The following is a 144,179-nucleotide window of genomic DNA, read 5'->3' as shown; positions in this document are numbered from 1 at the left end:
GGATTTTGAGGTTTTTACAATATTTATTTTTGAAAAAAATACTGTTATCACTAGGATTTTTTTTCCACCACATTTAAATGATCCTCTACCAGTTAAAGACTTGAAAATTATGCTGACTCTCATTTGAGTTGACAATTTAGACAATCTTAGAAAAATGTCATTTGCATAATAATTTGGAACGCAGTGTATAGCTCAGTAATAGCGTGGTTGTCTGAGGTGAAGGAGGTAGCTAGTCCACACACAGCCTTGACACTTTTCTAGTGCTTTCTCCTTTTACATGGGCTGCTGCACACTTGTCCAAGTCTAAAACAGAGAGATATTTCAGATATTTTTTCCAGGTCGGCTTCCATTTGCTGTCCCTGTGTAGTGTCATAGCTAGAGTGTTGGTTACCCAACTGTGAGACTGCCGGATCAATTCTGACCTCGACTCTTTTTTTTGTTTTTGTTTTTTTGGCTCGGCACCTAATGGATATAACATGAATCAACGCCTATGTTCCCACCCACTTGAAAAACGTGGAAAGAACGCTTCCAGAATATGTGGAACTAAAAACGAAGAAATTGTAGGATAGTAGGGAAACAATTGAGGCAGCACGGACAATGTCGAAAACAATCGAAAAAATGTGTAGGGGGGACAGATGACCTGAATTGACCACTCTCCTCCAGTGGTGTATTGGGAACAAATTTCTTGGTATTTTAAAAACGAGTAGCCCACATCAGGGCCACATCAATATGGATTTACAGCTCAGTGAGAGTATGCTGGTCTTGGGTGCAGGAGGTTGCCAGTTCAAATATGGCTTTGACACTTTTCTAATGCTTTCTCTTTTCTTGCCGACGCAAGAGTGAGGCCAGGTTTGGTGTGAGGCAGAGGCGAGAGCAGGTTTGGGCGGGAGAGAGTGGGGGCGGTCGCAAGGGGCAGCGCACCCGGGGCTCGCAAGGGTCGAGAGCGAGCGGGGGTGGTTGCAAGGGGGGGAGTGCGCCAGGGGCGAGGAACTTTATCGCTGCGTGCGGCTTTTATTATTATTATTATTATTATTATTAGTCCCGAGCAATGGACACACAGGGACTCATTAAAATCAATAACGGGGGCCGAAAACGCAAGAATTCACGTAGCAAACGTGAACCGATACGCAAGTAACAGGGGTCAGACAGTAGTGCTCCGCGGGGGGGGGGGGGGGGGGGGGGGGGGGTGGCTTTGAGAGAAAATAATAAAAGTTGGCTCAGTGGCGCCCCCTCAAACAGGCAGTTTGCATTGAGTCAATGAGAGCCTGGTCGCAAAAAAAATCATCGTACAAAATTGACATACGCCAGGGACATAGACCATGTCAAGGCATGTCAAAAATTATATTGGGCCGCTGCACACTTGTCCAAGTTTAAAACACATGAGCGAGGGGCATTTCATGTCGAGAGCGAGCGGGGGTGGTCGCAAGGGGGGAGTGCGCCAGGGGCGAGGGCCTTTATCGCCGCGCGCGGCTTTAATTGTTATTATTATTTTTAGCCCAGAATCACAACATTTGATTTTTACACATTATTGGCATCAGTGTTGATCTTTTGTTTTAGTGAAGTTGAGGAATTCAACAGAAAGATGCTGCTGAATTTAGGGGAAGACCCTGAAAGTACAACTATTATTATTTACTTGATTACATGATTAACCCTATGATTTCTCTCCTTTTCTTTACTGATTCCAGCAATGGCCTGTTACCACAATAAAAATGTTATTTTGTTCCAAAATATTGTCTCTGTCCCTTGTTGAACAAAGGAACAAATGAAGGCACTGTCCTACAAAATGCAATGAAATATTGGAGTAAAACATCGTTTTATTTTAATAAAATAACCCAAATAATAGTAGCCTACATGTAAACTAAATTACATGTCAACACTAAATTACACAAAATAATCCCACCAATACAACTGCAAAACATGAAATACCGTCATATATCCGTCTTTACCAGCAGAGGGCGCACTATCACGGTGGATTCGCTTTTCACGGTAGATCTCTCTCGGCTCTGGCTCTGCAGCTATCCATTACACCGAGCTCACACCTAGACCGGCGAGCTTCCATTCATTCCCTATGCTGCCTGGCGACCAGAAAGAAGCCTCCGGAAATCCACAGGAGAGCGGCGAGATACGGGCGGCCGGAGCGGAGACTAACGTTAACGCCGGGCTCAGACCAAGCGGGAAAAAAAGGCTTTCCGTCGCTCAGCTTGCTCCACTTCCTGTGGGTTTGAGACGCAGCTTTTGCGCATGAGCCAATTACGCACAGGTGTCTGTCAGATCTAGCTCTGTGGTTGGTGTCCGCCGCCGGAAATGGCTCTGTATTTGCATAGCGTTGAAATTTTTTTAACGCTCGTCTCTGCTGCAGCCGCCCGTATCTCGCCGCTCTCCTGTGGATTTCCGGAGGCTTCTTTCCGGTCGCCAGGCAGCATAGGGAATGAATGGAAGCTTGCCGCTCTCCTCTCTTCCGCCGCTCTTGGTCTGAGCCCGGCGTAAAAAAAATTCAACTATGCAAATACAGAGCCATTTCCGGCGGCGGCTGTAACAGGTCATGCTGTATCGTCCTTACTACCACTTTAAGTTGGGTGTGGGTTTTGTTGTGGGTGTGTTTTGCTTTGCTGTGGGCCAATGGCCATGCTTTTTTATGTTAAGTGGGTAGTATTAGGGGCGGGACTCCAATCATAAAGCACCTGTGCACCTTCTGCTCCCTCTCTCACTCTCTGGCCGTTTCTCAATTCTCAGACAGCAGACTCCGTACTTGTGAACTCCGGGGTACGGACTTGCGGGTACAGACTCAGAGAACGGACTTGAGGAGTTCATGAGTGTGGACTCAGCTTTTTCAGCGTTTGGAACGAGTGAACTTGATGACATCACAGGAAGTAGCTCCTGAACACAGGGCTGTGAGCTTTTATAACATTAAATCACCTCATATGAAATTGAAAGGGTGACACTGCACTTCACACGGTGAGCCACGTGCACAAAACGAAACGGATTGTGGGAAATATAGCTGGCGGAGAACACATCCTCGGTAAAACGGGCGGAGCAAGTTCTCATCTGGGGATTTACAGCGAACTTGCTGAGAAGCGAACTTTGAATTGGAACAGGACTTGGGCCGCGCGTGATGACGTTTCACGAGTCCACGAGCACAGAAGTCCACACAAGTACACAGATTGAGAAACGGCCCTTGTCTCCCTTGGTGTTCAGGTCAGTCTCCTCCAGCAGCAGCACTCACATTCACATTAAAGGCAACGAGTCGGCTCCTCTGCAAGGACCAACTGGGGCACGCTGGGGACCAAGCACCACACCAGCTGTGCCAGCCGTTACGCTGCAGAGTCCCACATTGCCGACCAAAGCCTGGACCCCCAAACCAACTGGCCTGCCATCCTCTAAGCTCCTCCTAGCCTCAACAACAGTTGGCCCATCATTCCACCAAGCTCCTCCTACTCCTCAGGGCACCAGCTTAACAACATCTGCCTAACCTGCTCCTCAATTTTAATAGTTGTGATTTTATGAAATAAACACCTTGCCTCAAGTGGAGGAGTTCAAGTATCTCGGGATCTTGTTCACGAGTGATGGGCGGATGGAGCGTGAGATAGACAGACGGATCGGTGCGGCGTCAGCAGTGATGCGGTCGCTGTATCGGTCTGTCGTGGTGAAGAGGGAGCTGAGTCGGGGCAAAGCTCTCGATTTACCGATCGATCTACGTTCCCACCCTCACCTGTGGTCATGAGATTTGGGTAATGACCGAAAGGACAAGATCGCGAATACAAGCGGGCGAAATGAGTTTCCTTCGCGGGGTGGCTGGGCGCACCCTCCGAGATCGGGTGAGGAGCTCAGTTGCCCGGGAGGAGCTCGGAGTAGAGTCGCTGCTCCTTCACGTCGAAAGGAGCCAGCTGAGGTGGCTCGGGCATCTGTTCCGGATGCCTCCTGGTCGCCTCCCGCGGGAGGTGTTCCAGGCATGTCCTAGTGGGACAAGGCCTCGTGGAAGACCCAGGACACGGTGATGGGACTATGTCTCCGAGCTGGCCTGGTGTCGCCTCGGGGTCCCCCTAGAACAGCTGGAGGAGGTGTGTGTGGATCGGGAAGTTTGGGCATCTCTGCTGAGACTGCTGCCCCGCGACCCGGCCCCGGATAAAGCGGAAGAAAATGGATGGATGGATGGATGAAATAAACAAACCTAAACTTTCTCTTGGTCTTGGTCTCCTTGTACCCTGGTGATCGACCCATAGGGGGCGTTACAACTTGGCATTGGTCGGCAGGATCACCAGAAAGTACAAGGAGTCATGCCTGAGACTGACCCATCTCAAAACAGGGAGGCCTCCACTTCTGGTGAAAATACAGGGGCAGCCTTCAGACCTGTTGCAATGTTTCCCATGCTCAACATGGTCAATAGTAAATTTAAAGGAAAAGACTCTGAAATCGGCTTGGGGGAGTGGAAAAGTAACTTGGAAACAATGTTTGTACTGCAGGGGATACCACAAGACTACAGGGCAGAGTTAACTCTTTGTTGCTTGGAGGGGAAAGCAAAGAGGGAAATTTTAATTTTGCCAAGAGAAAGACGCAGTACTGCACAACTGATTTTTAGTGAATTGGAGAAAGTGTATGGGGAATCGAACCACTGCCTCCGTCCTACGCTCTCAGTTTTCAACGCTCGTCAAGAACCACATGAAGATGTTGGCTCATTTGCCCTGAGACTGCAGGAATGTTTCCAACGTCTCAAAAGGAAGGACTCGAGGGGCATTGGCAATGATGACGTTTTGCTTCGAGACCATCTTGTGGAAGGACTTAGAGATGCATCTGTGAGGGTTGAGTTCAGAACCAAGATTTTAATTGATGACACACTGACTTTTGATTCTCTCAAAAATGAACTTGTTTTGAGAGAAAAGGCTTATGGGGAAGCTACTGGACTTATACAATGTTTTACTGCTAGAGGGGAAAATTACACAAATAGACCTAATGTGAAAGATTTGGAGCAAATTAAGATGGAGCTGAAAGATAAAAAATGACCAAACAAATAACAGACCAGTTTAATGAACTGTCCCAGTCACTAATCAAAGAAGTTAGAGCTGAATTAACCCAAACTCGTGTCTCAGATTCTGATTACCAACCTATAACCCGGGGGGGTTTCAGGCCTCGTTTTAACTCAAACAAATATGACGAGCAGAGTAATCCTATCTGCAACAGGTGCTTGCAACCTGGACACATAGCCCGATTGCCAAGCTAGAGCTCGGTCTGCATCTTTAAACTAAATGACCCTGCTGTTGTGGCTCAAACAGTGGGTTGTTTAAAGGCAAATGGGCCTCAGATGCAGGACATGGACAAATTGATTGGTGAAGTTCCTACAGTAGATGTGCAACTAGACAATGCCCCTATAAAATGCATTTTGGAAACTGGGTCTAATGTGTCTATGATCACCGAAGGCTTTTATCAGAGACATTTCGAAAGTGCAATAGGGCTAAGGGATGCCAGTAGTTGGCTGGCCCTGGAAGGTGACGTTGAACTTCCTGAATGTGGCTTTCTAGTGACTAAAGACTATTGTTTGACAAGCTCTGAGGGGGTCTTAGGCATGAATGTCATTTCGCGGTGCTTTGAGGAAGCGGAAAGGCCCATTGCCTGCTTCTCTATGGACAAGGCCCAGCAGGCTGCATGGACATCAGCTTTTCAAATATGTGCCAAACAAGCCCAGTTTTCAATGCCAGATGGCTCCATTGGATACGTTCGCACCATCAGTCGCCATCCCATCTTGGTCCCTGCCCGGAGTGATGTGCTAGTGTGGGGCCGCACAAAGTCTGGAGCGAACGACCAAGATTACGAGTGGCTGGTGGAACCTCTGGAGGTGGGTGACTTTTTTATTGCCCGCACATTGTCTACTGTTAAAAATGGACGAGTGTTATTGCGGGTTCGAAACGTCAATGACTCGCCAATATACCTTTACAGACATCAGAAGTTAGCTAAGACATTCACAATTGAATCTGCAAACATTGTACGGGAAAATGATGTGACTGTGACTCGTGTGGGAGTTAATGCTGTAAGAGTGAGTACAGGCCCAATGAAATCTGAGCCTGAGCCATGTGTGACCTCCCTGATCTAACCAACACTGATCTTCCAACAGAACACAGGCAAAGGCTTGAGGACCTGTTGTACAAACACAGAGCAGTTTTTGCTCAGCACGACGAGGACTATGGGTTGACAGGCACCATCCAGCATGAGATCCCCACAGGCATCGCCCCTCCAGTGCAAGAGCGCTATAGGCAAATTCCACCAAAAATGTACCAGGAAGTCAAAGGCTTAATCCAAGGTATGTTGGATTCTGAAGTAATAGTGCCAAGTTCCACTCCATGGGCTTCACCCATTGTGTTAGTCTGGAAAAAAGATGGCCCATTAACCTGCTCCCCAATTTTAATAGTTGTGATTTTATGAAATAAACAAACCTAGACTTTCTCTTGGTCTTGGTCTCCTTGTACCCTGGTGATCGACCCATAGGGGGCGTTACACGGCCACCAACCACAGAACAAGGGCTGTGTCCGGATGTCCACACTATCCCCTATATAGTGCACTATATAGTGGTCACGCCATTTTGTAGGGGTGTCCGAATGTCCAGAGAGAAAAAAGTAGTCCACTCGAAATTTCCCACAATGCATCTCGAAAAGTAGTGAGCATCGATGGTCACTAAACGGGTCAATATCGACCACAATGCATTGCGAGAGTAGAGCCTGACAGCGACAGGTCTTTGAACTTAATCCTAATATATAAAATGTATATATATGGGAGGTTGTCCCAGGCGCATTGTTTTAAATGTTGTAATCTATAAAGCACTTTGTGATACCTTTCGGTATGAAAAGCGCTTTTGATTGAGCTGTTTCAATCGTGTGTTGCGTATTTGTCATGAATAAACAACCTAAATATAAATGGTTACGGTGAAAAAATGCTAACGTTGGCTGTTTACCTTTAGCTGGAGCTGTTAAATGACTGATAGCTTCCTCTCGAATAATCCAAGCCATTCATGTAAACTCCATGTTAAATATAAAGTACTTGACTCGTATTTATCCATAAATATTCCACTGTCTCTGAGTTTGGTTGGTCTTTATCACAGAAATACATTATTCCCGGAGTTTAGCAAACTTTTAGCAGATGTAGTGCACTCAAGCTGCTGGCGCTTCGGACACCAGGCTCTGACCTACTTTCTTGTCTTGTTTGTCTTTGAGCAAACGCTGGAGTGATTTTTTTTTTTTGTGATGATAGTTTTAATTTTAATTTAAATGTCAAATAAAACACCTGTAAAAGTGCCAAAACAGTCGTTCTGGTTCATAAAATAAACGTTTATAACAATAAACATATTAGGATTTTTCTACCCATCCATCAATCCATTTTCTTCCGCTTTATCCGGGGCCGGGTCGCGGGGGCAGCAGTCTCAGCAGAGATGCCCAGACTTCCCGATCTGCAATGCGAACCAAGCTGCTGCGGTCAGCAGCAGGAGCCCTTAGGACAGCCCTTAGCAGAGGGCCCCGGACCCCATACTCCCAGAGCACCACGAGGGACACGGTCGAATGCTTTCTCCAGATCCACAAAACACATGTGGACTGGTTGGGCGAACTCCCATGAACCCTCGAGCACCCGACGGAGGGTATAGAGCTGGTCCAGTGTGCCACGACCAGGACGAAAACCGCATTGTTCCTCCTGGATCCAAGGTTCGACTATCGGCCGGATCCTCCTCTCCAGCACCCTGGAGTAGACCTTACCGGGGAGGCTAAGGAGGGTGATTCCTCTGTAATTGGAGCACACCCTCCGATCCCCCTTTTTAAAGAGAGGGACCACCACCCCGGTCTGCCAATCCAGTGGCACTGTCCCCGACCGCCATGCGATGTTGCAGAGACGTGTCAGCCACGGCAGTCCTAAAACATCCAGAGACTTAAGGTACTCAGGGCGAATCTCATCCACCCCCGGAGCCTTACCACCGAGGAGCTTTCTCACCACCTCGGTGACTTCAGCCTGGGTGATGGTGCACCCAGACTGCTTCCCCCTCCTGAGGCGCCGGATGGTTTGCCAGAATCTCTTCGAGGCCGACCGATAGTCCTCCTCCATGGCTTCTCCGAACTCCTCCCAGACCCGAGTTTTTGCCTCTGCGACCGCGCGAGCTGCAGCATGCTTGGTCTGCCGGTACCTCTCAGCTGCCTCCGGAGTCCCACAAGCCAACAAGGCCAGGTAGGACTCCTTCTTCAGCTTGACGGCATCCCTTACTTCCGGGCGCCACCACCGGGTTCGGGGATTGCCGCCGCGACAGGCACCAGAGACCTTACGGCCACAACTACGAGCAGCCGCATCAACAATGGAGGAGGAGAACAGGGTCCACTCGGACTCCATGTCCCCAGCCTCCCTCGGAATCTGGGTGAAGTTCTTTCGGAGGTGGGAGTTGAAGACCCAACTGACAGAGGGATCCGCCAGACGTTCCCAACAGACCCTCACAACACGCTTGGGCCTGCCAGGTCTGACCGGCTTCCTCCCCTGCCAGCGGATCCAGCTCACCACCAGGTGGTGATCGGTTGACAGCTCAGCCCCTCTCTTCACCCGAGTGTCCGAGACACATGGCCGGAGGTCAGACGACACAACTACAAAGTCGATCATCGACCTCCTGCCTAGGGTGTCCTGGTGCCACGTGCACTTATGGACACCCTTGTGCCCGAACATGGTGTTCGTTATGGACAAACCGTGGCTAGCACAGAAGTCCAATAACAGAACACCACTCGGGTTCAGATCGGGGAGGCCGTTCTTCCCCATCACTCCCGTCCAGGTCTCACTGTCGTTACCCACCTGGGCATTGAAGTCCCCCAGTAGAACAATGGAGTCCCCAGTCAGAGCACTATCTAGTACCCCTCCCAGGGACTCCAAGAAGGCCGGGTACTCTGCACCGATGTTAGGCCCGTAGGCCGAGACAGCGGTGAGAGACCTGTCCCCGACTCGGAGGCGTAGGGACGCGACCCTCTCGTTCACCGGGGTGAACTCCAACACGTGACGGCTGAGCTGGGGGGATATGAGCAAACCCACCCCAGCCCGCCGCCTCTCCCCGCGGGCAACTCCAGAAAAATGGAGAGTCCAGCCTCTCTCCAGGAGTTGAGATCCGGAACCCAAGCTGTGCGTGGAGGTGAGCCCGACTATATCTAGCCGGTATCTCTCAACCTCCCGCACAAGCTCAGGCTCCTTCCCCCCCAGCGAAGTGTAGTTCCAAGTCCCGAACGCCAGAAGCTGCGCACGCGGACCAGGTCGTCGAGGCACCCGGCCTCGGCTGCCACCCGACCCCTATGGATCCCTCTGCGGGTGGTGAGTCCACAGGAGGGCGGTTCCACGCCCTTCTATGGACTTCATTGTCCATAGAAGTCTTCTGAGCTGCTCTTCGTCTGACCAGTGACCTCTTCCCCTGTCACTTCCAAAGCGCGAGTGCTTGTCCGCTCGTGTCCCCGCTCGGCTGTCGGCCTCCAGGTGCTCGCTTCGCCTCATGCGGTTCCTCCGTGGCTGTATGTCACCCGTGTCCGAGCGCTGCTATGTTTTCTCTGCGCGGACTCTGGGCTTCAACGGCCACACGCTCATTTAGACTCTCTTCTTAGTGTGTCTACTGACTCTAGAGTATCAGGACAGTAGTTTGCCGAATATACGAGAGTAAAAAGTCGTTCTACGTGGCCTCTTTGTTGAGTTGAATCCACATGGTTCTCATGAGCACAGAAACTTACAGTAACTGGTTCTCTGAATGTGCACAGTCTAAAACGAGTTGGGCGACTCACAGGCTAATTCTCAGTGGTCAGACAGAAATAACCGTCAGGTGCAGGTTTCAGTTAGTTTTAAATCAGCGGTTCCCAAACCGTGGGTCAGGGACCAGAGGTGAGAGAATGGGACAATTTGCCATTTACTATTTTAAAAAGGGAAATAGACTAGTAGTCGTCCTAAATACCAGTCTCACAGTGGCTTAGTGGTTAGTGGTTCTCACACAGAGGGGCAGGGCCTGAATTGAGGTCTGTATGTTCCACTTCTGCCCTGCACTGCTGCACAGTGGAACCGTTTTGACCATAAATGGATTCGCTCTTCGTCGAATAGCCATGGGGCGCGTACTGTAGGGCCCCTATGTGGATTTTTGCTTAGGGCCCCAGAAGGGCCAGCATCGGCTCTGAAAAACGGCGACATCAGCAACAAGACCCGAACGACCAGCCTGTGCCTCCTGCTTCTTTGCGCTGCATCTTTCCCAGATAAACATCCACTCCTTCACCACGGACCAGCCGTCCTTCACTGTACTTCACCGCTACTACCACCTCTCCGCTCCTTCTCCCAGTGTCCACCTAGTACAGCTTTTGTGCCAACCTCTTCATTACCATCTGTCCATCCACTCCCGAGCTCGCTCCACTCCTTTTTCTCACAGCCAGGTCAGTAACGGATAGCTGGATTCTCGCTATCGGACTCCTACGAAATATGCATAAGGTTAATTGTAAACCCAGGTCATGGTTTGGCGACAAACGGTAACCGACACCATTCTGAATCACAATGGGGAAAAGGAACCAGGCATTGAATTACAGCCCAAACAGATGTGCTCAAGAATCAAACTGACGGTTTTTTGGGGAGGGGAGTTTTGACAAGGCGCAGATGTGGATTTTTTCTCTCCAGATAGCACCGCAAGCTCAATCTCACCGGGGTGTTTTGTTCGTACGATCCCGTTACCCGAGATGACAGAATGACACCTCCGCCGCAGACGAGTTGAGCGAGGGTGTTGTTACTTGTTCTCGGTGACTTCATCTCAAAGATCAGATGAGGAGCAGGAAGAAGAGGAGGAGGGGACAGATTCAAGTCCATGGGGATGGCATTAACATATATGTTAATCTCTAAGCCCCACCTGACCCAAGCACATTCCACATGACAAAAAGTTTCTTAAAAAAAGTGGCAAAATAGGAACAAAAATGTGGTGAAAACGAGGATGAAAATGCAATAAGAGTGACAAAAATGTGACAAAAAAGCAGCAAAAACGCCACAAAAGAGCAACAAAAAAATGACAAAAGTGACAAAAAGTGTGGTGAAAATGTGACAAAAAAGCAATAAAAAGAAATGTCAAAGTGACGACAAGGCGGCAACAAGATGAGGAAAAAGATCTGTTGTGTAGTTTTGTTGATCTTCGCTTTCAAATGAGGTGCTACACTGGCCTGTAGGCTGTAAAGAGATTAAGATTGAGAATTAGATTGTAATTCAACTTTTTTGAATTTGTCAAACTGGTTTCTTTGTCTCGTGAGTATGAGCAGGGGATGCATTTTGTTTTGCAGACTTTCACTTTTCTCAGATCTGCATATACAGTAGGCTATAAACTATATCAACAATATACACTTTCTGTTCGCCAAGCTGTCAATATATTTCCTCTCCTTGTTGTTTACTGTTTGTTTATGCCATCCCCATGGACTTGAATCTGTCCCCTCCTCCTCTTCTTCCTGCTCCTCGTCTGATCTTTGAGATGAAGTCACTGTCACCGAGAAAATGTAACAACACCCTCGCTCAACTCGTCTGCGACGGAGGTGTCACTCTGTCATCTCGGGTAATGTGATCGCACAAACAAAAACACCCCGGTGAGATTGAGCATGCGGTGCTATCTGGAAAAAAAAAAATCCACTCCCCCCCGAAAAAAAAAACAATTCTTGAGCACATCTGTTTGGGCTGTAATTCAATTCCCGGTTCCTTTTCCCCATTGTGATTCAGAATGGTGTCGGTTACCGTTTATCGCCAAACCATGACCTGGGGTTACAATTAACCTTATGCATATTTCGTAGGAGTCCGATAGCGAGAATCCAGCTATCCGTTACTGACCTGGCTGTGAGAAAAAGGAGTGGAGCGAGCTCGGGAGTGAATGGACAGATGGTAATGAAGAGGCTGGCACAAAAGCTGTATTAGGTGGACACTGGGAGAAGGAGCGGAGAGGTGGTAGTAGCGGTGAAGTACAGTGAAGGACGACCGGGCCGTGGTGAAGGAGTGGATGTTTATCTGGGAAAGATGCAGCGCAAAGAAGCAGGAGGCACCTGCTGGTCGTTCGGGTCTTGTTGCTGATGTCGCTGTTTTTTTAGGTCTCCCTCAGTGACAGGCAGTTTTATAAAGAGAAGGAGCTGAAGTCGAGCTGGATGAGCAAGAGTTTCAAATGATTCACGACAGTTTGTGCGAATGACGGCAGGTGAGGAATCAAAGGTGAGAAAGGCCATTGTTATTTTCTGTACTAGAAAATTATTTTTTGCTATATCGTAATAAATAAGGGGTCGCACGAAATCGCAATAATGATCAAATGCAAAGACGAGATTACTGAAGATTATATTACGTATTGTCTCGTACGTCCCATCAGCAGTCTCCGAATGTGAAGTCCCAAACGTTTAACCGATTCGAGAACTTGAATCCTATTGCGATATTTTACTAAGCCACTTGATATAACACCCAAAATCTCCAATCTCTTCTTTTTTAGGAAATTGTGTCAAAACAAGACTTAACTAAATCAGGACTAAAAGCAGTAGTTAATGTAAAAATAAAAAATCTGAACTGAACTTTTGCACATTTTTCAAGTACAATGTGCACTTGTTTTAGGCCGGCCCAATTCAGATGGCCCACCACCTGCTAATGCTACCAAGGCTACCGCTGATGTCCACTGCAGCTTTGTCTCTCTGAGGAGGTTCTGCCCCTTTAAAAGGAATTGGCCACCGTTTTTACATATTGAGATGTTCTGACCTGAGCTTATATGAGTTGATGTGTACCTGTTTGGTCTTTGTCAGCATTTAGCCGCTCCCGGCAAAGGTCCAGCTCCAAACTGGGGTGAGTCAGAAGCTACCAAGCTGTTCCACGTTTCCCCTATTTAAATACAGTTACGTGAGCCTTGACATGATCCAAGTCTAGTTACACAAAATTAAACATGTCGATTTTCTAAGCGAATAAAAAGGGGCACTATATTGTGAAGCGTAATAACACCTGGAGTACTATTATATATATTACAGCGCAGATGTGAATATGTAAAAACTGTGGCCTATTCCTTTTAAAAACATAGATATTACAGACAGTTTGAGTTACCTTTGCAGCGTCTCTGTTTAGCCTTAAGAGTAAGATTGAGTCTAACAGCTGTGACAGGAGCGCTAAAGTACATCTTTATGTTTACACGTATATTAAGTAGCCATGTGCTTCTGGTGCATACTTAAGATAGGTGTTCAGGGTAACACTTTATAATAACTACACCTTATTTATTTTTAACCTCTTCAATATCATTGGGTGGTCCTCCAAACTTCTTCTTTCTAAACATCACTGTAAATGTACCAGAGCTGTAGAAATATTTGCGGGACAAGGGAAATCAGTCTTAAAGCATCATAAAGTGGAATTGAAAAACCTAATCGTAGCAGCAAAAAGGAGAAAAGTTGAGCTTTCCCACAAATCGGAGAAGATGAAGCAAAGGGCTTGTTTGTTGGTTTGCAGGTAAATCACTGTGACTGTCCGCATCACTCATTTAACTGGTTACTCATTTAAATAGCTGTTCATCATGTATGCTTGGTTCCAAATAAATAAACGCGGGGACTGCTAACTTCCACAACAGCTTTAAATACACTCACTGAGGAGGCTCTGCATCTGCTAAAAACATTATTGCAAGGAAAGCATTGCCTTCGCAGTGCTTCCCTGTCGCCCTTAGAGCAGTCACAACTCTGGTATGAATGAGCCCAACAGCGGTTGTCGGAAGCACTAAACAAGTATGTACTATTTTAATACTGATATTGTAGCCATGTGCTCTGTGTGCAACTCAAAGCGATACAATAGAACTGAGAAAGGTTTAAAGGAACTTGAAATACTGGGAAATACTTCATGTTTATGTCCCAACTTGCACTCCTTCTCCAGTGTTCCGCTCAAATCAACACTGACCTCGGCTAGCACGTATTTCGGCAGTGAGGAATTGAATAGCCCGGTTTCAGGCTGTGTTAGCAAAAACATCAGCTCATTGTGCATCCCCACAATTTCTTTTGTTTTCTTCTGCATCCCTTTGAGCTAACTAAGCTGTGTTCCCATGTTTTACCCTTACACTTAGAAACATGCTCACATTTTAGATTAATTAGGCAATGGCGCGCTTTTACTGCACAGATTAACTTTTTTATTTTGTCGGCAGGCTTTGCAACATCCAAATCTCTAAACTCTCACTCAGATGTCATGGGAATGTGAATGTTTTTCATCAGTCATTTAGCAGGCAGATCATTTACTCTTATGTACCCGAGTTGTTGCATGAAAAACTGACAATCACATCCAAGAGCCTTGTAATTATCCTCCTTGCATTACTGTTGCAGAAAATAGTATCTAATGCATCTTTTGATGGACCTTTTACTTCTTTTCTCCACCTTATGTTTGTGAGATTCAGGACATGATGCTGCACACCGTAAAGAAGGCTCACACGTGGCCACTTCACTCGTAGAAAGGCGAGAACGAAGGCTTAATAGAACCCATTAACCAATTTTTAACCCATCCATCTCCCTTTTCCTCTGATAACACCTCTTAGCCATTAGTCAGATCAAAAGCTCCATTAATAGGCAATGAAGTAGCTGAAAAAAGCCTGTATAAAGCATGATTTAGGACATTTAAAAGGCGTACCTGTTGTTTTGTCACATTAAAAACCATTGTAACTTATCTAATATTCCTGTTTGTTTTTTCGAGACAGACATTCTTCCGTCCTCCGACACACTGATCCCAACAAGCTCCTTATGTCCTGTGCCGTTCCGAGGCTACGCTCTGAACCTAATACATTTGAGACTGTATTCATGCGGTTGTGCTCAAAATGGCCAGCCCATATTCCCCGACAGGCAGCGACCCCTGCACCCCTGAGCAGCCCCTGCCTCCCATCGCACCGATCGATCCGAGCATCCTCCCTCCTTTGACCTCTGTACCACCGGCTGACCCCAGGAGTGACCAGACACCGAGCGCACCTTCGCTAGCCCCCCCCTCCACGGTCATGACACTGGCCCCTGACGGTTATCCCACTGGGAGACTGTACCCCGATCTGCCCACTGTTTGCGCGCAAGTGGAGGACGCACATTGCAACGACGCCGTCTGCTCTAAGAATCCCCCCACGGTCAGCTGCCCATCAGACGGGATCGCACCGCTGCCCACCGATGTGCCGGGAGAGTTGGTGCAGAGGAAGCCGTCAAATGGGGGCCCAGTGGAAGAGGGGGCGCCGAGCCTAATGCTGCCCAAAGATGCCCAAGCTGAGGAGCCAGGTATGATGATAACAGTTTTTATGTCCAGACATAGTTTTTGTAAATGTTTGTAACATATGAGTAGGTAATAATATTAAAAAGTGTTTGTTTTGCATGTTTTAATTATTTTTTTCCAAGACACTGTACATTGCATTATTCGTTCGATTATTCTTACCAATCCCAAAATGTCTCAACTGAATGATTCGGCAAAAAAGTGAAAATCACCAATTTTCCAAAAGAACTCTTCTTTCTCGATTTGTGGGAAACTGAGTTGTATGATTTAGCCACTTTTCACATCGTCTGTGTGGCTATAAAACAGCAATGTGACAAATAGCCCCCATCTCCCCTACTTTCATCCAATTTGACCTAAAATTATTTTCTGTTAAATGTGCATGTCTTACACTGCAGGATAATTACATTCAAGCAAAACTATCAAACACAAGATCCAACTGAAGTGGAAATGTAAATAAAATGACTGAAAGTTGGCCGTCCCAGGCTCATATTGTCGTCAGTTTGGGGGCTTTGGTTTGAAAATCGTCAAAGACTCTTGTGTTAAATCATTTTCAGGGAAGTGTGAAGTTATCACTAATGATAAGCATGCAGTGTTTTAGGTCTATATACCCCCCCCCCCAAAAAAAAAAACCTGATCCACTTATACCTTTCTAATGTCATGATATTCACAAGTTACACAAATGGAAAACTCCTGCTTTACTGACCGTATTTGTTTTGGTTTTGCAGAACAGAGTTCTCGCCGCTGCACACGCCGTAACCTCCTTTTGATTCTGGGCATAACTATCACCGTCATACTGGTCGTCCTCGCTGCGCTGCTAAGTAAGTCTTCATTCTGCCGTCTGCAGCACTTAGATTTATAAATCAAACTAATATCAGACAGCCCCGTGAACTGCTACCTTAACGTGGTGGGGTTGTTTGAGTGCCCGAATGATCCGAGGAGCTATGTTGTCTGGGGCTTTATGCCCCTGGTAGGGTCTCCCATGGCAAACAGGTCCGAGGTGACGGGTCAGACGAAGAGCAGTTCAAAAGACTCATATGGATGTGAAACACGTAAGGACCGTGACGTCGCCCGGCATGGCGCAGCCGGGGCCCCACCCTGGAGCCGCCAGACCTGGGGTTGGGGCCCGAACGCGAGCGTCTGGTGGCCGGGCCTCTGCCCACGGGGCCCGGCCGGGAACAGCCCGAAGGGACTGCCCGTGTGCCCGCCCTCCTGTGGACCCACCACCCACAGACGGATCCGTGGGGGTCGGGTGCGGAGAGGACTGGGTAGCGGTCAGAGGCAGGTGCCTCGACGACCTGGTCCACATGCACAGCTTCTGGCGTTCGGGACTTGGAACTACACTTCGCTGGGGGGGAAGGAGCCTGAGCTTGTGCGGGAGGTTGAGAGATACCGGCTAGATATAGTCGGGCTCACCTCCACGCACAGCTTGGGTTCTGGATCCCAACTCCTGGAGAGAGGCTGCACTCTCCGTTTTTCTGGAGTTGCCCACGGGGAGAGGCGGCGGGCTGGGGTGGGTTTGCTCATATCCCCCCAGCTCAGCCGTCACGTGTTGGAGTTAACCCCGGTAGACGAGAGGGTCGCGTCCCTACGCCTTCGGGTTGGGGACAGGTCTCTCACCATTGTCTCGGCCTACGGGCCCAACATTGGTGCAGAGTACTCGGCCTTCTCCATTGTTCTACTGGGGGACTTCAACGCCCACGTGGATAACAACAGTGAGACCTGGGAGGGAGTGATTGGGAAGAACGGCCTCCCCGATCTGAACCCGAGTGGTGTTCTGTTGTCGGGCTTCTGTGCTAGTCACGGTTTGTCCATAGCACCATGTTCGAGCACAAGGGTGTCCACTGTCCATAAGTGCACGTGGCACCAGGACAACCTAGGCAGGAGGTCGATTATCGACTTTGTAGTTGTGTCGTCTGATCTCCGGCCACGTGTCTCGGACACTCGGGTGAAGAGAGGGGCTGAGCTGTAAACTGATCACCACCTGGTGGTGACCTGGATCCGCTGGCAGGGGAGGAAGCCGGTCAGACCTGGCAGGCCCAAACGTGTTGTGAGGGTCTGTTGGGAACGTCTGGTGGATCCCTCTGTCAGTGGGGTCTTCAACTCCCACCTCCGGAAGAGCCTCACCCAGATTCCGAGGGAGGCTGGGGACACGGAGTCCGAGTGGACCCTGTTCTCCTCCTCCATTGTCGATGCGGCCGCTCGTAGTTGTGGCCGTAAGGTCTCTGGTGCCTGTCGTGGCGGCAATCCCCGAACCCGGTGGTGGCGCCCGGAAATAAGGGATGCCGTCAAGCTGAAGAAGGAGTCCTACCTGGCCTTGTTGGCTTGTGGGACTCCTGAGGCAGCTGAGAGGTACCGGCAGGCCAAGCGTGCTGCAGCTCGGGCGGTCACAGAGACAAAAACTCGGGTCTGGGAGGAGTTCGGAGAAGCCATGAAGGACGACTATTGGTCAGCCTCGAGGAGATTCTGGCAAATCATCCGACGTCTCAGGAGGGGGAAGCAGTTCTTCACCAACACTGTTTACGGTGCGGGTGGGGAGTTGCTCACCTCGACTGGGGATGTTGTCGGGCGGTGGAAGGAGGACTTCGAGGATCTCCTCAATACCACCGTCACGTCTTCCGACGAGGAAGCAGAGGCTGGGGACTCGGGGGTGGGCTGGGCTTGCCCATCACCCAGGCTGAAGTCACCGAGGTGGTGAGAAAGCTCCTTGGTGGCAAGGCTCCGGGAGTGGATGAGATTCATCCTGAGTACCTTAAGTCTCTGGATGTTGTAGGACTGTCTTGGCTGACACGTCTCTGCAACATTGCGTGGCGGTCGGGGACAGTGCCCCTGGATTGGCAGACCGGGGTGGCGGTCCCTCTCTTCAAGAAGGGGGATCGGAGGGTGTGCTCCAATTACAGAGGGATCACACTCCTCAGCCTCCCCGGTAAGGTCTACTCCAGGGTGCTGGAGAGGAGGATCCGGCCGATAGTTGAACCTTGGATTCAGGAGGAACAATGCGGTTTTCATCCTGGTCGTGGCACACTGGACCAGCTCTATACCCTTCATCGAGTGCTCGAGGGTTTGTGGGAGTTCGACCAACCAGTCCACATGTGTTTTGTGGATCTGGAGAAAGCGTTCGACCGTGTCCCTCGTGGTGCCCTGTGGGGGTTGCTCCGGGAGTATGGGGTCCGGGGCCCTCTGCTAAGGGCTGTCCGTTGCCTGTATGACCGCAGCAGGAGCTTGGTTCGCATTGCCAGCAGTAAGTCAGACCTGTTCCCGGTGCGTGTTGGTCTCCGCCAGGGCTGCCCTTTGTCACCGGTTCTGTTCATTACCTTTATGGACAGAATTCCTAGGCACAGCCAGGGGCCGGAGGGTGTTCGGTTTGGGACCCTCAGGATCTCATCTCTGCTGTTTGCGGCTGATGGTGTTCTGTTGGCTTTAACAAATCAGGACCTTCAGCTGCTCTGGGGCGGTTTGCAGCTGAGTGTGTAGCGGCCGGGAAGAGGATCAGCCCCTCCAAATCTGAGGCCATGGTTCTCCACCGGAAAAAGGTGGCTTCCCCTCTACAGGTCGGTGGAGAGTCCTTACCTCAAGTGGAGTTCAAGTATCTTGGGGTCTTGTTCACGAGTGAAGGACAGATGGAGTGTGAGATCGACAGACGGATCGATGCGGAGTCAGCAGTGATGCGGTCGCTGTATCGGTCTGTCGTGGTGAAGAGGGAGCTGAGTCGGGGCAAAGCTCTCGATTTATCGATCGATCTACGTTCCCACTCTCACCTATGGTCATGAGATTTGGGTCATGACCGAAAGGACAAGATCGCGAATACAAGCAGCCGAAATGAGTTTTCTCCGCAGGGTGGCTGGGCACACCCTTCGAGATCGGGTGAGGAGCTCAGTTACCCGGGAGGAGCTCGGAGTAGAGTCGCTGCTCCTTCACGTCGAAAGGAGCCAGCTGGGGTGGCTAAGAAATCTGTTCTGGATGCCTCCTGGTTGCCTCCCGCGGTAGGTGTTCCAGGCATGTCCTAGTGGGACAAGGCCTCGTGGAAGGCCCAGGGCACGCTGGTGGGACTATGTCTCCGAGCTGGCCTGGTGTCGCCTCGGGGTCCCCCCAGAACAGCTGGAGGAGGTGTCCGTGGATCGGGAAGTCTGGGCATCTCTGCTGAGACTGCTGCCCCCGTGACCCGGCCCCGGATAAAATGGAAGAAAAAAAATGGATGGATGGAAATATCAGAATAACTAGAGATTACCCAGATTACCACTGGCATTAGCACAGATGTCTTTGGATGCAAGTTATTAGTTCTACTGCTGCTAAATCTTCAAATGACAAAATGTGCCAGATGGTGAAGGCTGTGGTGTAAGTCTGAGAGATGTTTAGAAACTTCTAAGTACTTTAACGTGAAAAGATGTGCGTGTTGTTCTTCAGACGTCTTATTTGATCAACGAGATGTTTAGATCTTAAAGTGAAATGGAATTATGGACCCGGCCACGGATAAAGCGGAAGAAAATGGATGGATGGATGGAATTATATGATGATTCACTGAACACACACACACATAAAAATGCAAAACAGACGTGTAATGTGTACAAGAGTGTGCTAATCTCACCTCACGTTATTTGAGGGTAAGTTACTGATGGACTGTGACATGTTAAAACATTTTGTGTTTTTGTGTGGAAGATAATGGGTAACGTAAGATTAAAATAGTTTGAAGGAGAGGAGAGTCTGCCGTGCACTTTTCAAAAATGTTCATTTCAGGGTTCATGCGGGGCATTAAAAAGCATTCAAAGTGATTAATTTTCTCCAAAATCAATGTCATTAACCTCTTAACACTAGGTGGGGGTTAAGAAGTTTTGAAAAGCATCAAATTAGATTCAAACTGTTATTAAATTTATTAGAAACTTATGACATTGCTCAACAATATTTACTGTTGTTCATTGAAATGACCAAAATGATGGCATAAACTGTGGTTCTGTGACTTGAAAATCAATGTAAAAAGTCAGGACTGGGAGCGCGCACTCTCTGACGCAACATCCTGGAATGATACTTTGGGCATTACTGCGATGAATCCACTCTAATTGGTTTTGCAAATTTCAAATATCAGATAGTATCCTCTCATGAGCCCCCTCTCATTAATTTAGACCAAATCTGAATCATTTATGAAGTGAAAAGCTGCACCCTGGAGGGACAGAGATTATTACAGTTGTCCCAGTTACAGGCTCCATTGTTTTTATATTCCAGTTAGATCTCACAACATTAACAGTCAAAAAGTTGCCCAACTGTTTTCTGAACTTTGAATCTCTCTTTATCTCCCTCTTCCAGTCAAGTTTGTTGCGTTTCCGGAGAGCCATGATCCCTTTGGATTGATGATAGACTGCAAGGAAACGACTGAGATTCTTTCTATGTCCCAAAATCCAGCTAATCAGACCAACCAAAACAACACTGGAGGTAAGTGTTGACCAGAGAGTGCTCTAAACGTACTGCACTGCCAATGTCGTCAACCAATATATGAGATAAACAGAGCTGTTTTCATGTTCATAAATAGAAATGGGACAGGGAATTCTTAATGCGGAGGTAGCAGATATGGCAAAAATGAAACAAAAACCAAATCCTTACAAAAAGAAGTCCACATGGAATGGAAGATCCAGTTAAGCAGCATTGTGTCAGTTTGGTCTCTTTTCATCATAAAATAGTGTTATGTAAAATATGAATATAGAGTACTATGGTCACTCACTGGAGTACCAGCGTCACTTTAAAGCAGCCCTTTTTACACTCTGACCTCAAGGTGATTTGAATCAGTGACTTTTTTGCCATAGCTGTTAGCAGCGCTTTCAGCATTACCATGAGTGCAGTTGCAGCTGTAGGAGAGTGTCATGAAAATGTTTGCCTTGGTGTGTATGTGGCGTCTGGCCCATTAGTGTGTATGGGGGAATCCGGCCAATGGAGAGACTCCAGGCCTTTCAGCCATTTGTGAAGCTTCTGCCATTTCAACAGTTTGACCAGTTTATGGAATTTAAAAAGTTTATGCAATATTAATAATTGCAAATTAACCACTTTAAGGAATGTTATGCAACTTAAGAGTTTGTGCCATTTAGGATTTATGAGCATTAAAGAGTTCATACAATTAACATAATTTATGCTAATTAACACATTCATGCATTTTACCAGTTTATGCAGTTTACACAGTTTATGCAATCTTAAGTTTATGCAACATGACATTTTATGTATTTTACCTTTTACAAATTAACCAATTTATGCAATTTGAACACTTTATGCAATTTCTGCATTCGCTTCCCGCAATTTCGCAGTCAATCGCAATGGTGCAGCCACTGCAAAAGTTTCTAGTTAGTTTCTGTGTCGCTTTTTTGATTGTGTTATTGTTTCTATTTACTCTTTTGTTGCTTCGTGTTTTCGTCTCTTTTTATGTCTGGTCTTCGTAGTTTTTTGTCTTATTTTCTTCGTTTTTGTTGCCTTTTTCATCACATTTTCCTTGCTTTTTTGTCCCTTTTTAGTCTGTTTTTGTGGCTCTTTTTTTGTGTCACTTATTTTCATCCTCGTTTTCGTTGCTGTTTTGATGTTTTTTTCAAAAAGCTTTTAGATTCATTCACTCCATAGGCTGCCAATTTGGAAAAAGAAATTCTGTAGATGAATGTCCTCTATGCGCTTCCATTTGCAGATTGTAACTTGGCCCACTTGGGCGACAGACAGCGGATAGTGGGAGGCTCATATGCGCCCAGAGGAGAGTGGAAGTGGATGGGCAGCATGCAGTGGAAGGGGTGGCCCATCTGCGGAGGAAGCATCATCTCATCGCGCTGGGTCCTTACGGCTGCCCACTGCTTTGTCAGGTAAAACACAGAGTAAATGTAAATCCCTTCATTCTTTAGCTGGGGTCACCAAACTGTAGCCTACTCTCTCCCCAAAGGCTTTGTACATATCTGTTAAAGTTCTTCTTCTTCGTCTTCTTCGTCTTCTTCTTTGTTCATCCATCATTTCATTTGAGTTTTTTAGTGAAACTTTCTTGAGTTTAGTGCGAGATGTTGTCCTCAGAGAAACTTAATAGTGAGAGAAAATAATAAAACAAAAATTAAAATGTACCTGATATTTTATACATGTATTAAACCAAGGTTTAGCTTTTGAGATGCTGACACCAAATTTAAATGTTAATTCTGTGAATCAGATAAAATACTGTTTTTATTTGCTGTCCTCAAAAGCCCAACTTTCTGACATAAAAATCACATGAACACAAACCAAGTGGGGACAATAATGTCACATCTCGGCCAAAAACAAGCTCTGCAGTTCACTCGAACGCAGCATTCACAGACGCAACTAAATGGTGTAAAAATACTGAGTAAACATGCTACTGATAATCAGACACCGACACGGCTATTATTGCAGTGGGACTGTCATTGTAAAGCAGGGGTGCCCAAAGTGTGGCCTGGGGCCAAATGTGGCCATCAGACTCATTTTATTGTCCCTCATACATTTTGTATGATGTCATTGTCCACTTTTCAAAATAATCTGCAAATCAGTAAATGTACCACTCTTCTAAACTGGTACTGATGACCATTTATGTTCACTAACCTTGGAAAAACATAAATGCTCTTTGAAAACTCACTTGCAGGTCCAGGTTACCTGATTTATTAGTTTTATTGCTCATGAAACATCACCTTCTAATGCACTATTATGTGTTGTACATCTTTGGTTTCAGGTCAGCTGATATTTTCATCATACTGACTGTATGTTGCAGTAGGGTCGTATTGTAGAATACTTGATAAAGCCAAGGAATACAACACAAAAATCAGAGGGAAAATACATTTTCTGCACAATCTGGTCAAAAATGAAAATTATTTTGGAGGGGTGGGATCAGTGCTTAATTTGATCCCATCAGGGTAAACAATCTGGGAGAGATTTTGCAGGATTTGCGATGATCTAATGGTGTTTAAAGGTGCATAATGTAACTTTTTATGTGGACAAAAAAGTTTGTGTGTGTGTATTTAACCTTGTAGTTCCTCCTTCTGATCGTGATAAACCAAACAACGTTTTGCAAAATGTTCATCAACAAACCGAAAGCTGTAGACAGAAATCAGTCAGGACTTACCTGTACCATGTCACAAACCTCAGAAATGTGAGCCAAACGTGACTTTGTAGCAACTGAGAGTAACGAGGAAGACATTAGTGTGTATTGGGGAATGGCGGCGGCAGGTAGCAGCAGCTTGGCAGGCGCTGATGCTTTACCTTTCCTAAAGAAATCTGGGAAGCCGCCCGATATAACAACTACCGTAACAACCTGGACATTGTGGCCATTGACAAAAGATATCAATGCCCGGGCCTTAGGTGTGCTATTTGTGTTGTTTTGCCTGTTGGCTCTCACTACTACGCAAATTTTTGGGAGCTGGGTAGCCGCTCGTGAACGCTCAACCTCACTTGGCGGCGTGCCAAAGATGCTCGCTGTTCCTTTGGACTCGTGGAGCCAGTATATAATCTACTCTAATGTGCTGGACGGTGGGCAAGCCGTTTGCCAGGATGACCACCGCAGACAGCTACGCGCACGGAGAGTGGCTCGTCACGCAGCAGTTCAGCGGGGATATGCGAGGATTCTTTGCATTATGTTACTACTATGCGGAGATGTCCATGCAAATCCTGGCCCTATGGTCTCACAACTTTCACCGCAGCTGGATACATCCACGGCAACACCAGTGACCTCCATGCTACAAGGTAACATCTTAGCATGCTGTGCGTCCAAAACTACAGAACTCGGCTCGCTGCAGACCATTATTACCTCCAAACAACGAAACACTAAACTTTTTCAAACAGTTAATCATGCGTCAGTACTATGGAACCCCAAAACCAAACCGAAAGGAATATTCGGCGGACATATAAACATACGCAGTGTGATTTCAAAAACGGAACAGTTGGAACATTTACTTTTGGATTCAAATCTTGATTACCTGTGTCTTACAGAGACTTGGTTAACATCCACGACTCCTCTATCCGTGTTTACAATTCCAGGATACAATGTTTACAGACGGGACAGAGGGAAGGGGAAAGGGGGCGGAGTCTTAATCTACGTGAAAGACTGCTTCACTAGTCACCAAATTGACATTCCAGTGAAAACTTTGGAGTGCGTCGGTGTTACTATAACCCTTTCAGCACAAATGTCATTCATTTTACTTGCTGTATATCGACCACCAAATGCGGCAAATGATTTTTTTTCTGGCTTAGCTGAAACACTTAAAAAATATGAAAGAAAGGAAACTCTGTTAATGGGCGATCTGAATATCAACTGGCTTGACAAAACAAAAAAGAAAAAACTTAAGGATATCACAAACTCAGTACAAATGACTCAAATGATAAACAGGCCAACTAGACTAACAAAAAACTCCCAAACCTTGATTGATTTAATATTTACAAATAAACCAGATAGGGTTACCAAAACATACAACTTAATAACAGGTTTGTCAGATCACAACCTCACTCTAGTTGCTAGAAAAATGAATAAATCCCGGTACAGGGACAAACAGCAAACAAATAGTCAAAACAAAATTCTCCATGTTCCTAAGAGAAATCAGACAGCACTGATGAATGATCTAAAGGAAATAGATTGGGAGTGCAAAGTTGACAGTAAAGGCTGTGAGCATACATGCAGTAATATTACTGTAACTTTACAGGAGACTGTTGCCAAATATACAGAATTAAAGAGAAACAAAACTAACAAAAAGAAACTGCCATGGTTTAGTAGCCCCCTGTGGGATCTAATGAAGCAGAGAGACCTGGCTCTTAAAACCTTTCTTAAATCAAAATTGACCACTGATCATTATGTATATAAAAGCCTAAGGAACAAGGTTACCATGCAGCTTAGAAAAGCCAAGGCAAACTTTTATCTAAATTTGATTAAAGATGCAAAAGGTAATAGTAAACTTCTTTGGAAAAGCATGGATAAATTACTTGGGAAAGAAAAAACAAATTGTGACCATGTACAACTTAAAATAAATGGAACTACTCAAAATGACAATACAGAGGTGGCAATACATTTTAATGATTATTTTTTAAATTCCGTGCGGGATCTGGCAGATACGTTCCCGAAACCAAATTGTGTATATAATTTTAATTGTGATGAGTCGTTCCTTAAATTATCAAATGTAGCTGAAGGTGCAGTTTTAAAAGTAATATTGCACTTAAATAATAGTAAATCTAAAGATATTTTTGCCATTGACACTGTGTTTTTAAAAGAATACAAGGACATTTTAACCCCAGTGCTAACTAAAGTCATAAATCAGTCTATAAATGAGAGTATTTTTCCTACAGTGCTGAAAACAGCTATGGTAAAGCCTATACACAAGTCAGGAGACAAGCTCCAGGTCTCTAACTATCGACCTATAAGCATCCTTCCTACTATCTCCAAAATCTTCGAAAAAGTTGTTGCAGCGCAGCTTGTGGAACATCTTGATTACAATGCTGCACTACATCCTCTCCAGTTTGGTTTCAGAAAACGATACTCAACGGAGACTGCATGCTGCTACTTAATAGAGGAAATAAAGTCCAGTCTGGATAGTGGAGGAGTTGTAGGGGCGGTCTTTCTTGACTTGCGTAAGGCCTTTGATACAGTAAATCATGAACTACTGATAGATAAGTTAACAAATTTCTCCATAAGCACAAGTACAATAAAATGGATTCAATCTTACCTCAGTGCAAGGCAACAGTGTGTATCAGTAAATAATGTATCATCTCCCTTACGAGCATGCACTATGGGAGTGCCGCAGGGTTCTATATTAGGGCCCTTGCTGTTTTCTCTTTATATTAATGACTTTCCATCTGTTTGTATAAATGCCAAAATGATAATGTATGCTGATGACACTGTGGTGTATATTCATGGGAAAACTGTTAAAGAGGTTACCCAAAAGTTAACCGAGGAAATGAAAAACATTTCTATTTGGTTGAAAAACTCTCATTTAACCTTGAATATTGACAAAACGGTTTCTATGTTTTTCACAAATCGCTCTAAATCCTCACTATGTGAGACTGGACCAAAAATCACCATTGAAGGTCAGGAAATCTCAAATGTAGACCAAATTAAATACTTAGGAGTCATTCTGGACCCAAATTTAAATTTCAAAAAACATATAAAAAAATTAACCAATACGTTGAAATTTAACATAGCGAATTTTAGATATATTAGAAACTCTTTGACTATAGATGCTTCTAATCTTTATCTAAATGCGATGATAATCCCGCACTTTCGCTACTGCATGACGAGTTGGTCGCAGGCCTGTAAAACAGCATTAAGGCCCCTGGAGTCATTGTACAAAAGTTCTCTTAAAGTTCATGACAAAAAATCTCGCTTATATCATCACTGTCATATTCTTAAAAAACATAGTATATTAAGTTTTGAAAACATAATCATATATTCAAATCTCTGTCTGTTGTTCAAGATAATTAATGGTACAGCAGCTCCTCCATTAAAAAAGTTTATTTCACTGAGCTCAGAAATTTCATCTCGAGCCACTCGGTCGACTGTTCGGGGCGAGTGTAGGACCCCCCAGTGTAAATCCGCACTCCGCAGCTCCGCTTTCTCCAGTGTGGCCATCAAACAGTGGAATATGTTGCCAACAGAGCTGACCACATGTGTAAATTTTAACACTTTTTCACACCAGGCTAAAAAATGGCTTATTTTAAAACAAACTTGTTCCCATAATGTCCTGTAATTGGTGTGTATGCAAGAGCGTGAAATCTAATGCTTTGAATGAATGAAGTGTGTGTTGATTTTAATGCTGTTTTTGGGGAAATGTATTATTCTGTATTAATATTTTTATGACTTTGTTGACATCAGTCTGCCCAGGGACTGCAGGTGGAAATTAGCACAAGTGCTATAACCTGGTACAATGCATCTCTCCCTTTGAGGTTAATGTATATTGTACACTGCCCCTGTTCAAATAAATAAATAAACTAAACTAAACTAAACTAAACTATTGGGGCTGCCGGGTTGGAGGCAGGGAAAGTTGAAATTGTGGTTTTCTGGCGAGAGACATCAGGGGGAGTTGAAAGACCCCCCAATCATGCCATTAACACTTGTATTACCCCAGAGGGCTACGAAAAAGATTTATTATGGTGAAAAGTTTCTTTGATCTGCTTTTAGCTCTGGGTGAGATGGACGTCCAAGATAAAATTTGGAACATTTGCATATCATTGGTAAATTGTATCCTATTTTTGTAGTTGTGTTTTGCAGTTGTAGTTGTGTTACATACTGTGATATGTTCTTACCTTAGCTTAGACGAGTTCATTTGTACCTGTCTGGTCCTCAGTCACGTAAACACAGCACAGACAGTGTTAGCATTTAGCCTCTCCTCCTCTCCACTGTAGCTCCAAACAAGGTGAAGATAGCTTTTCCACCTTTTCCCTATTTAAATATGGTTACGTGAAGGGCCCTTAATGAAAAAGAATTATTGAAATAAATTCTATTTGTTGGGCGAAATGAGTTGGTGGCTTTATTTTTGTGTTTAACAACCGTTTATGTTTAATAGTTTTAACAGAGTTTTTCCTCCTCTTTATTAGTCACAGCGAAAGGTTGAACGTCTCAGATTGGCTCGTGCAAGTGAACTCGGTGTTCACTGAAGAGGGTTCCCCGGGGAGACGCTACGCGGCGCAGCAGGTGCTCTGTCACCCCAAATACAACATCACCACCGTCGACTACGATGTGGGTCTGCTGCGGACCATCACAGAGATCAACATGAACGGTAAGAAGGGAAAGGTGGCGCCATCTGCTGAAGGAATACAGGCAGTGATGTTTTCACTTAAATCTTTAAGTGAAAACATGTCATTTTGATGTAAAATTGATAAATTTTGTGTTTTGTTTACTTTATTTTTCATAGTAATTTCTTATATATTCAAATGTTATGGTATTTCCTTAAAATGTTACAATTATCACATGTTTTCTATCTCATCGTTTACATAACATAAATCAAACTTTTACGCTCAAACAAGGCAAGGCAAGGCAAGTTTATTTGTAGAGCACAATTCATACACAAGGCAATTCAAAGTGCTTCACAGTTGAAAACAAATAGAATCAATAAAAACATCAACATAAAATTAATCAATTACAGTAAAAGGCGAGAGTGCAGATAAAATACTTTCAGTCATATGCATTGGTAAAAAGAACTGTTTTCAGCCTGGATTTGAACATTGTCAGAGTTGAGGCCTGTCTCACATCCTCGTGAAGACTGTTCCAGATTTTAGCTGCATGAAACTGAAACGCTGCCTCACCGTGTTTATTATTGACTCTGGGAACCACCAGGAGGCCCCTCCCTGAAGTTCTCAGGGCCCGAGATGGTTCATACGGCTCTAACATGTCAGAGATGTACTTTGGAGCTAAACCATGAAAAGACTTGTACACGAGCAGAGCTGTTTTAAAGTCTATTCTCTGAGTGACAGGAAGCCAGTGCAGAGACCGGAGCACTGGACTAATATGGTCATATTTCCTGGTTCTTGTCAGGACTCGAGCAGCAGCGTTCTGGATGTACTGTAGCTGTCTGATAGCTCGTTTAGAGAGGCCAGTGAGTAGGCCGTTACAGTAGTCTAACCTGCTGGAGACAAATGCATGGATAAGTCTCTCTAAGTCTGGTTTTGACACTATTCCTCTGATCTTAGCAATGTTTTTCAGATGGTAAAAAGCTGCTGATGTTATTGCTTTGATGTGGCTGTTTAAGTTCAGGTCTGAGTCCATGATCACTCCTAGATTTCTAACCTGATTTTTTGGTTTTAGAGAGAGAGACTCAAGGTGACTGACAACACTTTGTCTTTGTGCCTGTGGGCCAAAAACAATGATCTCAGTTTTGTCTGAGTTTAGTTGGAGAAAGTTGTTTTGCATCCACAAACTGATCTGTTGGATGCAGTGACAGAGTGTATCTACAGGCCCATGTTCACCAGCCGTCAGTGACACGTAGATTTGTTACACAGTACACAGTATTTGTTACACAGTTACACAGTACTCACACTATACTCTTTTTTCCTACTTTTAAATATTCTACCCTAACTCTGGTACACAGTATACATATGTAGGGTATGAGGGTTTATTAATCAATTAATTTGTTTATTAATTAATTAATAGGTCGTAGATTAGCCTTAAAATTTAACGGGGCACCAGTTCGAAAGGCGAACAAAATAAAAGTAAGAATAGGAGGCTAAACTACAGTTATCTGAAGGAAGTAAGATCTTTAACGTACACATGGACCCTTATTCTGAAATAATAAACACCGACATTACCAAAGCAAACTGTGGTTTATGGAGGTTTAATGATCAAAATCAATTAACAGACGGCATTAAATATTAAAGTACAAACAGAATAACCTAAAAGGCTAATAGGATGAATAATCAGATATAATGTTCTAAAATTGTATCTGAAAGTCAATAAGGTGGTTTTCTGAGAAGTTATGTGAGTCTTATTGAGCTAGGTCTATGAGCTTACGACTGTGAGAAAAGTTTTCCACGCCAACTGTGGTCCGGCGTTCCAAAGTCCTGGTGTCCGACGGCCTCTCTCTCCAGCTCCTCGGGGCCTTGGGGTTTGGATTGACCAGCTAGACTCAAATTGGTTTCGCTGAAAGCTCAGCGATCAAAAATGTTGTTGTCTTGTAGGAAAAATGCAAATGTTCTTAAAAGAAGTAACAGATAGTTACAAATCACGTCAAACGACGGGCTCAAACTTAAAGTTCTTGTGGTCCATCTGAGACAAAGGAGAGGTCAGAGTTCAGCGGGGGATGTCCATGTGCTCCCTTCCGTCTCTCCTCCTGTCCCACCACACTCTCACAAGAAGCGCATTCAAAAGGAAGAGCAAGAGCGTCTCTCCAGTTTTTTTATACCAGGCCGGCCCTCCACGGGACTCTTGGACCAATGATTCAGTCCGTAACCCGATATTATTAGGGCCCAAGTGGGAAGGGAGGAAGGCTTATCTTGGCGAGAAATTCATGAAATACATTCCTATTGCGATAAACACATTAACAACTTCACAAACTTTCTAAATGCATTCCAACATTTCGAACAGTATGTTTGTACATTGCATCTTTTTGACCTGGGGAAGAATTCATCATTAGAACAGATCGGTTGAGTTCATTCTCACTGTCCATGAATTAAAGAATTGGCTTATTACTCAAATCGGATGTTTGAGATTCAGTCTTTAGTCCAATTCGAAGGTCAATAGAGAGTTCTCATCTCTGGTTGTGAGGGTTAAAGGATAGATCATCACAGTCTTTTTCTCCTGATCTGTGACGTGAAGTGAAGACATTCCAAAACCATAAAATGGTCTGGGGGTCTTGAGGTGGGGGTTTTGGTTATCTCTGGAATGCGGTAACCACGGTGAAGAGGGCAATAGGTCACCCACATGCTACACATATATCAGCCGGTTAGGGGTCCTATTTTTTCCCAACTATCCTTGGGAGGGGAAAAAATGCAGTTGAGTAATGTTACTTGAAATAATTGTCTAGGTCGGTCAGTTTTAGTCCTGATTTTTGACCTTGTTTAGGTCTTAGTTAGTATTTTGTTTATTATCTTTTGACCCAGTTCAACCTCTTAACCCCCACCGGTACCGAGCACATTTTCTCCAATTTGCCATTACTAAAATCTAAAAGCTTCTTGAAAAAAGTATCAAAATTGTGACATATGTTAGAAGAAAACCAGGATGAAAATGCAACAAAAATGTGTCAAAAAGTGACAACAAAAAGCCACAAAAGAGCAACAAAAAGGAACCGAAAATGTAACAAAAACATAACAAAAAGAGCAACAAAAGAGTAAAAAAGAAAGCGATTAATTTTTGCAACAAAAAAGTGGCAAAATTGTGATGGAAAAGAACGTGAAAAAGTGACAGCAACAACGCAAGGCATAAGAGCAGTTCAACCTGGACAGACTCAAACAGGCAAAAGTGGCGACTAGGAAAATGTATTGACATGTATATTAGCTTTGGCGATCACAGCCCGGAGGTCGACATCGATGTATGAATCAGTATCAGTATGGAGGAACAGCTTGGAGTCAAGGTGCGTCCACGCCCCATCTGCCTCTCGTTGGACGCCAAACAACGCCGCTTCACATACTTCACACTCGCGACAAACGCCTGTTAGCTGGCGCGTGAAGTTTTGCAAGCGTCATACATAGGAGGCGTGTCTGGCCACCAGTTGTTGACTCAGGGCGCACTCACACTGGACATCCGAACCTGCCACTCTCCAGCTCGTTTGAGGAAAGGCCTGGATGCCCCGAACGGCCCGCGCTCACACTTACACAAACGAACCGAGCCGTGGCCGAGCACGAGGAGTTGTTTACAAGTGCACGTGAGCAGCAGCAGCGCAACATAATGCGGAAGAAAAAAACAACCTAAACAGCTGCGTGAATTAATGTCTATGAGCCCCTGTCAAATCTCTTCACTCCACTTTTCTTTGCATTTTACTACAGTTTAACAAAAAGGGCTATGGTGAATATAACAGTCGATTTTAATAAAGCAGAGAAATAGAGAAGTGCGCGTCCCTCTGTCCCGCTCAGCTGAGGCGGGGGGGAAGCAGCACCTGCCGCTCTGAGCCTTTCTTTGGAGTCATATACAGCCTTCAAAAAAGGCTACGAGAACAGAAGATATGACGCTCAGTTTATGTCATTCATTGCTGCTTTGGCCACTGGTTAAACAGCTTTATGTAGGTGAACTCCTGGAAGTCTACGCTTTAGGTTACGACGGGATATGTTGGTGGGGTTAAGAGGTTAATGAACATAAAGTTGCTTTCAGTTCTGTTTAAATTTAATGAAAAGATAATCCTGTGAGAAGAAAAGCTTTCTCTGAACTCGCCCTCGTTCGACCTTCAATCATTTACCGAATGCAGTCGTACAGTAGATCATGAGATGATCCGGTGATTGCAAACACTTGGCGATCACAATGAAATGAAAAGTCTTATCTTGTGAACTTTGGCAGATGGCGTGCGTCCCGTGTGTTTGCCCCGAGCGGAGGATTCCTTTTCCCCTGGTGCCAACTGCTGGGTCACAGGCTGGGGCCACACGAAGGAGGGAGGTGGGCTGCTGCAAACATGAAGTATTTTAGTCCACTCTAAAAGCAAAACCACGAGCAAGTCTTTGTGATCAACTTCTAGTATCCATTTAGTTCAGCACACGTATAGCAGGCAAATTATTTAAGTCCCAAACTGGTACTCGGGGCAATCTGCTGTAGATTCAATTATATATACATTTATTTATGCTTTACTTTTGCATTTAAGTTTGGTATTTTTTGGGTCTTGACATGGTTTCCACCCAGCCATGGCATAATTTAGTCCAAATTAAGTGTCTTTAGATCCTTTTTAGAGATGTTTTAAGCTGCACTTGATCTTGATCTAGGCCAAGCGGTACTTCAGATATCAAGTGTCTTATGAGGTTGTACTTGGAAGGTCAAGTCATTTCTAAGGTGGTGCTTTGGGTGACTTAAACACTGACCTAAGCCATTGATAAGTATAAATCATATTCTTACATTGCAAAAAAAAATAAAAATAAAAATGTATTTGTTTTATATTTATTGTAAGTACACAAATTTTATTAAAAAATAAACATAATGTCACATGCCAGGGTGTATATTTTTTTAGGTAACAATATATAGTGTTTTAAAATCCTTTCTGTTCTCTGCCTCTCAAAATGATCATATATTGGGCATCTTTGTCACAGACATAGAGCAAAAAACACCCATGTTTTTTTTACTTGTCAGATACTTACTGTGCCATCGACAGAGCAGGGAATGACAGTTTTGCATAACCCCTGATTTTATATTATTTGTAATGGCCCTGGCTCTGTACCTTGATGGCCTTAACTTGATGTGATCTGAACATGATTTCCACATAATTGCTCTAGTCTTGAATGCATCGTATCCTATTGTAACATGGATCGGACTCAATTTCTTTGTCCTCTCTTTAGGGCGTGGATCCGGTAGGCTAAAGCAGGCTCAGGTCAAAGTGATCAACCAGTCTGTGTGTTCGCATCCAGATGTCTATGGTGCAATCCTTACTCCGAGCATGATGTGCGCCGGCAACATGTGCGGAGGGGTGAGCCCCTGCAATGTAAAGCCTACAGACAATCAAGTGTCCTCGATTTGGAAACCTGTCTGACAAGAAACCTTTTATTTATTTTTCATGGTCCGAAGGGAGACAGTGGAGGGCCTCTCATATGTGAAACCGCCATCGGAGAGTGGAGACTGGCGGGAGTGGTCAGTTGGGGAGACGTCTGTGGCCGACCCAACAAACCAGGAGTGTACACACGAGTGACAAACATAATTGAGTGGGTCGAGGGATACTTGGAGGTATGCATGATTGTACAAAGTGATAAAAACCTACAGCGGCACTTGTTTTCAAATACTAACAGCCTTGGCCTTTTGTAGGGCTCACCCTGACGACTGCAGCGCACAACACCTGCCCTTACTGATAAGACCTGGACTTAGATAATAAAATATAAAGCCAAGTGGCAAACCCTGCGTGTTGTGTTTTCTTTTATCATTCTCTTAAATGTCCCATTTTAGCCCAAAGAATAAAGTCTATAGCCGCAGAAGAGTGTCTCTTCAGGTGTCAGATAGGTCTGTAGTCTCGGCCAGATATGGCCAAGGTTTTTGATGCCAGGGTCACATTGGATATTTGAACTTTCCACACGGGCCAGACCGATTTGGTTGTTTCAAACAATTACTATTCTCATTAAAGAGGGGGTATTATGCTTTTTTCAATCACATAGCACCAGTCTATAGCACTCTTTAAGAACCTCTGACTCTTTCCGACACGCCCCCTCCACACGCTGTCTGTGGCATCAGTGGGGAGGGGGTTCTGCTGAGGAGCAGTGGTTGGTTACTCGGCTGGTGACGAAAGCTCAGAGGCGTCTCCAGGAGGTGGGGGCGTTCCTAGGAGGACTCAGGCAAACCTATCCCTAAAATGGCCGCCATCAGAGTTTTTACAGATTACTCAAAAATACGTGAATGTGCCAAGGCAACACTTCAGGCATGTTTTTAATGAGGGAATGACATAATAACATGATGTAAAGCTTGAAAAAGTCGATTTTGCATAAAACCCCCCCTTTAAAAGAGCAACATGTGGTGTTTAAACCAAAAGCCTTGTCACCACCGTTCCAGTAGAAGGCGCCTCATGCCCAGCAGTGGTGCATTGTTACAGGCGCAGAGCAACTTATGTTTTCCACCATGCTGTTCAGCCGCTTGACGGCTAATAAAGAAGCCATTCAATAATGCCTAGTTTAACGTAGTTTTTTACTAGAGGACTTCCCTGTTTTTATATCTGGACACAAAAGATTTTGGCGACGAGGATGGGAGACGAAAGAAAAAGTGCATGAAAAATTGCAACGTCAATCGGAAAAGGTGAAAACCTTTTAAACCTTTTATGAAAACGAAGAAAACTTCGAAGCCTATTTGGAAAGGTTGGAGCAGTACTTTGTGGCGAATGACCTGAAAATAGACAATGACAAAACAAGGGCAGTGCTTTTGACAGTGGTTGGTAAAAAGAACCACACGCTGCTCATGGACTTGTGTGCACCGTTAAGGCCGTCGGAGAAGAAACTCGCAGAGCTAATTTAGCTCATGAAGACACATTTTGTGCCGAAGACCCACTTTATTGCACAAGGATAGAAGTCAAGAAATCAACGAGACAACGAAGCGAGTACATGGCAAGCCTATGGAAGCTAGCAGCCGCGTGTAAATTTGGGAATTTCCTAGATGACGCTCTCAGAGATAGATTTGTGTGTGGGGTCAACAAGCTCCGTGACCGGGTTCTGCTCACACTAAAGACCTAACGCTTGCAGCAGCAGCATACGACACGGGACTGTTTTACGAGGTAACAAAGCAAAATGCCCAGCAGTGGTCCCAGAAAACGTACAAAGCTAACGCTATTTCTAAGACGAGCACAAGCAAGAAAGAAGAGCGAGGGAAACCATGGTACCGATGTGCGGGCCACGGACACGCGCCATCTGACTGCAGATTCCGCCACAGCCTACAGCCAGGGAAGAGAAGGTCAAAGCCAAGCCGGGGTTTGCCACAGAGTACCGGGCAGGTAAGATCAAAGATGTAGAGATGTTTTCAGTGAAAGCAGACGGTGAGGACAGTGACTCTGAAGGAGACATTGTAAAACCTTATTATGTGTATTTAAGGGTGAATGACAAACGTTTAAAAATGGAAGTAGACACAGGAGCAGCTATATCTGTGATTTCTGAAAGTCTGTACAAACGTAGGTTCAGGAAGCAAATGTTGATGCCTTCAAACTGTGTGCTGAGAACATACAGTAAGCAATCTCTGAGACTGAGAGGGAGTATTTCTGTTACTGCTAAATGTAATGAGATCACTCGGGTACTTAATCTACTTGCGGTTAAGGGTAGCGGTCCAGCTTTATTGGAAAGAGACTGAATAAAAAGGTTAAAACTAAATTGGTCATTTGTCAACAGGGTAGCACCCCAGAGTTGTGAAGAACTTTGTGAAAAATACAAATATTTGAGCCAAGCCTGGGTAAAGTAAAAGGAATCAAAGCAAAACTACATGTTGGCATGTTACAGGCTGAAATAGAGACAGGATGCTGGGTTTAAAACATTTTAAAGCTCTAGATTGAGGAGCTTGGTGTAACCCCTGACTCACGTTAAGTTGGTAAAGAGAAATTAAAATTATAGACCAGTTACTAGGTTCAGTAGGATTACAATAGGAACTAAAGTGAATGTGTGCAATGAAATGGCTGGAGACAAGGAGTGAATAAGAAAAAGTATTTTTAGTGACAAAATAAAAAATAAAGATTCAGAATTATTAATATTTCACATTCAGCATAGCCGGCATATGCAACAAAAACAATCCCCAGTCCTAATGAGCTCAGTGTATCTCTTTTCAAGTCGTACGTCAAGTCAATTGTCTTTATTGTTCAGTTATTTTTCCTTTAAGTGGTGTTTTGAGGTGTTACCACTCGGCCACTGGTGGAAAGCAAGTTGTTCTTCGAAGTTCAGTTCTGCTCTGGGCACAGGCTCGCCATCTCCGTCCGGAGAGAATCCAGGAAATCCATCCAGGGTTTTCTTAACCATGAAAAACTAGCCTGCACAACAATAATGGTATTATTGTTTACAGCTAAATAAAAATCTGTTATCCTATCTCTTTTCAATTTGCTATAGCTTTGTTTTTCTTTTAAATCTTTTATCATATTACTGTGCTACAATGCATGTTTTAACTCAAATATCCTTTCTAATACATGAAATTGTTTTTAATCCATGTAAAACTAATGAATTTCTCTTTTTATCGTTTTTAAATTATTTAACCAATAAATATTATGATTAACTATTTTTAACTAATTAACATATCGATTTTAAATGAATTTTTACCTTTTGTAACTCATGAAATGAATTACTAATGAACTCAGATATTCTCCTTCAAAATCAAGATTTGGATCAGTAAAACCTTTTCTGTGCTACTAGGTTTAGCATTACAGGGTACACTTTCATATTACAAACCATGAAAAAGGTACAATCAACTTAAAAATAGTCATTACATTGGACCAAAATTAATGCAAAAATAACCAAAAGTGCTTCTCTGTATTGTTTTTGAACTAAAATAGAATTTAGCAGAAACCATATCTTTACCATATCTTTACCAGAAATAGCTTTTACATTGCTTTCAAACACAAAAACGGCACTCGCGATTAGCGTTAGCATCGCGCTAATATTAGCATTGCGCTAGCATGTTTTTCTCATTCTCACATGGCATGGACTTACCAAGATGAGGTATCGTGAAGAACACAGCAAGGAGCACAACAACACAGCCTCTCCAGCTCGTGCTCCTTCCACTTAAAGGTCCTATATCCTGCAAAATCGACTTTTTAGAGCTTTTAGCCATGTTGTTATGCTATTTCCTTATCAAAAACACCCCCAGAGTGGTTTGCGGCTTCATTCACGCAGCTCTCAGTAATCCTCCTGAATCCTGCTCTCTGAGGCTCCGCCCTCTCCTGGTGAACGACTGACCTGCTCAGTTGTGTCGTAACAACGGAACAGAAGTGCTCGACGTCTGTAATGCAATGTCTTACAGCCGGATTTTAATTTGTAAAACAGCTTTTTCATTATTTCTGTTCGTAAGAGATGCAAAGAGAAAAAAAGAAAAGGAAAAAAAAAAAAAAGAAAGGATGTGCCCGAGGTGCTTCCAGGTCAGCTGTGGCCAAAACAAACACATCCCTTGAGCGTCTGAACAGATCAGTCATGTTTGCGCTGCAGCTGAAGATGGAGCTCGTTATAACTGGACACACCTGTTCTTTATTCTTACCTAACGATCATGTCACGGACGGAGAAAAAGAAGCGTGTTTGGCTACGAGGACGGGAGTTTATTCAACCTTTTTCAAGAAGAGGCCAATCGAAGTTGTTTTTTTCTCCGGGATTCAGCGACTATCAGCCAAAGTGGTGTTTTTCTGTGACTGTCACTGATGGATGTTTGGTGAACCTTCGCCTGAATCAAAGTGGATTAACTTTTATAACCAACGCGAGTCCCATAATGTAAACAGCGATGGACCAGAGTGGTGAGTTTATTAAAACGCGGGTTAGCTTGTGTGTTAGCATATTAGCATGTGTGTTAGCCATTTATGAAGCTGTGTTGCAGATGACAACTCCGTATAACTGCATCGTGAAGCAATTTCACTTATTGCTGTTTATTTATATTACGGTAAAGTAAGAGCAGAGAGAGGGGACGGAGTTAACCGAATCGAAGCGTTGTGTCTTCCGGGTGTGAAAAATACCTCCAGAAAACACTTATATTTAAAAAAAACAAAAAACAGCAGAGGCGGTTTTTCCTATACGCAAACTACACAAGGTGCGTAGGGCCCCCGCAGCTGCAAGGGCCCCGCATCTCAATCCAACTACGGTGTTGTTTCACTGATTAATCAACGCGTTGTTACGGGGACAGGCTCTTCCAGCGCGTACGCACGCTCCGCCTACTTCGCCACATATAACAGTGCTTGTCCGCTCGTGTCCCCGCTCGGCTGTCGGCCTCCAGGTGCTCGCTTCGCCTCATGCGGCTCCTCCGCGGCTGCTATGTTTTCTCTGTGCGGACTCTGGGCTGCAACGGCCACACGCTCATTTAGACTCTCTTCTTAGTGTGTCTGCTGAGTCTAGAGTCAGGACAGTAGTTTGGCGAATAGACGAGAGTAAAAAGCCGTTCTACGTGGCCTTTTTGTTGAGTTGAAACTTACAACACAGAAACTGACAGTAACTGGTTCTCTGAATGTGCACAGTCTAAAACGAGTTGGGCGACTCACAGGCTGATTCTCAGTGGTCAGACAGAAATAACCGTCAGGTGCAGGTTTCAGTTAGTTTTAAATCGGTGGTTCCCAAACCGTGGGTCAGGGACCAGAGGTGAGAGAATGGGACCATTTGCCACATTTACTATTTTAAAAAGGGAAATAGACTAGTAGTCGTCCTAAATACCAGTCTCACAGTGGCTTAGTGGTTAGTGGTTCTCACACAGAGGGGCAGGGCCTGAATTGAGGTCTGTATGTTCCACTTCTGCCCTGCACTGCTGCACAGTGGAACCGTTTTTGACCATAAATGGATTCGCTCTTCGTCGAATAGCCATGGGGCGCATACTGTAGGGCCCCTATGTGGATTTTTGCTTTGGGCCCCAGAAGGGCCAGCACCGGCTCTGAAAAACAGCGACATCAGCAACAAGACCCGAACGACCAGCCTGTGCCTTTTGCTTCTTTGCGCTGCATCTTTCCCAGATAAACATCCACTCCTTCACCACGGACCAGCCGTCCTTCACTGTACTTCACCGCTACTACCACCTCTCCGCTCCTTCTCCCAGTGTCCACCTAGTACAGCTTATGTATCAGCCTCTTCATTACCATCGCCGTCCATCCACTCCCGAGCTCGCTCCACTCCTTTTTCTCACAGCCAGGTCAGTGACGGATAGCTGGATTCTCGCAATCGGACTCCTACGAAATATGCATAAGGTTAATTGTAAACCCAGGTCATGGTTTGGCGACAAACGGTAACCGACACCATTCTGAATCACAATGGGGAAAAGGAACCAAGTATTGAATTACAGCCCAAACAGATGTGCTCAAGAATCAAACTGATGGTTTTTTGGGGGGGGGAGTTTTGACAAGGCGCAGATGTGTATTTTTGTTTTTTCCAGATAGCACCGCAAGCTCAATCTCACCGGTGGTGTTTTTGTTCGCGCGATCCCGTTACCCGAGATGACAGAGTGACACCTCCGCCGCAGACGAGTTGAGCGAGGGTGTTGTTACCTGTTCTCGGTGACTTCATCTCAAAGATCAGATGAGGAGCAGGAAGAAGAGGAGGAGGGGACAGATTCAAGTCCATGGGGATGGCATTAACATATATGTTCATCTCTAAGCCCCACCTGACCCAAGCACATTCCACATAACAAAAAGTTAAAAAAAAGTGGCAAAATAGGAACAAAAATGTGGTGAAAACGAGGATGAAAATGCAATAAGAGTGACAAAAATGTGACAAAAAAGCAGCAAAAATGCCACAAAAGAGCAACAAAAAAATGACAAAAGTGACAAAATGTGCGGTGAAAATGTGACAAAAAAGCAGTAACAAGAAATGTCAAAGTGACGACAAGGCGGCAACAAGATGAGGGAAAAGATCTGTTGTGTAGTTTTGTTGATCTTCGCTTTCAAATGAGGTGCTACACTGGCCTGTAGGCTGTAAAGAGATTAGGATTGAGAATTAGATTGTAATTCAACTTTTTTGAATTTGTCAAACTAGTTTCTCTGTCTCGTGAGTATGAGCAGGGGATGCATTTTGTTTTGCAGACTCTTTCACTTTTCTCAGATCTACATATACAGTAGGCTATAAACTATATCAACAACATACACTTTCTGTTCGCCAAGCTGTCAATATATTTCCTACCTTGTTGTTTACTGTTTGTTTACGCCATTCCCATGGACTTGAATCTGTCCCCTCCTCCTCTTCTTCCTGCTCCTCGTCTGATCTTTGAGATGAAGTCACTGTCACCGAGAAAATGTAACAACACCCTCGCTCAACTCGTCTGCGACGGAGGCTTCACTCTGTCATCTTGGGTAACGTGATCGCACAAACAAAAACACCCCGGTGAGATTGAGCATGCGGTGCTATCTGGAAAAAAATAAAATAAAAAAATCCACTGCCCCCCCAAAAAAAAAACAATTCCTGAGCACATCTATTTGGGCTGTAATTCAATGTCTGGTTCCATTTCCCATTGTGATTCAGAATGGTGTCGGTTACCGTTTGTCACCAAACCATGACCTGGGTTTACAATTAACCTTATGCATATTTCGTAAGAGGCCGATAGCGAGAATCCAGCTATCCGTTACTGACCTGGCTGTGAGAAAAAGGAGTGGAGCGAGCTCGGGAGTGGATGGACAGATGGTAATGAAGAGGCTGGCACAAAAGCCGTATTAGGTGGACACTGGGAGAAGGAGCGGAGAGGTGGTAGTAGCGGTGAAGTACAGTGAAGGACAACCGGGCCGTGGTGAAGGAGTGGATGTTTATCTGGGAAAGATGCAGCGCAAAGAAGCAGGAGGCACCGGCTGGTCGTTCGGGTCTTGTTGCTGATGTCGCTGTTTTTTTAGGTCTCCCTCAGTGACAGGCAGTTTTATAAAGAGAAGCAGCTGAAGTCGAGCTGGATGAACAAGAGTTTCAAATGATTCACGACAGTCTGTGCGAATGACGGCAGGGGAGAAATCAAAGGTGAGAAAGGCCATTGTTATTTTCTGTACTAGCAAATTATTTTTTGCTATATCGTAATAAATAAGGGGTCGCAAGAAATCGCAATAACGGTCAAATGCAAAGACGAGATCACTGAAGATTATATTACGTATTGTCTCGTACGTCCCATCAGCAGTCTCCGAATGTGAAGTCACAAACGTTTAACCGATTCGAGAACTTGAATCCTATTGCAATATTTTACTAAGCCACTTGATATAACACCCAAAATCTCCAATCTCTTCTTCTTTAGGAAATTGTGTCAAAACAAAACTTAACTAAATCAGGACTAAAAGCAGTAGTTAATGTTAAAATAAAAAAATTTGAACTGAACTTTTGCACATTTTTCAAGTACAATGTGCACTTGTTTTAGGCCGGGCCAATTCAGATGGCCCGCCACCTGCTAATGCTACCAAGGCTACCGCTGATGTCCACTGCAGCTTTGTCTCTCTGAGGAGGTTCTGCCCCTTTAAAAGGAATTGGCCACCGTTTTTACATATTGAGATGTTCTGACCTGAGCTTATACGAGTTGATGTGTACCTGTTTGGTCTTTGTCAGCATTTAGCCGCTCCCGGCAAAGGTCCAGCTCCAAACTGGGGTGAGTCAGAAGCTACCAAGCTGTTCCACATTTTCCCTATTTAAATACAGTTACGTGAGCCTTGACATGATCCAAGTCTAGATACACAAAATTAAACATGTCGATTTTCTAATAAAGAAAGGGCACTACATTGTGAAGCGTAATAACACCTGGAGTACTTTGATGATGTTACAGCGCGGATCTGAATATGTAAACTGTGACCTATTCCTTTTAAAAACATAGATATTACAGACAGTTACCTTTGGAGGCTCTGCATCTGCATCTTATTGCAAGGAAAGTGTTGCCTTCGCAGTGCTTCCCTGTCGCCCTTAGAGCAGTCACAACCCTCGTATGAATGAGCCCAACAGCGGTAGTCGGAAGCACTAAACAAGTATGTACTTTTTTAATATTGATATTGTAGTCATGTGCTCTGTGTGCAACTCAAAGCGATACAATAGAACTGAGAAAGGTTTAAAGGAACTTGAAATACTGGGAAATACTTCATGTTTATGTCCCAACTTGCACTCCTTCTCCAGTGTTCCGCTCAAATCAACACTGACCTCGGCTAGCACGTATTTCGGCAGTGAGGAATTGAATAGCCCGGTTTAAGGCTGTGTTAGCAAAAACATCAGCTAATTGTGCATCCCCACAAGTTCTTTTGTTTTCTTCTGCATCCCTTTGAGCTAACTAAGCTGTGTTCCCATGTTTTACCCTTACACTTAGAAACATGCTCGCATTTTAGATTAATTAGGCAATGGCGCGCTTTTACTGCACAAATTAACTTTTTTATTTTGTCAGCAGGCTTAAAACCCTCTTGCAACATCCAAATCTCTAAACTCTCAACCTTTCCAATCTCATCTTTTCAGGGAATAAGTTCAGCACTCAGATGTCATCAGACATCAGTCATTTAGCAGGCAGATCAGAGCCATGTAATTATCCTCCTTGCATTACTGTTGCAGAAAATAGTATCTAATGCATCTTTTGATGGACCTTTTACTTCTTTTCTCCACTTTATGTTCATGAGATTCGGGACATGATGCTGCACACCGTAAACAAGGCTCACACGTGGCCACTTCACTCGTAGAAAGGCGAGAACGAAGGCTTAATAGAACCCATTAACCAATTTTTAACCCATCCATCTCCCTTTTCCTCTGATAACACCTCTTAGCCATTAGTCAGATCAAAAGCTCCATTAATAGGCAATGAAGTAGCTGAAAAAAGCCTGTATAAAGCATGATGTAGGACATTTAAAAGGCGTACCTGTTGTTTTGTCACATTAAAAACCACTGTAACTGATCTAATATTCCTGTTTGTTTTTTCGAGACAGACATTCTTCCGTCCTCCGACACACTGATCCCAACAAGCTCCTTATGTCCTGTGCCGTTCCGAGGCTACGCTCTGAACCTAATACATTTGAGACTGTATTCATGCGGTTGTGCTCAAAATGGCCAGCCCATATTCTCCGACAGGCAGCGACCCCTGCACCCCTGAGCAGCCCCTGCCTCCCATCGCACCGATCGATCCGAGCATCCTCCCTCCTTTGACCTCTGTACCACCGGCTGACCCCAGGAGTGACCAGACACCGAGCGCACCTTCCACGGTCATGACGCTGGCCCCTGACGGTTATCCCACTTGCGCGCAAGTGGAGGACCCACATTGCAATGATGCCGTCTGCTCTAAGAATCCCCCCGCGGTCAGCTGCCCGTCAGACGGGCTCGCGCCGCTGCCCACCGATGTGCCGGGAGAGTTGGTGCAGAGGAAGCCGTCAAATAGGGGCCCGGTGGAAGAGGGGGCGCCGAACCTCATGCTGCCTAAAGATGCCCAAGCTGAGGAGCCAGGTATGATGATAACAGTGTTTATGTCCAGACATAGTTTTTGTAAATATTTGTAACATATGAGTAGGTAATGATAATATTAAAAAAATGTTTGTTTTGCATGTTATAATTATTTTTTTCCAAGACACTGTACATTGCATTATTCGTTCGATTATTCTTACCAATCCCAAAATGTCTGCTTTTTATTGCTCCAATCACAGATACATAATTTGCAGGGCGTCGTTCAAATGCAGAAAACTCTCAAATTGCGCATCATTCAGAACAAACTTTATAACTTTGTCATCTTTTATTTAATAGTTTTGCAGTTTGCCTTTTGATTTGGCTGAAGATGGTGATTTTCAGTGTGATATTTTTTGTTAAATTGAATGTAGTCGCATACGGTAAGCCGCCATGTTGGATAAACCATGTGTTTATCTGTCAGCTAGTAGTCTGACTTGCCAGGCACACCACAGTCATACTTAGGCAAGGTGGATGAAATGTTTTGCCCAAGAACAGAACAACGGTCTGCACCTGCAGGAGATGGGGTTTGAACTGCCACCCTCCCGCTCTACCATCTGAGCTCTCAAACATGAGAAATCGTCAGAAAAAATCTCCAGTGTTAAGTGATTGCAATAATCAATAAGCAAAGAAGCAAGAGCATGACTTACTTTTTCAAGGTTGTTGTTTGATATGACGATATTTTGGCAATGTTACATACCTGAAAGTGGTGCTAAAGATCAAACTCCGCCAACATTTGCAGTTTGAAAACCATGGGTGGAAGCGAGAGGGGCGGCGAGGGGGCAGTCAGTGCCACAAGAATCAGTACAGAAAGAAAAAAAGAAAATTCTCACACTGGGTAGCTGACTTCTCCACGGTGCGCTACATGCTAATGACACACACGCCTGATGCTTTGTGGATGTAACACTGTAATAACACCCACACTTCTGCCTCCTCCTTTGCTGGCCGGGATCAGGGAAGGATCCACTTATAGATGATTGTGATAGCACCATCTTAGATATTTGCGCTCTATAGTTGAGGCCACAGTGCAGAACATTCCAAGATTAGAGATGGCTACATCACAAGAACATCTAAACTCTTCACGCAACTCATATCATCATATCATAGACACAAATTTCAAAGATAACAAAAGGTGCTTGTGGTGTCCCAGCAAAGTGTCCAGTCAGGTCTCAGACAAGGCACCGATAAAACCAACTATGATTAAATGAAAGCTCATATTTATGACCAGACACAGAAAGTAAGGACACAAGTCAGTTCTGGGTTCATTTTGACACAGATTACAAAAGTGTAGTCTCCAAGTTTTCCAAAGAGGTGTAACACATGGAAATCTGATAATATTTGGAGAACCTGTGAACATTTGAACCTCTCTGGATATTTCTAAGCAGAGAAATCTCTAAATTGTTGTCCAGTTCGCACCTCTCTCTGCTGCTCGGACTGACAATAGGGCTCATTTACATCTCATTTAGTTCAGCCATACCTGCTCCCCCCGTAACGCTGTAAAGCACAAAGGAGAGAAAAGGCAAAAAGCAAGAAAAATGTGGCATCAAAGAAAAAAAAAAAGGTTTGCAAACAGTAATATATAAATAAATGTCTCTTGCATAAATCCACCTCCCATAGAGCCTACCTCTACAGCAACTAGCAACACAATGACAGCTAGCAACATTATCCCAACACACACACAATCATCATGCTGTGCATGCTTACAGCCAGGGCATATCAGTCGCACTGGACAAGATAGCCTGGAAAGTTCACTGGTTTCACGCGGAAAAACAAACATCTGTATTCCAGCGTTAGCAGCAGCGCAGGGCCTCTGTCTCGCGTTCTTTCAGCGACTTTTTCACCCTGAGATTTCACGCTTTTAAATATACCAATACTGTTATCTAACACATGGTGAGGCTTCTTCGTGATCTCAACTGAATGATTCTGCAAAAAAGTGAAAATCATCAATTTTCCAAAAGAACTCTTCTTTCTCAATTTGTGGGAAACTGAGTCAGCCCACTTGTGTCCCGGGATTCCACAGCGGGGCACATTTTGTACTGTTTTCTTGGTGCAATGTCTTGGTGTGGTTTTGAATTACTCCCAGATTAGAAACAGTCTTTAACGAGGGATGCCATAGTTCAAACCCCTCAAGTCATTGAGTCCGAAAACTTCAAACTTAGATCCATTTCATTGAAATACTTTGTTAATGTCCAGCTGTTAGGTCAACTCAAAGTGCTAACATCTGCGTGACTTGCTGCAACAGGGATATAAAGCTGCAAAACTCATTTGCACTAGTTTAAATCTGGTGGGATCCTGTCACTATAAAGTTTGGAATGTATCCTCAAATTGAATTTGGACAGGGAAATACACTGCTCACAAAAACTTAGGGCACACTAAAAAAACACATCCTAGATGTCAATCAATTCGATTTTTCCACGTGCCTGAATGCACTCCCTACAACGCCTGGGCATGCTCCTGATGAGACCACGGATGTCCTCCTGAGGGATCTCCTCCCAGACCTGGAGTAGAGCATCAGTCAGCTCCTGGACAGTCTGTGGTGCGACGTGGCGTTGATGGATGGACCGAGACATGATGTCCCAGATGTGCTCTATTGGATTTAAGTCTGGGGAACGGGCAGGCCAGTCCATAACATCAATACCTTCATCATGCAGGACCTGCTGACACACTTTTGCCACATGTGGCCTGGCATTATCAGGCATCAGAAGGAACCCAGGGCCCACAGCACCAGCATATGGTCTTACAATAGGTCTGAGGATCTCATCCCGGTCCCCAGTGCCAGTCAGGGAACCTCTGGCTCACACATGGAGGGCTGTGCGGCCCTCCAATGAAATGCCTCCCCAGACCATCACTGACCCACCACCAAACCGGTCATGCTGGATGATGTTGCATCAGCAGAACGTTCTCCAGGGCATCTCCAGACTCTGTCACGTCTGTCACATGTGCTCAGGGTGAACCTGCTCTCATCCGTGAAGAGCACAGGGCTCCATTGGCCAATCTGCCAATCGCTGTGTTCTCGGGCAAATGCCAATCGGGCTGCACGGTGTTGGGCAGTAAGCACCGGCCCAACGCCCTCATACCCCCCTCATACCCCCCTCATACCACCCTCATACCCCCCTCATACCACCCTCATACCACCCTCATACCCCCCTCATACCACCCTCATACCCCCCTCATACCACCCTCATACCCCCCTCATACCACCCTCATACCCCCCTCATACCACCCTCATACCACCCTCATGGAGTCGGTTTCTGACCGTTTGAGGACCAACATGCACATTTGTGGCCCTCTGGAGGTCATTTTGTAGGGCTCGGCCAGTACTTCTCCTGTTTCTCCGTGCACAAATGAGCAGATAGCGGTCCTGCTGCTGGGTTGTTGACCTCGGTCGGCCCCCCCCAGGTCTCCTGGTGTACTGGCCTGTCTCCTGGTATCGCCTCCATTCTCTGGACACTGCGCTGGGAGACACAGCAAACCTTCTTGCCACAGCACGAATGGACGTGCCATTTTGGATGAGCATCACTCCCTGAGCAGCTTCTGTGGGTTGTAGATGCTCCTCATGATGCCTCTAGTGGTGAGAACACTGGACAAATGCAAAAGTGTTCCAAAAACACGGTACAAAGGATGAAGACAGGGAAATGGTCTGTGGTCACCACCTGCAAAACCATTCCTCTTTTGGAGTGATCTTGCTAATATCCGTTCATTTCCACCTGTTGTCTGTTTTATTTCCACAACACCAAGTGAAACTGATTCACAATAAGCGTGGCTTCCTAACTGGACAGTCTGATATCCCAGAAATTTGACTGACTTGGAGTTACATTGTGTTTTTGTGAGCAGTGTATATTTTGCCATAAAAAAGTTAATCCCATTTTGATGCGTATCTACATGTGCTTTGAGACCTTATGAAACTTTAACAATAACTTTTTTGACGTAGCACTTTTTAAAACAAACTGAGGATGAAATAGAAGGAGAAAAGTGAAGGAAAACTAAACGATCAGACATTTAGCAAATCCAGGACAAGATTAAAGAATAATGGACAATAAAACAACACACTGCAGATTCAAACTCACTCAGATATAAAGTCCTTCCTGTTTTTGAGTCCAGAGGTTTTCTTCTTACAACAAACTCCCTGAAAGTAGTTTCAACTGAGTGAACTGTAAATCTGCTGCTGTTGGTCAGGCCTCGGTTCAGCAAGATGTAACACATAAAGACTTGGCGGTTGGCTGCGGATGCTAAGAAACACAGAAGTTGGTTTTCGTCACGGAGCCTGGGTTGTGAATGAATAAACTGAGTCATAGATTTCAGGTTTTTTGTGTCTGTATTCAGTACATGACAACAAATAAACAGGAGTGCCTTTAATGACACGCACAAAATGCTATCATGCTTAAAGGGGGGAAACCCGGTACGATATGTCCACGGCCGAGACAGAGTTCAGTGAGATGTCACGTCCAAATTGGTCTGTCAATTAGGAAGGAGTCGGGGTAAAGGAGCCTCAATGCTAACTATCATAGCCACTTTAGCATAGGGACCTCTGGTGCTAACTAACTCCCTCACCCTCGAGTGATTTATGTGCAACCACTGTTACTGACAGGTGCACATTTAATAATAAAAATAATAAAAAAAAAATAAGATTCTGCACAAGCCAAACTTTATAAAAGTGAGAAAATACATGTTGTCATCACCACAGCTCAGTCACATGTCAGTGTGTTAAAGAGCCGCCTCAGTAAGCAGATTAAACGGAGACAGTTTGTGCTTTTTCTTTCATTTAGTAGAAACTTAAGCCCAATGGCTAATTTGCACACTGTAGCTTTATGAAACAGCTGTTGAGATAAAATAACACTAAAGGGAAATGTATGGCTCATTTGGATTTTGTTCTCCTTAAATGTCTTTATTTTGACAATATGTATTATGTTGTTGTTGGACACAATACAGTAGGTGGCAGCATGCACTTTTTTGCATCCACCAATCACTTTAGAGAAGAAGAACAGCAGCTGTTGATGTCACTTCTCCTTCCCCTGGGTAAGGACGGACGGATTGTGAAAAATAACTCTGAAGCTCTAGTTCACTAATCTAACAGTTGACCCCAAGATAGGCAAGGATTAGTTGCTAATGTTAGTACTTAGAGGCTATAATTTGATGGTTTCGGACGCAGCCACAAGTCTCCTCTGATGCCTCCTCGGTGAAATGGGCGGAGCAAGTTCTCATCCGGGGATTTACAGCGAACTTGCTGAGAAGCGGACTTTGAATTGGAACAGGACTTGGGCAGCGCTTGATGATGTTTCACGAGTCCACAAGCACAGAAGTCCACACAAGTACACAGATTGAGAAACCGGCCCATGCTACCGCCACAATGAAGACGGAGAGGACGTGAACACCGTGACCTGCAGCTCTGAGGAAGTGGGGAGTTTGGGGTGGCAAAGGAAGTGGGCCCGCAAAAATAAAAGGCTTTACAAAATGCGGGTTACAGACACTATGGATTTCTTTTTTCCCTGATGGCTCGGGATGTCCCAATCAGCTTTTTGGAGCTCCTGATCCGGTATTTTGACTTCATGCTACCGTTTGAAAGAATGAGAAAAGAGAAACACACACCTTAAGAGGAAGATCTTCAAAATTTAAGAAAGTAGCATCCAGGGGCCGGATCACGAGGGCAGCAGTCTCAGCAGAGATGCCCAAACTTCCCGATCCATGCGCACCTCCTCCAGCTGTTCTGGGGGGACCCCGAGGCGACACCAGGCCAGCTCGGAGACATAGTCCCACCAGCGTGCCCTGGGCCTTCCACGAGGTCCTGTCCCACTAGGACATGCCTGGAACACCTCCCGGCGACCAGGTGGCATCCAGAACAGATGCCCTAGCCACCTCAGCTTAACGTGAAGGAGCAGTGACTCTACTCTGAGCTCCTCCCGGGTAGCTGAGCTCCTCACCCGATCTTGAAGGGTGCGCCCAGCCACCCTGCGAAGGAAGCTCATTTCGGCTGCTTATATCCGCAATCTTGTCCTTTCTGTCATTACCCAAATCTCATGACCATAGGTGAGAGTGGGAACGTAGATCGATCGGTAAATCAAGAGCTTGTCAATTTTTATTGTAAATAATCTTAAAAGGGTCTCCAAATCTTTAATATCCATGAAGGAAACTGCTCAGAGTCCAGACCATTTAGATTTCTAGAACACAACACTACAATTATCTAAAATTGTTATTTCTGTTTTAAATATTCCTAGTCTGCTCTGAAGACTAAAACAAAAGCGTTTTGCTTTTCTCATTTTTGCTGTGATTGACAACCGTCTCTATGGAGACTCCAGGGAAAAGAGCGGAGTTAAGCTGTGTGTCTCAGCGTGAGAGCAGGCAGAGGATCCGACCGGGGGAAGCTCTGTTTTAGCGAAGAAAACTCCATTACGCACTCTGAAAACTCAACCCACGGCCTTTGTGAAGCAGCAGAGATCGTCAGAAAGTCACTAGGTCGCTACGAAGCGTCTAAAACGCTGCCAGACGGCGCATGTGAGGGGGACATGGAGTGACGGACCCGGTTGTATGATTTAGCCACTTTTTACATCGTCTGTGTGGCTATAAAACAGCAATGTGACAAATAGCCACCATCTCCCCTACTTTCATCCAATTTGACCTAAAATTATTTTGTGTTAAATGTGCATGTCTTACACTGCAGGATAATTACATTCAAGCAAAACTATCAAACACAAGATCCAACTGAAGTGGAAATGTAAATAAAATGACTTAAAGTTGGCCGTCCCAGGCTCATATTGTCGTCAGTTTGGGGGCTTTGGTTTGAAAATCGTCAAAGACTCTTGTGTTAAATCATTTTCAGGGAAGTGTGAAATTATCACTAATGATAAGCATGCAGTGTTTTAGGTCTAAATACTTTGACACCCCCCCCCCTCCCCCCCCAAAAAAAAAAAACCTGATCCACTTATACCTTTCTAATGTCATGATATTCACAAGTTACACAAATGGAAAACTCCTGCTTTACTGACCGTATTTGTTTTGGTTTTGCAGAACAGAGTTCTCGCCGCTGCACACGCCGTAACCTCCTTTTGATTCTGGGCATAACTATCACCGTCATACTGGTCGTCCTCGCTGCGCTGCTAAGTAAGTCTTCATTCTGCCGTCTGCAGCACTTAGATTTATAAATCAAACTAATATCAGACAGCCCCGTGAACTGCTACCTTAACGTGGTGGGGTTGTTTGAGTGCCCGAATGATCCGAGGAGCTATGTTGTCTGGGGCTTTATGCCCCTGGTAGGGTCTCCCATGGCAAACAGGTCCGAGGTGACGGGTCAGACGAAGAGCAGTTCAAAAGACTCATATGGATGTGAAACACGCAAGGACCGTGACGTCGCCCGGCATGGCGCAGCCGGGGCCCCACCCTGGAGCAGCCAGACCTGGGGTTGGGGCCCGAACGCGAGTGTCTGGTGGCCGGGCCTCTGCCCACGGGGCCCGGCCGGGAACAGCCCGAAGGGACTGCCCGTGTGCCCGCCCTCCTGTGGACCCACCACCCACAGACGGATCCGTGGGGGGCGGGTGCGGAGAGGACTGGGTGGCAGTCAGAAGCAGGTGCCTCGACGACCTGGTCCGTGTGCGCAGTTTCTGGCGTTCGGGACATGGAGCGTCACCTCGCTGGGGGGGAAGGAGCCTGAGCTTGTGCGGGAGGTTGAGAGATACCGGCTAGATATAGCCGGGCTCACCTCCACGCACAGCTTGGGTTCTGGATCCCAACTCCTGGAGAGAGGCTGCACTCTCCATTTTTCTGGAGTTGCCCACGGGGAGAGGCGGCGGGTCGGGGTGGGTTTGCTTGTAGCCCCCCAGCTCAGCCGTCATGTGTTGGAGTTAACCCCGGTGAACGAGAGGGTCTACGCCTTCGGGTTGGGGACAGGTCTCTCACCATTGTCTCGGCCTACGGGCCCAACATTGGTGCAGAGTACTCGGCCTTCTCCATTGTTCTACTGGGGGACTTCAACGCCCACGTGGGTAACGACAGTGAGACCTGGGAGGGAGTGATTGGGAAGAACGGCCTCCCCGATCTGAACCCGAGTGGTGTTCTGTTGTCGGGCTTCTGTGCTAGTCACGGTTTATCCATAACACCATGTTCGAGCACAAGGGTGTCCATAAGTGCACGTGGCACCAGGACACCCTAGGCAGGAGGTCGATGATCGACTTTGTAGTTGTGTCGTCTGATCTCCAGCCACGTGTCTCGGACACTCGGGTGAAGAGAGGGGCTGAGCTGTCAACCGATCACCACCTGGTGGTGAGCTGGATCCGCTGGCAGGGGAGGAAGCCGGTCAGACCTGGCAGGCCCAAACGTGTTGTGAGGGTCTGTTGGGAACGTCTGGCGGATCCCTCTGTCAGTGGGGTCTTCAACTCCCACCTCCGGAAGAGCTTCACCCAGATTCCGAGGGAGGTTGGGGACACGGAATCCGAGTGGACCCTGTTCTCCTCCTCCATTGTCGATGCGGCCGCTCGTAGTTGTGGCCGTAAGGTCTCTGGTGCCTGTCGTGGCGGCAATCCCCGAACCCGGTGGTGGCGCCCGGAAATAAGGGATGCCGTCAAGCTGACGAAGGAGTCTTACCTGGCCTTGTTGGCTTGTGGGACTCCGGAGGCAGCTGAGAGGTACCGGCAGGCCAAGCGTGCTGCAGCTCGGGCGGTCACAGAGACAAAAACTCGGGTCTGGGAGGAGTTCGGAGAAGCCATGAAGGAGGACTATTGGTCGGCCTCGAGGAGATTCTGGCAAATCATCCGACGTCTCAGGAGGGGGAAGCAGTTCTTCACCAACACTGTTTACGGTGCGGGTGGGGAGTTGCTCACCTCGACTGGGGATGTTGTCGGGCGGTGGAAGGAGGACTTCGAGGATCTCCTCAATCCCACCGTCACGTCTTCCGACGAGGAAGCAGAGGCTGGGGACTCGGGGGTGGGCTGGGCTTGCCCATCACCCAGGCTGAAGTCACCGAGGTGGTGAGAAAGCTCCTTGGTGGCAAGGCTCCGGGAGTGGATGAGATTCATCCTGAGTACCTTAAGTCTCTGGATGTTGTAGGACTGTCTTGGCTGACACGTCTCTGCAACATCGCCTGGCGGTCGGGGACAGTGCCCCTGGATTGGCAGACCGGGGTGGTGGTCCCTCTCTTTAAAAAGGGGGATCGGAGGGTGTGCTTCAATTAATAATAATAATAACGCATTGGTTTTATATAGCGCTTTTCTGGACACTCAAAGACGCTTTACATTGCACTATTCATTCACTCCATACTCGGTGGTGGTAAGCTACTATTGTAGCCACAACTGCCCTGGGGTAGACTGACGGAAGCGAGGCAACCAGTCTGCGCCATCGGCCCCTCCGACCACCACCACACACTCACTCATTACATTCGCTAGGCTTCCTGGTGTTACTAAACGGTCTCCCATCCAAGTACCGACCAGGCCCTTCCCTGCTTAGCTTCCAAGATCTGACGGGATTGGGCATAGCATAGGCGGTATGACCACGCCTATTACAGAGGGATCACACTCCTCAGCCTCCCCGGTAAGATCTACTCCAGGATGCTGGAGAGGAGGATCCGGCCGATAGTCGAACCTTGGATTCAGGAGGAACAATGCGGTTTTCGTCCTGGTCGTGGCACACTGGACCAGCTCTATACCCTTCATCGAGTGCTCGAGGGTTCGTGGGAGTTCGCCCAACCAGTCCACATGTGTTTTGTGGATCTGGAGAAGGCGTTCGACCGTGTCCCTCGTGGTGCCCTGTGGGGGTTGCTCCGGGAGTATGGGGTCCGGGGCCCTCTGCTAAGGGCTGTCCGTTGCCTGTATGACCGCAGCAGGAGCTTGGTTCGCATTGCCGGCAGTAAGTCAGACCTGTTCCCGGTGCGTGTTGGTCTCCGCCAGGGCTGCCCTTTGTCACCGGTTCTGTTCATTACCTTTATGGACAGAATTCCTAGGCACAGCCAGGGGCCAGAGGGTGTTCAGTTTGGGACCCTCAGGATCTCATCTCTGCTGTTTGCGGATGATGTTGTTCTGATGGCTTCAACGAACCAGGACCTCCAGCACGCACTGGGGCGGTTTGCAGCCGAGTGTGTAGCGGCCGGGATGAGGATCAGCCCCTCCAAATCTGAGGCCATGGTTCTCCACCGGAAAAAGGTGCTTCCCCTCTACAGGTCGGTGGGGAGTCCTTACCTCAAGTGGAGGAGTTCAAGTATCTCGGGGTCTTGTTCACGAGTGAGGGACGGATGGAGTGTGAGATCGACAGACGGATCGATGCGGAGTCAGCAGTGATGCGGTCGCTGTATCGGTCTGTCGTGGTGAAGAGGGAGCTGAGTCGGGGCAAAGCTCTCGATTTACCGATCGATCTACGTTCCCACTCTCCCCTATGGTCATGAGATTTGGGTCATGACCGAAAGGACAAGATCGCGAATACAAGCAGCCGAAATGAGTTTCCTCCACAGGGTGGCTGGGCACACCCTTCGAGATCGGGTGAGGAGCTCAGTTACCCGGGAGGAGCTCGGAGTAGGGTGGCTAGGGCATCTGTTCTGGATGCCTCCTGGTTGCCTCCCGCGGTAGGTGTTCCAGGCATGTCCTAGTGGGACAAGGCCTCGTGGAAGGCCCAGGGCACGCTGGTGGGACTATGTCTCCGAGCTGGCCTGGTGTCGCCTCGGGGTCCCCCCAGAACAGCTGGAGGAGGTGTGCGTTGATCGGGAAGTCTGGGCATCTCTGCTGAGACTGCTGCCCCCGCGACCCGGCCCCGGATAAAATGGAAGAAAAAAAATGGATGGATGGAAATATCAGAATAACTAGAGATTACCCAGATTACCACTGGCATTAGCACAGATGTCTTTGGATGCAAGTTATTAGTTCTACTGCTGCTAAATCTTCAAATGACAAAATGTGCCAGATGGTGAAGGCTGTGGTGTAAGTCTGAGAGATGTTTAGAAACTTCTAAGTACTTTAACGTGAAAAGATGTGCGTGTTGTTCTTCAGACGTCTTATTTGATCAACGAGATGTTTAGATCTTAAAGTGAAATGGAATTATGGACCCGGCCACGGATAAAGCGGAAGAAAATGGAATGATGGATGGATGGAATTATATGATGATTCACTGAACACACACACACATAAAAATGCAAAACAGACGTGTAATGTGTACAAGAGTTTGCTAGTCTCACCTCACGTTATTTGAGGGTAAGTTACTGATGGACTGTGACATGTTAACATTTTGTGTTTTTCAGTGGAAGATAATGGGTAACGTAAGATTAAAATAGTTTGAAGGAGAGGAGAGTCTGCCGTGCACTTTTCAAAAATGTTCATTTCAGGGTTCATGCGGGGCATTAAAAAGCATTCAAAGTGATTAATTTTTTCCAAAATCAAGGTCATTAACCTCTTAACACCAGGTGGGGGTTAAGAAGTTTTGAAAAGCATCAAATTCGATTCAAACTGGCATTAAATTTATTCGAAAATTATGACATTGCTCAACAATATTTACTGTAGTTCATTGAAATGACCAAAATGATGGCATAAACTGTGGTTCTGTGACTTGAAAATCAATGTGAAAATGTGACATGTGCATAAGTACTGTATATCACATACATAAGGGCTTTTTAGAATTACTGTGCCCACTTGCATTGGTATCATTGATTCAACAGTGTGAGAAATGAGAATATTGTGCTTCATTTGGATTTCAGTCAGGACTGGGAGCGCGCACTCTCTGACGCAACATCCTGGAATGATGCTTTGGGCATAACTGCGATGAATCCACTCTAATTGGTTTTGCAAATTTCAAATATCAGATAGTATCCTCTCATGAGCCCCCTCTCATTAATTTAGACCAAATCTGAATCATTTATGAAGTGAAAAGCTGCACCCAGGAGGGACAGAGATTATTACAGTTGTCCCAGTTACAGGCTCCATTGTTTTTATATTCCAATTAGATCTCACAACATTAACAGTCAAAAAGTTTCCCAACTGTTTTCTGAACTTTGAATCTCTCTTTATCTCCCTCTTCCAGTCAAGTTTGTTGCGTTTCCGGAGAGCCATGATCCCTTTGGATTGATGATAGACTGCAAGGACACGACTGAGATTCTTTCTATGTCCCAAAATCCAGCTAATCAGACCAACCAAAACAACACTGGAGGTAAGTGTTGACCAGAGAGTGCTCTAAACGTAATGCACTGCCAATGTCGTCAACCAATATATGAGATAAACAGAGCTGTTTTCATGTTAATAAATAGAAATGGGACAGGGAATTCTTAATGCGGAGGTAGCAGATATGGCAAAAATGAAACAAAAACCAAATCCTTACAAAAAGATGTCCACATGGAATCAGTCATCATAAAATAGTTGTATGTAAAATATGAATTCAGAGTACTATGGTCACTCACTGGAGTACCAGCGTCACTTTAAAGCAGCCCTTTTTACACTCCGACCTCAAGGTGATTTGAATCAGTGACTTTTTTGCCATAGCGGTTAGCAGCGCTTTTAGCATTACCATGAGTGCAGTTGCAGCTGTAGGAGAGTGTCATGAAAATGTTTGCCTTGGTGTGTATGTGGCGTCTGGCCCATTAGTGTGTATGGGGGAATCCAGCCAATGGAGAGACTCCAGGCCTTTCAGCCATTTGTGCAGCTTCTGCCATTTCAACAGTTTGACCAGTTTATGGAATTTAAAAAGTTTATGCAATATTAATAATTTATGCAAATTAACCACTTTAAGGAATGTTATGCAACTTAAGAGTTTGTGCCATTTAGGATTTATGAGCATTAAAGAGTTCACACAATTAACATAATTTATGCTAATTAACACATTCATGCATTTTACCAGTTTATGCAGTTTACACAGTTTATGCAATCTTAAGTTTATGCAACATGACATTTTATGTATTTTACCTGTTCATGCAAATTAACCAATTTATGCAATTTGAACACTTTATGCAATTTCTGCATTCGCTTCCCGCAATTTCGCAGTCAATCGCAATGGTGCAGCCACTGCAAAAGTTTCTAGTTAGTTTCTGTGTCGCTTTTTTGATTGACTGCGGAATTCTTCCGCAGTCAATTATTGGTTTTCATGTTCTTTATTGATTGACTGCGGAATTCTTCCGCAGTCAATTATTGGTTTTCATGTTCTTTATTATTATTCCTCTTCCATCTTTTTCCCGATTTTCTCCAGCTTTCAGCACCTTCATGCTTTGTGCAATTTATGCAAGTTATGCATCAAAATGTTCCGCATGTTGAGGAGAAGGGTGCTATTACTTTTGGGACTTCTGCAACTTACGGTTTTTCCGCAATCGACCAAAATGTCGGAGATTTTTCCCATTGACTTATAATGGGGCTGCCGCAAATCCATGCTTTTCTGCACTTTTTTCTGCATTTTATGCAATTTCTGCACTTTGTGCATGTTCAGCTTATGCAACTTGTGGGTTTTGAGAAAAAATTGTCCTTCTGCAGTTTTCCAGTTTTTTTATACGGGAGTTTGAAATTTTTGCATTAGTGTGTATGGGGGAATCCAGCCAATCGGGAGACTCCAGGCCTTTCAGCCATTTGTGCAGCTTCTGCCAATCAAGCACTTTCAACAGTTTGACCAGTTTATGGAATATAAAAGTTTATGCAATATTAATAATTTATGCAAAGTAACCACTTTATGGGATTTAACCAGTTTATGCATTTTAAAGTGTTTATGCAACTTAAGAGTTTATGCCATTTAGGACTTTTGAATTTTAAAGAGTTTATTCAATTTACATAATTTATGCAAATTAACCCATTCATGCATTTTATCACTTTATGCAGTTTATACAGTTTATGCAACATGACATTTTATGCATTTTACCAGTTTATGCAAATAAGATTATGCAAATTAAGCAATTTATGCAATTTGAACAGTTTATGCAATTTCTGCATTTGCTTCCCGCAATTCCGCAGTCAATCGCAATGGCGCAGCCATTGCATTTCTAGTTGATTGACTGCGGAATTCTTCCGCAGTCAATTATTGGTTTTCATGTTCTTTATTTAGTCAATTATTGGTTTTCATGTTCTTTATTGATTGACTGCGGAATTCTTCCGCAGTCAATTATTGGTTTTCATGTTCTTTATTATTATTCCTCTTCCATCTTTTTCCCGATTTTCTAGAGCTTTCAGCACCTTCATGCTTTGTGCAATTTATGCAAGTTATGCATCAAAACATTCCGCATGTTGAGGAGAAGGGTGCTATTACTTTTGGGACTTCTGCAACTTACGGTTTTTCCGCAATCGTCCAAAATGTCGGAGATTTTTCCCATTGACTTATAATGGGGCTGCCGCAAATCCATGCTTTTCTGCACTTTTTTCTGCATTTTATGCAATTTCTGCACTTTGTGCATGTTCAGCTTATGCAACTTGTGGGTTTTGAGAAAAAATTGGCTTTCTGCAGATTTCCAGTTTTTTTATACGAGAGTTTGAAATTTTTGCATTGGTGTGTATGGGGGAATCCAGCCAATCGGGAGACTCCAGGCCTTTCAGCCATTTGTGCTTCTGCCAATCAAGCACTGAGGCCATTTCAACAGTTTGACCAGTTTATGGAATTTAAAAAGTTTATGCAACAATAATAATGTATGCAAAGTAACCACTTTATGCATTTTAAACCTTTTATGCAACTTAAGAGTTTATGCCATTTAGGACTTATGAATTTTAAAGAGTTTATGCAATTTACACAATTTATGCAAATTAACCCATTCATGCATTTTACCACTTTATGCAAATTCGATTATGCAAATTAAGCAATTCATGCAATTTGCACAGTTTATGCAATTTCTGCATTCGCTTCCCGCAATTCCGCAGTCAATCGCAATGGCGCAGCCATTGCATTTCTAGTTATTATTCCTCTTCCATCTTTTTCCCGATTTTCTCGAGCTTTCAGCACCTTCATGCTTTGTGCAATTTATGCAAGTTATGCATCAAAATGTTCCGCATGTTGAGGAGAAGGGTGCTATTACTTTTGGGACTTCTGCAATTTACGTTTTTTCCGCAATCGGCCAAAATGTCGGAGATTTTTCCCATTGACTTATAATGGGGCTGCTGCAAATCCATGCTTTTCAGCACTTTTTTCTGCATTTTATGCAATTTCTGCACTTTGTGCATGTTCAGCTTATGCAACTTGTGGGTTTTGAGAAAAAATTGGCCTTCTGCAGATTTCCAGTTTTTTTAAACAGGAGTTTGAAATTTTTGCATTAGTGTGTATGGGGGAATCCAGCCAATGGGGAGACTCCAGGCCTTTCAGCCATTTGTGCAGCTTCTGCCAATGAAGCACTGAGACCATTTCAACAGTTTGACCAGTTTATGGAATATAAAAAGGTTATGCAACATTAATAATTTATGCAAAGTAACCACTTTATGGGATTTAACCAGTTTATGCATTTTAAAGCGTTTATGCAACTTAAGAGTTTATGCCATTTAGGATTTATGAATTTTAAAGAGTTTATGCAATTTACATAATTTATGCAAATTAACCCATTCATGCATTTTACCACTTTATGCAGTTTATACAGTTTATGCAACATGACATGTTATGCATTTTACCAGTTTATGCAATTTCTGCATTCGCTTCCCGCAATTCCGCAGTCAATCGCAATGGCGCAGCCATTGCATTTCTAGTTATTATTCCTCTTCCATCTTTTTCCCGATTTTCTAGAGCTTTCAGCACCTTCATGCTTTGTGCAATTTATGCAAGTTATGCATCAAAATGTTCCACATGTTGAGGAGAAGGGTGCTATTACTTTTGGGACTTCTGCAACTTACGGTTGTTATTGTTTCTATTTACTCTTTTGTTGCTTCGTGTTTTCGTCTCTTTTTATGTCTGGTCTTCGTAGTTCTTTGTCTTATTTTCTTCGTTTTTGTTGCCTTTTTCATCACATTTTCCTTGCTTTTTTGTCCCTTTTTAGTCTGTTTTTGTGTCACTTATTTTCATCCTCGTTTTCGTTGCTGTTTTGATGTTTTTATCAAAAAGCTTTTAGATTCATTCACTCCATAGGCTGCCAATTTGGAAAAAGAAATTCTGTAGATGAATGACCTCTATGCGCTTCCATTTGCAGATTGTAACTTGGCCCACTTGGGAGACAGACAGCGGATAGTGGGAGGCTCATGGCCGTCCAGTGGAGAGTGGAAGTGGATGGGCAGCATGCAGTGGAAGGGGTGGCACATCTGCGGAGGAAGCGTCATCTCATCGCGCTGGGTCCTTACGGCTGCCCACTGCTTTGTCGGGTAAGACACAGAGTAAATGTAAATCCCTTAATTCTTTAGCTGGGGTCACCAAACTGTAGCCTACTCTCTCCCCAAAGGCTTTGTACATATCTGTTAAACTTCTTCTTCTTCTTCTTCTTCTTCTTCTTCTTCTTCTTCTTCTTCTTCTTCGTCTTCTTCTTTGTTCATCCATCATTTCATTTGAGTTTTTTAGTGAAACTTTCTTGAGTTTAGTGCGAGATGTTGTCCTCAGAGAAACTTAATAGTGAGAGAAAATAATAAAACAAAAATTAAAATGTACCTGATATTTTATACATGTATTAAACCAAGGTTTAGCTTTTGAGATGCTGACACCAAATTTAAATGTTAATTCTGTGAATCAGATAAAATACTGTTATTATTATTATTTGCTGTCCTCAAAAGCCCAACTTTCTGACATAAAAATCATATGAACACAAACCAAGTGGGGACAATAATGTCACATCTCAAAACAAGCTCTGCAGTTCACACGAACGCAGCATTCACAGACACAACTAAATGGTGTAAAAATACTGAGTAAACATGCTACTGATAATCAGACACCGACACGGCTATTATTGCAGTGGGACTGTCATTGTAAAGCAGGGGTGCCCAAAGTGTGGCCTGGGGCCAAATGTGGCCCTCAGGCTCATTTTATTGGCCCTCATACATTTTGTATGATCTAAACTGGTACTGATGACCATTTATGTTCATTAACCTTGGAAAAACATAAATGCTCTTTGAAAACTCACTTACAGGTCCAGGTTACCTGATTAAGTAAGGATTAAACAACGAGGAGCCGTGCATTAGACGGTTATAATGCATTATAGTGCATTATAACCGTCTAATACACGGCTCCGAGTTGTTTAATCCGCTTATACCAGGGTCCCACAAACGTAACATTTATAATAAATATTTGTTTCATTTACTAAACTCACTAAATATGCCAGACCACCGGGACTATTTTATGTGGGTTATTAGCCGGTCACTGAAGGCTGGTCTCAGAGCGAGTCATTCTCCGCAGCTTTTACGAGGATCTCAGTCAGGCTCAACGAAACAACATCAGCACAGAATCACAACACAACAGGACTAACCCGGAAACACTTTTCCGTGGAAGTAAACACCGATATGCGGCACTCGTGGGCAGGAGTTATTTCACTTTTACGCTGTTTAACCTGAAGCTAAAGCTAGCTAGCTCAACGAGCTCAACTGTTTATGGAAACAGCTGCGTTGGAGTCGCTTACACCTGGGCCCCACGAACTGAAACTTTTATTTCACTTTACTAATCCAGCCAAATATGCTTAAATGCAGGATCATTTTATGTACGCCTGAAAATTATAAATAGTGCCTTAACCGTTTTTAATAGAAATGGAAAGCAGTAGGCTAATCTAGCTGCTTAGTCTCCTCTACTTCCCATTTATTAAACGTTTTGGCCAAAAACGTTGAAATTAAACAAAATCCATCTCATACGTTCCTGTCAGTCACTAATTACGCCTTTATCTGATTCAGCTGTGACATGCGTTGCTATGGCGATGCCCACCACCGCGGAGTGATATCCGAGCGATTTAACTACCGGACTACGTGTGCGGTTATACGAAAATAATGCACGCTTGTTAGCCCCCACCAGCCAATCAGAATCGAGTATTCACCCAGACCATGGTATAATTTGTTTTATTGCTCATGAAACGTCACCTTCTAATGCACTATTATGTGTTGTACATCTTTGGTTTCAGGGCAGCCGATATTTTCATCATACTTACTGTATGTTGCAGTAGGGTCGTAGGATTGTAGAACACTTGATAAAGCCAAGGAATACAACACAAAAATCAGAGGGAAAATACATTTTCTGCACAATCAAGGGTCAAAAATGAAAATTATTTTGGAGGGGTGGGATCAGTGCTTAATTTGATCCCATCAGGGTAAACAATCTGGGAGAGATTTTGCAGGATTTGCGATGATCTAATGGTGTTTAAAGGTGCATAATGTAACTTTTTATGTGGACAAAAAAGTTTGTGCGTGTGTATATTTGACCTTGTAGTTCCTCCTTCTGATCGTGATAAACCAAACAACGTTTTGCAAAATGTTCATCAACAAACCGAAAGCTGTAGACAGAAATCAGTCAGGACTTACCTGTACCATGTCACAAACCTCAGAAATGTGAGCCAAACGTGACTTTGTAGACAACTGAGAGTAACGAGGGAGACATTAGTGTGTATTGGGGCTGCCGGGTCGGAGGCAGGGAAAGTTGAAATTGTGGTTTTCTGGTGAGAGACATCAGGGGGAGTTGAAAGACCCCCCAATCATGCCATTAACACTTGTATTACCCCAGAGGGCTACGAAAAAGGTTTATTATGGTGAAACGTTTATTTGATCTGCTTTTAGCTCTGGGTGAGATGGACGTCCAAGATAAAATTTGGAACATTTGCATATCATTGGTAAATTGTATCCTATTTTTGTAGTTGTGTTTTGCAGTTGTAGTTGTGTTACATACTGAGATATGTTCTTACCTTAGCTTAGACGAGTTCATTTGTACCTGTCTGGTCCTCAGTCACGTAAACACAGCACAGACAGTGTTAGCATTTAGCCTCTCTTCCTCTCCACTGTAGCTCCAAACAAGGTGAAGATAGCTTTTCCACCTTTTCCCTATTTAAATATGGTTACGTGAAGGGCCCTTAATGAAAAAGAATTATTGAAATAAATTCTATTTGTTGGGTGAAATGAGTTGGTGGCTTTATTTTTGTGTTTAGCAACCGTTTATGTTAACTTTTTTCATTTACTCTCAGTGATAGTTTTAACAGAGTTTTTCCTCCTCTTTTGTAGACGCGGCGAAAGGTTGAATGTCTCAGATTGGCTCGTGCAAGTGAACTCTGTGTTCACTGAAGAGGGTTCCCCGGGGAGACGCTACGCGGCGCTGCAGGTGCTCTGTCACCCCAAATACAACTTCACCACCCTCGACTACGATGTGGGTCTGCTGCGGACCATCACAGAGATCAACATGAACGGTAAGAAGGGAAAGGTGGCGCCATCTGCTGGAGGAATACAGGCAGTGATGTAGGTTGGTGGTGAAGTAACTCACGAGTACAGAAATTGTAACTCAAGCCACTGTGTATAAATCTTTAAGTGAAAAAATGTCATTTTGATGTAAAATTGATACATTTTGTGTTTTGTTTACTTTTCATAGTAATTTCTTTTATATTCAAATTTCATGGTATTTCCTTAAAATGTTCCAATTATCACATGTTTTCTATCTCATCGTTTACATAACATAAATCAAACTTTTACGCTCAAACAGTTACACAGTACTCACACTATACTCTTTTTTCCTACTTTTTCCTTCTGTTTGAGTACAATTATTTCAAAGTAACTTCACCCTTTTGTGAGTAAATATTTGAATATTCTACCCAACTCTGGTACACAGTATACATATATCAGCCAGTTAGGGGTCCTATTTTTCCCCAACTATCCTTGGGAAGGGAAAAAATGCAGTTGAGTAATGTTACTTGAAATAATTGTCAAGGTCGGTCAGTTTTAGTCCTGATTTTTGACCTTGTTTAGGTCTTAGTTAGTATTTTGTTTATTATCTTTTGACCCAGTTCAACCTCTTAACCCCCACCGGTACCGAGCACATTTTTTCCAGTTTGCCATTACTCAAAAAAAAATCAAAATTGTGACATATGTTAGAAGAAAACCAGGATGAAAATGCAACAAAAATGCGTCAAAAAGTGACAACAAAAAGCCACAAAAGAGCAACAAAAAGGAACCGAAAATGTAACAAAAACATAACAAAAAGAGCAACAAAAGAGTAAAAAAGAAAGCGATTAATTTTTGCAACAAAAAAGTGGCAAAATTGTGATGGAAAAGAACGTGAAAAAGTGACAGCAACAACGCAAGGCATAAGATCAGTTCAACCTGGACAGACTCAAACAGGCAAAAGTGGCGACTAGGAAAATGAATTGACATGTATATTAGCTTTGGCGATCACAGCCCGGAGGTCGACTTCGATGTATGAATCAGTATCAGTATGGAGGAACAGCTTGGAGTCAAGGTGCGTCCACGCCCCATCTGCCTCTCGTTGGACGCCAAACAACGCCGCTTCACATACTTCACACTCGCGACAAACGCCTGTTTGCTGCGCGTGAAGTTTTGCAAGCGTCATACATAGGAGGCGTGTCTGGCCACCAGTTGTTGACTCAGGGCGCACTCACACTTGACATCCGAACCTGCCACTCTCCAGCTCGTTTGAGGAAAGGCCTGGATGCCCCGACCGGCCCGCGCTCACACATAAAAAACGAACCGAGCCGTGGCCGAGCACGAGGAGTTGTTTACAAGTGCACGTGAGCAGCAGCAGCGCAACATAATGCGGAAGAAAAAAACAACCTAAACAGCTGCGTGAATTAATGTCTCTATGAGCCCTGTCAAATCTCTTCACTCACTTTTCTTTGCATTTTACTACAGTTTAACAAAAAGGGCTATGGTGAATATAACAGTCGATTTTAATAAAGCAGAGAAATAAGTGCGCGTGAGTGAAGCGGCCAGGGCGTCGGGAGTGAGCAGTCGGGGAGACGAGCGGTATGTGGCCGGGGGTCCGGGGAGCCGCCCGGGAGCGAAGCGGTCGGGGCCGGGGAGACGAGAGCGAGGCAGCCGCTGCTCTGTTTGATAAATACAGCCTTTTCTCACAGTTTTACCGTGACAAATGCACCCGCCCATACAACAGCCGCTTGTATCAGTGCGTGTGCGCAAACACGAGCAACCGAGCCGCGCTCTGGCCCCCCTCCTCCAAGCGGGCCAAAGTCGGGAACCGAGTCCGACTCGGGCATGGTTTGATTGTAGCCTACTCACACTGCACAAACGGACGGACAAGTGTGAGTGCGCCCTTAAAGTCCCGGGCCCTGTTTGATGACCTGCTGTCACGCATTGGGACACAGGCGCTCCTGGCTCATGTTGCTGCTGGTGGTGCATGGCCCCTGCTTGAAAGAAGGAGGAGGTGTCCCTCAAACTCTTCCACTTATTTTTGCACACCTCCGCTGAAAAAATCTATATATTTTTTACAATGTGTTCACTAATATTAGTTACTATATGTTTCCAACATGCAATGCAAATTAAGTGGTAATTGATGGTTACATTCAAGGTTCATTAAAATTGACACACAAAAAATGCTTTGGTAGTACAAGATATTACCTCACTCCAAGTTTCTGTCTATTCCTTCACCGCGACGATCAACTTGTCCTCCATGTTGCAGGTAACAGGTGACGCCTGAGCCCAGTCAGCATCCCTGATTGGTTAAAAGGGCATAAATGAACGCACGTGTAGATTGGATTACTTGAGTGCATGAAGCAGTGGGCGCGGCCTCCCTGTTCTCCCTGGCTTTGACACGCGTTTTTCCTCATCTACGGCTTTGCTTGCATTTCGGAGCGTGTTGAAGCACCTCTACATAGGGTTAACATGGAAGTTGGAGGCGTGGACGCTTTTGGTGTGTACGCACCTTTAGGGATGTCTTGCCTCGGAGTCTGGACACTGGTGGTGGTATGGAGACCCGTGAAGGATGGAGCAGGGAGAAGCCGTGGGCAGCAGAGGTGGAGACGGGGCGGAGGTGGGTCGCAGCACGAATGAACCATGATTGCTGGGGCTTAAATGTGGGACCGATGGCGATGATTGGCTGCTACAGAGGTGCAGCATTGATGGCTGAGATGGGGGTGTGGCCCTCTCGGAAGCGATCATTGGCTGTTGGCAGGTGATGCTGAAATGTTTGTAGGTCTTAACTTTCAAATGATGCGTTGTACTGGCCTTTAAGTTGTCAGCTCCAGTCGAGATGCATTTAGATTTGGGAAGACGAACTGGAGAAAATGCGCTCGGTTAAGGCGGGAGGTAAGACGTTTAACCCCCACTTAAACAGAATTAATTTTGTCCAGTTCGGCTTTACCCAAATTGTTACTGTGTTGTCGTCGCTTTTTTGTTTCGTTTTTGTAACTTTGTTGTCGCAGCGGTTAGCGCTCTTGCGTCACAGCTGGAAGGTCCCGGGTTCGATTCCCATCTGGACAGGACCTTTCTGTGTGGAGTTTTTTGGAGATAATGCCTGGATACCTGGATAAAAGTAACTGGATTAGTTGGTGGGGGTTAAGAGGTTAATGAACATAAAGTTGCTTTCAGTTCTGTTTAAATTTAATGAAAAGATAATCCTGTGAGAAGAAAAGCTTTCTCTGAACTCGCCCTCGTTCGACCTTCAATCATTTACCGAATGCAGTCGTACAGTAGATCATGAGATGATCCGGTGATTGTAAACACTTGGCGCATCACAATGAAATGAAAAGTCTTATCTTGTGAACTTTGGCAGATGGCGTGCGTCCCGTCTGTTTGCCCCGAGCGGAGGATTCCTTTTCCCCTGGTGCCAACTGCTGGATCACAGGCTGGGGCCGCACGAAGGAGGAAGGTGGGCTGCTGCAAACATGAAGTATTTTAGTCCACTCTAAAAGCAAAACCACGAGCAAGTCTTTGTGATCAACTTCTAGTATCCATTTAGTTCAGCACACGTATAGCAGGTAAATTATTTAAGTCCCAAACTGGTACTCGGGGCAATCTGCTGTAGATTCAATTATATATACATTTATTTATGCTTTACTTTTGCATTTAAGTTTGGTATTTTTTGGGTCTTGACATGGTTTCCACCCAGCCATGGCATAATTTAGTCCAAATTAAGTGTCTTTAGATCCTTTTTAGAGATGTTTTAAGCTGCACTTGATCTTGATCTAGGCTTAGCGGTGCTTCAGATATCAAGTGTTTTATGAGGTTGTACTTGGAAAATCAAGTCATTTCTAAAGTGGTGCTTTGGGTGACTTAAACACTGACCTAAGCCATTGATAAGTATTAATCACATTCTTACATTGCAAAAAAATAAATAAATAAAAGGTATTTGTTTTGTATTTATTGTAAGTACACAAATTTTATTAAAAAATAAACATAATGTCACATGCCAGGGTGTATATTTTTTTAGGTAACAATATATAGTGTTTTAAAATCCTTTCTGTTCTCTGCCTCTCAAAATGATCATATATTGGGCATCTTTGTCACAGACATAGAGCAAAAAACACCCATGTTTTTTTACTTGTCAGATACTTACTGTGCCATCGACAGAGCAGGGAATGACAGTTTTGCATAACCCCTGATTTTATATTATTTGTAATGGCCCTGGCTCTGTACCTTGATGGCCTTAACTTGATGTGATCTGAACATGATTTCCACATAATTGCTCTAGTCTTGAATGCATTGTATCCTATTGTAACATGGATCACACTCAATTTCTTTGTCCTCTCTTTAGGGCGTGGATCCGGTAGGCTAAAGCAGGCTCAGGTCAAAGTGATCAACCAGTCTGTGTGTTCGCATCCAGATGTCAACGGTGCATTCCTTACTCCGAGCATGATGTGCGCCGGCAACATGTGCGGAGGGGTTGGCATCTGCAATGTATAGCCTACAGACAATCAAGTGTCCTCGATTTGGAAACCTGCCTGACAAGAAACCTTTTATTTATTTTTCATGGTCCGAAGGGAGACAATGGAGGGCCTCTCATATGTGAAACCGCCATCGGAGAGTGGAGACTGGCGGGAGTGGCCAGCTGGTCATGGGGCTGTGCCCGACGCAACAAACCAGGAGGGTTCGCACGAGTGACACACATGATGGAGTGGGTCGAGGGATTCTTGGAGGTATGGATGATTGTACAAAGTGATAAAAACCTACAGCGGCACTTGTTTTCAAATACTAACAGCCTTGGCCTTTTGTAGGGCTCACCCTGACGACTGCAGCGCACAACACCTGCCCTTACTGATAAGACCTGGACTTAGATAATAAAATATAAAGCCAAGTGGCAAACCCTGCGTGTTGTGTTTTCTTTTATCATTCTCTTAAGTATGTCATGATTTGTGTTCTGTCCCCTGTTTTTTTCTAGTCTTGTATTGTCATGTCTGTTCTGTCCTTGTGGTTTTGCTTTGTTTCCCTTGTGTTGATTACCTGCCTCGCCCGATTGTGTTTCACCTGTTCCCTGTTCCTTCTGTATTTAGATCCCTGCGTTTTCCCTTGTCCTTGTCGGTTCATTGTGTTTCTGTCAGTGTCGGTGTCGCTGTATTCTTGTTCATGTCCGGTCATGGTTTTTGAGTTATTTTGGCCTTGGCTTTGTCAATTAAATTTGATTTAACCTTTAAACTGGCTGTTCTGCATTTGAGTCCTCACTTCACCATTGAAACATGACAAAGTGTCCCATTTTAGTCCAAAGAATAAAGTCTATAGCTGCAGAAGTGTGTCTCTTCAGGTGTCATATTGGTCAATAGTCTAGGCCAGAAATGGGCAAGGTTTATGATGCCAGAGTCACATTGGATATTTTCCACGGGAGCCAGACCAGTTGCAATTTGGTTGTTTCAAACAATTACTATTCACATAGAAGAGCAACACATGGCTGCAGTTAAGAATGATCTTTATGTCAATGAAAACATTGGTGTTTTCCCCCTTATTAGGCAATGCATGTTGGGCTTGGTTGTGTAGATTAACTTGAGAGCCGTATTGAAGATGCGGTTTGGCCCAGTTTGGCCACGCCTGGTCTAGGCCTAAACAATTTGACATGTGCATGATCCTCATTGGATTATCCAGACTACACAGATATCCCAATAACAGCTGGGATATCTGTGTAGTCCTGTTTTTTTTTTTTTTTACCTAATGTAGCCATATATTAGGTCCTGAATTTGACCTTCCACACACGGAGTAATTTTAGTCTCGTCGTCATGTAGCCTACAGAAAAAAGGTTTGAGAAACACTAGCATAGTTAGCTGTCACATTTTTTGTTCATTAACCCATGTTTATTTCTTTATAGATCTTGTTATATGTTATACCACTTTAAGGAGTAACGCTTGGGTTATAAAAGAATAGTAAACTAAACTGGTAAAACCAGTCAGAGTAATGAAGCCTGTCATTTGTCACGTAGGCTCGTCGCGTGCTACTCCCTGCAGGGAGAGCCCAGTAGGGTGCGCGCTCGTGCGGTTGAGTTGACCTTGTAAACTTTGACCAAAACTTGCCCATTGTTGAGTGTAGTGACCACAGTGCAGCAGCAGGGTCTGTGCAGAATGGGTTCACCTGAGGTGAGACTTTAGCATTAGCTCTGCTGCACCATGAAATAGTCTGTCTTACTGTTTATCTGCACCATCTTTATACAACCTCCCACTTCCATTGCTCGGTTGGGTTTGCTTACGCCAAGGGAAAGAATTTACCGGGAACAATGTGCTCCGTTATTAGGAGGACGAAGCCGGTCCAACTGGCTCGAGCGCTTCGCTTCAGAGTGAACAGCGAGGGCTCGTGCTACGCTCCAGCCGACAACAGACACGTCTCCCCCGGACTGCGCTGCTCTGCTCTCCCGCTGATCCCCGGACTGACAGCTGCTGGCAGAGCCTACTGCACCAGGATGGCACGGACCGAAGGACTGTTGTTCAGACAGGTTAACTATATACCACTCTCTGCCCTGTGTTATGGTACACAAGACTGTATCAGTGTTTGTATCTGCGGAAGATCAACGAGGTTAGCTCACGGGTCTGTTAGCTCCTTAGCCTAAACACTTCAACTGATGCTAACGTGATGGAATAAAGCACTTTTACTAAATTATCATAAATCGTATAAGTACAACTCATGATTGTATTTACCGAGGCCAAACACTGGCAGCAAATTCCTGATAGTTTGATACAAAACTCCTTCTAAAGTTCTGGTGCACAGAGGTTTGACTTTGTTTGGATTCTCCTCATAATCCGTGTGTGAGTGAATGAGTAATGACGACAGTAGCGCTTTGACAAACCTGCTTATACAGGATAGTAACGCGCAATACAAGTGTAAGGCATTATTATTACTTTACTGACATCACCTAAAAGAAAACACTATTTGGTAAAAGTGTGTTTCCAGGGATCTTTCTGGACGTGGACAACATGTCGCATATTTCAATACGTCAGAATAAAGGGCTCTGTGATCTGGTTCTGTTGAGAAATTCCTGTGCCTTTTTTGCCAAGTCATGCTGGTGTCTTTGTTTTGCAGTTGTTTGAAAGAGAAAGCTGCACATACACGTACCTCCTGGCAGACACAGAGACCAGAGAGGCAGTCCTCATTGACCCGGTTCTGGAGACGCTCAACAGAGACATGAAGCTCGTCAAAGAACTGGGACTGAATCTGACCGTGGCAGGTACGACCGGAGCCGCCTCATATTTGTGTCATTTCAGTATTCATTCACTCGTCTTTCTCCCGATCTGTAAGCAACAACAGCCTCAAGGGACACCTCATTTAAATACCTCGTGTCTTTTAAGCAATATCATAGTGTGTTCTTGGGAAATAGCATCATATCATCATATATATCATCATATATATCATCATAAATCACACTTTTACGCTCAAGCAGTCACTCACAACTTAAGTAATATTTCTTCAGTACTTTTTTATTTAAGATTAAGATTAGTGATGTTATTCTTACTCGAGGAAATGACATAAGATTGGACTTTATCTCACAGTGGGTATTGTGCAAACAAATTGTACTGAATGAATGTATCTTATGTACAATAAATGAAAAAAAAAAAAAAAAACTGTGGGGCAAAGAATATAAATTACAATTAGAACAGAATGTAGAATATAATAATACAGTAAATGTCAAATAATATTCATATTTGGATTACTCTACTCACCCCTAAACCTTTTAAAGGAATAGGCCACCGTTTTTACATACTGAGATATGTTCTAACCTTAGCTTTGACGAGTTCTTTAGGACCTGTCTGGTCTTCCCCCGTGCCTTCAGTCACGTAAACACAGCACAGACGGCGTTAGCATTTAGCCTCTCCCTCTCTCCACTATAGCTCCAAAACAGGTCAAGATAGAAGCTACCAAGCTCTTCCACGTTTTCCCTATTTAAATATGGTTACGTGAAGTGTTACACGACAAAGTATAATTACACAAAATTAAACAATGTGGATTTTCTAAGCGGATAAAAGGGGGAACTATATTGTAAGGCGTAATAATACCAGGAGTAGTTTGGCGTCCGCACAGTGAAGTGAAGAAACTTTTTTCCATCTTCGGCGCTTTTTTGAATAATATCTAATATCCGTCCTTTCATGGCAAAGCCTCTGGCGGCGCTATATCACAATGTTTTGCAGAACCATATGACACTTTTTCTTGTCCGATAGATTCTTTTTGATAACGTCATGTGGGGCAGGGCGACTATGGCCTAGAATCTCTATCACAATATAAAAAAGAAATATGATAATGATATATTTAACGATATAATTGACAATGGACAAACTACTTCAAAATTCCAGCATTATGCCTATGGAGATTAATGCAAGATATTTCATTCTTTTTTTTTGCGCCATACTAATTTCCTCTCAAATATGATCTAATCAAGCAATTTACATCCTTCATTTCATTTCATCGTGTCCACAACAATATAAAAAACTACAACGATATCAAAAAATTATCTGGCGATGCACATTAATGACGCAGTGCTCCACAGTTTTCACAGTCAATAGAGACCAATAATGATCAAGAATTCAGTCAGAACAGCAGAGGGCAAACACTGTCACACAAATATATCTACTTTTAATGATAGTTTTCAAAAATATCAATAAGATCAACCTGTTAACCCCCACCTGAACAGAGCACATTTTCTCTAGTTTGGTGCTACACAAATCTAAAAGCTTCTTGAAAAAAGTGACAAAAAGGTGTTTTGTAGGTCTTAGTTTCCAGATGAGGCGTTACACTGGTCTATAGGCTGTAACCTTCTAGATTTGGGTAAAGCTGGACTGAAGCGAAAGTGCACTCAGTTAATTTGGGATTGATTTATTCTTTTTGAAATAGCTCTGTGGTTTCTTGTTTATTTAAATGTAAAATTTAGTGATGCCACTGACAGCTCAACAGACCCATTTCCAGTGTCAGGGATCATTGTTTCACATAAGAAAAAGGGTGATGATTATTGCATTATTGGCGTATCATAATTAACGAGAGCCATGTATCGCGTATCAAATCGTGAGGTACCCAGAGGTTCCCACCCCTAGTTCAGTCTCTGCCCTAATACAATTTTCATGCATTTTTTAAATGATCCCCCCTCCCTCCTCTGTTTAATAAACGCTGTATCTGAGCAGGACTGTGGCTGTTTTTTCATGTTGACAGTAAACACACACTGCCATGCCGACCACATCACGAGCACAGGGCTCATGAAGAAGCAACTGTTTGGGCTGAAAAGTGCAATCTGTAAACACAGCGGTGCCGCGGCTGACGTTCTCCTCAAAGAAGGGGACAAGATCACCTTTGGGAGACATGTGAGGATCAACTTCTACTGCCTTATCTGCCTTTTTGCTACTTTTTAAGTGACGACCGCATGTGTGATTTCCACAGTGTCTGGTCGCGAGGGAGACCCCGGGGCACACCGACGGCTGCATGACTCTGGTGACCGGCGATGAGAGCATGGCTTTCACTGGAGACGCACTCCTCGTCAGGGGCTGTGGCAGGACAGACTTCCAGCAAGGTAAATGATGAACAGCTCACCCACCATTTTTGTAATACATCAACGTGACCACTAGAGTGCAGTGTTATACAATGTTGTTGTTCACAGCAAGTCTAAAGCTTACTTTTAACTTTAGTAGAATAGTTTTGAGCTGTAGTGATTTTCCATTTTGAAGTGCAAGGTGAGTGCATGAACTGACAACTTTTCCATCAGCAGAAAGTCTTCATTACCTCAATACCTCCTGTCAGGGTTTAATTTGTTTGGTGTTGGCATTAGAAATCCAAATGACTTTGAAAATAATATCACCGCTCAATCAAAAATACATACAAACATGTTCCAAAACAATTTCAACTGCATGTTTTGCTTAGATTTTCTGTAAAGTTGTATCATTTTTGTCAATTTAACAAGAATTTTTGCTCAAAATTAGCAACATTTGTGTAATTTACTGTAAAATATCCACATTTCACTCGCTTGTTTACTCACATAATGAATTTGAATGAATTTAATGACTGCAAAGATTTGTTAAAGGTGCATTATGGAACTTTTTATGTGGGGAAAAAAAAAGCGCATTCAACCTTTTTGTGACCCAATGGCTGTATGGGTGCTTGGTTAGCCAGTCCCTCCAGGATTTTGCGGCCATTTTTTGTTATAGCTGGGGTCTAAAATGCTTGATTTTGTGGGCCATTTTTCCAAAAGTTGCAATTAAGACTTGCGATTTCTTTTCTGCTTAAAATCATGTATTTTTTACATTCAATCAAACTTTTCTTACAACGGACTCTGGGGAAAAAGGAAAGACTTAAAATAGGCATTATTTTAAATAGTTTTCTGGGGTGAATGTAGAGCTGGGCAATTCCCCCCCCCTCAAAAAAAAAACTCGATTCACGATTCGATTCGATTTTTGTGATAAATACCAAGACACTACAACAGTGTTTCTCTAACTTTGCAAAAGGAGTGAAACAGCGCCCCCAATTTGACGCTGATGGCCAAAAAGTGTACTGCATCCATATTTACCATTGAGAATGATAGGGAGAGAGAGTTAGTATTAACCACATGCAAAAGTAGGTCACTTTCTGGCGGGCCAATGAAATTGTTCTGGTGGGCCAAATTTGGCCCGCGGGCCCCACTTTGGGCACCCCTGCTCCAAGCAGAGGTTAGAGAGCTAAAAATAAATGAATACATAGGCCTAATAATTTAAAAAAAAAGAAAAGATTTTTGGAAAATATGAATCGATTTGACTTACCAACTCGATTTTTAAATCAAATTGATATTTGAGCCCTAGGTGAATGTACAATTGTCTCATTTGTGACTATGTCTGTAAAAGGTGCTATATAAATAAAGCTCTTCTTTTTCTTCTTATTACCAGTTGTTTTAAGGGTTTCTGGTTGGTTTTTCCTCTGTGGATGGATCCGTCTTCATGGTTACACTTGCATAACATACAGAAAACTTGCCAGAAGCCCTAAAAAACAATAACAAAAGCTTATTGAAACAACACCACAGCGAAATGTGCTGTAATCAGAGCTAAAGTCCGTCCAACCATTTATCGAGCGTGTGACCTTTTTCTGTGGTAACTTTGTCACTGTCCACAATAAATTCGACTTTACAAACCTGAGAGAAATGTCCTGCTACGTCGTTTTCAGATATTGTGAGCCCATGTCACCACAATAAATTATATTCTGCAAATGTTTTTGTGTCTGTCTTTCAGGTTGTTCAAAGAAACTCTACGAATCCGTTCACAGCAAGATCTTCACTCTTCCCGACAGCTGCCTGATCTACCCCGCACACGATTACCAAGGTCGGTTACACAAACAATACAAATCCATACTGTGTGCCTGTTGCAGTTAATAATCTTTTCTCTCTCTGCGTCAGGCCAGACAGTTTCCACGGTCGGCGAAGAGCGCAAGTTTAATCCCCGCTTGACCAAAACCTTGGGAGAGTTTGTGGACATCATGAACAACCTCAACCTGCCCAGGCCGAACAAAATCGGTAAGCACAACATTTCGGAAATTACCGTGAATTTTTTTTTTGCACTTTGACTCATATTTGTTTGTGACCTGCCTTTCTCTTTCAGACGTTGCGGTTCCTGCCAATCTGGTTTGCGGACTGCATGATGTTTAGCTTCTCTCCGAGTCTTCATGACAATACAGCAAGCCTTACAAAAAGACAAGAAAAAAACAAGGAAAATCATGAACCTGTATCAAAACTTGAGCCAATAACAATTTCTGCTACTACTCTAAATGAGTCTAAAGTGCTTTACTGTTGAATATTTGATGAATGTGACTTTTACAGATGTATTTGTATGATTGTTGAAACAGATGTACTGAAAAGCATCTCTAACCTGTGTTGTAATTATAATATGTGATTAAATTTTTATTTTTGACCTTTCGTTCTTTGCGGTTTGTCGCACATTTGCCGAATGACACAGAAGTGATTCACTCAAGGTTCTTTTTAAAAAATATTTCAATTCCGCACATTCTCGGCTGCTCGTGCCCCGACTGTTCCTGCCAAGGTCTTCACTGCTGACGGCCGTTTTGCGTAGTTGGAAAATACCATTTGCATGTAGAGGTTGTAAAAGAACCACCTCCGAAACCATCAACAGTAGTTTACCTGTTGTAACGGTACATCATGTCAGGTGAGGCACAATGTCACATTCACAGCATCAGATGTACAAAGTATCACGACTGAAATGCATTTATCTTTTAATCTAGGAAGCTTGACCTAATACCCACCTGAACCGAGCACATTTTCTCCAGAACGGCTTTTCCCAAATCTAAAAAACGACTAATTGACCACCTGGTCTTGCACGCTGATTTAAAGGGACTATACAGAGTTTTAAAAAAGTTTAAAAATTATGTATTTTCCTCCCCCTACATGTTCCAGCAATGTCCTAATGTGTAGAATGAGCCAAGACGTATTCACAACTGCCTCTAGAATCCTGCATTGTCACTCAAAAAGGTGTTAATTCGGGTCCTGCACGAGCTTAAAATAGAAGGTGCAGTTACACGTATGACCTGAGGTGGCAGTAGTGAGTATGAAATGGCAAACTTGCATCTACTCCCTTTGTTGTAATAATATATATTCTTTTTTGTAAAGTCCCTCTCGGATCTCGGCAACTTATCAGTCTGGTATCCTCCCGTGTCGACCAATGAGACGAGCTTTTCCTGTGAACCAGCCTGTCCGGTCCAATCAGGAGGGAGGAGGAGCTTGATCGTTTACGTTTTAAAATTCTGTCCTTGTTCTCCTCATTTTGCAAACTAAGAAGGGCTTTCTGGTTTAAGAGGGGAGGAATTTGATTGTTTACTTTTAAATTTCACTCCATCTCTCACTTTGAAGCTTAAAGACTATCACTTTAAAGGGACTATAAGATGTTTAAAGATGTTAAAATTATGTATTTTCCTTCCCCTACATGTTCCAACAATGTCCTAATGAGTAGAATGAGCCCAGACCTGTTCACCACAACTGCCTCTAAAACCCTGCACTGTCACTCAAAACGGTGTTGCTTCAGGTCCGAATTGCCGTCATGCACGAACTTAATATAGAAGGTGCAGTTACAAGTATGACCTGAGGTGGCAGTAGTGAGCATAAAATGGCTAACTTGCATCTAGCCCCTTTAAAGCAGTACTAAGTGACTCATAGAGGCCATAAGCAGGGGCGGACTGGCCATATGTCCATTCTGGAAGAGCACAGAAGGGCCACTGGGGCCACCAGTACCGCCTCAACCGAGCTTTACCCAAATCTCAAAGCTAAAAAGAAAAGCATCAAAATAGCGAGAAAAAGAGGATGAAGAGTCAACAAAAACATGAGAAAAACAAGGACAAAAAAACCTACAAAAACGTGAGAAAAACACAACAAAAAATGATAATTAAAAATAATTTAAAAAAAACAACAAAAATATGACAAAGTTTCCATCACTTTTGTAGGTCTTAGCTTTCAAATGAGGCGTTACATTGTTGCTCTCCAGTCGAGAAGCTTTTAGGTTTAATTTGGGTAATGCCCAATATAAAAAAACATGAATCTAAAAGGAATTCCATGGAGTAAGGTGTACCACAAGGTTAAATTTTGGGACCATCATTATTTACTATAATGATTTTGCTTCTGTTTCTACGACCACCTTTCCTGTTCTTTTTGCTGATGATACCAGTCAAAAAAATAATAATAAAAAAAGCCGGGAAAATGCACTCGTTAATGTTAAGGCGGGTGGTAAAAGGTTAAAATATGTATTTGTGGAATTGCACAGTTACACTAATTTGGGCCAGGCTGGTCAGAGTCCAGGGCTGTTTTTCAGTCCCAGTCCGGCCCTGGCCATAAGCGCTGACAGAAAAGACAGAAGGAGACAGGGATATTGTACATCCAATTACACAATGAGATAATTTTTTATATCTGCAATTTATAGTTAATTCAAACACAATATTAGCACTGTATTTACATTAATAAGTGACCAATGCCCCTTCACCTTTATCACATGCATTTCAGGACATGTTTGTAGGTTGAGGAGTTATAGATAGGAGTTATAGTAGCAGTCCTAACAACAACCTTTGGATATAGTCGAAAATTGCTAAGTTAATTTAGCAAAAAAGTGAATTGTTTGTTATTCCTGCAGGCCACAAACACTATAATTGTCCAGATCAACCTGTGTGTACAGATTGTAATTATGTTTATAGTTTGAAATGCACTTGCTCTTCTTTCACATTTCTCTATTTGTTTTTGGTCGTTTGCTGAAAGCTGGCTGCTCTGGACCACACAGAATGTAAACTTGAGATAACAAGAGGGAGGGCGTTTACTGGTTTGGGCTGAGCTGTTGAAGTTGTCAGTGTTGTCAGAATTCGAGAGCTCTGAGCCGCTGCAGTGGAACAGGTTTCTGTGGGCGTCACCTTTGGACTCAAATGCTTGCTTCACTTGCGGCTGTCATAAAATGCTGTTACACAGACACAAGCAATACTCGGCATTCCGAAGTGAGTTTGGAATTGACAGGCCTTTCCCCCTTAGTGGTGAAAATATTTGCATTTGACATTTAGCATTATATGAGTGTCACTCCAAGAATCTCTGTTTTGATCTGCTTTACTTTTTTTATTTGGTTATGTTCAAACAAGTTTATGGTCTATGTGTCTGTCATGGCTGGACCTATCCACATGAAAAAAAAAACTCTCTCAAAAGTAAAGATACTACTCAATACGATGTGCTTGAAGGCACGATGGAAGGACTTTCAGCCAAAAGATGAATGTGTCAGGTTTGTGAATCCAATCACTTCCAAATAAATGATACGGGAAACTGTGCGATGAACACTGTCCATGTCCCGAGAGAGAGAATGTATGGATGGCCCCGCTCTAGCGACAGTGTTAAAGAACGCATGGCTCTGCCCGCCGCAGAAACGTGATCAAAGCACCAACACGTGCACCCCACCGCCATCCATAGTAGAGGAAAATAATTCAGTCTGGTACACTCTGTAGGAGTTAAAGCTTAAGGACCACTGCTGTACTTAACATCGCCATGGGAGTATCTCAAAAGATTCAAAGATTTTTTTATTTGTCGAATTTGTGAATGATGTAAAATTATATTTCTCTCATCCTTGATTGTGGAACGGAAGGGTGGGGAGTCAGGGTTGGGAGCGCAGGGAAGGCAGGGAGGGCAGGGAGTTCAGCTTCCTGATGACCTGGTGTATGAAACTGTTCCTCAGTCGACTGGAACTGACCCATAGATTCCGCAGTCTCCTCCCTGAAGGCATTGCTTTGAAGAGACTGTGTGATGGTGCGAAGGGTCCCTGGCGATTTTGACGGCTTTGCAGGTGAGGCGGGTCGAGTACATCTCCTTAATAGAGGGAGAGGAGCTCCGCAGATCTTCTCCGCTGCTCTCACGATGCGCTGGAGGCTCCTTCAGCAGGAGGCAGTGCTTGTGCCGTGCCACACAGTGATGGAGCGGGTCAGGATGCTCTCGATCGTCCCTCTGTAGAAGAACCACAGTGATGGAGCTGGTCAGGATGCTCTCTATAGTCCCTCTGTAGAAGAACCACACAGTGATGGAGCTGGTCAGGATGCTCTCTATAGTCCCTCTGTAGAAGAAACACACAGTGATGGAGCTGGTCAGGATGCTCTCTATAGTCCCTCTGTAGAAGTTGCACAGAACAGAGGCTGGGACTCTGGCTCTTCTCAACTTGTGGAGAAAGTAGAGACGCTGATTACTTTTCTTTACCAGTGATGCAGTGTGCATGGTCCAGCCCTTGACCGGCACTTACTGAGAAAAAAACTGCTCTTATTTACCTGAATTTTTAATTGTCATATTTATTGCTCTGTTTTATTGCCTTGATGTTTGGTGCAGCCCTGTGAGGCGACTTCTGTTGTGATATTGGGCTATACAAAACCATTAAACTTGAAACTTGAAACTTATTGTGGGTTGCTTGTATCCAGTACTTGGTATACATAACATGCTACAGTGCTTTTTACTTTCATTAGGCCCAAAGAGCTTTACAGCAAGGAACCACTCACCCATTCACAATCTTATTCAGACACAAATGTGCACAGACACTGGAGGCAAGGTGGGTGAAGTGTTTTTCCCAAGGACACAATGAGTGTGCCTCTTCAGGAGCTGGGATTCGAACCCCAGAACTTCTAATCCTGAGACAACCCGCTCTACCGACTCCGCCACTGTTGCTACACATCCTTTAAGAGCTCAGCAATTAACAATATATTTTTGAAAACTTCCCACATACACAGGGCTACAAAAATCTACATCCTTCATGTACAGTATCTCAACCTGTACCTTATAGGCTATATAGTTGCTCGTTGTCTTTGTGGAACATGCAGGGAGTGTTTTCAGGCCCAAGTCACAGCGACTAACAGACGACAGCAGTATCCATCTGTCAGTGGTGGCCTAACAATGCGCCGGAACAGCCCCTGCGCCTCACCTCCGCACTCACAGACACCTGCTTTGTTCTCCGTCAAAACAACAAGGCGTGTCCCCATGTCAAACTCAAATTATGTTGTTGTGCACCACACCACATTCTAGACGATCTAATCCTTACTGCCGCACCATCTGCCCCACACGGGACAGTGTTTCCCAATCAGGGGTGCACAAACCTGAATATCATCCAGTACATGTAAGTTAGCTGGAATAGGGTGCTCCTTTTTGTTACGTTATTATTTTTTAAAGTATGTAAAAAAAAAAAAAAAAAAAAACGTATGTAGGCCAGTTAGCAGTGTGGCTAGTCTGGGAGATGTTTCAGCCTTCGTTAGCCTGTTCAAGGTCTTTCTGTGTAGCCGTTAGCATTTAGCCGTCAAACATCCCAAATTATGATCTATATTTTTTCAGCGAGTTAGAAGTCATTTATGAATACAGTTTTTTTTGTTGTTGTTTACTTATAATTAGCATATAAAAGCCTCTAATCCGAAAATTGCTAATGATGGAGAAACCACATAAATTATAAAAACTAGCTAGCTAACAGCGCTTCTGTGAGTTCAATGGATGACTTTATGGTTTTAGGGATTTTTCACCCAAAAAAAACCTGAAATTGAATGAATACTCAATTTAATCTAGTGTGTGGGTGAAATGTTATGCAGTGTGTGGCTTTAACCTCTTAACTCCCGCCTGGACCGAGAGGATCTTTTTCCTTACATCGTCAGATTTTTTTTACATCATTTTTTGTTGGGTATTCAACTAACTTTTTTGTCATTTTTTTGTCATTTTTTGTCACATTTTTGTCATTTTTTGGTCCATTTTTTATCACATTTTTGTCATTTTTTTGTCATTTCTTGTCACATTTATGTCATTTTTTGGTCAATTTTTTATCAAATTTTTGTCATTTTTTGTCCCATTTTCGTCATTTTTTGTCACATTTTTGTCATTCTTTAATCAAATTTTTATCATATTTTTGTCATTTATTTCGTCAATTTTTTCGTCAATGTTTTCTCACTTTTTTGTCACATTTCCATCATTGTTCCAGTTTTGTTGCTATTTTCACAGCTTTTTCCCAGAAGCTTTTGGACTGGGGTAAAGCCAAACTGGAGAAAATGTGCTCGGTTCAGGTGGGAGTTAAGGGGTTAAAGGGACAGGCCACCTTTTCTCCATACTGAGATACGTTCTTACCTGAGCTTAGACGAGTTGATGCTTACTCGTCTAAGGTACGCACAACTGCCTGTGAAAGAGCTAGCTTGTACCTTCCAACTTCACCCCCGTTTGGAGCCATAGGAATACATTGGGAGAGGGCAAATGCTGACAACATCTTTAGTCGTTTTGCGTGACTGAGGGCACGCACAAAGACCAGACAGGTACGCATCAACTCGTCTAAGCTCAGGCAAGAACATATCTCAGTATGTTAAAACGGTGGCCTGTTCCTTTAAAAATGTAACTGTAAAAACCTGTTTGCTGCTGTTGACTGTTTTAACCTGTAAACACGAATCTAACAAGAGGTGTCTATGTCATGGGAGAATGACGGGCCTTTCGCGCGCTGCCAACTTTAGCTAATTCGCACCCTCTTGCGCCGCGCCGCCGTGGGACCTCCTGGCCACTCTCTTCCACACCACCCACACGTCAATGGAAAAATAACTTACGCCGCCAATCAGGCCATTCACAAAGAGCTGCAAAGAGGCCGAGAGGAGGCGACCGCGATAAAGCACTTCCAGTCAAGAATACTCCCACATGGACTTACTGTAGTAACGCCTTAAGGCCTGTTGCGTACCGCTATTTCATAATGACGCTTGGAATGTTAATCTACGGCAGGATTAATATAACGCTATGCACTGCGATCCGGTGCTTGCCATGTGTAAACGCGGAGCCTTCATGTGAACGCGACAAAACATTCTTTACATGTGGTTGAATTGACAACAAAGCTGGATGAAATTGAGCTGAAACCAAGCGTGGCTATACACGCGTTAGCAGGGGCGGACTGGCCGTATGTCCATTCTGGAAGAGCACAGAAGGGCCACTGGCTCTAGGGCCACTGGTTTGGCCTCTCAATTTTCTCTTTAATCTCTAATTTTACGCCTTAACCGAGCTTTGCCCAAATCTAAAAGCTCAAAAGAAAAGCGCCAAAACAGAAAAAAACGAAAACGAGGATGAACACGGGACAAAAATGTGCCGTAAAAAGCAACAAAAAATGTGACAAAAACGTGGCATAAACGTGACAAAAACCAACAAAAATATGACAAAAAAACAACAAAAAAGAGACAAAAACACAGCAACAAAGCAATGAAAAAAGCAACAAAAAAGCCACAAAAAAGTGATAAAACACAATGACAAAGCCACAAAAGTAATGAAAAAAACAACAAAATCATGACAAAAAGTTGCAATCACTCTTGTAGGTCTTAGCTTTCAAATGAGGCGTTACACTGTTGCTCTCCAGTTCAGGAGAACTTTTAGATTTGGGTAATGTCAATATGTATTTGTGCTGTGTGCATTTACGCTAATTTGGGCCACACTGGTTAGAGTCCAGGGCCGGTTGTAAGTCCCAGTCCGCCCCTGCGCGTTAGCAACTGCAGCCTGTATTGCTTAGGAGAATTACTCCACTCATACTCCACTCAACTTTTGGGAAACGGGCACCCCAAAACATAAATCACACCGGGCCCCCATAAAAGCTAGAAACGGCCCTGCGAAGTACTACTCAAAACCAAATATTCAGGGGTTAAATGAGTCGATTGCCAAAAGTGACTCACGACTCTGTGGTAAACGCAGCCAGGTTTCATTTTTAGAAACGAGGCCAGCACTTGGGAAGTTTATTTTTGAGGTCGACCGACTCAAAAGTTGCAGGCCCCAAAAAAAAAAAAGAAAAATTGGGTGAAATGTTATGCAGTGTGTGGCTTTAACCTCTTCACTCCCGCCTGAACCGAGAGGATATTTTTCCTCACATCAGATTTTTTTTTCCATCATTTTTTTGTTGGGTAGTCAGCTAACTTTTTTGTCATTTTTTTTTCATTTTTTGTCACATTTTTGTCATTTTTTCGTCATTTTTTTAATCAATTTTTGGTCAATTTTTTGTCACATTTTTATCAAATTTTTGTCCAATTTTTTGTCAATTTTGTGTAATTTTTTGTCACATTTTTATCACATTTTTGTAATTTTTTGTAACATTTTTGTCATTTTTTCGTCCATTTTTTCGTCATTTTTTGTAATTTTTTGTCACATTTTCGTCATTTTTTGTCATATTTTTTGTCACATTTTTATCACATTTTTGTAATTTTTTGTAACATTTTTGTCGTTTTTTCGTCCATTTTTTCGTCATTTTTTGTCATTTTTTGTCACATTTTCGTCATTTTTTGTCATATTTTTTGTCACATTTTTATCATATTTTTGTCATTTTTTCGTCAATTTTTTTGTCAATGTTTTCTCCCTTTTTTGTCACATTTCCACCATTGTTCCACCCCAAAACATAAATCACACCAGGCCCCCATAAAAGCTAGAAACGGCCCTGCGAAGTACTACTCAAAACCAAATCTTCAGGGGTTAAATGAGTCGATTGCCAAAAGTGACTCACGACTCTGTGGTGAACGCTGCCAGGTTTCATTTTTAGAAACGAGGCCAGCACTTGGGAAGTTTATTTTTGAGGTCGACCGACTCGAAAGTTGCAGGCCCCAAAAAAAAAAAGAAAAAAAAAAAGAAAGTAAAAGCGTGTACATTATTAAAGGAACCGTCCCATGTAGCAGAGCTTATAATAGAAACTGGACACATTAGTGAGAAAGCAGGCCTTACCGAAAGCATAAAACTCCTCTGACTTCTCACTTACTTGTTTGGCATTCTCTTTTAATTGAAGACATCAACTCCCTGAAGTCCGGTATCCAGAGGTGAAGTGTGAAACAAGGGACTGGCCCATGGGGAACGTCCTTGGCCTTTCTCCTCATGTGGAGTGTAATCAGAACCGATGGTGATCTGCAGTCTTTAAAATGACAGGTTACTTGTTTGGCAGGTTTAATAGTAAAATAATGCTCTGTATTTAACCAGCGTCTTATATGATGCCCAAACTAGCACTCATTTCACAGATGACTATGCGCTCCTGCCCTGGGGCTGACTCATGTAAACATTTCCTGTGCCAGCAGCCTCTCGCGCAATCACTCAGTCAGGCTTGTTCAATCAAACTGACAAGGGAAGCGAAGTGTCTTTTCCTGGTTATATGTTGACACCCTCAGCCACAATGTGACCCTATACAGGTTAGATAAAGAAGCAGTTGTTAGTGGGTTGTAAAAGAAATTTCTTAAAGGAACAGGCCACTGTGTTTCCATACTGAGATATGTTCTTACCTGAGCTTAGACGAGTTGATGTGTACCTGTCTGGTCTTTGTCCGTGCCCGTGGAAGAGCCTGGTCGCTTCTAAGTTCACCCCCGTTTGGAGCCATAGGAATATGTTGGGAGAGGCTAAAGATGTTGCTAACAACATCTTTAGTCGTTTTGCGTGACTGAGGGCACGCACAAAGACCAGACAGGTACGTATCAACTCGTCTAAGCTCAGACAAGAACATATCTCAGTCTGGAAAAACGTAAAAAAAAGAACTGAAAGTAATCCCAAACTTTCCGGGCTGTAATCATTCAAAATCACTAGACCAGGGGTAGGCAAGTGTGTGTCACGGAGGGCCGATTTTCTTCATTTCCAAAACACCAAGGGCCGAAACTCACAATTATAGCCCAAAGTAACGCACTTTTTCCTCTACAAATATAAGTTTTGCTCATGATATATGACCTAATGGGGCGTTTTGCTGGAAAATGTGGAAAATATTGACAGTATTTTCCACATTTTAGAATCCTTTTCATGTATTTGGTCTCTGATTTATGAATAAATGTTTCTTCAAAATTCTCTCGGGGGCCAAAGGTTTGATGCTGGAGGGCCGAATTTGGCCCCCGGGCTTGACGTTGACCTACCCCTGCACTAGACCAGGGGTGTCCAAAGTGCGGTCCGGGGGCCAAATGCGGCCCTCAGACCAATTTTTGGTGGCCCTCTGCCTTCTTGCTGTGAAGCGGGACACACCATCAGAGATAGTCCTTTTTATTTGAAATGTAATAATTCTACACAATTCTAACCAAACAACTAACCTTTTACTGTGAGACAGAGTTGGCATGAAGGTTTTGAGCAGAGATAAAGGTGTGGGCGGCGCAATTTAAATCTCTGCTAGTCAAAGGTTTTGCGGCACTAACCACCGATCTATGGCCCTTCACCCTGCGTACGCTTCAGTATGCGGCCCCCCATGAAAAAAGTTTGGACACACAGACATCTCCGGCATCTCTGGCATCGCCCATATATGGTCATGTTGGAAAACAGTTCAGGGGGAAAACAATTTGGAGAAAAATCTAAACTTTCTCTAATTATTCAAAAACTACTGTAACAAACGCTGAATTATGAATATAGTTTCTACTAAATAAAGATACAAAGACAGGAGCAAAGTGGTTCAACAGCCCATAAATACATAAAAAAACGAAGAATGCTAACTTGATGCTACATGTTAGCATCGGACTAATGCTAACGGTTAGCTAGCGCTAGCTACAACTGCCGTTTTTTCACTTCGACTGAACAATCTGCTGTGAGAAAATATCCATATGGGCCCGGTTTACACCTGACTTTATTTATGTGATAAATAAGTTCATATTCCACCAGAAAATGGCTAAAAAGAGGGAAAAATTGTGTTTCTCTAAAAATTCTATTTTCCCCCTCGGCGAGGCCACGCCCCCTTCTACGCGATGCCGTCTGTATCTATCCCCACTGTACAATGTAACCAGCCGTTATAATCATTTCAGCTGCAAAATTCCACTAAAACATGCAGTCTTTTCAATCAAAAATCCATCATGATTCACTGTTTTATACAATATCCTTATTTATCTTCTATATTTGCTCACTATATATATATAGGCTAAGTTGGCATGATGGTAACTTGTCACTACTACCTTGTCACTACTACCAGCCATACTACCAGAATAAGGAGCCTCCAGCTCCTTATTCTCGCTCGTCCAGCTCTCCCCAATGCCCTCCTTTGTCCATGAAAAGTCTATTTTGGTGTTTCACTCCGGTCTGGCTGGCTGTGTGCCTCAGCAGCAGCAGACGACACACTGCAGCGCAATGAGAAAGTCCTGTGAGTTCCCAGAATAGAGATCCCCCGTCTCCCAGTCTACGCATACCTTACAACTTTTAACACTTTGGACTTTTTTTTTTAACTTCTTTATTCCCCGCTCTTGATCCGCTCTCCGCATTGCCGGCGCGTCGGTTCCGCCTCCGCAGTGCGTTCGTTTCCGTGCCTTCACCTGTTGCGCACGCACTCTCTGTTCTTTCTGTCAGGTGGAGATTATCCACGAGGGGAAAACCGACACACAACGCGTTTGCTCCGGAGAGATTCGGATGACCCAGGCACTGAAAGCGAAAGAGTTTTTGAACTAAACTATCGCCACAAGCTGGTTTTCATTCCACGCGTTACTTTCAGCTTTGACGATCTGGAAGCGGTTCTGACTGACGGGACTGTCTGACTGCGCCCGCGCCACAATGTGACACAGCAAGGAGAAAGTTGAAAGTTCATGGTGGGACCACGGTTTACTGGTAAGACGTTTTGGACTTTCTTTGGTCGTTATTGATGTAACGCTACGTTCTCCCTGCTGTCAGTGGTATTGTCGCCAACTCTCAGCCTATATTCAGTCCGTCTGCTTGTCTTTAACTATGCAAGTTTTCAAGTTGTAAACAATCGGGCATGGTGATGAAGACGACTTGACCGGGAATATTAAATGGATTTTTTTTTTTTTGGCTTGGTCTGATTTAGCCTATCACATAAAGTCAATTTAAACGCTAGAATAAGTTTTTTTTATTCGCGAATATCCCCGTCTTTTGAATTTGTATAGGAATGTGGTTGGCTTATCGGTGTAAAGAGTTCTGCTACAATGTTGGGCTGAAACCACTAATCGATTAATCGACAACTAATCGATTACTAAAATAGTTGTCAACTATTTTAGCAATCGATTAATCGTTTTCTAGTGAACACAGACTACAATAGAGCAAAAATGACATGACAATTATGTATTTTGGATGAAAACCTACTTTGTTTTTAAAGCAGTACTAAGTAACTCTTGCCCCTAGAGGCCATAAGCGCAACTGCAGGTGTAGTAGCAAGTTATGATTTTTTAACTTATTAATTGTCTTGGAGAGTAAATACTACGCTGACAGGAAAGGCGAAGGGAGAGAGGGTTACTGTGCATCCAATTACACAATGGAAATATATTTTTTCACTCAAACTTGGCTGTAAATACTGTTTAAAGTGACGCTAGCCCGCAGTTAGCTTTGCCCGTTAGCATGTTAGCTTCTTCTTCGTGATTCCATTAGTGTGTATTGCTTTCTCCGCACCGGGGGCAGTCAAGTTGCAAACATGGTTTTCTGGCCAGAGACACCAGGGGGAGATGAAAGACCCTCCAATCATCCCATAAACACTTGTTTTACCCCCACAGGGACTACGGAAAGGATTTATTAAGGTAAACACGTTACTTAGTACTGCTTTAAAGTGAGGGTCTGCAGTGTTTTGTACATTGTAAATTTCATAAATATCTGTCTTTGCCTCGTCCAATCAGAAAGCAGAATTAGCACAAAGAGCCTCCTACAAATGTTTACTTTAAGTTTACTCCATCTTTTGTCCTCAAGCGGCGCCACTTTAGCTTTATGTGGTCAAAAAAATTCAAAAAATACAATTTCCAAGCACCTTTCACAGCCAAGCGATTAATCGATGTATCGTGAAAATAATCGGTAGATAAATCGATTATCAAAATAATCGTTAGCTGCAGCCCTACTACAAGGAAAGCGTAGCCTAACTGTATTTGGTTTATGTCACTTTTTGCTCTATTGATATTATTCTTTATCCCTGTATCATTTATGTTATGAACGTCCAAAATAGTAACAAAACAAACTTTCGTGCCGACGATACGATACCGATAGAAAGTTGGGCTGCATGATATGAGGGAAAATCGCGATATTCGATATTATTCGATGTTAGGCGATATTTTACCAAACCGTTTCAACACATGTGCGCCCCATTAGCTATAGGCTACATTTGAACAAAAGTGAAGCCAATTTTTTTGAGATGTATCGTGGCAATTTTTACAGCCTATTGCGTTGTCTGCTATAGAGTACGGGAATGTGACGTCATATCGCTAAGCATTATGGGATTAGCAGCAATTGTAAACTAACGGAGATTTTAAAAGTTAAAATACTGGACTTATTGCTCACATTAAAACACTTGGAGACCACAGTGAGTTAGATGTATTTACCAGCAGTGACTCAGCAGCTAACGGAGCTTTTTTCTCCACTTTTTATACTGTTTTAATCCAATGAGTCTATGGAAAATGTATGCTAACAGCTGCAAAGATGGCGGATCTCCATGGTAACTGTGGATTTTCCCGAACTCTATTGCGATTAAGATAACTTTGCGCTATACTGTATTACGCAGCCGTTCTGGAAAGCATGTACACCAACCCCCAGACATGGTACCAACACATGATTTAAAATCCATATATTGATCGAGCAGTTGTTGCATTATATATCAGTTACGAGCTACATTCACCCACTTACATGTTTAAATTTCATAGCTATTTTTCCCCCGTTCCAACCATTATTTATATCTTATTCTCGTGCACACTCCCGCTGCCGTGAATCATGATCAACACTCCCCAAAATGATCTGTATTTGGACCGATCCCCTGTCCCATGACGGCAGGGTGCGTGTACACAAACTTGCCTTTTGTTTAGAGTGACCCTGGCATATCGGTCTCTCCATCCCTCTATCAGCAGACGGAGGTAAACAGCGTGGGTGAGAGAGGGCACACGCAGGAGACCGAGAGACGAGAAAAGGGAAATGCGACGCCTATTCAAAAGTAGAGACTAAACCGTGCCTAACTAGGACTAAAGACTAAACCAGGAGCAAAACGGACTTGATTAAGAGCCGCAATTACCTGACTAATGGATATAACGCCGATGAGGTGTTCGCCAGTGTCATATCAATCCTGAATGCCCTGTTTTAGAGTATTTGCAGCTTATTGGAATAACAATTCATTCACCCAATCATTGCAAAGATCTTAAAGGAATAGGCCACCGTTTTTACATACTGAGATATGTTCTTACCTCACTTTAGCCAAGTTAATATATCCCCGTCTGGTCTTTGTCCGTGCGCTCTGTCACGCAAACGGAGCACATACGCAGCCTCTCCCACATGTCATATAGCTCCAAAAAAGCTCACGATAGAAGCTACCAAGCTCTTCCACGTGTTCCCTATTTAACTAAAGTTACGTGAAGTGTTTTCATGCGAAGTATATTTACACAGAAATGTAGCATGTGGATAATGTTTTATCATTTTATAAAACCGAGGTTAGAGGCCTGTATGCATCAGCTGTTGCCGACCATTCACCAAAACATCCGGCGAAAATTGCGGAAGTAAAAAACAACAGCAATCGCTCGCATTGTTTGCAGCTGAACCTAGACCTGACTAACTGCAGCGACCTCAGATCAGAACAGTTTGTTAAATTCAGTTGGATTTTTGTTTCAGTTTTTGTTGTTGTTGTTATTTGTTAAGGCCCAAAGTGGGGTTCTAACTTGGCCCTTGAAATGTTTGTATTCAGCGCTGAGATTTGTGTCTACTTCGCTGTATCTACTTTTATTAAGTTGAGACTGCCATCATCTGCCAAACTAGCTAGAACTAACAAATAAACATGCATTTCTTAACAAACATGTCTTCATAAACAAGAAAACAAGTAAAACACCATTGCTTTCCACTCTTACCCCGCTATTACTTTCCATTTTAGCCCATTTTAGCTCTCGAATGTCCTAGAATGTGTCGTCCGTTTACGTGCTCTGAAAATACTGAAATACACCTTTACAAACTCCCCGGAGGCGGACAGGCCATGCTCATATGTTGCACATTACAGTCCGAGAATACTGGAAGAAAGTGGTCAGAATTTCTGAAGAAGCCAGCGTACCACCTCGAGCACCTGCACCACAGTTTGAGAACCTTTCGGACTCTAGACTGAAAGTGCCCGTGTTGTCCTGAGATGTCGGGAGTTTCTTCAGTCCAGGGCTGTCATTAAAGCATGTCTGTGTGTTGCTTCATGACTTGAGTCAGGCTGAAGGAATCCGTGGGGCTGCAGCGGCACGGCCGGATTACACGCCTGGAGTGCTCTGTAGTTTGTGCTTGAATTTGTCATCGGTAACAGGGGGATAAATTCAGCAATGATTGAGGTGATGGCGTTTGCTTCCTGGTTCATTGTCCTGTGGTTTCGTATTTGACGAGAGCGTGCCTTGCCTTGATTTGTTCAGTCGTGATTATTGCTGATATGACTGTTGGTAAATCCTTGGCACATATTTCAGATTCATCGTTGCAAAACCTTCCCATGGTTTGACTGCAACACTGATTTTATGAAATGTTGTGGCTTGTTTTGTAACTTAATTTGAAGTATACTCAAACTATAGTACCGTAGTCTTAATGTTTTTATGTACTTTTGCTCATTTACTACAGGAAATGCAAATATTAATGACTAGATGATTTTGCCAGCTTTGACTTTTCCTCGGGGCATTCATCCTATGTATGAATATAATGCTAGTGAATGAGTGAGTTGATCGGAGGGGCCAATGGTGCCGATTGGCAGCACTGCTTCCGTCAGTTTACCCCAGGGCAGCTATGGCTATAGAGGCTAGCCAAGTGAATGATAGATGAGCAATATATCACCAAATTATAATTATCACAATATCTGGCTTCCTCTGGGTACTGTGTATGGCTGGGTATTGCCAACAACTTCACAATGTAATACGTATCCCGATGCAGAGTTCACGATACTTTGTCGCGATTCAAGTTTGTCGCAATAGAGCAGGGGTAGGCAACGTCAGGCCCGGGGGCCAAAAAACGGCCCTCCATCATCAAACTCTGGCCCTCGAGATGATTTTGAGAAATATTATGATCTTTAAATGCCTGTTAAAGTACTCTAGAAATGTTAAAAATACTGTCAATTCCTTGAAATGTCTTAGCGGAGCACCCTTTTAGACTATAATCCTAAAAGAATACTCTAAGAATACTAAGAAATGACTTAAATCTACTTGAATTAAGAGATTAAATCTAAAGATTGAGTGGATTTGGTCTGGCCTTAAAGCAGATAAAACCTATTCTTGCCAATGGAAAAATATATTTTACAGAAAAGTTAATTTGTTTGATTTCGAGTGGGATTTCTATTTGTTCCATTGGCATTGGTGTTTTTATCTGATCTTAGATTAGTTCAAACCGACTCAAATTTAACATAAAAAACCCTTTATTCAAGCGTAGAAAGTGATGATTTACTTCAATTGCTTCAATTGGAGGGTCCGGCCCTTGGTCTTTTGACGATGAAGAAAACCAGCCCTCCACTGAGCAAACTTGCCTACCCCTGCAATAGAGTGTCCATAATACATGATATATTCTGATATTCTGCTCACAAAATTGAGGTTTCTCTATTACTGAATATAAGTTCAGTGCAATTTAAGCCTTTTGTTGGACTAGTTCTGAGGATAGATGATAGCCTCGATATGATACGTGTAGGGCTGTCACGTTAACTAATTTGAAGTTCGATATATTGAGGCAGGAAAGTATCGCGATGAACGATATTATCTAACAATACTGTCAACTCTCAGGCATACAAATGACAGAAAACCTTTGTTCTAAAAGTGCAAAATCATATCCTAAAATACCACACAAGCTGCAATAAACAGGAAATATAATGTAGCTCAATTTTCTTCTGTTTTACAAGAAAAAATAGGGTGAAAATGCTAATAAATGAACAGACGATAGATATCGAGCCCAAAAATGGATTGTTTATCTGTTCTTTATTGAACGATAAGTCGATATAGTAATTATTGTGACAAGCCTCATGTGTGCATCGTCACGTACATAATGATATATTAAGATAAGATAAGATAAGCCTCTATTGATCTCACAAGGGAGAAATTTACTTGTTACATTCAACTCTTAGAAGCACTCAGCGTGTGCAAATAGGCAGAAAATGTGACAAAAATTAACAAAAAACAACTGAATAGTAAAATAGTGGTATCTCATGTACAGTGAGGGAAAAAGTATTTGGCTGACATCCAATAGGAAGTCTAAGGTAGAGCCCTGCACTCCCGCGGGAGTCCCGCGGGACTCGCGGGACCCAACGCAAAACAGTGCGGCGCGGGACACATTTTTAAAGCTCATTGCGGGCGCGGGAGGGGGGCGGGACGGCAGAGTGCGGGAGCGGGCGGGTGGGACAATAAACTGCTGTCCCGCAAACTAAATAATTTTTCATTTTCATTTCATTTGTTCATTCTATTTTGATAATGAGAGCATTAGTACCGCAGAATCACTGTGTTCATGCTCAAAATTGATACAGTTATAAGCTCCAGTCACTGCGTAACACGGACAAATGCACGCGCAATGAGTTAGTGCAACATGGCATTCAGCCAGACTTCACTCCACAGAATAAGCATAAAAAACACTACACTCACTGTGTACTCGATCTTCTGAGGATCCGTCGAAGAACTTGCTGCTCTTGCTCTTTATCCAATGATTCTCTCTCGTCGTGTCGTCATTAGCGCCATTTGGAAAAACTTCTTTTGCATAATCCACAACAACAGGCCTGTGTTCACCTGCCCCGCGCCCATCACAGCTTGTTTTACATGTTAAAAGTTGTAAATAAGCCTTATTATCCATGGTGTGGCTACTGTAACCACGCGTTGTTGTTGTTGTTGTGCGAGGCAGCGTGAGAGATGCATTCATGGACCGTAAGAAGTGCGCACTTCTGCCGCCGCTCCTCAGGTGGCCGGCTTTTCCTCCTCCTGCGGTCGTTCCTCCTGATGTTTGGGAGCCAGTTCCTGCCCCCCTATTGCCCCCCCCGCTGGAGAACCCCACTGTTATATATTTGTCCACATTTTCCTCACGTTTGTGGATAAAAGGGACCGTGAGAAGTGCGCCTTTCCCGCACTTCTCACGGTCCCTGAATGCATCTCTCACGCTGCCTCCACTGACCAAAACAACAGCGCGTGGCTACAGCAGCTACACCATGGAGAAGTTAAGGCTTATTTACAACTTTTGACATGTGAAATAAGCGGCGGTGGGCGCGGGGCAGGTGAAGACACGCGCCTGTGGATTAACAGTTTTTCCAACTAGAGCTGAGGACTGACCCAGAAGATCGAGTGCACAGTGAGTGTAGTGTTTTTATGTTTATTCTGTGGAGAAAAGTCGGCCCTTAATGTGCGGCGATTACACTTACTTATCTTACATGAAGCGCGTGCGTTTGTTGATGTGTTGTCTTGGTAGTTTCAGTGTGTGTTTGATGCTACACAGTGACAGGAGCATAGCTTAGTTTGGGGTTGAACTGGTGTGACTGTCCCATACACCGTGACAAACCTATGTTATACACAAGGCTATATGGACAGGCCTTAGCGGGTCTGCTTGCTTTGTGAGTCAGGGTAGAGCAGGGCGGAGCAAGACGTCTCTGCTCTGCCCCGTGTGCGCGGCCCATGGATCTATAATAATAACTGGATAAGACACTCCCCCCTTGCCCGCGCGCCGGTCGGCGGACGGCCACTCGATGGTACTGCAGCAGCAAATTCACATTGGGCCCAGAAAGGATTTTTGCCATAGAGCAGCCATGCGAAAAAAAACTGTCCGTATTCGGCTGACAGGACGCCTACAACTTTCACAAAGGTCGGATTTAGTGTCGACTATCATCTACATTAACATCATGTACTTTTTTCCCCTTCGAAATTTACGTATCGTCTAAAAAATACATTTGTAAGGACTTAGCCGAGCTCCGCTCTAGCCACGCTCTAGCTTTCCGCCGCGTTGATTGGTCAGAACGTGCACGTGGTGCCGGCAGCGCAGCCGGGCACGTGCAGAGCGCGCCCTCGTTGTCCGTGTACGAGCACATGTGGGCTCGGAGGAAAAACAACAGCAGCAGCAGCATGAAGACCAGCATGGGGAACCGAGAGAAAAGAGGACGCAAAACTCACTTTGCAAGTAAGTTTGTATCACACAGAATGTATTCTGTATTGTAAACGTTAGCATACACCACAGTTATTTATAGAATGTAGCTTTATGAAAATAGCAAACAGAAACTACTACGACTACCATTTTTAAACAAACAGAACAAAGCTATTCTAAAAGATGACAGTACCCCGATCCCATTTAGTCATTAAAATATACTGTATGTGCATCGAATTACAATAGTGACAAGGCCTAATACATAGTGAGAAGTTTGTTATTTGGACAAACGTCTCGAGAGCAAAATAAGGTTAGTTTTCATAGTGTCTATGACGTCGGACGCTTCCCTGCTATTTTGCCGTCACATTTCGATCTGAACAATATCTGACTGGCTAAGATCAGTTCCAGGAGTTGGAAATTGTTAGTTTTTGGTTTATTGAACAATAAATAATGACGTGACATTTTTAATCAAGTTTGTCTAATAACTAATAATTGACTTTGTCTCTCAAACCAATGCTAAGTGCATTAAAATGAACAAAAAGCAACATGTTGAGCTGTTCAAGACGAAAATAAAAAGTGGTGTTAACCCTTGGTCACTGCATGTCTTTCTATGCATTGTTTTAGCAAAGCAAGACAAAAGTGAAGGTCAGAGAACAGAGACAACAGTAATGTTAAAATTACAAAACAAACGTATTCATGCTATCATACTTGTTCACTAATGTAACAAGACTGGTGATTATATTACACGTAATAGACATATAATTGCACAGTAGAGATCTGTATAATTCTCATTCTGGTCTTGTGATCCAGAAATGTGAACTCTGGTATAATAAGGATGACAATATGTTTTTCTTTCTTCACTGAGGCTGTTCTGCTGCAGGATCTGTGTCCACTACGGATATGGAAGGTGCGGCTTTGTATGAACTTCTTTACTAACTGGTGATTAGCTATTACTACTTCAGTTAGTTTGTTATGTGTTTCATAGCCACAAATAAAACTGTAATAAAGTTGCTGCTCAGTAATTCTTCCTATATTGAGCAGATGCTGCTGATGGCTGTGTCCGGTCACCCATCTCCTCCTCACGGGGCAGTTACTCCTTGGTTTCTTGTTGGAAGAGTCGTGCTCAGACTGTTAAAGCTTTATGTGAGAATGCATGTGTTATACCTGGGATGTTTGTATTGTCCAGTAGGAGACCTGTTCCAGTCTGGGATTGTCGTTGAATCTGCTCTGACAGCGGAGAAAAGAACTTAAGGTGGTCTGGGCTGAGTTTGTAGCTCAGTAGATAACAGCTTTGGGCATTATTCTTTTTCACTTTGTCACTGAAGATATTACGGGCACTTCTGGAAATGAAGCTAATACCACGTGTTCTTCAGAGTGCAGAGGATTACCGTTTATTTTTTTAACTGCTGCCATCGGGTGTAAATCAATAAAATGTACAATTTGGGCAAAACCCAGTGATTGTTTTTTGTGTATAGTGTTCTAGGCCTATTCTGCAAATATATTGCGGCAGTTTTCTTTTTTGCAAGATCATTAATTTAGTGTATGTTGTACATAAAAAGCTTCATTGCATTTCAATTACATCTATTAGTTTCTGTGACAATGCCATAGACAATTGACATAAATGTTGATGGTGATTTATTTTACTAGAGTGTTTTTTTTTAAACTAATTTTGCAATTCTGCTACAGTAAAATTATTTAAAATAACACTACTCACAACTGTACAATGTTCTACTCTTTTCTACTGCTGATTTACTTGTGATATATTGCTAAACTGCAAATGTTGTGAAATGCAATGTAATGTATTATAATAGATCTTGCCAGCCTAATAATTAGAGGATGGTCTTAATCACTTTGCCATTGTTGATAATTATGATTATACAAATTGCAATGATTCTTGTTCTCATGTTCCATCAATAAAAATGCACATTTCTACATATACACACTTTGATTACATGTTACATGACATAAAATACAAGATAACATTTCAGTGTGTCCATGCACATTCAGCTCCTATAAGGAAGCATTATAGCAACAAATACTTGATATTTTTAATGATGGTGTGTAAAAGAAAAGTCAATTTGCCAAACAAGACACAGAAAAGGTCAAATGTACTGAAAATATTACTTTAAATAAGGTAAAACTGTAATTGTGTTGTACAGGACATTTACCATGGATCTATTATATTAAACATTTGCATACTACGTCTGAAAGTGGGTCTCGTTCATTTCATGTTTATGTTCATGTCACAAGTTAAATGGATCAAATGCTGCGTTGTACAAAATTGCGGTTATTTAAAACTTACAAAGGTATAAACTGACTTTGACTTTGTCATAATGGTGAAAAATAAAAGTTGAATGTGTCTTTTAAAGATGGGGGAAAAGGTGCAGATCTTTAAATACGCGTTGGGCTGTAGGCCACTTTGCGAGCTGGGTCTGCTGTTCAACTCGAGGCTGATTCTCCGCTCGCTGTAGTCGCGCTGAGAATATACAATTTACTTGACATGTGGTCAATTGTAGAAGTATAATTAACCTTTAATTAAACGTTGGAAAACAGTTCCAAAAGTGAAGAGCAGATATTATATTACATCAAAAACTAGGCTGAGCGATGTTGACCTGCTCAGCATACGGTTGAGCTGCGCTCTGCTGCCGAGCTGCGGCGCTCGCTCTCGTCGCGCTGAGAATCATGGGCATGGGCAATAAACATCCAGGTTTCTTTGTGTTTTTTATTTGAAATGATAAAAGACCACTAATATGGCCATAACAATTAATAGTATAAATTATACAAGCATATAATAGCCGTTAAAATTTTCGCTGGGCCCAATGAACACGGAACTAACGCGGAAGTAAGAATTTTTTCTGGCTCGTTGCGCCAATGAGCACAGGCCATTGAAATCAACAGGCGGCCATATTGGAAACCCGGGGCTTGGCGCGGCCCGAGGTCTGTCCACACGTCTTCCTGCACTGGTCATGACTCCTGCAGTGCAAACGTCCCCATTTTGCATATTGCGGGATTTTTGCGGGCGGGAGCGGGACAAAACAACACAGATGCGGGCGGGAGCGGGAATAAAAATTACAATCCTTTGCGGGATGCGGGCGGGAGCGGTACTGCACCATGCGGGGGCGGGCGGGCGCGGGACTGAAAAATCGGTACCGCGCAGACCTCTAGTCTAAGGGGAACTGACAAAATACTATTTTTCCCCACTGTACAATGACGACCAAAGACTGTTGAGCACAGCCTTTATATAATATTTCCCCTACCACTAAAAACGCCAGATTGAATGATGTGTGAGTGAATGAACGATGGTTGTCGGATGGTCCGTTGGCGCAGATGTGTGCATCTGTCAGCACATGAGTAAAGAGCTTTGTGACCAAAAGCACTGCACAAAGAAAAAGTCCTTTCTACTTAGTACTTTTTGAATAAGAGCAATCATTTTCACTGCTGTTGTCAACTCCTAATGACTCCTGTAGCGCTTTCAAAAACATAACCAATGTTTGTGATTTGAATATTTATAATTTAAATGTGTGTTTTTGAACGTTCTTTACCCTGCCACTAACCAAAGTATTTACTAACATGATGTACAATTACGAACAGTTAGCGTGTTCAGCACCAATACGCTCAACTCGTCCATTGCTTTTACATTGCTTGCACTCAGCTTAACTTCGTATTTTGCAATTAGCCACGTGCTAAACCTGCGCATGACCCTCGCAAAACAAATTCCATACAGCACAGACCGGGAGTGTGAAAACATAAAGCACATATTGTGGCACGCTTGCGTCACTTAGCGGCTCAAATTAACCAAGAATGTGCCATAACAGAATTCCTCCAAACAAGTGCGCTGTTGAGAACGCGCACACTATAGGCCGCTGTTGTGTGCTGGATTGAGATGAGCCGCAGTAATTGTAGTTATTTCCTCGGCTGCCCAGGTGTCATTAGGATTAGTCGCTCCTCCTCCGTCCACAGTCACAGCTGCGCTCACCTGCTCCTCCCACTCAGACCTTTGTCCACAGCGATGACAGCTCCCTGCGCCAAAGAGGAAACCGTTGACTTAACAAATGGCGGGAGACGTTTGTGGCTGTGTCTTCGCCCCTGACTCCTCATATACCACATAGTCACTGTCGCACTATGTAGTAGACTAAACAGTACGCTCACTCTCTTGGGCGATTCACGCACACGCAGCCCACTAGTTGCTCAGTTTGGATTGTTACATGGAATCGAGTCTGAGTCACGAATGACTGACTACATCTACTATAAGTTTGCTTAACTTCGGTAAAAATGAATTTAAGCGATAAAGACTGACCAAATTCAAGTAACAGTTTATTTGTCTATGGATCAATATTGGTCAGATAACTTTCATGGATTTAACATGAATGAAAGAAGCGGCTTATTGCCTTTTTGCCTGAGAGTGGAAGTTATCGATCATTTAAAGAGGGGGTATTATGCTTTTTTCAATCACATAGCACCAGTCTATCTCACACTACAATGATGACCAAACCTTCTGTTGGTCTGTAAATGCAGTAAATTAGAATAACTGCCTTGTATAAAATGTCTCTCTCAAAATGGCTGTAGTGAATGTATTGAAATAGGCCTCTGTCTCTTTAAGAACCTCTACTTTTTTCTCTCTGGACGTTTGGACACCACTACACAATGGTGTGACCACGATATAGCGCACTCTCTGCTACTGTGTACAGCAAAAACTCTTAAAGGCAATGCTTTATGCCTCTTTTACTTTATTAGTTTTACTATATGCAATGGAAAACGTTACTGCTTACACGTTACACACATTATCAGAGTTCCTAAAACACTTGAAGCTGCACTTTGCACCAATATGTTTGTTGAAGCTTAACAGATTAAAACACATGTTTGAAGTTGAGCTCATGCCTCCGCCTATTTATTCAATCATTTAGTTGCAAATAGGGTTTTTGAATTGAAAATGTTGTTTTTGGTGTTGCAATTGATTACAGACCTAATCGATTTAGAAAATGTAATCGAGTCCCACCACTAGTCTGGATGCAAATATTTGTCACTGTAAGTAGTCTGCGCTTTCGCCTCCCAACTGGAAGGTCCCAGGTTCCATTCCTGACCCATGTTGGGCCTTTCTTGTTTGCGCAGGTTTCCTTTGGGTGCTGCTGTTTCCCCTACCACAAAACAATCTATAATTAAACAGGGATCGCATAATGCACCTTTAATTACTTTAGACGACCAACTGTTTTGAGAATAAACACTTTTCTTCACAGGGCCCGGCTTGTCAAATGATGTCCGACAAGATGGCAAGTTGGAGGGGACACACAGTGTATAACCGTATGTCCAGGTTTCACATCAAATCACAAAGAGAAAATCCCTAAATATTCGCAGGGCACTTCTTTAAGTCGTGCAATTTGCCACATCATCAAAACATTCCAATGGTTTTCACTTGTTCCAAACAGATTTTGGACAACACCATGACACAGCAGCTCTTTGCCAGCAACACCTGGGTCAGGAGTGTGTATGAGCACAGTGGTGAACAATGGCGGGTCTATAGCTGCAGTAGTAGCAGCAGCGCAGGACAATAGGGCTTAGACAGAATGAGAGGGGCTGCTTCTGGTGCGGCTGATGCACTGAGTTCTGCTGTCACCCACATTTCAAAAAGACAACAAAAACAGGTCACACGAGGCACAGAACAACAGGGCAACATGTAGATCAGGTTTTTTAAGTCACGTCCACCGAAATATTCTATAGAGAACTGTCACGCCATTCGGAAGTGGTGTCTGAATGTCCCGAGAGGACAAAGTAGCTCAAAATTTCCCACAATGCATTTTGAAAAGTAGCGGGCTAAAGTGTCACATGCACTTTAATTGCAAATCGATGTGGTGGAAAGTTGCTAACATTAGCTGGCGACCTTTGGCTTGAGCTTTTAGATGATCGATAACTTCCCCTCTCAGGCAAAAAGGCAATAAGCCGCTTCTTTCATTCATGTAAAATCCATAAAACTTATCTGACCAATATTGATCCATAGACAAATAAACTGTCACTTGAATTTGGTCAGTCTTAATCGCTTAAAGGCGGGGTATTATGCAAAATCGACTTTTTCAAGCTTTACATCATGTTATGATGTCATTCCCTCATTAAAAACATGCCTGAAGTGTTGCCTTGGCACATTCACGTGTTTTTGAGTAATCTGTAAAAACTCTGATGGCGGCCATTTTAGGGATAGGTTTGCCTGAGTCCTCCTAGGAACGCCCCCACCTCCTGGAGACGCCTCCGAGCTTTCGTCACCAGCCGAGTAACCAACCACTGCTCCTCAGCAGAACCCCCTCCCCACTGATGCCACAGACAGCGTGTGGAGGGGGCGTGTGGGAAAGGGTCAGAGGTTTTCTAGTAGTGCTTCTTGTAGTAGTGAATTCTCTTTCCTCACCGCGTGTCGTCACGTATAGTGTGGAGAACGGAGTGAGCCCGGAGTCCGGAACGCTACATCTGCTATAAGTTCACTAAACTCTGGAAACAATGCATTTCTGTGACCGACTAAATTTTCAAGAGACGGTGGAATATTAATGGATAAATATCAGTTTTATTTCAAATGGATTTTACATGAATGATGAGTCTTTAAGTCTAGATTGAAGACACATCTCTTCAAACTAGCTTTTAAGACTTAGATCGCATTTATTTGATTGATTGATTTTTTTATATTGTTTTATCTGTCTGTAAAGCACTTTGGTCTTCCTTGTGTTGTTGTAAGGTGCTATACAAATTAACTTTGATTGATTGATTGATGAAAACGGCTTGGATTATCGCCTTTATGCCTGAGAGAGGAAGCTACTGATCATTTAACAGCTCAAGCTAAAAGCAAGCGGCTAACGTTAGCATCCTTTCACCAAAACAATTTACATTCAAGAACTTTATTCATGAAAAATATGCACCGCGCAATTAAAACAGCTGCTTTCACTCATTCGTGTTGTGTATAGTTCAAGCAGTCAGCTGTTCTGACTCTCGCAATCTATGATCGCATCACACTATTTTTTGAAATGCATTATGGGAAATGTTGAGTGCGCTACTTTTTTCATAAATATTCCACTGAAAATGAAGGGTCAGGGACGAGGGTGGGCATTCGGACAAAGCCACTGTTGTGAGGAGCGAATGTAGCGTGTGCCGTAAGATCTACGGACTTACCAGAAACACGCGAATAGAGAGGTTCCGGCTCGGGACTTTTTGCGATTAATTGCATTAAAATTTTTAAATTAGAAGTCCCTGCCCTTATCCAGTCATCCATCGAGCATCCACTGAACCCACAACGCCCATTCCAACGTGGGCCACGGCCTTGTAAACACATTAGTTTCTATATTTGGTGCCAAACCACATGTTTTTTGGCACCTTCTCTGACCCGACTCATCAGATAAATGTTTATATTCCCACAGCTTAGAGAGGACATTTAAATTTTCTGGCATTTTTTCATGTGACACATCAGGACACAGTCACACATGCCGGTTAACTCGATAATGTAATGAAAAGTGTACACCGGGTCGGTATACCTGATTGAAGGCACGTCTGTTTGGATCTGGGTTCTTCAAAGTGGCAAACATGGCGGCCTCTAATGCAATGTTCTGCGACAGCGTCTGTGTGACTGACCTCGTGGACTTTCCCAGTGTCAACAGGCCCATGGCATGATAGCACTGAGCAAACCACAGATCCACTCACCTCTCGGAGCGGCCTTTTCATGTTACCGCACAGTTTGTGAGATTGTTTTTGAATTATCTGACAAAGCCTGAATGGAAAATCTCCCTTCATTCAATAAGTCTGTGTGCATATGTTTTATTGTAATGGGATTTTGGTCTTTTCTAGACTTCTGTGAAATTCAGTAACCCCTGTTGTGCCTTATCCTCCAACGTAAGAAGTGTGGCATGGTACTCGGGCATGTGACCATGGGCGTAAAATATTCAAACCTAACTAATGTAACTAATTAGACCCCCTGAAAAAAATTGCCTCTCGACCCCCCCCAATATTTTACCAAACTTTACACCCTTGCATGTGACAATAGACAGAACTATGAACCGAGTAGTGCTCACTTTGTTTAATTCAAAGGCCTGGACCTGATTGTTTTTTTAGTGTAATAAAATGTGTTTTGTCCTTCAGTACATTGTAAAAACAGACATATGTGATAAAAGGACCTTTATCCGCTGTGCATTTGATGACAGCATCTTTTATTGATCATAAACTAGCAGCTAGTTATTCTAGTTTACATTACCGTCACTGTATTGCTCCCATAGACATATTTTTCTAGTAGACCGTCCGTAATTCTTCACTCCTCCCTTACTAGGGATGATTCGATCTGATACTGGTATCGGATATTGGAGCCAATACTGGATAAATCCGATGCTGAACTTCCGCAAACGTATTTTTGCTAGCTGCACAAAATGCCGCGGCTAGCAACGGTATGCCAGTGCTAGTGTGGCAACATGCTAATGCTAGCAACCACCGATCAAAGCTGGGACAGAAATTATGATTGGATTATCTAAGTAGATAGAATAGCCACTGCTGGAGTAGCCAAATGGGTTTGTATTTTAGGTTATGAAATGCAATAACTGATATCATATTTGTGATGCACAAGTTGAAATGATCTGATCACTTGAGTGAGTTAATGTAAACTAATAGGCTCATATTCCCAAGTATAATAGAAAAGTCCAGTAATCCTTGTGTAATGTTTTTTTTTCCTTTAGATTGTAATGAGGTATAATTAATAATTGATCTGTGACATCTTGTTTGCAAGAAAAGAAGAGACTTAATTGATCTCACTCCTGGAGGAAAAGACGGACATTCACTTTCATTTCATTCTATATCAGCAGACACTCAAGCCCCAGTATCGGTATCAAAAGCAAAAAAGCTGGATCGGTGCATCTCAGCCATTTACATTATTGACACCATCAGATCCGACATGGCAGATCCTCCGACAGAGCATGTTTCAATAAAGGGCAAAAAGGTGGGAAGCTCCGGCAACGAGCTCCACATTTCTCCATGGCCTGACGAAGAAAGGAAAAATACTCAAACTTAAAAATCTGCAGAACAAAAACGATGCCCTGTACGATATTCTTTGAAGCTAAACCTTTAAATTGTTTTGTGGAGATGTGAAGTTTGCATAGGACTCCATATTGTAGCAACTGTTCTGGAGCCGCTTCTGTCCACTAGGGGGTGGTATCGCATCCCACCATGAGGACCAAAAATAACCACTCACCTCGCCCATTGAAAGCTGTAAAACGTGCTCGTAAACCCATCCCTATGAAGAATTGAGATGTTTGAAATATCTCTTCTAAGAATGGCAGAGTTGGCAGCATTAAGACATTTACGAACTTTTTACTGGCAAGTTCACTTCATGAGACCTGGAGGGAATTCATGATAAGAGACTTTCCTAACATGCACCCACGTGACCTCACATATTATCACAAGTCATTTTTTTTTTTCCCATCTGTCGTTGTACTAGTAAAAAAGCCTCCTGTCTGGTGCTGTGGGCAGTCAGCTGTTCTGTGGCAGAAGATCAGTATCTTCCGAGTTTGAAGCGTCGGAGCTCGGAGCTGTCGTTACATAAGAACCATTTGTTTTGTGTATTTCTCACGCCGCTATCTCCCTCTCCCGAGACGCTTCCCCCTGGCCATCATGTACAATTACCCCGGGCACACACACACAACTGCTCTGTTCTTTGATCCCAGCTGAGCGTATACCGTCTCCCTCTCTGTAATTGTGGAGCGTGTTGTGGTTTTTGGATGTCTCTCCCTCCGCATGTACGACTGTTAACATTCCTAACATGAAGTATGGACTTTAGCCTCTGTTGATATAATATCTGATGAACTGTGGCTCGGGGGCAGGAAGCCATGTTTGTTGTGGATAATCAGGGCTGAATGACTCGTTTAATGCCAAAACTAAGTTTGAACGGCCACAAATCGGCAAACTGCAAAAGGCTGGAATTAATTATTGTAACGTCCGCAGCAAAAGAACAAAATATTCTGTCTTATTATGTGCAAAACCCCTCCAGCAAGTGATTCTGTCCTCTCTGGGACACATGTGCAGGGCAGCATTGGCTCACCAACAATGTAGTTGCTTTAAACGATATAGTTTAACATAAAAATCAAACTTCTCGTTGCATTTGACATCGGGAGTGTCTGGGGGGGACTTTCCTGGTTAAAGCAGTACTAAGTAACGTGTTTACCTTAATAAATCCTCTCCGTAGTCCCTGTGGGGGTAATACAAGTGTTTATGGGATGATTGGAGGGTCTTTCATCTCCCCCTGGTGTCTCTGACCAGAAAACCATGTTTGCAACTTGACTGCCACCGGTCCGGAGAAAGCAACACACACTAATGGAATCACGAAGAAGAAGCTAACATGCTAACGGGCAAAGCTAACTGCGAGCTAACGTCACTTTAAACAGTATTTACAGCCAAGTTTGAGTGAAAAAAAAAAATTTCCATTGTATAATTGAATGAACAATATCCCTCTCTCCCTTCGCCTTTCCTGTCAGCGTAGTATTTACTCTCCAAGACAATTAATGAGTTAAAAAATCGTAACTTGCTACGACACCTGCAGTTGCGCTTATGGCCTCTAGGGGAAAGAGTTACTTAGTACTGCTTTAAATAAAGAAAGAAGAAAAAAAACAAAACGGTAAAACGGGATTGATCAGAAACTCATTTTAGTTGCGCAGAAGTTATGGAGTTAAGGAAAAGTTGCAAAGAAATTGTGGATTATTGGAGTAGTTGCGTGAAAGTTGTGGGCTTTTGTAACAGTTGCAATGCCACACTGATTTCGCGGAGTTTGCTTGATTTTGTGTTAATGCTTGTGATCACAACAACGCGAGATCCTGGTGTTTGTTTGAATATTTATTGTAATTACTCCAGTTGAGAGGGAATTACTGATGGCTGATGATCACAGTCTCCTCCTACAGAGCATGTTCCAAAAAAAAGTGAGAAAAGCCTCCGCCACTCTGGAGCAGCCTCCGCAGTGCTCCAGGGCCTGTCAATCAAAGCCCAAAGCTACAAACAAATATCGGAAAAAACCAGCGTGGTTAAAATACGTCACTCTTTTCAGAGATCATGAGAGGAAACTGTTATTTTGGAACCGAAAGAGGGCTTTGGAGCCAGGCGTTTAAGTTGTTTCTGACACGTGTAAAGTCCCCATTGGCTTCCATTTTTAGTCAACCTTCTGGAGTCGCCCTATAGCCGCTAGGGGTGTATCGCAGAACTGTCACCAGTACCGCGCCAAGAGGACCACACCCATTGAAATGAACATACTTGATATGACATGTTAAAGTTCATGTATAATCATGATAATAGTTGGGATTTTTGCTTATTTTATAGGCTGTCTTTTTACTTCATGAAGACTTGCACATCCTAAAAATCGGTTTCCAGATTTTTTGTTTATTTGCCCTATTTATATCTGTATCATTCCACAGGGTAACGATATTGTTTGTGTTTCCGTGCACTTTCCTTGAAATTGGATCAATAATAAGGTGTGCTCCTCAAAAACTCCTCATCACACACTACAGTAACAGCCTGAATGGAGAGTTTTCTTTGCTTTGGTTCACCTCACCGTCAGAAGACAAAATAATTAGCCAGGTCTGTTTTGTATTCATTTATGAAAGACGTCAGCAGTGATTTTATGATTTCTGTTTTTGTTTTGTTTTTTTGAGAATGGAAGCATCACTTGGTTTCAGTTAGTGTTATTAGTTATGGAGGCTTTATGCCACACTGAATTATGATCACGAGTTCTGATCTGCTTAACAACATGAGCGGGGCTTATGCTGAGTCAGCACTGGATTATTTTGTAAAGGAGTTTTTCAGATACAGTGCTGTGTTTTTCATTAATGTGTTGAGTTAGTCAGACTCATTTATCTCATATGTCCCTCTATCATAACTAATCACGTCAGCACTGACATGATGATGATTTACACGTGGTACTGAGCAAACACATTTATGGTCATGATTTAATTCATTTGATTTTATTAATCCAATTGTTCATAACTTCAGAACTTCCTCATCCCTGTGACGCTAATGACATAATTCTGAGTCATTGTCGGACACACCGAGCTGCTGACCAATTTTGTGAAAATATCAAACATGATCAACAATTCCATTATCGTAGCTTGTAGTAGTACTTGTTTTTTGTAGTAGGAGGATTTAGTCGTAATAGTAGTTGTAGTAAGTGTAGCTGTGATGGCAACAATGGCTGTTTACTATTTCCTGTGGTATTGACTATAGTAGTCATTTTAGTCTTTGTGGCCACAGTCCTTGAAATATTCATTGAATATGAATTTATGACCCAAACTATTTCTATTTCTAATTGCATTTTGAATTGGGCATACACTTAACCTTTTTAGTTTTTGCTTTGACTGGTTTAAAAGTCAAAAAACATTCAGGTACAGAGGCGAGTAGTTCCATTAATTCAAGGACATGAACTTGTGTAACTTTTTTTTTTTTAACGTAATTGTGCATTTTAGAGTAGTTTTACCATAGTACTTTTGACTTCTACTTGGGCAATTTTAATGAAATATTTGAACTCTTACTTGAGTCAAAAAATGCTGTCCCACACTCGCACTCGCAGCCACACTCTCATTCATACTGGCCTATTGTACATGTTTTCAGTGGTTGGAGGAACCTACGCAGTCCTGGGGAGAACATGCAAACTCAACACAGAGAGGCCCGAACCCGGGACATTCTCGATGTGAAGCATTAGTGCTAACCCCTGTGCCACCGTGACAACTTTCACATCATTTCATGTTTTGTTTCGCATCATTTATGTCACGACTGAATCATAAATCAGATGCTCAAACAGTCACTCAGTACTTGAGTAATTAATTTGGTCACTACTTTATTTACTTCTTGAGTAAAATAAAGTAATGAAGTTACTCTGACTTGAGTACAAATCTGCCCACATCTGTTCAGGTATGAGTATTGTATATAAGTGTTAATCCCCACTGCTGCCAGCAGAGGGAGCTTCAACTAAGCAACAGGATAAAGACCAACATAGGGCTGCTCGATTATTGAAAAAATAATAATCACGATTATTTTTGTCATAATTGAAATCACGATTATTCGATTATGCGATTATTTGTTGCCTTTAAACAAAAGTCTTTATTTTATTTATATATTTATTAATAAAAAAAACTATGCTGAATATTTTCTGTTTTCCGGACAGTCATGAAAGTACAAATGATTTCAAGTATGCCTCGATTAAGGAGAGGTCTCTGTTTCACACCTGCCCCCTGCTGGCCAGCCCTCACACCTGCGCAAGTAAACTGAGCAGCGCGGCCTGATGACATCATCACACAGCGCCGTTTGTTTTTATGTCAGGCAAAAGCACGAGCCGTGGCAGGTGAAAAGCGAAGAGAAAATAATCCCAGCGCCATGAAATAATGCAAGAAAAAAAAAAAAAAAATTGAAAAAAAACAACAACAACTAAAAAACAACTTATTTTTCGATTATGCACATTTTTTAACCGTTTAGTGTAATAATCGGAATCGAATTTCGATTAATTGCACAGCCCTAGACCAACACACTTCATGCAGTTAATGTACATTTCAGTTAGGTTCCTAAAGGCAGGTTTAAAAGCAGGCCCACTTTAACAACTGTGAGGTGTGAGGTTTTAGGACATTTTGCTTCATATCTGTGCTGTCTCTTTATCAAAAACTGTTTTATGATGACTGTTGCTCTAATTTTCACTATTTTCTATTTAATCTGGAGTAACAACCACTAACGACATGCCTTATTCACACCCACTGCAACATGGATACTGACTTAAGCTGTTGTCTGTTGTCTGTTTCCTGTCTGCTTGAGCCGAGATAGTCTCTTCATATCAGAGCCCAGTTATCTGTGAACATTCTCCCACTCCTAATAAGGCCCGGTGGAAGGACAGGACAAGAGACTGGAATACAGAAATATTTTCCCACAAATTTCTCCAAACCACACAACAAATATGGGCTTATGGGCACAATAGCACAACGGCTTTCTCATTCACGTTGAGGATTATATGGATTGCGCATGTCTGTGTACGGCGGGCGGTTTGATGTACATTGACTTTGCTGTGGCTTGTCTCTATAGCCAGTCATCATTGCTTTGCTCAGCCCACTTCAAGGATATCAAAAAATGTGTTGCATCCTTTGTCCCATTCACAGTGATTCTGAGAAATGAGTGACTAAAGTTTTTGAAATGTGACCACAAACCAGCAGAATGTGGGCTGTTTTACCGGGCAGTATTGATTAAACATCATTGCATAGGGCTGCGCAATATCAGGACAAAAATACACAAGAATTTAGCAATACAGATATTTTACTAAACCTTTTCAATGGCACATTCCTTTACATTCAAACATTTAGGGCCAAAACAAGGCTGAAAGTGAACTACATTTGGAAAATCTTGAGTAAAATGGAACTTAAGCGCATTTTTAAAGGGAGAGGAGTGTTATTATTCTCTCGTCAAAAAACAAACCTGGAGTTGTGTTTCGAGGCACTTGCGCATCTTTGAGTAATCTCTGAATCTCCCCTGTGGTAAGCAGCGCGGCTCCTCCTGTTTCCTCCTGAGGCTTTGTATCCAGGAAATGTCTTTCTTATCTCTTGATCGTTTCATCGCGGAGTAAAAACACACAGGCTGCCCGCTTTGTTTTCTGTCTTGGTCCTTTTTTTCCCCCTCTCCTTCTTTCTTAAACAGCTGCACAGCCAAGAGGAGCAATAGGAAGGGAGGGGGCATATTTTTACAAATTTCTGGTCTGTAATCCTGGCCACTCCAGCGGTGACCAATTTTATTTTCTTACTTTAGGTGGCTCAATCATAATTTCTGTCCCAGCTTTGATTAGTTGCCGTTCGCGCTAGCTTGCTGCTGCTAGCATTAGCATACGGTTGCTAGCCACGGCATTTTGCGCTGCGATCATAAAATACAATTTCTGAGGTTAACACTAACTCAGTGATCGAATTCTCCAGATTCTGTCCAGCAAATTCATATTCACTGAGGTTTAGCGAAACGAACTTGTAGCTAACCAGTTTTCATTACAATGTTTCTCTGTTCCCCTGGGGCCAAGGGACCTCGCTCTTTTCAATGCAAAACACGGGTAGTCTATCACCTTCAGTCCCAGGGATATCGGCTTTTATCGGCGCTAGATCGCAGATAGCCGATATTGTAAAATCCCAAAATATCGGCCCAATATACAGTATAGGTGTGTAAGTTAGTGGTAGTGATAAAGATACCATAAAAAAGCATAATACCCGCTCTTCATATAAAAATAAGCTTTCTGCCATTATCATTTTTTTTTTAAAGCAGCTTGTGTAGGAAATAGTTGTAAAAATGTACTTTTTAAAGGGGCTAGATGCAAGTTGGCCATTTTATACTCCCTACTGCACTCCTCAGGTCATACATGTAACTGCACCTTCTATATTAAGCTTGTGCATGACGGCAATTCGGACCCGAAGTAACACTGTTTTGAGTGACAGTGCAGGATTTTAGAGGCAGTTGTGGTGAACAGGTCTGAGCTCATTCTACACCTTAGGACATTGTTGGAATGTAGGGGGAGGAAAATACACAATTTTAACATTTTCAAACTCCGTATACCGTAAATTCTCTAATACTGGCCTGTATTCCATTAGCGGCCGGGTCTCTAACAGTGGCCGGGTTCGCGGCTGGTGGAGGCAAATTAAAGCCGGTCTCTAAAACAGGCCGGGGCTTTTATTAGAAACTATAGCGGTAGAAATATTCCCCATGTTAGGAATTTGTCTCATTCTCGTGTAAATGAAAACTCACGTGCAGGAAGTAAACAAACGGGAACCCGGGCCGATGGGGACGCTGCGGAGGAGCTGATCCGAGCGTAACTTTGACACAGATTTAGCCACTTTTCAAACCTCCTGTGACTATTTGTAGAAACAGGGAAAGCAACAAATGTTGTGTGACCCTCCAGGGTTTTAATAAAGTCACCATCGCATCTTCAAAGCACGTCCAGCTGCTCCGTGTGCAGGTCAGTCCCACGCCTCAAAATAACTCCTCCCATCAGCGCGAGCGTCTCGTCTTCTCTCGGGTCAGTCTCATGATCGATCACAAACACAAACGCTCCGTCTAAACTCGCCTTTTACACAAGAAAACAAATAATCCAGTCCGCGGTAAAAACGAAACAGAAACCTGCAGTGACATTGATGTCAATGTTCCGCTAACAGCAACGAAACACTTCCTGTTGTCCCGACAAAATAAAAGGCGTCAGTGTTCCAGCCGCTGGGAGAGGGTTTGAAATGTTAATTAATAAATGAACCTAATATTTTAGGTGCAGATGGACACAAATCTCGTTTTTCTTCGTTTTCCTGGTCGTCCGTGTTGCTCAAGTAGAAATAAAGGCCTGTCTCTAATTGTGGCCTGGTTCCAATAAAGGCCTGGTCCTAGATGCCCTTGAGTAAATAAAGGTCTCGGCCTATATTAGAGCTTTTACGGTAGTCCCTTTTTAAAGTATGCTCAACGACGGTTAGATCAAAGTCTGCACTCGATGACAAAAGCCGCACTAAACCCAAGAATCCCAGACGACAATGAGACAACAGGACTCTCCACGCTTTTTATTCTGTATTCGACCACTTCTAAGCCCCCGCTTTCCTTTTGTTTCCCTCTCTTTGAACCGTCACCTGATCCCGTTTAACATGTGGCAGGTTGAATTACAACAATATCAGCTTTGGGGTTCCAATGACACTTACTTACGCTCTCCCCTGGGCCTGTGTTGCAGACATGCCTCAGCACAACATGGAGAACAGCCGGCAGTGGCAGCAGACGGCGCCGAGGCCGCCCTGGGTCAGCCGGCTCGCAGAGGGCCACAGCCCCGCCTCCTCTGGGGCGGAGTCAGACACGGAGAGCAGCAGCACAGAGAGCGAGAAGGTGAGTGAGAGACTACACCACCGACCACGCTGGCTTCTGCACAGGTAGCCTCTTTCTTTTAGATGTATTTACGCTCAATTATTCTTTGTGTTTGTGGAGTGTGGCGTCATGTTGTGTGGTTAGTTGTATAACGTTCAGGAAAATGGACAAGATTAGTATTTATGATTATAAGTAGGATATGTGAGGGTAATATGTCTTAAGATGATATTGAAATTGTTCATCTCTAATGTCAAGAAACCAACAAAAAGCTACGAAAACTGTTAAATGTGAGTCCAGTGAATTTAATGCACGTTTGCATGTAGTTTATTCGACTATCTTTTTGATTTGCTGCTCATGACAACCCTCTTTGAGTTGGGAATGTAGTCCCATTTCTCATCGTCTTTTCTCTCAATAGCCCTCATTGAATAGCTGTGTGTTTTTTCCTTTCCTTTCTATGCGTAATGTCATTTCTCCTGCTCGTTCCTCAGTCTTGTGTCAGAAAGCTGGAGCTGGGTTCTCCTCGTTTGTTTCCATCTCCGTCGAAAGTCCAACAGCGCATTGCTGAGATCGACCAGCAGAGGGAGGAGCTCAAGATCGAGGTACACATTACTGCCACTAAAACAACAAACAAGACCAAAAAATGCGTATTCCGCCAACAATAGTGCTGTGATATTTTACTAGAACATTTCAACACAGTAGCTCCATTGTATTTAAACAAAAGTCCTTAACAATACTGCAAAATGTACTTAGTAATAAGTACAATTTTCTTGAAACAAGTATATTTTACCTTGATTTGAGTTAGTCTGTAACAAAATCTGCCTGTGGAGCAAGTGTCTTTTGCTCTTAATTTAACGGATTTGTTTACTTTACGAGTCAAAATTACTTAATAAATGAAGGTCATAGATTCTTACTTTGAGTACTTTTTTTTGCAGTGTTTTTAAAAAAATTTTTTTTATCAAATTGTGTCAAAACAAAAGTCACAAAATGCTAAATCAGGACCAAACTAAAATCCTAAACTAATATTATTGTAAGTTTTCTTTAGGGGTGGTTAGCATAGCGCCTTTACTTTCCATCCCGGCGGCTCCCATGATGCTTCTGGATCCATTTTATTTATTCGTTAGCCACATAACATAATTGCCTAAGTCATTTTGTATTGATAAAATGGCAATATGAGAAAAACAATGTGTTTCCTATAAAACGTCTTTTTACATGTTTTCCAAAATCAAAACAAAAATGAGTTGTGTGGCTAACGGATTATGTAACCATGGATACGCTGGGTCACTGAAAGTTGCATAGTGCACCTTTAAGTTTGTTGTTTTAGGTTGCGTTGGCAAAATCTCAGACAGATGGAAAACTTCTGATAGCGATATTATTGTGGCGGCAATAACGACGCTTTGGCGATATATTGTCCCAACATTATTGACCCGTCGCACTCTCTTTATCATCTCCCTCTATCTTCACAACAGCAGCCTGACCCATACGCTGCCTCCCGTGGTCATGCAGCGGTCAGGATGAATCATATGAGTGGCTCTTGTGTTGTTAGTTACAGCTGGAGATCGCGTTGCTTCAGGGCGAGCTGCAGACGGAGAAGAGCCAGATCCAGAAGCACTCGCTCAAACTGCAGACGCTGCGGCAGGAGGCGCGACACAGGACCCGACACCGCAGCACCGACAAGCTCACGGTGAGGACCTTCCACTTGTTTTAGGAATGGGTGCCTTTTGTGGTTTAGGTGTCGACCTCTTAACCCCCGTCTTAACCCAGCACATTTCATCCAGTTCGGCTTCAGCCAAATCTAAAAACTTCCTGCCTTTAGAGCTAAGACCTACAAAACTGATCGTAACTTTTTTGACGCTTTCTTGTTGACTTTTTGTTGCCGTTTCATTACTCTTTAGTTGTGTTTTTATCGCTTTTTTTGGCTTTTCCAGCATGTTTTTGTCGCTCTTTTGCTGTGTTTTTGTCACATTTTGGAAGTGTTTTTGTCGCACTTTCGTCTTTTTTTATAATCTTTATTGTTGTTGTTGCTTTTTTGTCGCTTTTTCATCACTTTTCATCTAATTTGTGTTATGTCAAACTGGAGAAAATGCGCTCTGTCAAGGCGGGGGTTAAGGAGTTAAGCAAAAATGCAGGACTTTTGATTTCAGAAAGAGGATGTGGGTATATGAAGATAAAATGTCAGTTAGAAATAGGGGGATATTACTTCTTTTCCTTTATGTGATTTCCTTTTTCACTGTTTCCTTGCAGTTAAATGCAAACCGTAACTTTTTTCTGTTCAGAGACGTTGGTCCAATCACATGCTCTTGAAGAAATGGCTGCTTCAGTAGAAGAATGCTACGCTAAATTAGCTATGGCTGTGGTTTACAATAACAGAATCACACATAACCATTTCTCTAGGCTCCCTTTCACAGGGCTGAATGCTGAGCCAATACGTCAACATTGGCATCTTTATCTTCATTTAAACACATGGCTGATGTAGTAACACAAACAGTAGATTCCATTTTCCGGGTGCTTACATTACCCTGCACCGCTGTTATCCCTTCTACCTCAGTTTTAGGAAACAAAATCAGACCTTGGAGACTCCCATTATCTCTACTATCACTCACATCATTGTTATCCCTCACTCGCTGATGTAAGGAGGTGATGCTCCTCTCAGTTTTCAAATCAGCACTCAAACTGCTTAGCAATGTCAAAAACGTTGTATTATTATTAGAACATTCATACATATTATTTTCAATATTATCCTTGTGGTATTTTCATCCAACATGCCTTAGTCTAAAGGGACTACACAAAGTTTAAAAATGGTAAAATGAATTTTATTTTATATTTTCCTCCCCTACATGTTCCAGCAATGTCCTAATGTATAGAATGAGCTCAGACCTGTTCTATTCTACTGCACTGTCACTCAAAAAGGTGTTTCATCGGGTCTGAAGTGCCGTCATGCACAAGCTTAATATAGAGACTGCAGTTACGCGTCAGACCTGAGGTGGCAGTAGTGAGTATAAAAATGACCAACTTGCATCTAGTCCCTTTTAAGTTTATAAAAAGAACAAAAAAGAACAAAAAAAGAGAGCAAGACTTAAAGGTGCAATATGCAAGTTCTCGTGGAAAAAGTTGATATATGTGCACTCCAGGATCAGGGTTTCTGGTAGGTTTTTCTGAATTAAATGTATGCGTTATATGGTTCCATCAGCAAAGAGAAACCTGCCAGAAACACTAAAAAACACTTGATCCTTCAGCGTCCTGAAGGCCTCCGGGATGGATCCGTGCTTTGTTTCCTGTTTAAAAAAAATACATAATGCACCTTTAAAGTGGACATGTTGTATCGTTTTTCCCTCTTCAGACATACCTGGACTGCTATTTCACTACATTCTTATACGGTGTCAGTGCTTTGTTCTGCACTTCACTCATGCAATTGCGTCATTTTATTATTAAAGCAGATAATCCAACATTAGATCAGTTCTGAGTGTGATTATCTGGCCGTGCTGAAGCTGTAAACCACAGCGTAAATCGAAACAAAACGTTTTTTTTCACACTTTATTCCTACAGCTGCCAGCAGGAGGAGCCGCTGTCAAAGTCTTCACCAGCTCTAGCTTCTGTATTACTATAATCTGTTTTTCAACCCTATACGCAGGATATGTCCACGTTCAGGTGTCCAAAGTAGTTAAAACGATTTCCTGTTGAGAACCTGCATCCACTTTGTCATTTCTCACATACTTTAATCCCGCCGTTGCTTTCTTTTCAGGAGCGGGAGAGACTTGAGCAGGAGAGGAGCCGAGTGGAGGCGCTGAGGAGGACATGCGAGGAGCGAGAGGCCCTGCTGCCCACTCAGCCCGAGAGCCAGAGGGAGCAGCTCAGAGTGCAGCTGCAGCAGGTGAGGCCGCGGGACGAAATCTCAGACCGAGAGACTCATTACGGAGGGATAAGGCGAAAAGAAGCCGGGAATTGCTTTTTATTAGGAAAGTAGAATGAGTCAGAGCATGAGTAATGCCGCGTGCCCTGGGAATCGGCTGCGGCGTGCATTTGCGCCAGGCCCCGAGCCAAAAGAGATGAACTCATAAGCCGAGTGGCACGGTGCGGGTCGGGTCAGTAGGGCACAGTCAGGTACAGACTTGTGTGAAGCTGTTGTTTACATAGATGCACAGGCAGAGGCTGCACGTGCTCGGTTTCTCTTTTGCATTTTGAAGTGCACAGATAAAAAGGCTTCATTAGGATCATGTGCAATTTAGACTTTATTACAAGGGTCGACCTCTATTAGATATATTTCTGTATATGTCAATGATTGAAACCTTTACTATAATTATAAATGTTTAACCCCTCAACTCCCACCTGAACCGAGCACATTTTCTCCAGTTTGGCTTTACCCCAGTCCAAAAGCTTCTGGAAAAAAGCTGTGAAAATAGCAATAAAACTGAGACGAAAACAATGATGGAAATCTGACAAAAAAGTGAGAAAACATTGACAAAAACATGACGAAAAATTGATGAAAAAGTGGCAAAAATGTCACAAGAAATTGACAAAAAATGTACGAAAAAATGACAAAAATGTGACAAAAAATGACAAAAATTTGATTAAAAATGCGACAAAAAAATGACAAAAAATTGATTAAACAATTACGAAAAAATGACAAAAATGTGCCAAAAAATGACAAAAATGTGTCAAAAACATGACAAAAATGTGTCAAAAAAAATGACAAAAATGTGACAAAAAATGACAAAATGTGACAAAAAAATGACAAAAATTTGATTTAAAAAATGACGAAAAAATGACAAAAATGTGACACAAAAATGACAAAAATGTGTCAAAAAAATGACAAAAATGTGTCAAAAAAATGACAAAAATGTGACAAAAAAATGACAAAAATGTGACAAAAAAGTTACAAAAATGAGTTGAATACCCAACAAAAAAATGATGGGAAAAAAAAATCTGATGACGTGAGGAAAACGATCCTCTCGGTTCAGGCGGGAGTTAAGAGGTTAACTATAGACTATTTGAGAGCTAAACATTTTTTTCAACTATATATCGCCTATATTCCAACCCCCTTCATATTAGTATCGGACCCCAAAGTTCTATATCGGTCGGGCCCTAATATTTTGTGATTTTTGTGTTTTGCCAATACAGTGGGAGGAAAAAGTAAGTACACCCTTTGCAATTCCTCACATTTCTGCCTAAATTGCTCATAAAATGTGGTCTGACCTTTATTAAAATCACAATAATGAGTAAACAGTGTCTGCTTAAACTCATACCACTCAAACAATTACATGTTATCATATTTTTATTGGCCATAACATGTAAACATTCACAGCACAGCGTAGCATAAGTGAGTGAACCCTTGGATTTAATAACTGTTGACCCTCCTTTGGCAGCGATAACTTCATCCAGACGTTTCCTGTAGTTGCAGGTTAGATGTGCACAACGGTCAGGATGAATCTCGGACCATTTCTCTTTACAAAACTGTTGTTCAGTGAGATTCCTGGGATGTCCCGTATGAATGGCTTTCTTGAGGTCATGCCACAGCATCTCAATCGGGTTTAGGTCAGGACTTTGACTTGGCCATTCCAGAACGTGTTTTTTAAATAGATCAGACCACATTTTATGACAAATTCAGGCAGAAATGTAAGAAATTCCAAAGGGTGCGTTCACTTTTTCCTCCCACCGTATACAACACCTTGTTGTTTTGCAGCATCATCATGTTGTTCATTAGTCAGGCTAAAACTTGCCCGCTCATGACAATGCTGCCACTGGTTTGATACACAAGGAAGAAATATCCAAACAAGACGGATTTCTGTGAGATTTTTGTGAGATCGGTGTCTAACTGACCTCATTGTATGCATACTATTGATTATCAAAGAGCAGTATCAGTAAGTGTGCTTAGTCTCCTTTGTCATGTTGTTTTTGTGTGTTTCTTTTTCTCCACGCGACAGAGTGCCGACAGCGGTTTTTTACGCTGCTAATTAAAGAAGCCCCTCGTTTTAGTATCTGTCAAACTGGATCTGCTGAAGTTTGCCTGCACACGCGCCCATGAAGTGCGGTGTGCCTTTGAGTGAGTGGTTGGACCAGATCTGAGGCGGCCTCGTCCCGGCGGCAGTCTGTAGTGACAGGTTTAAAGATAGTTGTTTGTTTAGCCTGACGGATGAGCTCACTTTTTTTATGACACAGGTTCAATTAGGCTGGTTTAGCTCTACAACAAAAAAAACATTGTGTGCGCTTGCTTAGTTACGTTTAACTAGTTGAAAAGGATCATCATTTCATTATTTGCCCTTTCCACTATCCATTTCACCATGAGCGTGATAGGGTAAATGCCTGTCCCTCTTTTGGTTTGCCATTTAGACTTTTATCTCCCGTCCAACAATGTTTCCGAGTGAGTTGTACGGTATCAAGTTACATTTAAGAGATTGTCCACACACATTGATTGCATAAAATGTACAACATGTGTATAAATCTTCTGGATTTTAATATTTAGTGACCTATTGATATCCTCTCTTTGCCTTTGAACAAAATAACTAATCCAATGCTTCAATGCCGGTCTTTTTTCTGTCCCATGTCTTATGAAAGGCAGTTCAAAGTGCTTCCGGTTATATAAAATTACAATACTGCAGATAAAGTCTATCCATAAAACAATTACATTAAACATTTGTACATATGCAGCTAAAAATAAATGAGTTGACGCCTGCCTCAAATCCTCCTGAAGCTTGTTCCAGATTTGAGTTGTGTCACTGTGTTCAGTCCTGACTCTGGGACCAGCAGGAGACGACTCCCCGAGGTGCATACTGTATAGATACAGACGGCATCTCTGGAATCGCCCATATATGGTCATTTTTGAAAACAGTTAAGGGGAAAACAATTTTGAAAAAATGTATATTTTCTCTGATTATTCAAAAACTATTGTAACAAATGCTGAATTATGAATATAGTTTCTACTAAACAAAGAAACAAAGACATGGGGAGGAGCAAAGTGGTTCAACAGCCCATAAATACATGAATAACGGAGAATGCTAACTTGATGCTACATGTTAGCATCGGGCTAATACTAACGTCTAGCTAGTGCAAGCTACAACTGCCGTTTTTTCCCTTCTACTGAACAATCTGCTGTGAGAAAATATCCATATGGACCCGATTTACACTTGACTTTATTTGTGTGATAAATAAGTTGATATTCCACCAGAAAATGGCAAAAAAGAGTGAAAAATTGTGTTTCTCTAAAGATTCTATTTTCCCCCTCGGCGAAGCCACGCCCCCTTCTATGACGAGATGCCGTCTGTATCTATAGCTCTAACATGACAGAGATGTACAGCAGCGGTCAAATGTTTGGAAACGCTTTTTTAATGTATTGTGTTCTCTTGTATTTCAAGACTATTTACCTTTACACGGTAGATTGTCACAGAAGGCATTCATTTATGGAGGAACAAAAAACTTGACATAAACTCCAAATAGATATAGACGGCGTATCTGGAATCGCTCATATATGGTCATGTTTGAAAACAGTTAAGGGGGAAAACAATTTGGAGAAAAATCTAAACTTTCTCTTATTATTCAAAAACTACTTAAGCAAATGCTGAATTCTGAACATAGTTTCTATTGAATAAAGAAACAAAGACATGGGGAGGAGCAAAGTGGTTCAACAGCCCATAAATACATAAAAAACGGAGAATGCTAACTTGATGCTACATGTTAGCATCGGGCTAATGCCAACAGTTAGCAAGCGCGAGCTACAACTGCCGTTTTTTCACTTCTACTGAACAATGTGCTGTGAGAAAATATCCATATCGGCCCGATTTCCACCTGACTTTATCTGTGTGTGATAAATAAGTTCATATTCCACCAGAAAATGGCTAAAAAGAGTGGAAAATTGTGTTTCTCTAAAGATTCTATGTTCCCCCTCGGCGAGGCCACGCCCCCTTCGATGACGAGATGCCGTCTGTCTCTATAGCTTGCTTTGATTACTGCACATTTTTGACATTTCTCAATGGGCTTCACGATGTAGTAACCAATAACCAGAAATGGTTTAGACTTCACAGACGGATGAAAACCATTTCAGAAGATGCTAAGAATATGCCTTCTTTGACATTCACACAATGTAAAGTGTTGAAAATAAAGAAAAGCTGATGCATACAAAGTGTTTCCAAACTTGTGACTGGTATGGGGCGGCCCTGTGTCTCAGCAGTTAGCGCTCGTGCTTCACAGCAAGAAGGTCCCGGATTCGATTCCCACCTGGAGCCTTTCTGTGTGGACTTTGCATGTTCTCCCTGTGTCTGTGTAGGTTTCCTCCGGGTACTCCGGTTTCCCTGACAGTTTTGCGTTCCATCTCTGATGCAATTGAATCCATGAGTTAGAGTGGTGGGCTAAAAATGAAGCGAGATGACTCTAAAGCAGGGGTCCCTGAGTATGTCAAAAAAAAAAGTACGTTTCTAGCCCATCCCTGTGCGGAGTTAGGATATTTGAACTAAATAACCAGTTTACTCATGCCAGCCACTAGGGGGCAATTTGAATAAATAAAAAATAATTCCAGAGGTGTCCAGCAGAGGGCACTTACATAAGAGATCAGAATATAAACACATTATAGCCCCGTGGTAAATGAAGCTTATCACCAGAGTGTGGAGAGAATGAATAATGACTACAGTACTTTGAGAAACTTGTGACACAGGCTTGTAAAGCACAAGTGTAAGAAGTTATTACTTTGGTCACATTACATAATGATGTTTTATTTGAAAATATAAATAAATGGAAACTAAAACAAAGTGTGAAGACTTGATTACTATTTTTGCAAACCACTACGGTGAAACAAATATGAGCCTGAATCAAGTGTTGATGTTGTGGATATAGTCGTGGGGACGACTGTGCCAGGCGAGTGTCTCTACTTCACATAGAGGCATTTTGGTCTGAGTCATACAATTATATGTTTTTTATTATAGCCAACCCGGTCCAGCCCCCCATCACAGTCAGGAACAATAATGTAGCCCCCAGAGAAAAAAGTCTGAGGACCCCTGCTCTAAAGTGTGTGAATGAAGCAAGAACACTTCTATACACACGATTATGAAGAAATAAAAAAGTGTATTTTGCGTGACGTTTCTCCTTTAAGGCTGAAACCCATTAAACCTATGAGAGAAGCATTGTGATATCTTGTCTTGAATGCTGTTTCTCTGAATGCAGGAGCGAGAGGCCATGGAAGCCGCGGTGCGCGCCTTTGAGGACTGGGAGTTCAGTGTGCTGGAGAAAGAGAGCGGCGTAGAGGAAGAGGAGGAGGAGGAGGAGGAGGATGGAGCAGATGAAGAACCAGGGGCTGAGAGTGAAGCCAGTGTGGAGAAGGAGATCTCCGGTCAGCAGCACCTGGTCAACACCGCACAGGTACATTATTACTGCCCAAGTAGAAGGTCTGTAGTCGTGTGTCAACAGGCACATGCCATGTTCAATTGCCATGATTCTTGTAATGTAAGTGGAACCAATGTAGGAATTCAAATGGGCACACATAATCGATAATAATTAGTCTCTACATTTCCTGGAAAATGATGTTTACAAAGCAAACTGTGTCGATGTCCTAGTGGCGCACGAACAAACAGTAATTAATCGTTATCACCATATTGGTTTGCTTTTCCTGCCATATTCTCATAAAGCAGGTGCGCACGTCAACTCTCGTGAAGTCGGCCTCAAAGCTCAACTAATTTATTTAAAGACCGTATTTCTCCCGTTTTTCTGAGTCCTTGTTGATTTGTGTGACTCAAAATTTCTGGTAATGTGAATAAGCAAGAAGTGATGAAATGATCTCCAGAAAGGCCTGAGGTTGTAGATGAGACTTTGCCATAACATTTCTCTAAAAATCTGATTTTATTTCCATCATTTGCATTTTCAAATTTATTATATTATTATTTTAAAGTGAAAAAGGGCCGAGCAATTTTATTTTGAAAATGTAAATGATTGAGTTAAAACCTGATTTATTTATTATTATTATTTTATTTTATTATCCATCCATCCATTTTCTTCCGCTTTATCCGGGTCGCGGGGGCAGCAGTCTCAGCAGAGATGCCCAAACTTCCCGATCCACACACACCTCCTCCAGCTGTTCTGGGGGGACCCCGAGGCGACACCAGGCCAGCTCGGAGACATAGTCCCACCACCGTGTCCTGGGCCTTCCACGAGGCCTTGTCCCACTAGGACATGCCTGGAACACCTCCCGCGGGAGGCGACCAGGAGGCATCCGGAACAGATGCCCGAGCCACCTCAGCTGCTCCTTTCGACTTGAAGGTGCAGCGACTCTACTCCGAGCTCCTCCCGGATTATTATTATTGTTATGAAAATCCCTGAAATAATATAGTTTTAATATTTAATATTTTGAAACCTCGAGCTCAACACAAGCAATTTCCTGGTGGACAAAACCATATAGAATAAAAAGCACTGCACCACCATAAAGAACATCAAGCCCATTTTAAACAGGGCTTTAAGGCTGAAAAGAATAGTTTTAATAAGATTATAGACTGATATCATCAAAAGGTTTTATCTAATAGCTAATATAAGGGCATCATTTTAAGCTAACGTTAATTCATTGAAAGTATAAGTACAGTCCACTCAGTCCCACTGTCAGAGGGGTGAAACCATGAAAACTGGGATCACTTCTTCAGACACTTTTTTTTACTTTGCATAGGAATAAATCACTTTGCACCAAACCAGAGAAGAGAATGTTGCCCATAGACCAGGTCAGACCAGGTCAGGCTAATAGAGTTCATATACAGTTGTCGTCAATAGTGCGGACGACATATAAATGCTGTTTATTTTAGAGATCGTTGGCCCCACCCTCGCTACACCTTAGTGCACACTTCCCTCTCTCTGCCCTGCATGGACCCTCTGCTCTGCCAGGACAAAGCCTCTTTTAGATCAGTGACAGTCTGTGTGACTGCAGATCATTCACAGCACTAAGTCATAAGTTTTTATTATTCAAGTTATAAAGGAGCGCTATCTTGAGGAGTGTATTTATTGGTCTTACCGCTCACGTTCAGTGTCGACCTCTCGCTCCTTGCACCCGATGCAAACTGTCATTAAACAGCAGCAGTTTGCCTTGTGTCCGCTGTCCAGGAGAACGAGTACGAGACAAACGGGCAGAATGTTAAAGTATTAATCCTGCCTGTTCTGTGATCACCATTAGTGACCACATGAGTATTTGACCAATCTTCACCAACTAAACATCGATTTAAAGCACGCGAGCAACAGCTAAATGCAGTTAATGTGCATTATTTCCCCTAAATTATCAGGGATCCCCTCTACTTTGAAGGGAACAGAAGTCTCCGACACACAACAAAACCAAAATAAGAAACCAATGTCAAAGAAGCAAACACCTTTATAGCTTTATATAGCCTACTGATTTATATATAGCCCCGTAAATTACACCTATGTCTTCATATGACAAAAATTAAGGAAATAAATGCTGTCTATGGCTGAGCTTTGAAAGACAAATCCCCCTCAAAAAGTATTCTGTACTTAAGTAAAATAGTTTGCCCATTTTCTCAGTAAATTCTGTTGTGGGAATGAAGAGCGTAGCCCCTGTAGAGTGCCATATGTTTAAACCTAAAAGAGGAGTTCCCACAATAATAAAGACTTTGCTTTTTTGCCGACAATTGTGGTATTTTGGCAGAGCCCGACGTTACCTCCGCTCGGTGCCCAGAAAGTGACTCTACTCCCCACGATTTAAACCCGAGTCTATAAATCACAGACCTAATGCACAGGAGGAGGCTCTTGGCACAGACGCTTGAACGTCGCAGTGAAGTGGCAGCTTGTCCCGGGACACTTTGGGAGTCTCTCACAGTCGGACCGGTGCTGCGCTGTCCCGGGGCCAGTCTGCGCTCTGCGGGGGGGGCCTCTGATGTGATTAAAGTCGTGATGTACAGTCATGTGACGCGGCTGAGGGAGTGTGAGAGGGGAAAAGTTCACGGTCTGCTGTGCAGTTTGGTTAGCACAAATGTATGTATTGTGTAGTGGTGGGCCGTTATCGCCGCGAGACTCTTATCGGGCGATAAAAAAAATATCTTGCACTTTCACCGTGATATTTTATGGTCAGCACACATTACACGACTTTTATGCCCAATTTCAGACGCACAGGAGAAACGTGAGTGAACATAGCGTCTCCAAAGCGACACTCAGAAGCAGCGGCCAATGACAGAGTGAAAAACACCGCAGCGCCTCCCTCTTTTAAAACAGCGACATAAACAACTCATTTCATGGCCACAGCCCCACACGAAACAGCCCCACACGACACAGCGCAACTTTATCCCCAAAAGTTCACAAGAGCCTTTTCCAGGTGCATTTCAACTGCGAGCAGAGTTTAACCGCAGCACTTACGGAGTTTGGAGACGGACTTTACAGCTACTTTTTTCCGAGTCCGTTACCTTCTCTTTCTCCGCTCACCGTTTCCTTTTCTTATCAAATCCAAAGAAATATGTCCCGCATCTTCGTGTTGTCGAAGTTTATCTCCATTTTGACAGAACTATCGCCAGGGTGAAGCTCGTATTAGCTGTAGCTGCAGTAGCATGAACTGCGTTGTTGTGACGGTGATCACGTGACACTGTTGACCAATCAGGAGACGCGCACATGTTTCCCACGCTCACAAACAGAGTAAGATGGCCCACATCACCCGTAAATAAATACTTGGGGACTTCTGCCACAACTGTCCCATGCGAGAGACTTTTTTTCTTTAGCAGGTCATAGTGTGGAGAGGAGATTTAGTTTGTCACTGTAAACAGTTCATCAGGACCTCTAATGTAGTCGGCCTACAGTTCAACATTAATGTTTAACTGAATAAACAGTTAGTAAACACAAGTGCATCTTCTTGAACATGAATTATTTATGTCACCAATTATCATAGTAGAACGTTCTCATGCAGTTAGTGATGCATTTTGGAAACAGGAGATGAGCCCCTGGTCTAACGCACCAGCTGACTTAAGAAACTCGTTCTCAAAGACTTACTTTTAGTCATTATTTGGGCAGCACACATATTCTGAATGGCTTCGGCAGAATTCAAGCGAGCCATTTTAATCTAGATTAAAAAAATTAATCTATGCCCACCTCTAGTATTGTGTTGTACTTTCATAAATGTGTAGTATTTTTGGGGAGACTCGTGCAGCCTGAATATTGCTGCTGAAAACAGAAATTTGCAAGCGTGTAGTTCCAAGTCAACGAGTCAAATAAACTACACTGTGCTGTAATTAACCTCTTCACTCCCGCCTCTGCTGAGCACACTTTCTCCAGTTTGGCGTTACCCAAAATCTAAAAGAGTCAAAATGGCGGCAAAACCGAGATGTAAAGCAAGATGAAAATGGCAACACACAAAAAAACCCGACACAAAAGCAACAAAAAAGGGCCAAAAATACAACGAAAAAGTGATGACAACATGGCAACGACGCAAGGTACACTGCAAAAACTATTTAACTAGATCAGTATAAACATCTCAATTTGAGCATAATAATCCACATTTTAGTTGTTTTGACTAGTTAAGAAGTTCTTGGGCATTTGTCCTAGATTATTTCACTTGTTCTGAGATGTTTCTGACTCGTTTCGATACATTTCGTCCTTATTTCAGGTCATTTTCTTTGTCAATGGGGTAAGAAAATTGGTCTTATCTCATTGGCTTTCTTATTTCAAGCGAGATTTACCCTAGAACTGGTCTGAAATGTCCTCAAACAAGCAAAGCAAACTTGGTCCGATCAGGAAAAGTGTCTAAATGAGTGAAAACCGACAAAAACAGGATGCATTTCCTCAATTCAAGTCATTTAAGCCAATACTTGATATTTACTTTTTGCACTGGAGAAAATGTGCTCGGCTAAAGAGGTTGAATTAGCTTGCATGTAATGTAGTAAGTGGTAAGAGAGGGGGGGAAAAGTTTGCCAACCTATGCTTTACTTTGTTTGGTATGTTTTAAGAAGTACTACAGGTGTCTTTCTATAATGCATATAATTGTTGCCTCACCCCCCCTGCTGTAAAAGAGGTGAAGTGCATATATATTGTCTTTTCTTTTCATATTACCTTACCATTTCTCTCCATTGTGTATGCTATGTGCTGAGTCTTTTCTCACAAACTGTACAGTGAATAGAACAGTGTCCCGTTCATGCAGAGACAGTTTGGGGTGCGAGCGGCGCTGATGTGTGCCTCTGTTTTCAGGAGCGGGTGCAGCAGCTGGAGAAGCAGCTCGTGGACATGGAGAGGGAGAAGGAGAAGCAGCTCAACTCTCTGAGGAAGGAGAGGAGGGAGCTCGTGCACAACAGTCACACGGTGAGTAACGTTAGTGTAAGTTTCACAATCGCGCTGAAGAATTTTGCAAAAGTGTGTGAACAGCGGCGACTGTTGTGGTGAGATGTGCATTCGTAGCAGGAGGCGCACATGGCCAAAGCCACTTCTTCTTTTTTAATGTCGACGGCGGTTACCACTTCCTATGGACAACAGAATTAGCAATGACGATACAACTGCAACTTTATTTATAACGCATTTTAAAGAGGGGGTTTTATGCTTTTGTCAATCACATAGCACTATATCACACTATGATGACCAAACCTTCTGTTGGTCTGTAAATGCAGTAAATTAGAATAACTGCCTTGTATAAAATGGCTCTCTCAAAATGGCTGTAGTGAATGTCTTGAAATAGGCCTCTGTCTCTTTAAGAACCTCTGACTCTTTCCGACACGCCCCCTCCACACGCTGTCTGTGGCATCAGTGATGAGGGGAGGGGGGAGGGGGGCTCTGCTGAGGAGCAGTGGTTGGTTACTCGGCTGGTGACGAAAGCTCGGAGGCGTCTCCAGGAGGTGGGGGCGTTCCTAGGAGGACTCAGGCAAACCTATCCCTAAAATGGCCGCCATCAGAGTTTTTACAGATTACTCAAAAATACGTGAATGTGCCAAGGCAACACTTCAGGCATGTTTTTAATGAGGGAATGACATAATAACATGATGTAAAGCTTGAAAAAAAATTATTTTGCATAATACCCCCCCTTTAAAACAACCAGGTTGACCAAAGTGCTACAAAATACAAATACCTTAACATATAAAACAGATTTTAAAATGTCAACTTCTTAGGGTGTACCAAACGCCAACTTAAAGGAACTAGATGCAAGTTGGCCATTTTATACTCACTACTGCCACGTCAGGTCACACGTGTAACTGCAGCTTCTATATTAAGCTCGTGCATGACGGCACTTCGGACCCGAAGTAACAACTTTTTGAGTGACAGTGCAGTTGTGGTGAATACTTCTGGGCTCATTCTACACACAGTGTTTTTCAACCACTGTGCCGTGGCACACTAGTGTGCCGTGAGATATTGTCTGGTGTGCCTTGGGAAATTATGCAATTTCACCTAGTTTAAAAAAAAATAAAAAATCATTATTATCCGCAAATAATGTACAGTTTTCGAATGTCTTTGCCCTCTAGTGATCGGCAGAGTAACCATATAATACTCTTCCATATCAGTAAGTGGCCGCAGGTAGCTCATTTGCAATGATCAATGGCATTGTGGCTAGCGAGACTATACGATGTTCTTATTCAAGACACTTTGATGAGAACGACTCAATATAGGCTACAGAGTTACATTTTTTTACATTTTCTGCTGGTGGTGTGCCTCGTGATTTTAACATTTTTAAACTCCATATAGTCCCTTTAAAGAGTTGAGTTCTAAGAAGAGATTTGAAAACAGGTGCAGACAGTGCGTGTCTTATAAATAAAGGCAAGTCATTCCACAACTTAGGTCCTGCCACCGCAAAAGCCCGGTCCCCACTGAGCATCTGATTTGTCCTTGAGACGCTGAGGAGGAGCTGGTTAGCCGACCAAAAAGACCGAGAAGTAGGGTTAAGGGGCTCCGAGAGGTACAAAGGGGCAGCACCATTTAGGGACTAAAATTAAATTAAATTAAATTAAAGGGACTATACGGAGTTTAAAAATGTTAAAATTATGTATTTTCCTACCCCTACATGTTTCAGCAATGGCCTAATTTGTAGAATGAGCCGAGACCTGTTCACCACAACTGCCTCTAAAATCCTGCGCTGTCACTCAAAACGTTGTTACTTGCACAAGCTTAATATAGAAGCTGCAGTTACACGTATGACCTGAGGTGGCAGTAGTGAGTATAAAATGGCCAACTTGCATCTAGCCCCCACCTTACTCCAGATTGGCTTTACCCAAGTGTGCTAATTTCTTGGAAAAAGCATCACAATAGCGACAAAAATGAGAAGATAACAAAAACAAAGAAAGTTCAACAAAAAAGCCACAAAAACTCAAGTAAAAAGTGGCAAAAAGGTGACGAAAACGCATTAAAAAAGTCAAAAAAGAGCAACAAAATCCCCAAAAGAGCAACAAAAATAAAACAAGAAGTGGCCAAAAATTAGAAAGAAAAAAAGTACCGGCAACAACGTAAGGGAAAAGATCCATTAAGATCAGTTTTGTTGGTCTCAGCTTTCAAATGAGGCGTCAGACTGGCCTAGAGGCTCCAGTCAAGAAGCTTTTAGATTTGGGTAAAGCAGAACCGGAGGAAACACAGAGTTAAAGCGTGTGGTAAGAGGTTCATTTCATCATTCATTCCTTCATGATGGGCCTCACTCTGATATTGTGCATTCAGGCTTTTTCTTTGATAAACAAGTTTGTCTGCATAATTACCCCCAAGTAAAAAGTCAATCTGGTTAGCATAGTCACCAGTCTCGACAAGCTAGAAATCTCGGTTAATCCAGTCACGTACTAAATTAATTTTGTATACTGTGTCCGTGACTGGAAAACAGCCCCACTTTCCGCTGTATCACCATTTACTCTGTCACTAATTAAACTGCTGCTATCTCCCGAGCAGGGATTTGGCTTTCTGCTATCAAACGTTTGACAGACTGATAATCCAGGGGAAAGGGAAGGCTATGGGACATAACTGGAGACATGGAGAGAGAGGGAGAGAGGGAGGGAGAGAGAGGGGGAGGAGTTACTCTACGGAGGGCGCTCCCATTGTGAAAGCCTGTGCACATGTGAGAGCGAGAGAGGCGAGCTGACAGGACTATTACTAACGCACGGTAAGACAAGGATATAAACTTTCACGCTCATTTATCAAGCTTTTCCGTGGGCCGGGTTAGGCGCTATAAAAAAAGTGACAGATTTAAGAGACTGTGGATAAGAGTAGTGCCTTTGTCAAAGCTTGTACAAGTGATTTCGATGATTTAATACAGATTTCTAGATCTCGCTACATGTGATTTATCCTCCCAACAATTGTAGCCTTGTTTCCATTAATCCCCTACTGTTATTTACTGATGCAGTGTGTAGCATGTGTCGCCTGTAGGACTGAAGCATGAGACCAGAGTTAGTAGAGGGTGGAATACGGCTGAATCGCTCGTGCGCTGGTTGGTTTGTTTGTTTGTTTGTTTGTTTGTGAGGGAGGGAGGGGGGAAGATAGCGCCGTAACCATCATTTCGAGGTCGTTTAGATCCGTCCGGGGAGATGCCCGTCATCTTGATGTGACTGAAGAGGCAGCATTCTTGGTTCATGACAGGTTCCTTTTCCAATAAACAGTTTGCAGAAAGCGTGACAGGCCTGGGGTTGGCAAACTTGCTTTGACAGATGATGAATGCCGGTGAAATGCCTCTTGTGTTTGCACTGCAGCACTGGTTTTCTGTCTTTAAATTATAAAACATGAAAAGAAATCACCTTTTTTTTTTTGTTGCTTTACCCACATCTTAAAGGTTGCAGCCTGTAGGCCAGTGTAACGTCTCATTTGAAAGCTAAGACCTACAAAACTCGAATCCTTTTCGTTGCATTGTTGCCGCGTTATCGTAACTTTTTTTGGGGCATTTTTTTGTTGCATTTTCACATTTCACAACAAAACTCTCTCTTGACCTCTCAACTCCCGCCTGAACCGAGAGGATCTTTTTCCTCATGTCATCAGATTTTTTTTCCATAATTTTTTTGTTTTTGTAGCTTTTCCGCCATTTTTTTGGCATATTTTTGTCATTTTTTCGTCAACTTTTTGTCGATTTTCTATCACATTTTTGTCATTTTTTTGTCATTTTTTGTCACTTTTTTGTCACTTTTTTTGTCATTTTTTATCAAATTTTTGTCACATTTTTGTAATTTTTTTTGTAATTTTTTGTAATTTTTTGTCACTTTTTTGTCACTTTTTTGTCACTTTTTTGGTCATTTTTTATAAATTTTTTGTCACATTTTTGTAATTTTTTTTGTCATTTTTTGTCACTTTTTGTCACTTTTTTGTCACTTTTTTGTCACTTTTTTTGTCATTTTTTAATCAAATTTTTGTCACATTTTTGTAATTTTTTTTGTAATTTTTTGTCAATTTTTTGTCATTTTTTTTCTCATTTCTTTTGTCATTTTTGTGACATTTTTGCCACTTTTTCATAAATTTTTCGTCACTTTTTTGTCACATTCTCATAATTGTTTTCGTCTCAGTTTTGTCACTATTTTCACACCTTTTTTCCAGAAGCTTTTGGATTGGGGTAAAGCCAAACTCGAGAAAATGTGCTCAGTTCAGCCTGGGGTTAAGAAGATGACATTCACACTAGATAATTGATTAATAATTAGTCAAAAATCGGCCTTAAAATATTTGTTAAAGTCGTCCTTAACGTCATTTATGCTGGGCCTTGTCAGTATTTTTCATATAAAACCATTTTAAACACAACATCTTTCTTTCACATGTCTGTGAAAGGCACTATATAAATAAAGATCTTCTTCTTCTTCTTCTTCTTCTTTCCACCATACTACGATTAACTGTGTTGTAAACCATGTGCTAAAATGTTGTGATTGTATAAACTCGCATTATTCATCCTCTTGTAACGTCGGCCGTGCACTCCCAGATTTCAAACTCAACCCCCGCTCTCGCCCGACAGGTTCTCAAGGACAAAAAGCCGCTCGCCGATTGGTCCAACATCGCCGGCTCCGCCCCCTGCATGATGTCGCTCTCCCCGGTCTTGGCCCAGAAGTCTCCTCAGGTATGTCGCTCCGTTGCTATGGAGACTCTTGCTTGTTTACTGCCGCTTTTCCCTGACGACCCGTAGTTCCCTGGACGTGTTAGTCGCGCCTGTTGTTGTGGCTGCTGCTGCTGTGAACACTGAGTCGCTGTCTTGTTTCCCAGGACGCTCTCCGGGACTCGGCCAGCTTACCCAGAAGACGGAGCTCGCACAGGAACAACAAGCTGAACGACCGGCCTCTGTCCACACAGGGTGAGGTTTGGTCCCAATACTTTATCCTTATACTTTTAAAAGGATGTTCAAGTATTTGGTAATAATCTGCAACATATCTTTATAACTGTCTTACACTTTGTTCGTTAGAAAATGCAGTATTGATCAAAAACAACACATCCAGTAGTTTGACTTCCTGGTTTATTCAAGCAAACCAACTCTAAGCTCCTCCCACCAATGCTGTGAAGTTATGGCCAATGTTTTTACTCCACGATGAATGGATTAAGTTTAGTAAGAGGGCGAGAGGTGAGGGGAGCAGTTCCTGGAATACGTAGGACCTCAGGAGGAGTTTTGTGGGAGCTGTTGCTGTGCTGCTAAGAAGGTCCAAAGATCACTCAAAGATGCGCGAGTGCCTCAAAATACAACTCCAAGTATGTGTTTGATGAGAGGACGACTTTGCAAAATGGTAAAAGAAAAAAGCAATTTGAAGAGGAGGAAGAAGATGGGAAAGAGAGAGTTGAGGAAAAAGGGAAAGAAGAGGACATTGAAGAAGGAGTAGTTGAAGAGGAAGTAGAGGAAGTTGAAGTAGAGGAAGTAGAGGAAGTTCAAGAGGAAGCAGAGGAGGAAAAGGAAGAGGAGGAAGAAGAGAAAGAAAAAGGAGAAGAGGAAGCTGAAGAAGACAAAATGGAAGTGCAGGAAGAAATAGAAAAAGAGGAAGTGTAGAAAGAAGAAGTTGAGGAAGAAGAGGAAAAAGAATCCCGTTTATTGTTGGCCTAAGATTCGCTGTCACCAGGTCAAGTTTCAGAGCGCAATAGATACAGACGGCATCTCTGGAATCGCCCATATATGGTCATGTTTGAAAACAGTTAAGGGGGAAAACAATTTTGAAAAAATTTAAACTTTCTCTAATTATTCAAAAACTACAAATGCTGAATTATGAATATAGTTTTCTACTAAATAAATACATAAACAACGGACTAATGCTAACGGTTAGCTAGCGCTAGCTACAACTGCCGTTTTTTCACTTCTACTGAGCAATCTGCTGTGAGAAAAAATACATATGGACCCGATTTACACTTGACTTTATTTGTATGTGATAAATAAGTTCATATTCCACCAGAAAATGTCTAAAAAGAGGGAAAAATTGTGTTTCCTAAAAGATTCTATTTTCCCCCTCGGCGAAGCCACGCCCCCTTCTATGACGAGATGCCGTCTGTATCTATGTGTAGGGAGCTCCCGCGGATAGTTTGAGACGCTGTGGAGGAAGTCGAGCCGTGACACAGGAAGTTGACATGCAAAAATAAAAGTAATCAAACTGAATGCGGGTACAAGTATGTAAATAAGAGCACTGTGACTCAACTCGCGCAATATCTAACCCACTGTAGTGCTCAAATACTTTTCTGTGAACAAAAGCACTTTTTAAAGCCGGTTCAGGCAAGCTTGCTTAGTGCAGAGGTTGTTATTTTGTTTGCATTTTAGAGCACGTTAAAAGATAATTTATCTCTGGCATGCGTGATTATCACTCTCACCTGAGGTTCTGTTTTAAGGGGAGACACTACAGGCAAAACTCAATTTTTTTCAGTTTTCAGGTTTTGGGCCAAATTGGTCTCTGAACATACAAGCTTTCACCCGGAAACAGAAAATATACCTAATCTACACAAAAACATGTTTAAATATTGCGCTGATTCAATGTTCCCCCATAGACTTATATGGGAGAACACAATTTCAAGGGCCTTTTTCTCAAAACACATTTTTCTGTCATTGTGGCGACACTATGTCCACGTCAGTCGGACCTAAAGACTTCACATTTTCCAGCCTTGGACTGAACAATATTTGGAAGATTTTTTCAGAGGGATTTTTTATTATTTAATCCCGAAGCCCCATTTATTGAGTTTTGAATGTCAAAAAATGAGGCTAAAATTATTTTTTTACAAATTTTTCCACTAAAAAACAGCTTATTTTAAAACTAAACAAGGAATCCAAAATCCCCTCTGAGAAAGTCTTGGTAACTCATTCATCAATAAAATGAAACCATAAATTTGAATGTAGCTCTGTCCATTATTCAGATTTTGTCGCAGAAAAGATGGGAAATTTGGGCGCTTGATCTTCATTATGGAGCTCTCTGCGAGAAAGAAGAAGGTCAAAGTTTCATGTGAAGAAAGCAAGACAGCCAACAAACACACACAAGCATTATTTCTATATGAAAAGATAAAATGACAGAAAACTTGCAATGTATTTTTTCTCTCACATTTATGCCAGTGATCTACAGCAACAGTTTCAAATTGATATCTGTAAATATAGATTTTTTCCCTATTCACCTGCAGTGTCTCACCTTAAAGTCTTCATTGGATAAGCGTTCAGGGTTATCTCTATCATCTGATTGTGTTTAAACAGCCCGTCCACATGAAACGACAACTGGCACAAAGATAATCTATTCAGAATCTAGTCCTTCGCTTTTCGTCCGAGTTTAGGTTCCCAAACTCACTTATCTTGTGGAGTAGCGAACTTTCCGCTGACAACAATAACTTCCGTGTGACTAAATAATCCCACGGCTTTTCCAGTGACTCACAGAGAAGACATCGATCTTTGTGCTGTTTTTTTTGTTTCAAATGGAGCCCAGTAAACATGGATATATCAACATTTGACATTCCTAATTTCCTTGTTATCTGCATCTATTTTACGGGTTTCAGGCACAACACTGTAAATCTTTTATCATTGTGAGCTTCAGGTTTAGATTTGACCACTCGTAAACCCACGGACGGGTCTTTGAAATCGCATGACATCACCTGAACCCCTTTGTATCGGTGATTGCTTTGAGTTCACGCATGACGACACCGGACAGAAAGACTCCACTCGAGCACTGTCATTTTGTGCGTTTGTTCAGGCCCCGCCCTCTTAGGCAAATCAAAGGTGCGCCTTAGTCGACAGGTGGCTGTTGGGAGAGGAGAAAGCTGGATATACCTGTACGATGTGACAGATGATCTTAAACAAATAATGTGTGCAGCCTCTCCTGTGGCGCCATATTGTTTTCAAAAAGCTTTCAATCTATGTAAATACGACGTATGAGCATTGTGTGATAACATTAGAGGGATCTGTCTAATGTTTCAAGCGATTATGTTTTTTGACAAACAGGTGGCCCCACATGCAACAGCATCATTCTGTCAGATATTAACTTTATTAACTTCCTCCTCCTCCATTTTTATAGATGCTAAACACTACAGGCCACAAACATCCCATGAGCTGTGTTTTTTTTGTGGCCCCTAACAGTGTTCATTTTGACAACATATTTTATTTTAGTTTTAGTCTTTTGACTAAAATGTAATTTAAGATTTAGTCAAAAAAAACTTTTCAATTTTAGTCTAGTTTTAGTCGACTAAAATTGCATGTCAATTTAGTCAACTAAATATAAGACTAATTTAGTCGACTTTGCATTAATAATATTCATTATAATCATATTTAATCGTGGTCCTCGACTTCATGGAGCTGCTCCACATGAACAAAGCTCAGAGCTGATCCTTTGGCAGTGAATTTAAATGATATGAGGCTCTTTCAGACGGTCAATAGAAATTTGGCTGATTTTAGTCTCTCCTTTTCATTTTTATTTAGTCTTATTTTAGTCGACTAAAATATCTGGACATTTTAGTCACAGTTTTAGTCTCATGAGAAACTTTTAATTTAGTTTTAGTCCAATTTTAGTCGTCAAAAATATCACTTTGACTAAAATTAAGACTAAGTATTATAGTCGACGAAATTAACACTGGCCCCTAATAATAAATCAAGTGAAAGAAAAGACAAAAAACGACTCGAGGTGCCGAAAATCTCCTCTGGGAAAAAATGAATCCAATATTTCGACAAAACAAACCCATAAATTTAAACTCAGTGATATACAGCAAAAGCTTCGAAACAATACATCTATATTTATTTTCCCAACCAGGGGTACGGGGACCCCTGTGCGTACTCGAGGACCTAGCTGGGGGTACTTGTAACTATTTCAGATGGAAAATAGGGGAAAATGTAGCATCATTTTTTATAGTAAAAGCTATGTTTTTCAGTAAAATGTGTTGCTTTGGGAGAATTGTAGGTTTATTTTGACTGCAACATTGTCCTTTTTCTTACAAATACCACTTTGAAACATAAATAAACTGTAACACCCTTGAGGTAGGGGGTACACGGTTGACCAGTGAAAGGCCAAAGGGGTACGAAAGTCAAAAATCGTTGGGAACCACTGACTAAAAGGAACAGACCACTGTGTTTCCATACTGAGATATGTTCTTTCCTGAGCTTAGACGAGTTGATCCGTACCTGTCTGGTCTTTGTGCCCGTGGACGAGTTTGGTAGCTTCCAAATTCACCCCTGTTTGGAGCCATAGGAATACATTGGAAGAGGCCAAATGCTAACAACATCTTTGGTCGTTTTGCATGACTGAGGGCACGCACAAAGACCAGACAGGTACGCATCAACTCGTCTAAGCTCAGGTAAGAACATATGTCAGTATGTAAAAACGGTGGCCTGTTCCTTTATTATTTGAATAACCCCCAGGCACAATGATTTGTGTAGGAAATGCGTGGTATAAATAAACATGCCTTGCCTTGCTCAATAATCTAAAATCATGATCAGAACAACTCATTTTATATTAATGTTAATGCTCAGTTCACTTGGACCTTCTGAATGTGGTTCCACGGGCCACTTTTGCGTCCCGACCTACTAGTTGGGAACCACTGCTCGATCCATGTGGCAACAAGCCTCCCTCAAGTCCAGACGGATTCCATGTAAAATGTGTAAAACCATATTAGCCGACTTATTTCCTAATTGTTTATAGCATCCAAGTTGCTCTTGGCAAACACACGGCCGAGCAAATGTTTCCCAGACGGCATGATTTATGCCCATGAAGAAATTGGATTCTGAGATGGAGACTTTCTCATTATCAGAGCCTGCGTGCTCATAAAGCGGGTGTGGTTCGAAAAGGATCATTTCCATTTATCAAGAGTAGTTGCAACATAGATACAGCCGAGAGGTAATGAAGCTCGACGTATTTGGTGGACTATGAACATGTCTAGTAGAAGTGGAAAACCGGCAGCTAGCATTAGCATGAAGCTAATGTTTGAATTCCCCATATTTTGGCATTCATGGGCTGTTGAACCACTTTGCTCCAGTCCATATCTTTGTATCTTCATCTCGTTGAAAGTATATTCATAATTCAGCAGTTGTTGCAGTAGAGTATGTTTTTTATCCTCCTCTCAGGGGCGGACTGGCCATATGTTCATTCTGGAAGAGCACAGAAGGGCCGGTCTGGCGTCTCAATTTTCTCCTCACATCCCCCGCCTTAACCAAGCTTTACCTAAATCTAAAAGCTTAAAAGAAAAGCATCAAAACAGCGACGAGGATGAAAACGGAACAAAAAAATGTGCCGGAAAAGCAGCAAAAAAACGTGACAAAAAAGCAACGATAAAAAGCTCTGAAAAACCAACAAAAAAATCCACAAAAACACAACAAAAATGTGACGAAAAAGCAACAAAAAAAACACAAAAAGTGCAACAAAAAAAACATGACAAAAACATAACAAAGCATCGAAAAAAAAAGCAATGAAAAACCAATAAAAACATGACAAAAAGAGACGAAAACACAACAAAGCAATGAAGAAAAGCAATGAAAAACCAACAAAATAGCCATAATAATGTAACAAAAACAGAAGACAGTGACGAATACACAAAAATAAAACACAAACAGTGACGAAAAATGTGACGAAAACACACAAAAAAGCATCAAAAAACATGACAAAAATGTGACAAAAAGTTTCAATCACTCCTGTAGGTCTTGGCTTTCAAATCAGGCATTACACTGTTGCTCTTCGGTCAAGAAGTGTCGCATTTACTCTAATTTGGGCCAGGCTGGTCAGAGTCCAGGGCCCTCCTTCAGTCCCAGGCCGCCCCTGCCTCCTCTAGTCGCTTGATCATTCATGAGCGATTCAAGAGCTGCCGTCTGCCACATTGTAGTTTCAGTTTCTCATTTATTTGTATCGGTGTATTTCCTTTATGCGCGTCTTTCTTTGACTGACTGATGTTTCCTCTTTCAGATTTTGTGCGGGACGGTCAGATCCCAGAGGCCTACATCTCTCCCATCACCTCCCACCGGCTCAGTCACGGCCTCACCAACGGCCTCAGCAACGGGCACAGTAACGGGCACAGACCTGGGAGCAGTAACGGAGGGGGGCTGCACACTCCCTGTAACAGCACCACCAGCTCCAGAGCCGCCAGGTTAGAGATTTAACTACTTCAACAACTACAAAAGAAACCGACTCCGAACTTCACGCTCTCACTACCGGGTTTGTTGGGTTTCATTAGTTAGGTATATAGATATTCCACAAGAAAAACTTCCTTTCTCCATGTTTTACAAATATAATAATGTGACTGGACTGTGGATCGCGGATGTGGGCCTCCTTCATGTAAAGTAGAACAGTTCAGACTCCCACCTGAACCGAGCACATTTTCTCCAGTTTGGCTTTACCCCTGGTCCAAAAGCTTCTGGAAAAAAGCTGTGAAAATAGCAACAAAACAATGATATAAATGTGGCAAAAAAGTGAGAAAACATTGGCAAAATAGTGATTAAAAAAAATGACGAAAATGTGACAAAAATGTTACAAAAAAAATAACAAAAAAATGACAAAAAGTGACAAAATGTGACAAAAAAATTACAAATAGGTGATAAAAATGTGATGAAAAAATGACAAAAATGTGACGAAAAAATGACAAAAATGTGACAAAAATGTGATACAAATTTGACCAAAAAATGACAAAAATGTGACAAAAATTGACAAAAATGTGATACAAATTTGACAAAAAAATAACAAAAAAGTGATAAAAATTTGACGAAAAAATGACAAAAATGTGACAAAAATGTGACAAAAAATGACAAAAATGTGACAAAAATGTGACAAAAATGTGACAAAAAATGACAAAAATGTGATACAAATTTGACAAAAATTGGACAAAAAAATGTCAAAAAATTGATAAAAAATTGACGAAGAAGTTACACAAATGAGTTGAATACCTAACAAAAAAATGCTGGAAAAAAAAATCTGATGACGTGAGGAAAAAGATCCTCTCGGTTCAGGCGGGAGTTAAGAGGTTCTCTCTGAAAACTGCTTCTTGCTCCACATTTGGTTGGTTACGACCTGGTCACTCCAGCCATGGCACACCTGCAGGAGTCAGCTCCACCTGACAGCTGCACTGGGGTCAGCAGAGGTCAAGAGCTCATGAATACACAAGGGTGTGCTTCCAGGCTGTCCTTAAATGACTTCACTTTAAGAATTAGAAAATGATCTGATCGACTTGTTTTTCCACATTGTCGAGTAAATGCAAGATGAAATTGCTTTGTATAAAATAAGTTTTGTATTGAGTGTGAAAGGTGAAGAGCATATAGACCATATAGATCATTTCTTTGATAATAGAGACAAACGTGACTTTTACTCATTTACGTCAGTGCCTCTCTCATATGTTAATTTTCCGTTTCAGCCCGTGCCTGTTGGATCTTGTTGAGATCGAGAAGAAGCTGAGAGAGGCCAAGGCGGAGAGGGAGCGTCTCCTCAGAGAGCGGGTGCGTAGGAGGGTGAAGGGGCTGAGTGATGCGATGGGAACAGAGTAGCACCTGGAAGGAGCACAGACACACCGCGTTAGACATGGCCCACTTCAGTGACACCGGTTTGTGAGGCACGTTTGGGATTTGAGTGATTTGAAATGGCAAAATCTGGTCAAAAATGACTAAATTACTGAAGAAAAGGTTTTAGAAAATAGAAAATGTGCAAATATTGTTAAGCTAAGTGTTAAGAATCTTACCGTTGCGGCTTCAAATGTGTTAAATTCACCACAGATTTGGCAAAAAGAGGGGGACAAACCTCCTTCCTTGCGGTGAGCCAGTGGCATTAACAGGACATCCCCACAGCTCCACCTACTGTTCTGGAGTGTGCGTTTTAATGCCTTAAATGGGACAAAACTCACCAACTTTTTCCTTTGGAGCCTTTAAATGTTGAGTAGAACGTATTTTATTGTTTTTTCTAATGTAGTGGAGAGAAAGTAATAAGTCCTCCACAAAAATAGAACTCAGGTAAAGATGCTCAAAACCTTTACTGAAGCGCAGTACTTAAAGTGACAGATTGCGTACGTCTCATTTTTTAAAGTCCCTTCCTTTGCTGATCTCAGCAACTTAGCAGAATCCCCGGTGCCATCACTTTGACCAATGAGACGAGCTTTCCTGTGAACCGGTCTGTCAGGCCCAATCAGGAGGGGAAGAGGGCGGGATTGCTTGCTTTTGAAATCTGTCACTTTCTCTCTCCTCCTTTTGTGTAATCTTCCAGACTAGCACTTTAAAGGAATAGGCCACCGTTTTTACATGTGTTCTCTCTGCTCGGAGAGGCTAAATGCTAACAACATTTGCGTGACTGAGCGCACGCGTAAAGACCAGACAGTTACGCATCAACTCGTCTAAACTAAGGCAAGGTAACATATCACAGTAAAACAGTGGCCTGTTCCTTTAAGAAATGTGACTTTACTACTGACCACCTATGTAACTACATTTGTACAGATAGGGTATTTTCTGGCAACATACAATATTTTTTAAATACTATGGAAAATGTTTTATATATTTTGTTTATTGAGAAGTCAGAACAACAAGTTTCAACTAGAGATTAGATCGGGCCCAAAAAATCAAGCCCGACCCGACCCGAGCCCGCGGTTATAAAGCCCGACCCGACCCAGCCCGAGCAATTAACGTGAATTGTCAGCCCGAACCCGAAACAAACCCGACGTAAATAATTATTTATTTAAGGCTCAGATAGGAGCATCTGCACAGCAGCACCATGTTTGCGAGGTACGCGGCTACGCGCACGGCATACGTGCACGCAGCACGCTCTTTGCCGTCTCCTCTTTTCCGTATCTCTCTCTCCTCCTCCTTCATGTTTCATAAACATCGCGCTCTAAAAGCTACTTTCTACGCAGTAACAGGAACCAAACTGCTTATTTATCCACTGTTAATGAAACGCTGTCCTGAGAGAAAGACTGAAGAGTGATGTTCTCGCGCCGGTATACCAGCCTGACCATGCTGCTTAAACGTGACAACACAGCAGCACGTGCGCCCCCCGCACCTGCACCACCTCCCTCCCGGACTCCTCTATTTTATATTGCGTATTGCCACATTTTGTATCCAATAGACTCCGCCTATTGCATAGATTTGTATTAGAGATTATAATGACATTAATAAAAAAAAAAAAAAAAAAAAAAAACTTGAGCCCGACCCGACCCGAGCCCGACTCTCATGCGGGAAATCTCGGCCCGGCCCGGCCCGAATGTCGGGTCGGGCTCGGGCCAAAAATCTAACCTCTAGTTTCAACTAAACAAAGGGCTTTGATTTTTTCCCCCCTTACCCCCAACAAAAACAACCATAAAATAAAAAAAAATAAAAAGATGAAAATTGGAAATCCAGAAGAAAACATGATAAATAATAAAAAGAATATTAAAAAAATATGCAGATGGATAAGATTTGCACTGGCCCCCTACAAAAATATAATAAAAACGGCCCTTTATCTACTGTCTTACTCTGTGACTATATTGTTCCATCCTCGCTGCTCGGGAATAAATTGCAGGGGTTTTTCTAATGCAATATTAATATCTCGCTGTGACACAGAACAAATCCGATAGTTGAGGAAGAGCGGGAGCTGCACCGCGGTGACACCGTAAATCCAGAGTGCCTCGGCTCCCTCTCTTCCTCTTCTATTAGTCTACTGGCCCAAGAGTGTGAAGAGCACCTTCGCTTGCTGCCTATAGCATGTACTCTGTGAGCTCTCTGCCTCTTCTCCTTTAAATCCGACAGTTGGTTCGATCGTTTGGGTTTATACTTGGCCACAATGAAAGCAAGGGCCACTGCTCACTTTGTTTAAAAAAAAATGCAGCATGGGGACTCACCGATGTGATAAATCGGTATCGGAACGACCCTAATAAATAGTGGATCTCTTCATGCAGGAGGAGCGACGGCAGCTGATGCTGGAGGAGAAGAAGCAGAAGGTGATCGAGCTGAACTCCCAGAGAACAGAGGCACCTGAACCGGAGTCTCCTCTCAAACCCGAGCCCCCAGAACAGGCCAAGACCAGCCCAGTGCCCAGTTCCCCAGAGGTAAGGACTGACCGGTACCTTCCATTGTGCTAAACTGACTAACTTACAACTGGAGGCAACTGACATGAAATCGACGACATTTGTGTTTTCATTTTAGAAATATATCTGGTTTGAATCTCAGTTTCTCACTGTATGATTTATGCCCATGAAGAAGTGGGGTTGCGAGATGGAGACGTTTTGGTATCCAGTCTCGCCTTTAATTCGGTCCCATTGAGCACACAGTGGGTGCAGTGGGAAACCACATAACTTGTAATTAATCAAACTTCTGCAACATCACTTTTACGTTCTGACTGGTTTATGGCTTGGTTTCACAATTGGAAATAACACACTGGCACCAACAGCCTCCCACACAGGTCTGGTTCACCACAACTTAGAGCTGCACTGAAGATGTTCTCAGGAACGCTTTACTAAATATTTGATATGTCTTTGCTGTGAGCGGCTCAGCTCTCCTCAGACCTGACTGTAGCTTCACCGGGAGCCGGGACGTCTCCAGCTCGTCTCCATGGAGATGTCGAATAAATTCAGCAGAATTCGAGGTTTAAATGGTTTAGGTCCTCATACAAATCCATTCTTTGATTACCCACTGCAAAAATAGCATTGTCTGTGTCTGTGTATAATGCTAAATGTTACGCAGTGTGCCTTTAAAAACGCTGTTGACCAAAGTGCTGCACTACAATTCTACACAAATTGCATGTAATGTAAGAAGCAGAAAAAAGTCTCCAAAGAGATAGAAAAACAGTCCACTTTCTGTCCATCTTTTTTATACTATTGTTATGTCAAAAATGGAACCGCCACCTTAACGTGGTGGAGGGGTTTGAGCACCCGAATGATCCTGGAGCTCTGTTGTCGGGGGCTTCGTGCCCCTGGTAGGGTGTCCCATGGCAAACAGGTCCTATAGGTGACGGGTCAGACAAAGAGCGGTTCAGAAGCCCCTTATGAGAGACCAACAGGCCCAGTTAGAACCATGAGGTCGTCCTTCTGTGGACCCACCACCTGCAGGAGGAGCTATAAGGGGCTGGTGCAATGTGATTTGGGCAGCTCCAACGGCTGCCCCCACGACCCGGCAACGGACAAGTGGACGAAAATGGATGGATGGATGGATGGATGGATGGATGGTTATGTCAAATAATAAACTAATCAGGGCTTCACCTTGCATGGTACTGAAAGCATTTCAAACATATTGGGCGTTTAGCATTTCCCAGGGCAGGTGGAGCCTTTCTGTGGAGTGTGCCTGTTCTCTGTGTGCCTGCGGAGGTTCCTACAAGTGCCCCAGTTCACCAACAATAAAAAACATGTACAATAGGTCCCCTCTTCGGAGCCAGAAGAAGAAGAAGAATTTTATTTATATAGCGCCTTTCACAGACATGGTCACAAAGCGCTTTACATGAGACAATTGTACATTCACTCCATACTCGGTGGTGGTAAACTACGTTTGTAGCTTCAGTTTCCCCTGGGGGAGACTGACAGAGGCGCTTTCGCGACTACACACGTCTGCGCCAACGGACCCTCTGACCACCACCATACATTCACTCACACATCATTCATCCTGGCCTATTGTGCATGTTTTTAGTGGTAGGGGAAACCGGAGTACCCGGAGGAAACCTACGCAGACACGGGGAGAACCAGAGTGAATGAAAATGTGTGTGTGTGCGCAAATGCATGACAGCGGATGGAAACTCTGTTCCGGACAAATAAACAGATCAAATAAAAAAGGTTGAGCAAAAACAGGAAGTAGATACAGATATTTTATTTCAGTTGTTTATGGAGCAGACATTAAAATTAAAGTATGTAATATGTTCTGTTTGAGCTGCACATTCCCAAATGAAGCATTTTCCATCCCACGTAAACAGTGTACCCCCATTATACTCTGAAAAGAGCCAGTATGTCCATGAAGCAAGAATGCGTGACCTCTTTTCCAGGCTGAACGCTGATAAGAGTGCGTTTGTCTCCACAGCTGCGCAGCCTGCCGCTCTTCCTCTCCCCGAACTTTGACCTGCGGGCGCACATCGAGTCGCTGGGCCACGGGGTGGGGGGCTGCGTCGACCTGCGCCTCACGCCGCGGCGCTGCGCGGGCTTCCTCACCAAACGGGGCGGAAAAGTCAAGACGTGGAAGAAGAGGTGGTTCCTGTTCGACATGGACCACAGACGGCTGGCCTACTACACAGGTCAGACCGGCCGGGACAGAGCAGGGGCGTGGGCGAGGGGGCGGAGACGAGTCGTGACCTGCCCCACAGTCACCCCCTGACAGTTTACTTTGAACTCTGCCTTATTTGCTCTAATTGTGGATTTGATTCTGTTGTTTTGCAGATTGTGACGAGCGGAAACTGAAAGGAGTTATTTACTTCCAGGCCATAGAGGAGGTTTACTATGATCACCTACGAACAGCAGCATCTGTGAGTGAACTTAGAGAAGTGACGTTCCTTTTTCACAAAATGCATCCAACGTTTAGCAACGCTATACGGCTCAGTTGGTCAGAGAGGCATTCACTGACCCTAAGGTCAGCTATTCGAATCCCTGCTTGGACTGGTTCAACATCATGTTGTCCTTGTGTTTAGTGAAATTAATTAAATTAAAGTAAATGATCTAAATCCAAACTTTAAACCAGATATTAAATGCCGTGCACCTGAATTCATACTTGTAATTATACTTTACAGAGGGGGGGTCCTGGGTTGTTGGTCTGGTGATTTTGGGGGTCGCGGCCTTATGGTTTGGGGACCCCCCTGATCTAGTTTACCTTTACTTTGTGGTTAAACGTCTGATGAATAAATGCGGTCACTTCACTAAAGGAAACTCTTCTTGTCCTGTCTCCCCTGTAGTCGCCCCGTCCCGCCCTGACCTTTTGCGTGAAGACCTACGAACGCCTCTTCTTCCTGGTCGCCTCGAACCCGGTGTCCATGAGGATCTGGATGGACGTCATCGTCACGGCAACAGACGAGCACAGCCGATACTGACGTCCCGTGACGCTTAACAGTGCACTTACACTACTGAGGGGACGGGTACCACGAGGTCCACAGTCAGGAGAACTACCTCACGGACTTGACCCAGGAAGCCAAGGACTTTTTTAAAGAAGACTGTTACGCAAATATGAGTATAGTCACACTTGGAGCTCCCCCCTGTGGTCATATCAAACATTACAAGACTCTAAAATACTTTTTCACCACAAGGGGGCGACAGACTCCAGCAAAAGGACTGTGTCAAAGGTTAAACAGTTTTCTACTATATTTTGAAATAGCAAAACAAGCTCTCTTTGCTCACTGAAGTGCATTGTATATTCACTTTTCTTGAATTAAGTTATTTTGTTATTTTTATTTTGAATGACTGTGGATTTTTAATGGAAATGAATGAAGACCTATCATGTGCACAATTAAATGTTTTTTGTCATTTTAAGGGGTTTCAGTGCGTGTTACTTGCATTATTTAATCATAAGTCAGCAGGAGGCCTTTGTTACCGCCGCATACATTCATTCTAATTCAGGAGTTAAAGTTTTCCGTCGCAACAAAGGGTTTTTGTCATTTTGAACGATTAGAGATTATGTGTGTCGCCTAGAAACTGTCAGAAATACACTGCTCACAAAAACTTAGGGCACACTCAAAAAACACATCCTAGATGTCAATCAATTCGATTTTTCGGATGAAAATCTTCATTCATAGTGTAGGGCAATGTGTTGAGAACAAAATAACATAAGAATGATAAATGGAAATCAAATTCTCAGCCCCTGGAGATCTGGATCCAAAATTATAGTCAAAATCAAAGTGACAAATCAGGTCACTGGTTGATCCAGATTCTGTAGAAATTCCTCAAAACGAGTCTGTATCATCCTCAGTGGTGTGTGTGGCCTCCACGTGCCTGAATGCACTCCCTACAACGCCTGGGCATGCTCCTGATGAGACCACGGATGTCCTCCTGAGGGATCTCCTCCCAGACCTGGATTAGAGCATCAGTCAGCTCCTGGACAGTCTGTGGGGCGACGTGGCGTTGATGGATGGACCGAGACATGATGTCCCAGATGTGCTCTATTGGATTTAAGTCTGGGGAACGAGCAGGCCAGTCCAGAACATCAATACCTTCATCATGCAGGAACTGCTGACACACTCTTGCCACATGTGGCCTGGCATTATCAGGCATCAGAAGGAACCCAGGGCCCACAGCACCAGCATATGGTCTTACAATAGGTCTGAGGATCTCATCCCGGTCCCCAGTGCCTCTGGCTCGCACATGGAGGGCTGTGCGGCCCTCCAATGAAATGCCTCCCCAGACCATCACTGACCCACCACCAAACCGGTCATGCTGGATGGTGTTGCAGCAGCAGAACGTTCTCCAGGGCGTCTCCAGACTCTGTCACGTCTGTCACATGTGCTCAGGGTGAACCTGCTCTCATCCGTGAAGAGCACAGGCACCATCGGCCAATCTGCCGATCGCTGTGTTCTCGGGCAAATGCCAATCGGGCTGCACGGTGTTGGGCAGTAAGCACCGGCCCAACTTGTGGACGTCAGGCCCTCATACCACCCTCATGGAGTCGGTTTCTGACCGTTTGAGGACCAACATGCACATTTGTGGCCCTCTGGAGGTCATTTTGTAGGGCTCGGGCAGTGCTTCTCCTGTTTCTCCGTGCACAAATGAGCAGATAGCGGTCCTGCTGCTGGGTTGTTGACCTCGGTCGGCCCCCCCCAGGTCTCCTGGTGTACTGGCCTGTCTCCTGGTATCTCCTCCATGCTCTGGACACTGCGCTGGGAGACACAGCAAACCTTCTTGCCACAGCACGAATGGACGTGCCATTTTGGATGAGCATCACTCCCTGAGCGACTTCTGTGGGTTGTAGATGCTCCTCATGATACCTCTAGTGGTGAGAACACTGGACAAATGCAAAAGTGTTCCAAAAATACGGTCCAAAGGATGAAGACAGGGAAATGGTCTGTGGTCACCACCTGCAAAACCATTCCTCTTTTGGAGTGATCTTGCTAATTGCCTCTCATTTCCACCTGTGTCTGTTTAATTTCCACAACACCAAATGAAATTGATTCACAATAAGCGTGGCTTCCTAACTGGACAGTCTGATATCCCAGAAATTTGATTGACTTGTTACATTGTGTTTTTTGAGTGTGCCCTAAGTTTTTGTGAGCAGTGTATATAAATAAAAGTAATGACAGAAAGTGACCGGATAATTA

General features: G+C 43.1%; 3 protein-coding genes across 3 annotated transcripts; all 3 read left to right on the top strand.

The window, feature by feature from the left end:
• Nucleotides 1-14,788: 14,788 nt before the first annotated feature.
• LOC306966756 (uncharacterized protein) lies at nt 14,789-32,067 on the top strand (the record flags this gene model as incomplete). Its single annotated transcript, XM_079561570.1, has 6 exons — nt 14,789-15,227; nt 15,945-16,037; nt 20,515-20,640; nt 21,869-22,037; nt 27,742-27,923; nt 31,982-32,067. The coding sequence occupies 6 exons, from the start codon at nt 14,789-14,791 to the stop codon at nt 32,065-32,067; spliced, it is 1,095 nt and encodes a 364-aa protein (XP_079417696.1).
• A 36,514-nt stretch (nt 32,068-68,581) lies between these two features.
• ethe1 (ETHE1 persulfide dioxygenase) lies at nt 68,582-74,281 on the top strand. Its single transcript, XM_079562054.1, has 7 exons — nt 68,582-68,976; nt 69,561-69,705; nt 71,676-71,824; nt 71,901-72,030; nt 73,712-73,801; nt 73,876-73,992; nt 74,078-74,281. The coding sequence occupies exons 1-7, from the start codon at nt 68,761-68,763 to the stop codon at nt 74,122-74,124; spliced, it is 894 nt and encodes a 297-aa protein (XP_079418180.1). The 5' UTR covers nt 68,582-68,760; the 3' UTR covers nt 74,125-74,281.
• An 11,075-nt stretch (nt 74,282-85,356) lies between these two features.
• Nucleotides 85,357-142,369, top strand: phldb3 (pleckstrin homology-like domain, family B, member 3). The gene is made up of 15 exons (XM_079561905.1): nt 85,357-85,500; nt 109,610-109,758; nt 110,226-110,336; nt 111,281-111,418; nt 113,477-113,605; nt 118,882-119,076; nt 123,871-123,981; nt 128,564-128,665; nt 128,809-128,896; nt 134,928-135,108; nt 136,366-136,447; nt 138,865-139,014; nt 140,969-141,179; nt 141,322-141,407; nt 141,831-142,369. The coding sequence occupies exons 1-15, from the start codon at nt 85,479-85,481 to the stop codon at nt 141,963-141,965; spliced, it is 1,890 nt and encodes a 629-aa protein (XP_079418031.1). The 5' UTR covers nt 85,357-85,478; the 3' UTR covers nt 141,966-142,369.
• The last annotated feature ends 1,810 nt before the right edge of the window (nt 142,370-144,179 follow it).

This window comes from Gobius niger (assembly GCF_951799975.1).
Source record: "Gobius niger genome assembly, chromosome: 8".
NCBI classification, from domain to species: Eukaryota; Metazoa; Chordata; class Actinopteri; order Gobiiformes; family Gobiidae; genus Gobius; species Gobius niger.
Note: the sequence above shows the minus strand (reverse complement) of the source record. Positions and strands in the feature narration are given on the sequence as shown.

Excerpts from the sequence above, each read along its gene's own strand:
- phldb3 (XM_079561905.1), top strand. The coding sequence starts at position 85,479 with ATGGTGGGACCACGGTTTACTG. Across the intron at positions 110,337-111,280 it reads GGGAGGAGCTCAAGATCGAG|TTACAGCTGGAGATCGCGTT; the intron begins GTACACATTACT and ends TTGTGTTGTTAG. Across the intron at positions 128,897-134,927 it reads CCGGCCTCTGTCCACACAGG|ATTTTGTGCGGGACGGTCAG; the intron begins GTGAGGTTTGGT and ends TTCCTCTTTCAG.
- ethe1 (XM_079562054.1), top strand. The coding sequence starts at position 68,761 with ATGTGCTCCGTTATTAGGAGGACGAAGCCGGTCCAACTGGCTCGAGCG. Across the intron at positions 68,977-69,560 it reads AAGGACTGTTGTTCAGACAG|TTGTTTGAAAGAGAAAGCTG; the intron begins GTTAACTATATA and ends TTTGTTTTGCAG. Across the intron at positions 69,706-71,675 it reads ACTGAATCTGACCGTGGCAG|TAAACACACACTGCCATGCC; the intron begins GTACGACCGGAG and ends TCATGTTGACAG.